Source organism: Chamaea fasciata, unplaced genomic scaffold (assembly GCF_029207755.1).
Source record: "Chamaea fasciata isolate MVZ Bird 193981 ecotype frontalis unplaced genomic scaffold, bChaFas1.0.hap1 SCAF_29, whole genome shotgun sequence".
Lineage (NCBI taxonomy): Eukaryota > Metazoa > Chordata > Aves > Passeriformes > Sylviidae > Chamaea > Chamaea fasciata.
In genome coordinates, this window is record NW_027094114.1 from 2,837,331 (window position 1) to 2,978,831 (window position 141,501).

Here is a 141,501-nt window from a genome sequence, read left to right on the forward strand (position 1 = left end):
TACTATCTGCCAGTCTTAATGCTCCTGCGTAGACCAGGGTATGGTACTAAAATTGCTTTAGTGGTCTATTATGTCCATTGCTTGATAAACTCCGAGGCAATGAACATTATTCAGAATATACACCCACTTTTGTTTTCTTGTTCTGGTCTAGGAGGCTACATCTGGGGCCTCAACAATCTCACCCAGCCCCTGTGGGGAGGGGTGAAGAATGATTTTTTCCAGCTTTTCAGGCATGACACAGCAGTTTTTGAAAATATGGAATACCCTCTGGATGCCAAGGACAGCATGATGTTGTTGTTAGTCCTGCTTTGTCTTCTCTGCACGGCCCGCACCATGCTTACACTACCTAGTGTGATACAGCGTGTTCTGGAGGAAGAGGGAAAAAGAAGCAGAGCAACAATATCAGTGTCTACACAGAGTGTCACAGAGGCGAAAGGAACCAAAGGCAAGGCAACAGTGTCCTCATCTACACAGACCCTCACAGAGGAGAAAGAAGCCAAAAGTGAGGCAACAGTGTCCACATCTATGCAGACTGTTTCAGAGGAGAAAGGGACTAAGGGTGCCATCAGCATCTCCACACAAACCATCACTGAACCGGAACAGCCTAAACCAGTAGCAGTTGCCCCCGTTCAGAAGAAGAAATCAAGGACCAAATCAGTCCGCATAGTGACTGATGAGGGTGCAGCAGGACCTTCACAATCAGCAGAAGAGACAGAGCCAGAAATCATCACTCGCTCTCTACCTCTGGGTGAGCTGCGTGACCTGCGAAGGGAATTCACCCGCCAGACCAACGAGTCCATCCTGACCTGGCTGCTCCGCATCTGGGACGCTGCAGCCAATGACACCATTCTGGATGGAAGTGAGGCCAGGCAACTGGGATCGTTGTCCCGGGATGTGGTCATTGACCAGGGGATTGGGAAAAGCCAAGAACCTCTCAGCCTCTGGCAGCGACTGCTAACAAGTGTGAAGGATAGATACCTTTGTAAAGAAGACCTCCAAGTGCACCAAGGAAAATGGAACACAATAGAACAAGGTATCCGATGCCTGAGGGAATTGGCTGTGTTGGAAATCATTTTTTCAGAAGATGAGAGATTTCCTAAAAACCCAGATGGTGTCCAGTGCACATCACGGATGTGGTTGAGATTTGCACGGCTTGGACCCGAGATGTACTCACGTTACCTGGCAACACTGCAATGGAGGGAAGGTGAGGACAGGGTAGGTGTCTTGGCTAATAAACTAAGAATTTACGAGGACACTGTCACTGCCCCAGTTCGTACCCATGTCTCGTCTGTGGAAACAAGACTGGCTGAGCAAGTCCGGAACTTGATTGAAGAAGGCCATCAGAAACTGAAAAAAGAACTTAAGGAAGAAATTTGCCATATCCAACCAGAGCCAATGAGAGTCTCTGCCATTAGGAGCAGGTGTTCCCCAGCCAGGGAGAGAGGATACACACCACGAGGTAACCTCTGGTCTTTTCTTCGGGAGCATGGAGAAGACATGAGGAAGTGGGATGGAAAACCCACCTCCTCCTTAGCAGCCCGGGTGCGTGAACTGAAAAGAGAAACACCTACCACAAAGAGCCCATCTAGAATCAATGTTGCTCCGGTCTCTCGTGCACAGAACTCCAGACGGTACAGGAATGATGATATGACTGATCCTCTTGAAGGAACCTCAGAAACATATTTACAAGAAGAGAGCAATGTATGCCATGACCAGGAATAGGGGGGCCCTGCCTCTAGCCAGGTAGAGGAAAGGGACAATCAGATTTACTGGACTGTGTGGATCCGATGGCCTGGAACATCTGACCCACAAAAATATACGGCTCTGGTTGATACCGGTGCTCAGTGTACTCTGATGCCATCAAGGTATGTGGGAGCGGAACCCATTTCCATTTCTGGGGTGACAGGAGGATCCCAGGAGCTGACTGTACTGGAAGCTGAAGTAAGTCTAACTGGGAAAGAATGGCAGAAACACCCCATTGTGACTGGTCCAGAGGCCCCATGCATTTTGGGCATAGACTATCTCAGAAATGGGTATTTCAAAGACCCAAAAGGATACCGCTGGGTTTTTGGCATAGCTGCTCTAGAGACAGAAGGCATCAGACAACTGAGTACCTTGCCTGGACTCTCAGACGACCCCTCTGCTGTGGGACTACTGAAAGTTGAAGAACAACAGGTGCCGATCGCCCGAGCAACAGTGCACCATCGGCAATATCGCACCGACAGAGACTCTGTGGTCCCCATCCATAAGATGATTCGTGAGCTGGAGAGCCAAGGGGTGGTAAGCAAGGCTCATTCACCCTTTAATAGCCCTATATGGCCCGTGCGTAAGTCCAGCGGAGAATGGAGACTGACAGTGGATTACCGTGGCCTGAATGAAGTCACACCACCACTGAGCGCTGCCGTACCAGACATGTTGGAGCTTCAGTATGAGCTGGAATCCAAGGCAGCAAAATGGTATGCGACCATTGATATTGCAAATGCCTTTTTCTCCATTCCTCTGGCAGCAGAATGCAGGCCTCAGTTTGCCTTCACCTGGAGGGGCATGCAGTACACCTGGAACCGACTGCCCCAGGGGTGGAAGCACAGTCCCACCATTTGCCATGGACTGATCCAAGCTGCACTGGAAAAGGGTGAGGCTCCAGAACACCTGCAATACATTGACGACATTATCGTGTGGGGAAACACTGCAACAGAAGTCTTTGAGAAGGGAGAGAAGATCGTTCAGATTCTCCTGAATGCCGGCTTCGCCATCAAGACGAGCAAAGTCAAGGGACCTGCCAGAGAGATCCAGTTTCTGGGAGTGAAGTGGCAAGATGGACGGCATCAGATTCCCACCAAAGTCATCAATAAGATCACTGCAATGTCTCCACCGACCAACAAAAAGGAAACACAAGCTTTCCTAGGTGCCATAGGCTTCTGGAGGATGCACATTCCCGAGTATAGCCAAATCGTGAGCCCTCTCTACCTGGTTAGCCGCAAGAAGAACGATTTCCACTGGGGCCAAGAACAGCAGCAAGCTTTCACCCAGATCAAGCAGGAAATCGCTCATGCGGTAGCCCTTGGCCCAGTCAGGACGGGATCAGAGGTGAAGAATGTGCTTTACTCTGCAGCCGGGAGCCACGGTCTGTCATGGAGCCTTTGGCAGAAGGTGCCGGGTGAGACTCGGGGACGACCACTGGGATTCTGGAGCCGAAGCTACAGAGGATCCGAAGCCAACTACACTCCCACAGAGAAGGAAATATTAGCCGCCTATGAAGGAGTCCAAGCTGCCTCAGAGGTGATTGGTACTGAAGCACAGCTGCTTCTGGCACCTCGACTACCGGTGCTGGGGTGGATGTTCAAGGGAAAGGTTCCTACCACACATCACGCCACCGACACCACGTGGAGCAAATGGATCGCCCTGATCACGCAGCGCGTCCGTATTGGAAACCTGAATCGCCCTGGGATCATGGAAATCATAACAAACTGGCCTGAAGGTGAGACCTTTGGATTATCCTCTTAAGAAGAGGAGGAGCAAGTGACACGGGCCGAGGAAGCCCCACCATATAACGAGCTATCGGAGAGTGAGAGACGATATGCCCTTTTCACCGACGGTTCCTGCCGAATTGTAGGTGCCAACCGGAAATGGAAAGCTGCTGTATGGAGCCCCACACGACGAGTTGCACAAGCTACCGAGGGAGAAGGTGGCTCGAGTCAGGTCGCAGAGCTTAAAGCTGTCCAGCTGGCTTTGGATATTGCTGAACGAGAGAAGTGGCCAAGGCTCTATCTCTACACTGACTCATGGATGGTAGCTAATGCTCTGTGGGGATGGCTGGACCGCTGGAGAAAGGCCAACTGGCAGCGCAGAGGGAAACCCATCTGGGCTGCTGAGATTTGGCAGGACATCGCCACCCGAGTAGAAAGGCTGACCGTGAAGGTTCGACACGTGGATGCGCACGTACCCAAGTGTCGGGCTAATGAAGAACATCACAACAACGAGCAGGTGGATCGAGCTGCCAAGGTGAAAGTATCTCAGGTTGATCTAGACTGGCAGCACAAAGGAGAATTATTCCTAGCTCGTTGGGCTCATGATGCCTCTGGTCATCAAGGGAGAGATGCAACATATCGATGGGCTCGTGACCGAGGGGTGGACATTACTATGGACAGCATCTCCCAGGTTATCCATGACTGCGAGACCTGTGCTGCGATCAAACAGGCCAAGCGAGTGAAGCCTCTGTGGTATGGCGGACGATGGTCAAAGTATAGGTATGGGGAAGCCTGGCAAATTGACTACATCACCCTTCCCCATAACCGCCAAGGCAAGCACTACGTGCTCACCATGGTGGAAGCAACCACTGGATGGCTGGAGACCTACCCTGTGCCTCATGCTACTGCCCGGAACACCATCTTGGGCCTGGAAAAGCAGGTCCTGTGGAGACATGGCACCCCTGAGAGAATTGAGTCAGACAACGGGACTCATTTCAACAACAGCCTCATAAGCACTTGGGCCAGAGAACACGGAATCGAATGGATATACCATATCCCATACCATGCACCAGCTGCTGGGAAGGTGGAACGCTGCAATGGACTGCTTAAAACTACCCTTAAGGCACTTGGTGGAGGGACCTTCAAAAATTGGGAACTGAACTTAGCGAAGGCCACCTGGATGGTCAATACCCGAGGGTCCATCAATCGAGCTGGTCCTGCCCAATCTGAATCCTTGCATACAGTGGATGGAGATGGGGTCCTTGTGGTACACGAGAGGTATGTTAGGAAAGACTGTTTGGATTAATCCCACCTCGGGCAAGGGCAAACCCATCCGTGGGGTTGTCTTTGCTCAAGGACCTGGTTACACTTGGTGGGTGATGCAAAAGGATGGGGACACCCACTGTGTATCACAAAGAGACCTTATTTTAAGTGAGAACTGTGTGTAGGATTTCATTATATATATATATATATATATATATATGTGTGTGTGTAGTTTAAGGAAGGTATTGATTTGGGATGATGTAGATGGTAATAGAATAAGGGGTGGATAATGTTCTGGGTTGAAGTATATTCTATCACCATCTTCAAGAACTGTTGAAACCAGGTGAGGCAGTGCTCCCTGCCTCCTCCACTCTGGCTTATCTTCTGTTAATGGGCCCATCAGCACCTTTGCTACACAGCTCACAGATAACCCCCTCCTGGACTACCTCCTGTTAATGGGCCCATCAGGCCTTATCACATGACTCACCATCCCATTGTGAGATGCTCCGCCCAGAGGGAGAAACCAAGCATTCCAGCCTGGATATAAGCTGAGACTCTGAACACCAGAGGGGCGCTTACCCACTGGATTCCCAGAGGACCCGAGCTACCAGACCTTTCTACAGGATCACTGCTTCAGGAAGACCACCTCATCTGGACTGCTTCCCTCACTACGCTCAGGTTGTATTCTGACTCTGTCAGTGGTCTTTTGTATTATTGCATCTATTCTAGTTTACTTTCTGTCCTTTTTTCCTGTTAAATTGTATCTCTGACTTGGAGCCTCTCATTTGTTTTGCCTTCAAACTACTACAGCCTTCAAACTACTACAGAGTCCCTGAAGGAGATTGGGAGGTCTCTGTCTCTGGACAATTTTGAGAATCTCTGTGGGGTTCAGGGATTCCTCATTTTTACGTCTTCATTTTAAGACAAAAGCCCTTCAATTCCCTGTTTGCCATCGTCTCTCCTGGCTCCAGCTGATTTTCTTCAGCTTTTTCAGTCATTTGGGCCAGAATTTCCCATTCCCTGGAATTCCCCTCTGGGACTCGGGTCATTAATTTTGGGTAAAAAACATCTGGGTTTGGTCTGTCCTTCCCCCAGGGTCATGGGGCCAGAGGGTACCATGGGGACAGTGATTCTGGGAGTTCAGGGAATTTGGGATGATTGCCGTGGGTCCCACACCTGTTGTGAATCCCTGTGGGTTCCACCCCTGTCACAACGTCCCTGTGGCACTCACACTTTTCACGGTGGGTTCCATTCCTCTCATGTCCCATCCATGACAGGACCCAGCTGCCAGTTCCCAGAATCTCTGGAGCTGTGGGTCATGCCCCTTTGCCCCCTCCCCCCCGTCCTGAAATTCTGGTGAATATGCCCAAATCTGCAGGGTTTGGCTGTGGCTTGGGTATAAAAGGAGTGATTTTGGACAAACACTCTGTGTCTGCAGGATCCCAGGAACTGAAGAGCCAAGGGGCTGGTGAGTGGGGAGGCTTCATTCCCCGTTTCTTCCTGGTTTTCCTCATTGTTTGGGGAAGGGCAGAAATTGAGGCTTTTTTCTGCCCACATTTCAGATTTTTTAACCCTTTCCCTTCCCCAGTTTTATGGCTTTTGCTCCCTTTCCCCCACAAGTTCCATAATTTTATCCTTCTTGGGAATCCCCAAGTAACCCTTTTTCTTCCAAAATGTTGGGCTTTAAACACATTTTTCCCCCATCCCAAGTTTTTTTATTTTTTGCCCGTTTCCCCCAAATCTCTGAAGTTTGCCATTTTTGTGCACTTTTCCCCCAAATTTCAGATTTTTTGCCTTCATGCCCAAAATTTGGTGATTTTTTTCCCCCTTTTTGAGGCCAAATTGAACATTTGGGAGGGTTTGTGTGGGAGCAGGTGAATGAATTGTTTTCCTGGATGTTGAGCCCCATTTTTGATCCCAATTTGGGGGATGTTGGGCACAAAACAGCCATTTTGACCAAAACTGGTGAGATTTGGGGAAGAAATCATCCTTTCCGTAAAATTTTAGTGTGGATTTGGTGGAAATGGTGTATTGTGGTGGCATCAAGGGGATGGCTTGGCAGGAAGGCTGTGTCAGCATTTTAACCTCATTTTGACAGGAATCTTGGTGATTTGGGTTTAAATTAATCTGGTTTTTAAGTGAATCTGATGAAGATAGAGACTCTGATGCGGCCTGAAGCCAGGGGGGGTGGGGAGGATGGGGGGAGTGATGGTTGCCTCAGCTGTTTAATTCCATTTTGACCACAAGGGGAGGGGTTGAGGAAAAAAAAACACTTGACCCAAAATGCGGCAATTTGGGAAGAAAAACCATTTGTATCCAAATTTGGGGAATTATGGACAAAATTCATGGAGTTTGGAATGTTTGGAGTGGATTTGGGGTCAGTGGGGGCCAAAATAATCCCCAAGACATTTCCATGGGGTGAAAAAATGCATTTGGGGGTACTGAAAGGTGTTTTGGGGTAATTTGGGTGTTATTTGAGGCTTTTGGAGACACCTCTCAGGGCTCACATGGATTTTCCCCATAAAATAATGATTTTTAGTGATTTTGAGTGTTTTTTCACAGGGATGGCACAAGATGGGATCTGGTGGCTCCTCCTCCTTCCCTTTTGTGGTAAGCAAACCCCCTGTTTTCCACACAAAATCCCCAAATTTCCTGGATTTTGTACTTATTACCAGGCTTTTTAGCATATAAAATGAAATCCTGAATCCCTGGGCTTGTTTTTGTGTGAAAATTCCCCTCTTCCCTCATTTTGTATTTTCTCCAACAACCTCTCAGCTGCAGATTTATTATTTTTAGCAAAAAAGCCCTTTTAATTTTTTTTAAATCCAAACGCCTTTGGAATCTTTTATTTTTCATGAATGCCTCAATAATTTCAATAGAAAAATCCCGTTTTTCCTCACTTTCTACAGAAAAAAATTAAAAAGTGCACTTTGTCCTGCTATTTTCAGTTTACTTTTTGGTTGTGGGTTTCTTCGTATGGTGTTTTTGTTGTTGGGTTTTTTTTGTTTTTTTGGGTTTTTTTGTGAGCTAAAATTCTAATGATGAGTTTTAGTGTTTTCCCAGGAAAAAACCCAAAAGCTATATGCTGGAATTGTATTTTTTTTTTGGGGGGGGGGGGGAAAGATCTATTTTTAAAAAGGCTTTTTTAATGAAAAAAGTTCTTTTATTTGGTCTTTGTTAATAAAAGCAGTTGGTATTTAAAAACCACAACCCCTTTTATTTCGTATTTTCCTATTTTTTTTCCAATTTTCATTAAAACCTCTTATCAACCCAATTTTAGATAGTGTTTTAAAGAAAAAAACCTTTTATTCCCTTAATATTTTTTAATTCTTTTTTAAAATTTATTTTTAAAATTTATTCATTGAGGGGAATAAAAAGCCCTCTTGAACTCTGTTTTAGGTTTCAAGTATTTTTAAAGAAAAAACCTCATTCACTCTGTTCTAATTCTTAAAATCCTAATTGCTCATTTCCCTGTTGATTTTTCTTCAAAATCCCCCTGTAAAAAACCTTTTAAAAACCCTTTTTTATGTATTACTTCAGGAAGCTTCCTTTAATCCTATTTTTTATTCACAGTCAAACCTCTTTATTCCAAGTTTTTTCCCTCAAAACATTGAGATTCCATTTTTTTTCCAAAAAAAATCACCAGAATTATGCTTTTTTTACCCAACATTCACAATTACCTATTTTTTCAATTTAAAAAAAATCTTTATCATAGATTTTTATATATAGACCGAGTTTTAATCAATTTTTATTTCATTTTGATGTTTTTTTTTTATCCTGAATATCTAAAAAATTCCTTTTTTTTTTTTTTTAAATTCGGGAGGATAACCACTCTTTTTGACTTATTTTGGGGCATAAAAGGGGTATTTTTTTGTTTTGTAACATTTTAAAAATCCCTGAAAATATTTTTAATCATTTCAAAGTATCTTTTATTTGTTTATTTTTACTTTTATTTATTTTTATATATTTTATCTATATCCATATCTATATTTCTACTTATATAAAATACCTAAAATTTTAATTGGCTAATACAATTAAATAGTGTAATTGAATAACATACTATTGACTAATAGGACAACAATTGCTTATTAATACTTACCTATAATTTTATATGTTGTGGATATATTATTAATATGCACAGACTATATAGTTATATATGAATGTACAATATAATCTTTTCTGTAATTATATTAAAAATACAATGTATGATCTATTGTTCTATAATTATGTTGTTAGTATTATTATTCTTGATTTGCATTCTTTAGTAAGAATTTCTATGACAATTCAGTACAAAATTATTTAAATGTTTATATGGATGTATAAAAGATGTGAAATATAAAAACATTTTAATATTTTGTATTCATATAATATATTAGTGTGTTTATTAATATGGCACACTATATATTGCTATTATATGCAACTATATCCAGTTATTGAGAGGTAATTATAAAATATAGAATAGATATTACTATAGATTTAATATATACATCTGTAGATTATTTTACAATGTACTATGACATAGAGTTGCATTATATTATATGAATGACATTATGTTATTGTATTGTAATGTAATTATAACTGCATGCAATGAATGAATATAAAATTTACTAACACAGTTATATATTATTTTTGTGTTAGAATGTAATAGACACTATTATAATTGTTACATTAATTACATATAATGATAGATTACATTGCAATATAGTATAATGTAATGGTATATTAATTCTATTCTGGCCTACAATATATTCTCTACCTTTGTATTTTTGCTCCTTATTGCTTATTTTTGATTGATTTCTAGAGGGTTTTTTTTCCCCAAACCGTTTCTATGAAAACAAGAAATAAAATAATTTAAAGTCATTATCTGAATATTTTAATAGAGGAAATATGAATTATCTACTGTTGTATGTAATTATAAAAATAGCATGTAAATTTGTTTTCTATTATGATTAATACTGAAATAAATTCAATAATCACAGCAGTTATTATTGTGTTACTTTAATTATTTTTAATAATTATGGATTTGGATTAAATCTTTGCTGATATTCTATTAAAATTAGGTACAAAATAATGGAAAAATTGCTACTGTATATTTAAATAGAACTATTGAACATTACAGTGTTATAATTAATAGATCTGTATAATAATAACATAGAAAACTATATAACCAAGTTATATACTGGATAACAAGTATAATAATACAGTAACAGGCTAAAAAAGTAATTGACGTGTTTTTACTGATATATGAGTCCTATATTATTAATATTTTATCAGTGTGCTAATAATTAGTAATATCCTAAAGGGTATTACATAATAATATTAATGTATCAATAACACATGATATAACAGTATAAATACCTAGTCATATTGTTGTATTAGGGAGAGTATTTTATAGAATTAATATTAGTTAATGACACATTATTTCATATTATTAACACATTGATGTATTTTAATATTTTGTCAATAGAACATATAAATAAGAGTTTAATATTTATACATTAATATTTATAGTTTTATTCAAATGTTGTTTATTAACATAATAAACTAAATATAATTTCTATTATGATTGTATGTAAAAAGAGACTTTATAAATTGGATACTGCAGTCATATCTTTAAAGTAATGTCAGTACAATTCCTACTATAAAATAGGAAAATTGGTATATAAACACATATAAAATTGATATTAAAAATCAATATAAAAATATAAAAGCCCCTTTATTCAACCCCCTTGGTTGATATAAAAATTAACCAAGGCCCCGTTTTCCCCCTGTTTTCCCAGCATTCTCCAGTGCCAGCTACCGGGGCCGGGAGTTCCTGGCCGTGTTCCCACAGAATGATGACGAGTCTTCTAGAGCCTACCTGCAGCTGCTGCTCACTTCCTATGGCCCTGACGACACCCAGGTGTCGGTGACACTTCGTGGCGGCTCCATCACCCAGAATGTCACCCTGAGGCCAGATGTCACTGTGCCCTTGCCCCTCCCCGCTAACCTGGAACTCACTGGAAGCCGCACTTTCCATAAAACCTTGGTGGTCCAGGCCAGCGCTGACATCTCTGTGGTGGCTGTCAGCACCAAAGGCTACACCGTGGGTGCCACTGCCCTCCTGCCTGTGGAGAGTCTGGGCACCAGGTACTACGTGGTGACACCCCTTGGGAACAACACTTATGGCATGGCCGAGTTTGTGGTGGCCGCCGGCGCCACCACCACCGCTGTCAGCATCACCACCACCACCACTTTTCACTATGCCGGGGCCACCTACATCCCTGGTGCCGTGCTGCGCCTGTTCCTGCAGCCCTACCACAGCTTGCAGCTCCAGAGCAGCCAGGACTTCACTGGCACAGTTGTGATGTCCGACACCCCTGTGGCCGTCCTCAGTGGCCACACCTGTGTCAAGGTGTCTGCTGGCTTTGACTTCGTGGTGGAGCAGCTCCTGCCAATGACAGCGTGGGGGAGGACCTATGTGGTGCCACCGAACCCGCTGCAGGCAGGCGCTGACTTTGTTTATGTGGTGACGGATGAAGACAACACCATCACCTACAACACCGGGAGCGGGAATGCCACTGTGGCCATGGTGGCAGGGGCGGTGCAGACGTTTGTGGTGAACCGTAACTCCCACCTGTACATCAGTGCTGTGGTGGCAGTGCAGGTGGTGTTTTTCTTCAGCGGGTCATCTTGGCAAGATCCCTTCCTCCTTGTTGTCCCACCTGTCAACGCTCACTGCACTGCATTCCGCTTCAGCAACGTGCCCAGCCAGAATAACCATGCCATCCTCATTGCACCCACCACTGCCACTGCCACTACCACCCTCAACCATTGGCCAGACAACACCGTGGCATGGCAGGCCATTCCTGGCACAGATTTCTCCTGGGCCAGCATCACCGTGAGCGCAACGATGCAGAGCGCCGAGAACTCGCAGGTGCCCATTGGCCTCCTGGTGTTTGGGTTCCAGAGTCACACTGGATACGGCTTCCCTGGGCTCTGTGCTGCCAGTGAGTACAGTCAGTCCATTGTTGCATCACTCCAACGGTTGGGTGTTGTCCAGTTGACCATTCACAGGGCTTCCCCTCCTTTTCAGTCCCCATACCGCTCTCCTGTGAGGATTTGGTATGCGAGGAGAGGTGTGAGATGGTGGATGGACAACCGGAGTGCATCCAGGAGATTTTCTCCACCTGTTGGCTTGCTGGCGGGCCACACTACCAGAGTTTTGATGGAAAATCCTTTGATTTCATGGGAACATGTACCTACACCTTGACCACCATCTGCAATCCGGATCCTACCCTTCCTGCCTTCTCTGTTGAAGTCAAAAAGGAGAAACAGGAGAACTCCAAAGTTTCCTCCATCGGGTCCATCACCGTCCATGTTGACAACATCACTGTCACTGCTGTCCGGTCAGAGAACGGGATGGTGAGGGTAAGCAAAAAACCATCATCATTCCCAAATTCCAAGTAATGTCATGGAATTTCACTGCAATTCCATATTTAGCAATGATCTTGAGGGTCTTTTCCTAAATAATTTCAGGATTTGCTGGTGTGCAGGTAACCCTTGCATGAAAACACTTCCTGTCTTCTTCATCTCCATGTATTGCCCAATTTTGATGGGTTTTGGTTGTGTTGATGGTTGTTGTTGTCCTGCAGGTGAGCAACCTCCTCTCGCGCCTCCCCATCTCCCTCTCCCATGGGAAGCTCCGCATCTACCAGAAGGGTAAATCCATGTTGATCCACTCGGATTTCAACCTGAAGGTCCTCTACAACTGGGACGATCATGTAGTGATCAAGCTTCCGGCTACTCTTTCTGGAAAAGTCTGCGGAATGTGTGGGAACAACAACGGGGACCCCCAAGATGACGCCCTCTCTCCTGATGGAAAACAGGTGTGGGATATTGTGGAGCTGGGGAGGAGCTGGAAGGTGGCCAGTGAGAGTGGCTGCTGCCAGGACACCTGCGACGGCGACTGTGGGCAGTGCAGATTGGACCAGGTGGTGGCATACAAGGCAGAAACCTGGTGTGGGAAGTTGTCCCATCATTCTGGGCCGTTCCAGTCATGTCATGACACTATCAGGCCCAATATCTACGTGAAGAACTGTATCAATGACCTGTGTGCCAATGAGGGACGTCATGATGTGCTGTGCCACGCCCTCCAGATCTATGCTGATGACTGCCAGGAGGAGGGGATCAATGTTTCCGATTGGAGGACAACAGTGGGATGTCGTGAGTAGAGGGTGGTTGGGTAAAATACTCCTTGGGGTGGGCGGAACCTAATTAATGTGGGACTGAAGATCCATGGGATCATGGGTTGGGAAAGGTTATGGCAGCAGATCCAGGCAGGAAGGCCATGGAATTCCATACAGACTCCAGAAAGTCCAGGTGGAAGGCCTAGGAAGTCTGTGGAGACCTCAGAAAACCTATGGAGCCTCCAGGATATCTGTGTAGATAGTCAAAGAAGTCTCTCCTGCCATGTGCCACTGCACCCTGACCACTGTCTCCCTCCCTGTCCAGCTCTCACTTGCCCGCCCAACAGCACCTACAGCACCTGTGGCCTTGCCTGCCCTGCCACCTGCAACATTCCTGCTGTGTCATCCAGCTGCACTGCTGTCACCACCTGCGTGGACACCTGCGTGTGCCATGAGGGCCTTGTCCTTGATGGCAACACCTGCATACCCCCCTCTGAATGTGGCTGTGTCTTTCGGGGTCTCTTCCGTGGCCTTGGTGAGGAATTTTGGGGTGACCTCACCTGCACCCAACGCTGCGTTTGTGACGCGGAGCAGCGGCAGGCGGTGTGCCGGGATTCTGGTTGTGGCGCCAAGGAGGAATGCCAAGTGGAGGAGGGGATCCAGAATTGTTATCCCAAAATTTCTGGGGTCTGCACTGCTGTTGGAGCCACCCACTACGAGACCTTTGATGGCAAGAGGTTCATCTTCCAGGGGACATGTACCTACCTGTTGGTTGGGTTATGTGAGGACACCCCAAATTTGGTGGGATTCCAGGTATTGGTGCAGAATGGCCACTGGCGTGACAAGCTCATGTCATCCATTGCTGTGGTGACAGTCAAAGTCTACAACAAAACCATCAGCATCAGCAGGGAACACCCTGGAAAAATCATGGTGAGTTTAGGGAATGATCCCTTATCTTTTCACCACATTCTGCACCTCATCCCAAACCTCATCCCATTAACAAGTGCTTAAATCTGAAATGTAATAAAATCAATGTCATTTGGGTGTTGCAGCTGTTGAAAGGGAATTGGAATTTGCCATCAGACCCAAAAGTTATCAATTTTTATGGTTTTCTCCCCAGATCAATGAGTGGTTGATCAGCCTCCTCTTGGGACTTGGACCTTCTCACCCTCTTAAATCCCAAATTTAATTCAATTCAAAATTTAATTAAATCAATGCTTTTTGATTGCTCTGGCTGTTGAAAATAGTTGGAATTTACCATCAGACTCCAAATTTGATCACTTTTTATGGTTTTCTCTCCAGATTGATGAGCAGTTAGTCAATCTCCCGTATCGCTACAGTGAAAGAAAGATTGTTGTCTATCGTGACGGGCAGGACGTGGTGGTAGAGACCAATTTTGGACTCGTTGTCACCTGCGACTGGTACAGCCACGTCACCGTCACAGTGCCCAGTGGCTTCGCCAACGCCCTGTGTGGGCTCTGTGGGAACTACAATGGCGCCGCCAGCGACGACATGTGACATCAGACCCAGATTCCTTTGGGAGCAGCTGGAAGGTCACAGATGTCCCAGGATGTGGTGAGAGGTCAACAGTGGAATGTTCCAGCACTGTTGCACCTTCCCGGCTTCAACAGCAAGTATCTGGGAAGGGGTGTGAAATTATTTTGGAAGCGGATGGACCTTTTGGAGCATGTCATGGTCATGTTGATGCCCACCAGTACTTCCAGAGCTGCATCCATGACTCCTGCCTGTTCCCTGATCAGGAAGAAGGGATGTGTGCAATCATTGCCCTCTACGCCACCAGATGCCAGACTGCTGGTGTGTCCATTGGGAGGTGGAGGACAGATAATTTCTGCTGTAAGTTGGGATAATGGGAGGGATTTTCCTTCAGCAGTATCCAGAGGATCTGCAAGTCTGCTCCAAATCCATGTATGAACAAGCCAGAGGTGGGTGTGAATCCAGTGGGAATTCCACCCAAACTCTTGGTTGATCCCATAATCCACCCAAAATAAACCCTTCCTAAGGTAGCTGTCTCATCTGGAATAAGTAACCCCTTCTAAATCTCCAGTTTCCTGGTGTTGGCTACAAAATGGATAATTTAGCGGGCCAACCACCAAAAAATGCACCAAAAATAGTGGAATTGTGTTAAAGGGATCCAGCTTGGAGGTCAGTTGAGGACCCAGTGTGGAGCAATTCTTTGGGTGAATGTTGCATTTTTCTCCATGAAAATGTGGGAAATTGGGTGGTTTAGCAGTAAGAATTCCTATTGTAATGGGCTGGCATATTCTTTATGGATGATCATTGGATCGTCATCAGATAATCATTGGGTCATCATTTGATGATGCCCCTCATCACATCCGCAGGGAGGAAAATTGAGGGTTTGCCATGAAACTGGGCTAAAAATCTCTGTATTTGGTGAAGTTTGCTCCTGAATTCCAGGAAATTTCCAGGATTTGGCTTGGAATTTCCTGGTTCCTCAGGAATCCCATTGTCTCCCGGCAGATATTCCCTGTCCTTCCAACAGCTCCTATGAGCTCTGCTCGCACACCTGCCAGCACACCTGCGGCGCTGACTCTGCCACGTGCCCAGGGCGGTGCCGTGAGGGCTGCACATGTCAGGATGGTTTCATGCTCAGCGGCGATGAGTGCGTCCCCACGTCCCACTGTGGCTGCAGCCACCACGGAGTCTACTACAAAGAGGGGGAGACGTTCTACCCCACAGAGCAGGAGATGTGCCAGTGCCTCTCTGGTGGCACTGTGAAGTGCCAAAATACTTCCTGTCCTGATGGCCGCCCTGGGAAGGTCATTGATGGTGTCTTCCAGTGTCCCTTGCAGGTGTCCAGCACCTGCGTGGCCACAGGTGACCACACCTATGTCAGCTTTGATGGGATGGCCTTCAACATCACTGGTACTTGTTCCTACATCCTCACCCAGACCTGCACAGGTGACAACGCGACATCATTTACTGTCACAATCCAGAAGGAGGCGCGGCAGAAGGGGAAGGTCTCTGGGATACAAGCATTGTCTGTGGAAGTCTATGGGGTCACCTTGACCTTGAAACAAGGAGAGAGGGCAGATGTCATGGTAAGGTGGCACTTGATGTTCCAGATCTCATGGGATGCCCCCCAAATTGGGTTTCCTTGATGCAAGAGACACCTCAGCCCATCTCCAAGCCCAGTCCATACTCCTGCCAACCTTTCTTTGTAAGCAAGGTCTGTAAATGCACTAAAACTTTGGTGGGAAAGTGTTTTCCCTAAATTTTTTGTTCTACCTCAATCAGCCACAAATCTGTGCTTCCTTGATGAGGGGAGCCCTCACTCCATCTGCAAGACTAATCCATTCTCGTCCGAACTTTTCCTTCCAAGTGAGATCCACAAATGTGTCAGAATATTGTTTGGAAGATGTTTTCCCAAAATTTTTTGTCTCACCTTCTCACTGGAGGACTCTTCCTTCTCTATCCCAGGTGGATTCCATCTCCCACCACCTCCCCACCATCCTGAGAGAGGGACAGGTCCAGGTCTATGTACATGGGACAGGTGTCCTGCTCCGCACTGACTTCGGCCTCGTTGTCCACTATGACCTTGTCCAGCACGTGATGGTCACAGTCCCCCAGACCTACATGGGGCGCCTGTGTGGCCTCTGTGGCAACTACAATGGCCAACGCAATGACGATTTCCAGCTCTCCAGTGGCCAACTGGCTCCAGATGCAACAGCCTTTGGATCTGCATGGAAAACAACAGACACGCCTTGCGATGACACCTGTCCCAAGGATGAATGTCCCACCTGCCCAGAGGAGAAAGTGGCAGTCCTCCAAAGACCCAACTACTGTGGCCTCCTCACGGCCCCCGAAGGTCCCTTTGGCTCCTGCCATCGCATGATCGACCCCATCCCGTATTCCCAATCCTGCATCCATGACCTCTGTATGATGGGAGGGGACACGCATGTCCTGTGCCAGAATATCCAGAGCTATGTCACCATGTGCCAACATGCCGGAGTCACTGTGGGGGCTTGGAGGACACCATCCTTCTGCCGTGAGTTTTGGGAGGGCACAGGGGAAAATGTCCTGTTTGGGGTTGGGAAGATCTCCAGGTGATACTGGAGTTTGGGGGGGCACAGGCGGGGAATGTTCCCTGTTTGGGTGTGGGTGACAGTGGTGACACCATGGGGTGATGGGATGAGCTTTAAGGTCCCTTCCAATACAACTCAATCCATGATTCCATGAAAATTCCAGCCCTCACCTGCCCAGCCAACAGCACCTACTCCATTTGCACTAACACCTGTGCCAACACCTGTGCTGGAAATGCCACCACCTGTCCCCAAACCTGCACTGAGGGCTGCCAGTGCCATCAGGGCTTTGTCTTTGATGGACACAGTTGCATTCCTGAGGAGCACTGCGGATGCTTTAGCGATGAGGAAGACTATAAGGTAGTATTTCTGCCCTTTTTTCCTGTTTTTAGGCATTTATGTCTTTTTTCCCTTCATTTTTTCCCTATTTTTATACATTTGCTTCCTTTTTTTCTTTCATTTCCTTCTTCCTTCTTCTATTTTTATGTCTTTAGCTATATTTTTCCTCATTTGTTTTCTCTTCTCTCCTATTTTTCTGCATTTACCTGTTTTCATGTTGTTTTCTTTTTTCCTAGCCTAATGTATTTACATTTTAAAAGTTAATTTCCCCCATTAAAAATTAATTTCCCCCTATTTTTATGCATTTACACCTTTATTTCTTGCATTTCCCCCTATTTTTCTATCTCATTTTCCCACCATTTTTCCCCTTTCCATCCCCCTATTTTTATGTCATATTTCTCTTGCATTTCCTTTCTTTTCCTCTATTTTTAGGCAGTGAAATCTTTTTTTCTTGCCTGTATTTCTCCCTGTTATACATTTGCATTTCTTTTTCTGCATTTCCCACATTTTTCCTATAATTATGCTTTTCCCCAGCATTTCCCCCCTATTTTTATGCATTTATGTCTTTTTTTCCCTGCATTTCCCCCTTTTCCTCTATTTATAGGAAAGGTAAGTATGTACATCCCTTTGCCTTGCAATTTGTTCACTATTTTCCCTATTCTTCTCCATTTATGCCCTTTTTTTCTGCATTTTTTCTTTATATCCCCTATTTTCATGGGTTTCCCTTTCTCCCTTCTCCCTCCCCACAGCCCCATGAGATGCTTTTCAGGGATCACTGCCAGCGCCGTTGCACCTGTGTCCCTGGCCAGAGCCTTACCTGCCATGAGCACACTTGCACTGAGGACGAATCCTGCGAAATCCGGGAAGGGGTCTTGGGATGCATCAATAAAAGTGAGGAAAAATGAGGGAAAAGGGGACTTTCGATGCAAAGTGGATCTGGGGATGCTTGAGGGGTTGACTGTGGAAAAAAGGGAAAGGGAGGTGGAGGGAACAGAATCCTGCGTGTGTCACTAAGCCTCAGGGATGGGGCAATTCTTCTGATGGTTTCTCCTAAGGTTTCTCCCATCCCATGGCTTCTTCTGTGGTCTTTCCCATGGTTTTTCTCATTGTTTTTCCCATGGTCTTTCCCATGGTTTTCCATCCCATGATTTCTCCCATGGTTCATTCCACTACTGTTCCCATAATTTCTTCCATACGGTGATTTTTCCTATTCCGTGGTCTTTCTCATCTCAGAGTTTTCTCTCTCATGTGAGTTACCCCCAATTTTTTCCCTATCCTTTTCCCCAGCCCATGGCTTCCTGCAGTGTTTATCTCCTATTTCACCCAGCCCACGGCTCATCCTGCTCTCCCTCTCCTCCCAGACCCCTGCAAGTCCCTGCACTGCCGCCCCAAGGAGCGCTGCCGGCCCCACGGTGCCCAATCCCGCTGTGTCCCGGCCCTGGTTGCCACATGCTGGGCATGGGGTGACCCACACTTCCGCACCTTCAACGGCCTTGACTTCGACTTCCAAGGAACCTGCACCTACACCATGGCCGAATCCCATGGAAATGACCCTGGGCTGGTGCCCTTCAGGGTTGAGGCCAAGAACGATATCCGTGGCGGGATCCAATCTGTGTCCTATGTCTCCTTGGTCAATGTTGACGTCTACGGACAACGCATCTCCTTCCGCCGGAATGAAGTTGGAAAAGTCCGGGTGAGTTGGGTGGAAATATGAGATTTTGGGCTTTTCCCCCACTTTTTGCTTCATCCAGCCAGTGCCAATGTTATTTTGGGATAAATCAGTCAGATTGGGAGATGGATTGTTGAAATGTTGGGATATTTTGGGAATAAAATGTTTGGATATGTCAGGAATAAAAAGTTGAGAAATGGTGGGAACAAAATATGGGAAAGAGAATATCTGGAAATTTCAGGAACAGAATGTTGTGATAAGCTTGGAATAAGATGTTGGGATTTGTTAGGAATGAAATGTTGGGGTATGTCAGCAATAAAACAGGATATGCCGGGAATAAGATGTTGAGATAAACTGGGATAAAATGTTGGTGTGTCTAGAGAATAAAATATTTGGGTATTTCAGGAATAAAATGTTGGGATGCAGCAGGGATAAAATACTCTGAGGTGTTTGGATATTTTGGGAATAAAACATTGGGTCATAGTGGGAAGAGAATGTTGGGGTATGTCAGTAGCAAAATATGGCAGGAATATAATGTTGGGATATGTAAGATGTAAAATGTTGGGATATGATGCAATTTAGCATTGGAATATGCTGGGAATAAAGAATGGGGCTATGTGGGGAATAGAATATTAGGGTACATTTGGAATAAAATATTGGTGTATGTTGAGAATAAAACATTGAGATAACTGGGAACGTTGGGCCGTCGGCAGGTGAATGGGGAGGTAACGCTGCTCCCAGTGCTCCTGGCAGATGGGAAGGTGCGGGTCCGTCCCAGTGGGCTCTGTGTTGCTCTGGAGACAGACTTTGGTCTCCGGATCTCCTATGACTGGAACTGGCACCTCCTGATCGACCTCCCCAGCAGCTACTTCCGCCATGTCCGCGGCCTCTGCGGGAATTTCAACCTCAAGCCCCTCAACGACATCCCCGAGGCTGGTGACAACATCACTGCCATTGTCACATGGGCCAAAAGCTGGAAAAGTGCTGACTCTGAGGCCAGTGACCCAATTTGTTGGGACTATTGTGATGGAACATGCCCAGTGTGTGATGAGGATAAGAAGGAGCTTTATGGCGGGAACCAATATTGTGGGATCATCAAAAAATCCTTCCAGGGACCCTTCAGAGCATGTCACAACATAGTGAAGCCTCAAGACTTCTATCACAGCTGCCTGTCAGACCTATGCCTGAGTGATGGGGCGAGGTCGATCCTCTGCCAGGTGCTGGAGACATACGCGGCAACGTGTCGGAAGCGTGGAGCTGTGGTCCATGACTGGAGGACGCCATCAGGATGCCGTAAGAGCTGGGGTTTTCTTTGAGAAGGGAAGGAGCCAGAGTGGGGGAGGAGGGGAATGGAGTGGGATCCATCCTGGGTTGAAGCCTTCAAATCCCTCAGGTGATCCTTGCAAGTTCTCCAGAACTGTCTTCTGGTGTTCCAGCCTCTTCTTTGTGGCCCAGAACTCACCACATCTTTCTAAGAATCCATACCACATTTTCCAGATCTTTCCCACATGAGCCAGGCCCTTACACTTGTGTCCCAGATGTATCCCACACCCATCCTGCATTTTCAAGACCCTTGCCACATATTCCAGGCCTTTATCCTTGTGTCCCAGACCTCATCCTGTGCATTCCAGACCCCATGCCACATGGCCCAGACCCTTGCCACATGGCTCAGACCTCATGCCACTTTTCCCAGTCTCTTCCCATGTTTCCCAGACCTTCCTCCTTACAATCCAGACTCTTTTTGTTTTCTAGACCCTTCCCCATGTTTGAGACCCTTTCCCAATCCCCATCCACTTTGTTGAATGCTGTCCACTCCCCTAATCCCTCCCTCACCCCAGTTTCCTCCCCCTGCAGCCTTACCTTGCCCTGAAAACAGCCACTATGAGCCCTGCGGTAACGCCTGTCCAGCCACCTGCTCTGACTGGGACAGTCCAACCACCTGTGACCAGCCCTGCATGGAGACCTGTGCCTGTAACACTGGCCACGTGCTCGGTGGCGGACAGTGCGTACCAGTGTCCCGCTGTGGCTGCACCCGTGATGGCCGCTACTACCACCCTGGTGAGGAGTTTTGGGGTGATGAGACCTGTCGCTCCAGATGCAGGTGTGACACGGAGCTGGGAATGGTGGTATGCGAGGACTCCAGGTGTAAGCCGGGTGAGGTGTGCGCGGTGGTGAAGGGCGTGCGGCGGTGCGTGGCCAACAGCCGCTCCATCTGCGTGGCCACTGGTGACCCCCACTATACCACCTTCGATGGGCACCGCTACGACTTTATGGGTACCTGTGTCTACCTGTTGGCTGGGCTCTGCTCCACTGACCCCACCCTCGTCCCCTTTGCCGTCACTGTGGAAAACAATCACCGTGGCAGCCACCTGGTCTCCTTCACCAAGGTGGTCACCATGGAGGTGTACAACATGACCCTCAGCCTCAGCCAGGAACATCCCCGGAAGGTCAAGGAAGGGATGAAGGAGATGATGGGGGTGGTTCAGAGTCATTGCATGGCATCTGGGGAGGGCTCAAAGTCATGGTATGGTCTTCAGGTGCATTTCAAGGTCATCACATGACACCTGGGTGGAGTTTCAAGTCCTTGTAAGGTGTTTAGGTGGGTTTCGAAGTAATTTCAAGGCATCTGATTGGGTTTCGAGATCCTTCTATGGTGTTCAGGTGGGTTTCAAAGTCATTGGGGTGGCATCTGGGTGGGCTACAAAATCACCTTGGTAGGCTTCAAAGTCATTGCATGGTGTCTTGGTGGGCTACAAAGCCCTTGTGTGGCATCTGGGTGGGTTTCAGGGTCATTCTGTGGCATTGGGTAAGGTTTCAAGGTCATTGTATGGTCTTCAGGTGGGTTTCAAGGTCATCATGTGGCATCTAGGTGGTCTTCAAGGTAATCCTTTGACACCTGGGTGGGTTTCAACTTCATTGTCTTGACCTCATGCCACCCACGGTTCTCTTTCCCAGGTTAATGGTGTCCTGTTGGACCTTCCCTTCACCCACAACCAGCAGCTCCAGGTGTCTCTCCGTGGCGTCCACGGCTTCATCACCACTGACGCGGGTGTCACTGTCACTTTTGACTGGTACAGCTATGCCCGTGTCATCATCCCCAACACCTACGCTGGCGCCGTCTGCGGCCTCTGCGGCAATGCCAATGGCGACCCCCATGATGACTTTGTCACCCGCGATGGCCGCCGTGCTGACAACGAGACGCACCTGGGGGACAGCTGGAAGGTTGGCGATGTCCCTGGGTGCTCACCTGGGTACAGTGAGGGCTGCCAGGTGTGCAGCGACGCCCAGAAACGTGCCTACCGTGGGGACAAGCACTGCGGGCTGCTGGTGAAGAAACGGGGGCCCTTTGCCGCCTGCCACGACGTCATCGACCCCACCCCTTACTTGGATGACTGTCTCTTTGATGCCTGCCTGTACGAGGGACACCAGGACACCGTGTGCCAGGCCATTAGCGCCTATGTTGCTGCGTGCCAGAGCCAGGGCGCTGCCGTGCGGCCGTGGCGCACAACTGCCTTCTGCAGTATGGGGAGACTTGGGGGCCTTGGGAGAGTAGGGGGCCTTTTGGAGGGCAGAGAGGGACACGGGTTAGGCAAGGAGTTTTGGGCTGTCTGTGGAGGATTCTGAGGTGTCTGGCAGGCGGAAGGAGGGTTGGGGCTGTCTATGGAGGCTTTGGGCTGTCCATGGCCGGTTTGTGGTGTTCCCAGGGGTTTTTGGGTCTCCATGGGGAGCTTTAGGGCGTCAGTGGAAGTTTTGGGGTGTCCATGGGGGGTTTGGGATCTGCATGAGGGGGTGTTGAGGTTTGGATGGGAGGCTTTGGAGTTCAGACAAGGGAGTTTAGGGATGTCCCTGGGGAGTTTGGGAATTTGGGGCCTGCATGGGGAGTTTTGGGGCATTCATGGGAATTTGGGGTATCCATGAGGGTTTTGAGGGTTTGCAGGGAGTTTTTTGTGTCCATGGGGGTTTTTGTCCTTCTCCCTTCCTGACAGGTCCCGTGTGTCCCCCAAATCAGCACTATGAGCTCTGCAGGTCCCCCTGCCCCCCCACCTGCCAAGGCGAAGCTGGACCTCAGGACTGCTCTGATGCCTCCACATGCACTGAAGGTTGTTTCTGCAATCCCGGATTTTTCCGGAGTGGGGATCACTGCTTGCCCCTCCCCCAGTGTGGCTGTGTTTTGGAGGGCCGCTACTACCCCCGGGGGGTGCAGTTTTACCCTGAGCCCCCCTGCACTCAGCGCTGCGTCTGCTCCGAAAATGGGGGGCTGGAGTGTCACCCCACTCCAGGCTGCTCCAGTGACGAGGAATGCACAGTGCAGGATGGGGTGCTGGGGTGCCACCCCCGCACCTGCAGACAGTGCCAGGTTTTGGGGGCAAGGGCTTACAGTACCTTCGATGGGCACCTGGGGAATTGTGGGGGGTCCTGCACCCTCCTGCTGCTGCAGTTGGAGAGGGGTGAGCCTGAAGAAGAGCTGGAGTCTATCACAGTGGCCTTGGAGCAGGAGGACACACAAGTGCAGCGGGTGACGGTGATGGCACACGGAGTGACCGTGGTGATGGACAGGGGACAGCAGTGGGAGGTGACGGTGAGTGGAGGGCCTGGGGCCTTGGGGATGCAAGCTCCAGTTTTGGAGACAAAAATATTTGGGGGACAAAAAGAGGGATGGAAATGGGGTTTTGGGAGGTGCAGCACTGAGGAAAGGCCTGGTTTAGGGTGAAAGCTCTGACTTTGAGGTGCATGCCCCGTTTTGTGGGTGCAAGCCATGTTTTGGGACAAAGCTTTTGGGGGTGCAAGCCTAGTTTGGCAGGTACAAACCGTGTTTTGGGGGATAAAAAGGGGTTGGGTGAAAAAGAGGGGGTAAAAATGGGATTTTGAGGGACATGGCAGTGGGGAAGGGGTTTTTTGGGGGTGTAAGGGCTGCTTTTGGGGTACACACACTGCTTCTGGTGAGCACTCTTGGGACCCTTTCTGGAGTGCTAAACCGGGGTTTGGGGTGCAGACCGTGATTTTGGGGTTGAAAACTCTCTTTTTGGAGTGTAATCACCGTCCCTTTTTGGGATGTAAACCTTGAGTTTAAGGTGCACAGAAGAAGTCTAGACTCTAGTTTTGGGGGTGCAAACCCTGTTTTTGGGGATGCAAACCTTATTTTGGGAGGTTAACCCCACCTTTGGTGATCCGACTTCCCTTTCGAGATGCTCACACCGTTTTCCCCAGGTGGATGGCGAGCGCCACTTGCTGCCGCTGTGGTTGCGTGGGGGCGCGGTGGGGGTGGCGCAGGTGGGGTCCCACCGACTGCTCCAGGTCCAGGGGGGCCCCAAAATCCTCTACGATGGCAAGGCATATGCGGTGCTTACGCTGCCCCCCTCATCCCGCTGCCCCCGGGGCCTCTGCGGCAACTTCAACGGGGACCCCAAGGACGACGACCCCGACAGGGAGGCTCTGGGTGGCCTCCCCCCAAACTGCACCCGCCTGGCGCCCGCCCCCAGCTGCTCCCCGGCCCAGGCGCGGCGCTGTGCGGTGCTGGCGGACCCCGAGGGACCCTTTGTGGGCTGTCACGGGGCGGTGCCGCCCCGCACGTACCGGGTGACCTGCGAGCGCCAGGTGTGCGGGGGAGGCGGCGACCCCTGCCCCGGCTTTCAGGGCTATGCAGCCGCGTGCCAGGCAGCTGGAGGCGCTCTCCGGGAGTGGTGGGAGACCACGGGTTGCCGTGAGTAAATGGAGGGGTCGGGAATTTGAGGTGACAGGAAGTTTGGAGTTGGGAATTTGGGGTGGTGACGTTTTGGGAGGATGGGAATTTAGGGCTCAGGATTTTTGTGGGGTCAAGAATTCTGCAGGGAGTGGAAATTTTGGTGGGGGTGGGAATCTGGAGGTCTGAGGGAGTGGAATGGAACAGGGGCTCATTCCTGCATGGAAAAAGGGGTACATGTCTGCATTTCTAAGCCCCCATCTGTAGAATGCCCAAATCACCCCTCCCCCCCCAAAACGGCAAGCCTGTGTCCTGCAGTGGAACCCTGTGCAACCAGGAGGGCCCTCCCGATGTCCCACAGTGGGAGCCCCATGGGACCACCCACCCCAAAGATGGGATGGCATTGATCCCAGGAGATACCTGTTGACCCCAGATGATCTCCCAGTAGCCCCATTGACCCCCTTTGTTTCTTCCCTCCCTCTCCCAGCTCTCACCTGCCCCCCCCAAGAGCCACTACCAGCTGTGTGCCTGCACCTGTGAGTACACCTGCGCAGGTGTGTCGGCCCCGCCCCCCTGCAGCGAGCGCTGCTTTGAGGGGTGTCAGTGCACCGAGGGGCTGCTGTTCGACAGCGCCCGCTGCGTCCCCCCGGGGACCTGCAGCTGCCTCCACCAGGGGCGCTACTTCCAGGTGGGTGTGGCCCCGGTGCCTCCCAATACAGCCCAATTCCAGCCCTAGCTCCTTCCAGGCTCCCCATGTTGATGCTGGGTCCCTTCAGTGTGCCTCCCACAGTGTTCCCAGTCCCTGCCAGTACACCCCAGTTCCCCACCAGTCCTTTCTGGTTTCCTACCGAGTGACCCCCCAGTGTCTCCAGTCCCTCCCAGTACATCCCAGTTCCTTCCAGTGTGCCCTCCCCAGTGTTCCCAGTCCCCTCCAGTTTGCCTCACAGTCCCTCCAAGTGCAACACAGTTCCTCCCCATCCCTTCCAGTCTCCCCCAGCTGATCCCAGGTCCCTCCAATGTGCCTCCCACAGTGTTCCCAGTCCCTCCCAGTACTCCCCAGCATCCCCCATGTCACCATTTCTCCCCAGTGTACCCTACTTGCCCCAAACACATCCCCCTGTGCATCCCCCTTTGCCCCAGGGTCTCTCCTCCCCTCCAGTCTCCCCCGGTATTCCCTGTATTGTCCACAGTGCCTCCCAGGGTATTCGAGTCCCCCCCCACTTTCCCCCACAGTGTTCCAAATCCCTCCCAGTTTGTCTGTGTTCCCCCCACAGTGCCTCCCAATGCATCCCAGTCCCTTAGTGGGGGGACTTAGTGTCCTTCCCCGTGTCTCCCAGCATGTTCCAGTGTCCCTCTGTGTCTCCACCAGTGTCCCCCAGCACGTGCCAGTGCCCTCGATGGGGGGACATGGGCACACACTGGGGACATGCTGGTGGTCCCCATGGGCACCAACTGGGGATATGGAGACACACGGGGAAATGGGAGACATGGGTCCCCTTCCCCCCTCCCACGACACCTCACAGCATCATCATCCCCATTTTTTTGGCCATTTAAAGCTACTTTTCCCCACTTTCTATATTTTATCCATGGAAAACAGATTGCTGAGACCATCCTGACCCCTGACTGCTCCCAATCCTGCACCTGCCGGGGGCCCGGGGGCCTCCAGTGCCGCCCCTTCACTTGTCCCTTCAGCCACACCTGCGGCCTCCGTGATGGTGTCCGCACCTGCATTGCACACCCAGGGCGCTGCGCCCTGTCCCCTGCCACCCGCTTTGTCACCTTTGACGGTGTCACTGGAGCCACCCTGGCCACCGGCATCTATGTGGTGGCCAGCGTGTGTGACCCCCGGGACCCTGCATGGTTCCGGCTGCTGGGGGACATCAGGGACATTGGGGACCAGCCGGCAGTGGTGGCACTTCACCTCTTCACTCCCCACAGCCTCATCACTGTGCGGAGGAACAGGAAAGTGTGGGTAAGTTGTCACCACCCTGGGTGGCACCCAAAAATGTCACCATCCTAAACATCCTCCTGACCTTCATTTTAATTTAAAAAAAAATCGTGGTTTTTTCCCCTAATTTCAGACCAAGTAAGAGTCCCCATGGGCTGTCCAATCCCACCAGCACCACAGGATATTCTTACCTTAATTTTGCTCCAAATTGCTCTTTTTCCTCCCTGATTTCCTACCAGTGAAGCACCTGTGTGGGTGGTGGTCACTAAGAAACATCCATAAATTGACGCACCCCATAATTTTGACCAAAGTTGCTCTTTTCCCCCCCAGTTTCATGTCAGAGAAGCACCTCCATGGGTTGTCCCTCATCCTACCCCCACCATGCCTTGACGCATCCCATCATTTGTCCACAAACTCCCTCTTTTCCACCCAGATTCCTCCAAGTAGCCTTCACCCCTGTATCACCCCAAATCCCCTTTTTTTCCCCTAATTCGGTGTTCTCCAGCTCAACGGGGTCCCCACGCCCCTGCCCTTGGAGCTCCCGGGGCCGTTGACCATCACGGAGACGCACGCAACCCTCCGGATCAGCCGAATCCCGGGATTCCTGGTGGAACTGGGCGCCACGGGGGTGACAGTGGAGGTGCCCAGGGAAGCATGGGCGACGCTCTGTGGCCTCTGCGGCGACTACGACGGTGCCACCAGCAACGACCTGCGAGGGCCCGACGGGACAGTGACGAGCGACGTGCAGGCACTGGCCAAGGCCTGGTGGGCGCCCGACTTCACCCAGGTGGGTGTCACTGGGGGAGGGGTGTCAGGGGGATTTGGCTGTCTTGGGGGTGGCAGTAGGGGGAACAGTGCCAAAAAAAAGGAGGGGGGGGGGAATAGCCTGAAAAAGAGGGAAAGAATCCCCCCAAAAGGAGAAAGAAGGCCCAAAAGATGGAAAAGAGACCAAAAAGGGGAAAAAGAGTTCCCCAAAAGGGAGAAAAGAGCCCCCAAAAGATGGGAAAGAAGACCAAAAAGAGGGAGAAGAGCCAAAACTAGAGAAAGGACCCAAAAATCAGAGTAAAGGACCCCAAAATAGTGGAAAAAGAAAACAAAAAAGGGAGAAAGAGCACAGATGGGGGAAGTAACTCCAAAAGATGGGAAAAGAGACACATAAATGAGGAAAGGAGCCCAAAAGTTTGGGAGAAGAGAACAAAGAAAGGGAGAAAAGACCCCTCAAAGAGGAAAAGAACTGAAACAAGTGGGAAATGATAGAGGAGAAAAGAGGGAGGGGAAAGGGTGGAAAGAGGCCCCCAAATTTGATGAAAAGCTCAAAATGGTGGGAAAAAACACAAAGAATGGGTGAAGGACCCAGAAAAGCTGAGGGGGGGACGGGGGAGGGGGGAAGAAGTATTAAAACGTAAGAAAGAGCCAAAAAAAAAAATGCGGGGAAGAGAGAGAAAAAGGGGAAAGAGGCCAGAAATATATGGGAAAATATGTGAAAGCGGGGGGAGGGGGGGGGTGGGACGGGGGGAGGAAGGAGACCAAAGAGAGACACCAGAAAAGGGGAAAGAGCCCCTCAAAAGCAAGGGGGGAGGGGGGGGAACGACACGACGAAAAGCACAAAAAAGGGGGAAAAAAGCGCCCAAAACCAGGGAAAAGTGAATGAAAAAGGGGGAAAGAGCCCCTCAGAGTGGGGAAAGAGACCAACAACAGAGGGGGAAGAGTTCAAAAATGGGCCTAACAAGTCCAGAAAAGGGGGAAAAGATCCTAAACCGGGGGAACTGCCACAAAGTCCCCCTCGATTTTCCCTTTCTTTCCACCCAGTGATGTGGAAAATTGACATTTCACCTGGGTGGCCGCACCCCATCACTGACGTCATCCTTAAACTGCCTCAGATCCGGAAAACCCGGATTTTTATAAACCCCGAACCTGTGTTTCGCCCCCGAAATAAAACCTGGGAGAAAACGCCGTTTGCGGGTGATCTGGAGATAAAATCCTGGGAGTTCTGGGAAAACACGAGCGTGGGAATGTGCTGAGGGCCAGCTGCGGGGCGGGAAAGGCTGTTCCCACCCTGTCCTGCCGCGGGCGGTTCCGTGTCCCCCCTTCCCCCGCCCCCCCCCGTCGGTCAATATTTCCCAACGCCTGAGTCCCACGGAGGGGAGGGGCGGGGGGTACCCGGATGTTTGGTGCCGGGGAGGGGGAGGGGGTTCCCGGACATCCGAGTCCACCAGGGAAGGTTTGTGGGATGCCAGGATCCCCAGTTCCTCCCAGTACATGTCAGTACCCACCCCCCCAGTCCCCTCCAGTGTGCCCCCCGGTATCCCCAGGCTCTCCAAGTACAACATCCCCCTACCCCCCGGTCTCTTCCAGCCTCCCTCAGCTGACCCCAGTATACCCCCATTGTCCCCAGTCCCTCCCAGTGCATTCCAGTCCTCCCCCACTATTCCCCATGGTGTTCCCAAATCCCTCCCAGTTTGTCCCAGTCCCCCCCCAGTCCCTCCCTACTGCATCCCAGTGTCACTCAGTGTCCCCCCAGTGCCCGTTTAAGCCTTGCAGTGACCCCCAGTACATCCCAGCATTCCCCAATGCCTCCCAATGCATCCCAGTCCCTCACAGTGTCCCTCTCCAGTGCCCCTCCAACATTCCCAGTGTCTTCCAGTATGTTCCAGTAACCCCTAGTGCCCCCCAATGCATCCTAGTCACACTCAGTGTCATCCCAGTGTCCCCTGCAGCCTTCCCAGTGTCCTCCAGCACATCCCAGCCCCCTCACCAGCCTTCTTGCCTCCTCTGGACACGTTTAAGCGTCTCAACATCCTTCCTAAACTGAGGGGCCCAGAACTGGACACAGCACTCGAGGTGTGGCCTCACCAGTGCCGAGTACAGGAGAAGAATTACCTCCCTGCTCCTGCTGGCCACACCATTCCTGATCCAGGCCAGGTGCCATTGGCCTTCTTGGCCACCTGGGCACACTGCTGCCTCATGTTCAGTTGGCTGTCGACCAGAACCCCCAGGGCCCTTTCTGCCTGGGCACTGTCCAGCCACACTGTCCCCAGCCTAGAGCACTGCAGGGGGGTTTTGTGATCAAAATGCAGGACTGGGCACTTGGATTTATTAAATTTCACCTTATTGGATCCTGCCCACCCATCCAGCCGTTCCAGATCTCTCTGCAGAGCCCTCCTACCTGCCAACTGATGGACAATGCTCCTAGCTTAGTGTTGTCTGGAAATTTGCTAATGAAAGACTTTCTTTCTCTTTCTTTCTTTCTTTCTTTCTTTCTTTCTTTCTTTCTTTCTTTCTTTCTTTCTTTCTTTCTTTCTTTCTTTCTTTCTTTCTTTCTTTCTTTCTTTCTTTCTTCTCTCTTTCTTTCTTTCTTTCTTTCTTTCTTTCTTTCTTTCTTTCTTTCTTTCTTTCTTTCTTTCTTTCTTTCCTCTCTCTCTCCTGCTCTTTTACTATTTGTGCTGGTTTTGCATTGATTGCCATTTGGTGAGGAGGGAAGAAGCCACCCATGTAAAAGATTTTTCTAAGAGAAGCTGCTAACAGTTTCCTCCATTCCATGACAAATCCAATCAGTTACTAGTTTTGAATACTGACACCTTTTTATGACTTACTAAAATATGGATATTGATCTACTATCAATACCCTACTGTGACGGAAAAAAAGACTCTAACAGTTTAGGGTTAGAAAGTGCATGTTTAATGCGATGCTGGGCAGGTGCGTGGGATCACTCCCTAATACGCACTACAAAATTACAGGTGGTTACAGAGTCTATTTATTTACAAAAATGTTGAATACACAAAATACTAATCCATATTCATAGCATCAACACCTCCCATTCTCCACTTCATATTATAATTAGCTATAAAGCTGTTAACCATGTGTAGTTTGTTCCTTGAATTGGGTCAGTGGTCTTTTTTATGGGGAGGGGTCATAAAAAGAGGAAGTGAGGAAAGTCTTCCTCGTTCTAAACTTTCAACCTTTTCAATGGATATCAAGACAAATGATAGCTGGTAGAATTACAGTTTCCTGTTTTTGTGACTGTTCAATGGGTTTCTGGATGCTAGAAGATTTACTATTGTTTGTGTTCTTAGATCTATTTCTCAGTTTCTTCTGTTTCTCATAATAGACACAGCTAAACAAACACAGAAATGACAAGCAATTAGTTATTTAGATCTGGGATTGCTATCCTAGATCCGGTTCCTTTCAACTTTCCACCATTAACTTTTAATTATTTCCAGCACAGCTTATCTATCTATCTATCTATCTATCTATCTACTTTAACTAATTCCAGCCCTTAATTCCTTTGAAATTCATCTCAGTTATACCCACTTCTTTTTTGAAATGCGTAAATTCCTTTACTCAGTATATGGATTATTCCTCATCTATCCAAGCCGCATGGCTAGTATCTCTCAAGACCAAGCCATACATCTTTGATAGTGATAATAAGGCTGCCACCTGTCGTAGCATCCTCCAATTCCAAATAAATGTTACAATAGACAGGACCAAACTTATACCAACTAAAATGAGCAACACAATGATAGGGTGGATCAAGGCATTAAGTATAGTGGTTGCTGTTGGTGACCATCCAAAAAGCACATCCCACCAATGATGAGACAAGTGTTCTTCAAATCATTTGAAAATCCTTTTGATGGTTTTTGTGTCATGGTGTAACATGATCAGTCTTTTTCCCTGCATCTTTAATTTCTTTCAAAATCTCTTTCAATTCATGATGTTTCAACAGCTGGGTGACTAAGGTCAAATTCATTCCTATAGGCACAGGCAATATCTCCTTGCACAGTAACCAGGTTTGCCTTTATATGCTGATGTGTTATTTCAGGTGCCGATTGGAAAAGTCTCATCCTTCAATTTTAACAAAATTGCAAACACATAAATTCAATTGAGTTACATGCACAATTAAGCCGTCTATCATTATGGTGGGACATGCTGTCCTGAGACAGACACAACCTTGTCCTGTATACACCAACAAAGTTGTCTGGTTGACGGAATGCATTTCAAAGTGACAAATGCTTTGGTCTTTGTCCAAATAGGTATCTTTGTTCTTTGCTAAAGTCCCTTCACATTTGTATCCTAGTTGTTTCCTCATGGAACAGGGCTCTAGGTTAATGGTTTGCCATTTCCCCTCAATTTCTCATGCCCACATACAATACTGTCCCCTCATGATTTAGTCCTAGAGCGACTATTGGACGTATCAAGCTCACTGACACATTGTGTATCGTCAAAACAAAGGCTGTCACCACACTTGTCACAGGGTCATAGGTGAAATTGACTAAAACCCACCAGCACTGAAGCTCTCTCTCCATATCAGAGGCATTATCCCAAATGATTTTGTGTATTTCAGCAGGAAGTGTTCCTTCTACACCTCCCCTGATGACTGCGGCAGCCACTGACTGCATCCACAACTGTGGATCCCAAGAGCCAGAGAGATGTTTTCACTCGCTGTGCCTAGCGCCTTAATTATCACTTCAGGGTCTCTGCTCTTCTGTGTCTTCCCATTCTGGTAACATTTTGGACAACTTTCGATGATTGTTACCTAGGGCCAACAAAGAGAATCGCAAAGGCTGCTGTAATTTAACCAAATTGCTCCCCACTGTGGTCAATTTGTTCATTAACACTTCTGAATCCACTATATTCAAAACTCCTAATCCTGCTCCTAATAACCCACTGAAATCCTTCTTTCTCCTAAAATTAGAGGGCATGTGTTTTTGCAGCCAATCCAAGTGGTCCAATCCATAAAATAATTTTTGAGAAATGGGGCACACTCTGGCCGGATGGCAGAAGCATTTACCTGCATTTCCATTTCTACTCGTTTCAGAGACCATTCCGGGTTAATCAATAGCCTCTGAATTCCTGTTTTCTTAATAGCATATGGCCCGGTTTTAGTAATTATGGGAGTTATACACTGTTCCTCTTCCTCAAAAATGACTGTAATTTGGGCTGTCACATTGTTCCTCAACACTGGTGGAGTTGTCTTAGCCTTCTTCTTGTGGAACTTAGTGCATACCTGGGTGATTAGTTAAAGTCAAGATCATACCCTCTTGGTGCACACCCTTCAATTTTGAGTCTAAACTCAGGACACTTGGTTAAGCATTGGTCACAGCATCCAGGACCAATCTGGATGAGTTCCATGGGTGGATGATAGGCCTCATGGAATCTATTCTGTACAAATCCATTTTCACATGCCCAAACATTTGCTCCTTCCCACATACTTGCATCCGTGACTCTGAGCATTTTACCTAGAGCCCTACAAGACTGAAAGTCTTAAGCTTTCCCTTGGCATAGGTATATCCCAGTTACATTATACTTGTGTGGTGCTGCTTTGACTTCTGTTATGGTTGTGGCAATGAATACAAAAGTCACAACTTTCCACATAATGCCCATGATAACTATGAGTCCGTTACTTGCTATTCCGAGTAAGTTTCAACTTCAGGTATTTGCCATCTGGCGTGACCTTCCAAACTCCTTTGGGGGCTTTCTTCACCCAGGAGTGATGAATCCAAACCTTCTGTGTTTTGATCTTGATTGCAGTAAAGGTGGTGACGAGCACCTGGAATGGTCCCTCCCCCTGCAGTTCCAGAGTCTTCTCTCCAAAAGACTTAACATACACATAATCCCCAGGTTGTAAATCATATACTGGCCCGTCTAATTCTCTGTTTTGGGCCCCAGCCAAATACTTTTCTCTCCGAGTTGCTTATTCAGGGCCACCATGTATCTGTGTAGGGTTTCTTCCCCTACTTGAATGGGGGTTGTTCCTTCTTGGACTGCAATATGATCTCCGATATAATATTTCAAAAGGGCTTAATTTCTCTTTTGCCTTTGGTTTTGTCCAAATTCTCACCAATGCTAATTGGAGAGCTTGGGGCCAAGGCAAATTTGTTTCTTGTCCCAATGTTACAATTTGTTGCTTAATCAAATGGTTAATTTTTTCCACCTGGCCACTGGATTGAGGGTGATATGGGGTATGCAATTCCCAATCTATTCTTAGGTGGTGGCTAATTTGCTGCACAATTTTTGAAATAAAGTGTGGCCTTTATCTGAGGATATAGTGGCTGGGACTCCAAAATGTGGTATTATTTCTTGCAACAGTTCTTTGGTTACCTCCCGTGCCTTAGCTGTCCTTTTAGCGAAGGCTTCTGGCTACCCTGAAAAGGTATCAGTTAACACCAATAGGTAACGATATCCCCCCTTCCTGGTAATTCTGTAAAATCAATTTTCCATTGCTGCCCAGGTCCACAACCTTTCCCAGTTTGTCCAACTTTAGGCGTTGGGGTATTCTTAGGATTAGTTTGGAGGCAGAGATCACACTGATGAGTTACCTGTATTACTGTACCCTGCAATTTTCTGACGAAGATTCTATCTTTCAGATGGCTATACAGGGCATCTATTTCCCAATGTGTTTTCTCATGTTCTTTCCTAATGACCACAATAAATAGGAGGGTACCACAAGTTTCCCTTCTTCTGTTACTGATTGTAACTTGTGTTTTCTACCTTAATAAGTTTCCTGTCCTTTTTATTGTAAACTGGCTTACCTTCAATGGAAATTCTTCCATCTGGGATCAATATTGCTTCAACTGTCTCATCAGGTGCCTCACCTTTGGCTGCATTTTTTGCCTCTCTGTCCACCAGCATGTTTTCTTCTTCCAATTTGGAGCTCACTCTTTGTGCTTTGATGTGCATGATAGCTACCCTCCCAGGTAACTGGACTCCATCTAATAGCTTCAATATCTCTTGTGCATGTTTGATATTTTTCACTTGTGAGTTCAACAGCCACCTCTCTTTCCAAATGGCTCCACATGCATGGACCACCCCAAATGCATACCTTGAGTCTGTTAAAATGTTCATTTCTTTTCCTTTTGCCAGCTCTAAGGCCCGGGTTAAGGTGAATATTTCAGCCTTCTGTGCAGAGGTGTTAGTTGGTAATGGTCCAGACTCTATCACCTCTGCGGTCGTGGTGACTGCATACCCAGCATGTCTTTTTCCACTTATCACACAGCTGCTTCCATCAGTAAACAAAGTCTCAGTGTTCTTGAGAGGAGTGTCCTTCAGATCTTAGTGGCTGGAGTAGGTGGCTTTGATGGTCTCCAGGCAATCATGGATAACCGGTTCTCCTGTACTCCCACTGAGGAAGGAAGCTGGGTTCACAGTATTAGTTACCACTATCTCAACATCATCTTGTGCTACCAGTATGGCTTGGTATTTCAGCTCACTCAGGTTCAGAGATGAACAGAGAAAGAGGAAGTTTATTATGATTTGGGGTTTAAACAGGATTTGGGATTTGATCAAGAATTGGTAGATGAGAGAAACACCTTTCTAACCCCAATGGTCAATTCAGCAGTCCATCACAGAGAGGTATGAAAACAATCTACTTTGTTTATGGTACATGCATGAGAATCTCCACTAGAAATATGTAAAAATCAGAAGGCTTGAAGAATCAGGGTGACATCGCACAGTCATCTTCTGGCCCAGGGTGAATTTGTGTGCCTCCTTGTTATTTACTGCAGTTGCTGCAATGGCTCTGAGGCACCCTGCCCCCCCCTTAGCTGTTACGTTCAGCTGTTTGGAGAGGTAGGCAACTGCCCACCGATATGGCCCAGGTTCTGTGCTAGTATTCCCAAAGCAGTCCCCTGCTTTTCATGAGAGAAAACAAAAAGAACAATATACTCACATCTGGAAGTCCCAGGGCTGGAGCTGACATGAGGGCCTTTATCAGTGGGTTGAAGGCTTGTGTTGCTTCTTTTGTCCATTGAAGGTCTCTGCTCCCTTCTGTGATCAAGGCATACGGAGGTTTAATGAGTAACCCATAGTTATAAATCCACAGCCTGCCCCACCCCATCATACCTAGAAAGGTTCTCTGTTCCTTTATTGTCTGGGGTTTTGGGGTTTGGCATATTGCTTCCTTGTGATCTTGCCCTAAGGTTCTTTGTCCAACATTGACCTCGTAGCCCAAGTAAATAACTGTCTGCTTCACCATCTGGGCTTTCTTTTGGGATACCCAATGCCCCTGCAGGCTCAAAAAGTTTAGGAGGCTTACCATCCAGTCCATACACACCTCTCGGGTCCGGGTAGCTATTAAGAGGTCATCTACATACTGAAGCAGCTGTCCTTCTCCTGGTGGGGGCTCCCAAGACTCCAAATCCTTTGCAAGCTGCTCTCCAAATATGGTGGGGGCGTTCTTGCACCCCTGGAGTAATACACACCATGTGAACTGAGTTTTGTCCCAAGTTTTAGGGCTTTCCCATTCAGATGCAAAAATTTTCTGGCTGGCTTCATATGAATTCCTTGCCTCATGGATGCAATGAGACCACTCTGGCACTCTGAGTCCCCATGGAACCAAAGGCCATTGTGACACCACAGGGCCTCAGAGAACCCAGGCAACCACTGTGAGACTGCAAGGTGTCATGGAAGGAAGGGGCCATTGTGACACTACAGGTCCCCATGGAAGCAAGGGGCTAGTGTGACACAGCCAGGCCCTGTGAAACCAAGGAGCCATTGTGATCCCGGGGAACCCAATAGAACCAAGGGGCCATTGTGTCATTGTGCAGTCCTGTAGAACCAAGGAAACCCTTTTGACACTGCAAGGCCTCATGGAAGCAAGGGGCCATTGTGACATTGTGGAGGCAAGGAGACCATTGGCATATCACTGGGCCTCATAGAAACAAAATTCTGTTGTGATACTATGGGGCCTCATGGAACCAAGGGGCAATTGTGATGCTGCAGGGCCCCAAGGATCCAAGAACTTGGAACAGGTCTGGCTGGCTTGGCCTCTGGTTTGACTGGTCCAACTGACCTTGACATGTTGAGGGCTGCTTCTCATCTACCCCTGAAACCCTGGAGTTCTGCGCATTCCTGCCTGTAGGAAAGAAATGTCCTCCTCCAGGGGTTGATGGCCAAAACTGGGATTTTTCCTCCAAATTTAATTATATCCATTATATATAAATAAATATAATTATATTATATTTAATTCATATTCCCATATGAAACCTGCCAGGACAGACAGCTCTGGCTGGCCTTGGCCTCTTAGGGGCCACCTCTTATCTGCCTTCAAAACACTAGAGGGCTGTGTATTTCCTTCTACAGAAAAAAAAAAATCTTTCAAGTTCAGATGTCCATGGCCAAAACTGGGAACCTGCCTCCAAAACTCCTTCTATCCAAGGATAGCTCCCAGACAAAAGCTGCAAGGACAGTCTGGGTTCCCTTGGCTTCCTGAGGGCCAGCTCTCACCTGCCTTTGAAACACTGGGGCTCCCTACTTTCTTTCCTATGGAAAAGAATTGCCCTTCTTGTCCTGACGTCCATGGACAAAGCTGGGAATTGGCCTTCTAAACTCCATCTATCCATGGATTGCTACCAGACAAAAGCTTCCATGACAAACAGGTCTTGCTGGTGTTGGCTTCCTTGGGGCTGCATCTAATCAGCCTTTGAAACACTGGGGCTCTGTCCATTCCTTTTTGTTTAGAAGAACTGTCATTCCAGCCCAGGCACCAATAGCTGAAATGGAATCCCACCTCCAAAATTCCACATATAATCAAGGGCTCCTTTCAGACAAAACTGCAAGGAAAGACAGGTCTGGTTTGCGTTGGCCTCAGGTGAGTGCCTCTCATCTGCCTTCAAAACCCTGGGTTTCCTTTCTATAGAAAAGAACCATCCTTGTCCAGGTACCCATGGCATCAAGCACAAGGCCACAATCTAGGCACAAAGGAGCACTGTGCTCAGTGGAGTGGAGCCTGGGGACAGGGGACAAGAGCCCTGGGAGTGCTTGAAGGGTGGTTTCAGAGATGGTGGATCCTTTTGACATAGTAGAGAAGAGCCAGAGAAAGAAAAAATTAATTCCAAAGGCACGTGGGGGAGCCAAGACTGGGAACAAAAAAAAAGGAATTTCTGTCCCAGGGCAGGGATGTGCTGCAACACTCCAGAAAGAGTCTGGAGCAGCCCAAGGCTCTGTGTGCCCAGGAAAAGGCAGGCAGGACGCAGAGCTGTCAGCAAAGGAAGGGCCCAGCCAGGTGGGGCAGCCGGGGGATGACAACAGCCTGCAGGGACAGAGGCGCAGGGCACGGACACCGTAGGACAGCCTGGGCTGCACAGGGCACAGGGATGGGCAGCAGCTGCAAGGCCCTGACAGAGCCAACTCCTGCAGCACTTTGGCCATGGCGGCTGGGCCTGGGCCTGGGCCATGAGGAGGAGACAAGTGACCCTTGCAGGCCTGGGGCCTCATTGCCTCCTTGTCCCTGCTCAGCAGCCTGGCAGGGGCCGCCCCATGGTGCTGCCCTGGGCATTGCACATCCCCACATCCCAGTGGGCCGGGAAGAGCCCTGAGCACTGAGGGAGGGACAGGATGTGCCTTGGCAGGGGCTGGGGCTCGGTCCTTGGCCTTTTGCATTCCTGAAACACATGCAGGTTTGCTCAGCATCAGATACACCTTTGCCTTATTTGTCCCCACCTGTCATCATTACCTGCAGTGTTCTGCTCTGACTGGAACCTGGGGACACTTTCTCAGTCATGTTCCTCAGTGGGACCCATTAAAACTTTAAGAAACTTTGGAGTTTCAATCTCTGAAAAGTTCTTGAAATATCCTTGAAAGAGTTCTTGAAAAGTTTTTTAAACACTCTCAGGGACCGAGTCTGATGTAAACAACACCAAATCCCTGAGAGGCTCATTAAAGTCCTGGTACTGTGTCTGTGCTGCTGAGCTGGGCTGGGCTGCCGGCACAAAGGCAGCTCCTGGCAACCAAGAAGAGCTTCAAAAAGACATTTCTCCTCAGGAGCAGCTCCTCTCCCAGCCCAGCAGGGCTGAGGGTACTGCCTGCAGGTACCTGAGAGGAGTGAAGCAGACAGACATCTCAAGAAACTGGAAGGACAATTCTGAAATTATTCACGGATAAATCTTCACAACTTTTGAAAATTCTGGGGTTCTTCATGGAGAAATCCTCACCACTTCAGACACAGTCAGTCTCTGGCTGCAGGAATCTCCTAAAGCTGACCCATGACAGGACTGACAGCACTGTAGGGATGGCTCTGCTGCCCTTTCTGCTTTGGGGGAGGATGTGCTCCAGAGCGGGGCTGCCCTGGGCACCGTCAGAGGGAGAGGGCAGAACGGTTCCTGCTGCCAAAGACAGCTGCAGGGGCTGAAGGTGGGGCTGCAGCCAGGGGTGCCCAGGGCTGTCGTGCAGAGCAGGTGCTGCAGCCCTGAGGGCTCTTGGCCAGGCCAGGGGATCTGTCACCTGCCAGGGGCAGCTCTCAGCCTGCCTGGGAGCTCCCATGGACTGTGGGGAGAAGTTGGAGGTGGAAGGAGCGACTCCATCAGGGCAAATTCCTCCTGCTGTGGAGATGGTGCTGCATGGCCAGGACTGCTCTCAGCTTTGTCCTAAAGGAAAGGGAAAGGGGCTGTCAGGGTTGTCTGTGTCACTGAGACTCCTGCACTGTCACCCTGGGCATCAGCAGATCTGTCTCAGATCTCCCTCAGAAAGTGCCTCCTCACCCTCCTCTACCTACAGACAGCACCAGCAGCACCTTGGCTTGCAGCATCTCTGTTGGTCTGAGCTGCCCTTAAGGCCCTGCTGCCAGGGAGATGCCCCTGGGCAGTGGCCTGGGCTGGGAGGGGTGTGCAGGGCAGAGCTCAGCCCCCAGGGCTGGGCTGGGCTCTGGGAGCACTGGCAGGGACAAGGCTTGGATACAGAGAAACAGCTCCCAGTAGGCACAACTCCAGGTAGTAGAGAGCCAGACCAACACTTGATATCTCTCCATGTCCAGGTGCACAGGGAAAGACAGAAAGGTTTAGAGAAATTGATTTTGGACTCATCAAAAAGGCCATTTTTTTCCTGTACCAGTTTTAACTGTTACGAATCTGAAATAGGAAATGGTGAAATGAGCTTAGGACAAATATGTGGGAACCAGCAAGTCTGACTGCACTGGGGCACAAGGAGCTCTGTTTCCCCTTTGGGCTCCCCAGTGTTGAGACTGAGAGCAGTACTAGAGATGAGGTGGTAACTCAGAAGCACAAACCCAAGCTAAAAAGAAAAAAAAAAAAGAAAAATGTTTAGTGAAGTTCCCCCACAGGAGAAGCGGTTTTGAGGGAATTTTGCAAAAAAACCCATAGGATTGACCCAAAGGTTGGTCCCAGCATGTAAATGTCTTCATTCCACAGCTCATGATGCCCAGAGTGAAGAAATGTCCAACAGCAGCTCCATCAGCCACTTCCTCCTGCTGGCATTGGCAGACACGCGGCTGCTGCAGCTCCTGCACTTCTGCCTCTTCCTGGGCATCTCCCTGGCTGCCCTCCTGGGCAACGGCCTCGTCATCAGCGCCGTAGCCTGCGGCCACCACCTGCACAGCCCCATGTTCTTCTTCCTGCTCAACCTGGCCCTCACCAACCTGGGCTCCATCCTCACCACTGTCCCCAAAGCCATGCACAATTCCCTCTGGGACACCAGGCCCATCTCCTATGAAGGATGTGCTGCACAGCTCTTTCTGTTTGTCTTCTTCCTTGGAGCAGAGTATTTCCTCCTGACCGTCATGTCCTATGATCTCTACGTGTCCATCTGCAAACCCCTGCACTACGGGACCCTCCTGGGCAGCAGAGCTTGTGCCCACGTGGCAGCAGCTGCCTGGGCCAGTGCCTTTCTCTGCTGCACACAGCCAATACATTTTCCCTGCCCCTGTGCCAGGGTAATGTCCTGGGCCAGTTCTTCTGTGAAATCCCACACATCCTCAAGCTCTCCTGCTCCAAATCTTACCTCAGGGAAATTGGGCTCATTGTGCTAAATGCTTTCCTAGATTTTGGCTGTTTTGTGTTCATGGTTTTCTCCTATGTGCAGATCTTCAGGGCTGTGCTGAGGATCCCCTCTGAGCAGGGCCGGCACAAAGCCTTTTCCACCTGCCTCCCTCACCTGGTCGTGGTCCCCCTGTTCCTCAGCACCTCATTTTTTGTCTACCTGAAACCCCCCTCCATCTCCTCCCCATCCCTGGATCTTTCACTGTCAGTTCTGTACTCAGTGGTGTCTGCAGCCCTGAACCCCCTCATCTACAGCCTGAGGAACAAGGAGCTCAAGGCTGCAGTGTGGAAACTCATCACTAGACGATTGCAGAAACATTAAACTGCTGTACAGTTTCTGCAAACCATTTGTAATAAAAGTCATCTTTGGTACTTCTTGTTGGTTTGGTCGTTGAGTTTTTTTCCCTGTGCTTTAGTTTTCTAACATTGTCTACAAAGGCCATTGTTTGTGCACTTTCTCATTTGTTTCTCTTCACGTTTTCTGTGGCCACAGACTGTGTCATTGAGGAGCTGTGTTCTCAGTGGCTCTAAATAAACTTAAGTATCTCCCAGCAAAATTTTCTCTGGAGAACCCCCTTTTTGTTTCCTTCAGCTGCAGCAGCAATGTCTATGTGCAGAGCTGGGGGCAGATCAGTGCTGGCACAGCAGCTCTGCTCTGCTGGCCACACCATTCCTCATCCAGACCAGGTGCCATTGGCCTTCTTGGTCACCTGGGCAAAGTTGCAGGGGAACCCCAAAATAATGAAAGGAGTCGGCAGAGCAAACGCAGGTCCAATCAATATGATTACTGCTACGTTTCTCCTTTATTCTGTGTAAGATGGCAGGTTTTATACACTCTATATTGTTTACACTTCTAGATACATTCTCATTGGTATAAGGCACAGGGAAGAATGCAAACACTCATTGTTTAATGAACTGTTTAAGGTAGCTGCTATGTCCACACCAATTACTATACTTGTTAACTACTATGAAACCCTTTGACCCTTGCAACACCTTAAGTGAAAATTTCTAATGCGACACACACTTGGCACTAATTTCTATCTGCACCACAACTTAGACAGGCCTCAGTGCCACAGCCTAGAGGCCTAGCATATTGCTCAGTCTGGATGATTCAAGTACAGCTCATCTCCTACACCTGAGCACACTGCTGCCTCATGTCCAGCCTGCTGTCCAGCAGTCCCCTCAGGTCCCTTTCTGCCTGGCCACCGTCCAGCCGCTCTGTCCTCAGCCTGTAGCACTGCAGGGGTTGTTGTGGCCCAAGTGCAGGACCCGGCCCTTGGGCTTGTTAAACTTCCCATTGTTGGATTTGGCCCCTAGAACCAGCCTGTGCAGAGCCCTCCTACCCTCCAGCAGATCCACACTCACACCCAGCTTGGTGTCACTCTTGTTCCATGAGGCCCTAGAGTGTCACGATGGTCTCCATGATTCTATGAGGCTCTGTAGTGTCACAATGGCTCCTAGGTTTTCTTAGTTTGAGAGACAGGTGTCTGCTAGGGAAGGCAGAAGCCTCACTTGGAATGGAGAATGTAACCCCCCTCCCTCCAAATTATTATAATTCTGATACTTAGAGGCTCTCAGGAAAAGATATGGGGATAGGTATAGCAGTCCTTTACTAGTACGTGTAACAAGGCAAACAACCAACAATAACTATGGCATTAACAACAAAATACAACCAGGAAGCTCATGATGGCCTTCTCAGCCAAGACTGGAAGGGATGGAGGAGAGGCTTTGCTTCACAAATCTTGGGGCAGTCTGATCCGGTGCCTCTGCAGAACTCTGAGTAGCACCAAGCTGGAACAGCAGGGATGAGCAGAAATTCTGGGCTGGTGACTGAGATGTATTAGAAGCTTGGTGGTGGTAGCTAGAACTGTAGGACATCCTGGAGGGCAGGGGGTTCAGGGTTACAGCGTGGCAAAGACTCAGAGCAGTGCCTGAGAAGCAGCAAAGGCAGGACAGCACTGGCCTGGCTCCCAGCAAGGCAGGAAAAAAAAGCCAGCTCAGGGTTCCTTGACACACGAGCAGATGATGACAGGTCCCTAGGACTGGACTCTGTTGATGACAGTGAATTCTCCCCACAGGAGGCAACAGTTTTACCCTCCTCCTTTCGATGATGAGAGTGAGAGCAGCTGCCCCCCAGACCCGTCCTCTTCCTGCCTCCAAAATCCCACGGTATCTGTCCCCTCGGAGAGAAACTCCCAGGGTCAAAAGAAGTGTAGTCAGATGCTGCATGCCTCTCCTTAAACACCTCCAGAGATGGTGACTCCACCTCCCTGGACAGCCCATTCCAATGCCCAATCACCCTTTTTGTGAAGAATTTCTTCCTAATGACCAGCCTAAACCACCCCTGGCAAAGTTTAGGGCTGTGTCCTCTTGTCCTGTCGCTGTTCCCTGTGTGAAGAGTCTGACCCACCCCTGGCTGCACCATCCTGTCAGAGTGTTGTAGAGAGTGATGAGGTCTCCCCTGAGCCTCCTCCAGGATAAACAAGCCCAGCTCCCTCATCCACTCCACACAGGAGTTTTGTTCCAGACCCCTCACCAGCACTGTTTCCCTTCTCTGGACATGCTCCAGCCCCTCCATGTCCTTCCTAAACTGGGGGCCCAGAACTGGACACAGCACTTGAGGTTCTCCACACCAGTGCTGAGCACAGGGGAAGAATCACTGCCTTGCTCCTGCCGGCCACACCATTTCTGACCCAGTCCAGGAGCCATTGGCCTTCTTGGCCACCTGGGCACACTGCTGCCTCATGTCCAGCCTGCTGTCCAGCAGTGCTCCAGGTCCTTTCTGCCTGGCCACTGTCCAGCCACTCTGTCCCCAGCCTGTAGCACTGCAGGGGTTGTGGCCCAAGTGCAGGACCCGGCTCTTGGTCTTGTTAAACCTCCCATTGCTGGATTTGGGCCCTGGATCCAGCCTGTCCAGGGCCCTGTGCAGAGCCCTCCTACCCGCCAGCAGATCCACACTCACACCCAGCTTGGTGTCAGCTGCAAATTTGCTGATGGTGGACTCAATCCCCTCATCCAGACCATCAATGCAGATGTTGAAATCCACGCTGGCTGGGTCTGATCCCTCGGCCATCCTGTGGGTGCCGTGTGATGGCACTCGAGGTGATCTGTTCCATAACCTTGCTGGGCACCGAGGTCAGGCTGACAGGCCTGGAGTTTCCCAGATCCTCCTGCCAGCCCTTCTTGGGGATGGGCTCACATTGGCACCTCCAGTCCTCTGGGACCTCCCTGGGGAGCCAGGACTGATGAGAAATGATGGAGAGCAGCTTGGGGAGCTCATTCACCAGTTCCCTCATCCCCCTAGGAGGGGTCCCATCTGGTCCCAGGGACACCTGTGAGCATCTGAGTGGCTCAGCAGGTCAGCAGCTGCTTCCTTCTGGATTACAGGAGGGCTGTTCTGCTCCCTGTGCCCATCTACCAGCTCAGGAGAACACTTGTCCTGAGAAAAACCGGTCTCATTTTTGAAACCTGAGGCAAAGAAGATGTTCAGTACCTCAACCTTTTCCTCATCCTTGGTAACCATGTCTCCCCTAATAAGGAATGGAGGTTCTCCTTGTCCCTACTTTTGCTGTTAGTGTATTGATAAAATGATTTTTAATATCCATAACAGAAGCAGCCAGGTTAAGTCCTAATTGATCTTGAACCTAATTTTCTTTCTGCATGACCTAGCAACATCCTTTAATATTTCTTTACTTTCCTCCCCCACTGTCCAAGGTAATGCAGCCTCTTTTTTTTCATCTGAGTTCCTGCAAAACTCCATGGCCTGCCAGGCCAGTTGTTTTCCTTGCAAGCTCATTTTTTGCACAGAGGCACGGGCTGTTCCTTCTCCTTCAAGATTTCTTTCTTGAAGTGTCTCCATCCATCCTGGACACCTTTGCTTTTAAGTGCTCTTTTCCTTAAAAAATATCAGTATTTGATTTGGCACTCCCCAAATTTGCATCCTTAATAGGCTGAAGTCTGCTCTCTGTAAGTCCAGTGTTTTGTGAAGTTTTGTTGATGCCCAAAGTTTTGTTGATGCCCCTCCTTCTTTCACAGAATATTTTAAAACTCAATAATTTCATGGTCACTGTGCTCCAGGCAGCCTCTGACCACCACAATGGGCTTTGTGTGATTTCCATGGGCAAGTGGTTTTTGAGAACAAGCATTGTGTAAGCTCACCAAGTGTAGACCATTTATCATCTGGTAACATGAGGTCACAGAGTGGGTTATGACATCACAGAGTGGGTTATGTGAGGTCATCCAGCAGCTATGACATCATAGGCCATCTCTGTGACATCACAGAGACCAGCTGTGTGACCTCACAGGGGGACTGTGTGGATTCCCAGAAGAGCTGTGTGAGGTCACTGGGTTGGTCACTCTGCCCCAGCCCCCCTCACAGTTTTCCCCTGAGAAGTCCAAGGCTGTTGATGTTGAGTGGGGTCTCCTGTCACCCGTTATCCCCCTGGTGCACAGGGAGACATGGTTTGGGAGTTTTCTCATTTCAACAAGAGTTTTTCTTCTGCTACTCTGGGAGAGGAGTCCTTCCCCTGTGAGACCGTGAGGTCCCTTGCATGGGAGACAGTTCTCTGTGAACTGCCCCAGTGTGGGTCCACTCTCACAAGCAGCAGCCCCACTGCATCTGCTACAACGTGAGTCCCTCCCACGGGCACACAGTCCTCCCAGACTGCTGCAGTGTTGGTCTCTCTTCCCACGGGGTGCAGTCCTCCAAGGACAGGCTGCTTCAGCCTGGGAGCAGGGCCCCCTCTCTCCACCGGGTCTGCCACTGGATCACAGCCTCCTCCAGGCATCCACCTGCTCTGGCACGGGCATCTCCGCTACAGGCTGAGAGTGGATCTCTGCATCCCCCATGGATCTCCATGGGCTGTGGGTGGATCTCTGAATCCCCCATGAATCTTCATGGGCTGTGGGTGAATCTCTGCATCCCCTGCGGATCCCCATGGGCTGTGGGTGGATCTCTGCATCCCCTGTGGATCCCCATGGGCTAAGAGTGGATCTCTGTGTGCCCTGTCAATTCCTGTGGGCTGTGGGTGGATCTCTGCATCCCCCATGGATCCCCATGGGCTGTGGGTGGATCTCTGTGTCCCCCATGGATCCCCATGGGCTGTGGGTGGATCTCTGTGTCCCCCGTGGATCCCCATGGGCTGTGGGTGGATCTCTGTGTCCCCCGTGGATCCCCATGGGCTGCAGGGGCACAGCTGCTTCACCGTGGTCTTTACCATTGCCTGCAGAGGAATCTCGGCTCTGGAGCCTGGAGCAGCTCCTGCCCCTCCTTCTCCCCTGACCCTGGTGTCTCCATGTTGTTTCCCTCACATGTTCTCACCTCCTCTTCTCTGACTAGCAGCAAAAACCTTGTGACTTTGTTTTGGTTTTCTTGTTAAATATGTCATCACAGAGGCGTTACCAACCTCTCTCCTTGGCCCAGTTTTGGCAGCAGCACGTTCACCTTCAGAGCCATCAGCCACCGGCCTTGCCAGACATGGTGGAAGCTTCCAGCAGCTCCCCACAGGAGCCACCTTTGTCATGCCCCTGCTGCCACAAACCAGGCCATGCCAAAACAATACAGCTAATTCTGCTAAATTTGCTGATTTCTGAAAAGGGCTTATTCACATTCCTTGTTACAAAGTAACTACTTCTTTCTGCTCAGCTACAGTTTTTTGCATAGTTCAAGTATTATCTTGTTGTCTCAGCATGAGGACCCATCAGGCTGAGACTGACCTGTCCTTTGTCCCACCTGCAAACAGAACCTGCCCCCAGACAGTGCCCTGCTGACAGGCAGAATTCTGCAGGCCCAAGGAAAGTTCACAGAGATTTGGGATCTATGAGTGCTGGCAGGGAGAGATCAGGAACAGGGAAACACATCCAGGGGGAAAATCTTGAGGAAGCAGAAAGAGTCACTGTCCCTGACCCTCATGGCCTCCAGTTCCTACTGCAGGGCCAGACCTGACTTTGCTGCCCTGTGGGGCTGTGACAAGGAGAGTCTGGACTCTGCAGTGCCAGAGAGAGGAAAAAAATGGATCTTTGGTTACATGAGCACCTGCAGTGTCAAAATGGTCTCCATGGTTCCATGTGGCCCCACAGTGTCACTCTGGTCCCCTTGGTCACACCAGGCCCCGCAGTGTCACAATGTACCCTTGGTTCTGTGGGGCTGCAGTGTCTGTTCTGCTGCTGAGCAGGGTCAGCACCAAAAACACAGACACAAAGTTCAGGTATGGTGTGATTTATTATAACACAAAACTGCAAAGAATGACAAAAGGAGAAGCTCAGCAATGCACCCAATCATCACTACCAAAGATTGCCTGCAGTGATTATGAAAAAAGATGTACCAGTTACTCTCAGACTTTCCCATCAACCAGATCCACACATCAGCTGGGGGAAGCTGTCACAGCCAAGGACTGCAGAGCCACTCCTGGACACTGGGAATTCCTGCAGGTGCCTCCAGCCACAGGTGAGGGCCCAACTGTAATAAACTAAGATTAGACAACTCTGAGTAAAGGAAGTTACTAGTTGTATGTTATGAGGTTCCATAACATTAAAGGTTAAAACGTCGTTTATAAAAGCTGTAAAATCCCCGTTCTGTACCCCAAATCCTGTCCCCTCCCTCCTCCCTTAGAAACCCCACTTACCTGTCTCATCGTCCTAGGCTACAGACCCCATGCTGAACGTTCAAGCTGAAAAGTTACTAATTATACCCCATTAGTGGTTACATGCTATATTTATCCCAGTTGTGCCCATGAATTGTTACACGTTATATGTATCCCAGCCCCAGTTTTTTCTTTCTTGAGTTGTAAGTTTTGTAGCCCTTTTGAAACCCCTTAGAATGCCGTAGCAATTCTCCCAAGTTGGACTGCTGCTGCTGCCCTGCTGGCTTCCCGCCAGCCATCTTTCTATTTCCTGCTAGCCATCTTCCTCCATCCTGTCAGCCCCAGCCTGCCTATCAAGCTGCTGTTGCCACCCCTATGAAAATTATGGACCCCGCTGCAAACTGGGACAGAACTGACCACAACAGTCCCCAGCCGAGTCGAATCTCCAAAAATTCAACCCCCCGGAGAACAGCAGTGAACTGTGGACACCTTGAAGTGTTGGCTGACTGATCCTGGTATCTGGTCATGACCTCAAAGACACTCCGAAGGAAAGACACCCCTAGACTTGACGAGCCCAAATGAGTTCCTGAGAGCTCCCATGTGGTGAGCAAACTCCTGGATCTACAGCGGTCTCTGCAGCATCGACTCGGCACCACCTCCTCAGCAGTGGAAGCGAGACTCCCCAGCAGCGTAGGGCATCCCTCTGAGCCAACTCCTTTCTAATAAAGGCAATTTAGGAGGAAACATTGTCTCCTGCTCATTTTTAACAAGCAGCAAGGACAAATGTCATAAAGCTGCAAGCCCTGCCAGCCTCCTCAGGGAGGGGCCGGGCAGGAGCAAAGTGCAGCCCCTGAAAGGAAAGTTCCTTCTGTGGGGCCTCCAGAGGCGCTGGCAGAGCCCAGGGGAAAAAGGTCTGGGTGCCTGTGGCCCTGCCAGCCCTGCCCGGCCCTTGGCCATGTGTCCTGCAGGCTGTGCCCCCTGTGTGTGCTGCTGCTGTGCCCTGGCCGGCTGCACACGCCCATCTCACTGTCCCCCCAGCATTTCTCAGCCCAGCATTTCTGTGCCCTCCCTGGGCTCCCTGCACCCAGCGCTGCCGGCTCCTGGCACACAGAGCCAGGCCATGGCCCGGCCTCACGCTGGGACACCTCCTGCACCAAAATTCTGCCCTAGACGGACTTTTCTTTTTGCTCAGCTCCAGACTGAACCTTTCAAGCTTTGGGGAGGTTTCCTTCTCTTCCCACTGCCAAGGAAAGCTCTGTCTCCTGCTGTTCACAAACAGAGAAGGGCTGGTGGGAGATGTGCTGATCAGAAGCTGTTTGGGGTACAATGACCATGAAATTATAGAGTTTTTATATATTCTGTGAAAGAAGGAGGGGCATCAACAAAATTCTGCAGCGGACTTACAGAGGGCAGACTTTGACCTATCCAAGATGCAGATTTGGAGAGTATTGAAACAGGTACTGATTTTTTTAAGGGAAACAGCCCTTAAAAACAAGGGAGTTCAAGAAGGATGGAAACATTTCAAGAAATATAGTTTGAAGGAATGGAGAAGGCTGTGTGCCCAATGATAAGTCAGCAAGGAAAGTGACTGGCCTTGCTGGACATGGAGCTTTTGCAGGAACTCAGGGGGAAAAAAAGGGGGTGCATCACCTTTGGACAGAAGGAAAGGCAACTCGGGAAATGTTTAAAGATGTTGGTAGGTCATGCAAAAAGAAAATTAGAACTTAACCTGGCTGCTTCTGTGAGGGATAGTACCAATTATTTTATCAATACATTAATGGCAAAAGGAGGGGTAAGGAAAATCTCCATTCCTAATTGGTGAGTACATGGTTTCCAAAGATGAGGAAAAGGCTGAGGTTCTTAACCCCTTCTTTGCCTCAGGTTTTAACAACCAGACACGTTGTCCTCAGAACAAGTGTTCTCCTGAGCTGGTAGATGGGCACAGGGAGCAGAACAGCCCTCCTGTAATCCAGAAGGAAGCAGCTGCTGACCTGCTGAGCCACTCAGATGCTCACAGGTGTCCCTGGGACCAGACGGGACCCCTCCTAGGGGGATGAGGGAGCTGGTGGATGAGCTCCCCAAGCTGCTCTCCATCATTTCTCATCAGTCCTGGCTCCCCAGGGAGGTCCCAGAGGACTGGAGGTGCCAATGTGAGCCCATCCCCAAGAAGGGCTGGCAGGAGGATCTGGGAAACTCCAGGCCTGTCAGCTTGACCTCGGTGCCCAGCAAGGTTATGGAACAGATCCCCTTGAGTGCCATCACATGGCACCTACATGATGGCTGAGAGATCAGACCCAGCCAGTGTGGATTTCAACATCTGCACTGATGATCTGGATGAGGGTATTGAGTCCACCATCAGCAAATTTGCAGCTGACACCAAGCTGGGTGTGAGTGTGGATCTGCTGGCGGGTAGGAGGGCTCTGTACAGGGACCTGGACAAGCTAGACATGGTCTGGGTTACAAGGTGGTGTTGGGTCACTGGTTGGACTTGCTGGTCTGAAACAGCTTTTCCAACCTGATTACTTCTGTGATTCTGTGATGATTTTGACACTGGAGGGCTCTGGGGAAGCAAGGGCTGTTGTGAGATTGCAGGATCTTTTGTAACCAGGGATCCATGGTGACACTGCACCACCAAGGAGACCATTGTGGCACTCTGGGCCTTCATGGAACCAAGGGGCCACTGTGACACTGTATGTGGCCTCATGGAGCCATGGAGACCACTGTGACACTGCAGGACCTCATCTAACCAGGGTGCCGTTGTTGCACTGAGGGGAGTCATTGAGTGAAGGAAAGTATTTTGACACTGTGGTGCCTCATGGGACCAAGAGGCCATTGTGACATTGCAGGGGCCGGGTAGCCAAGGAACCATTGTGACACCAAGGGGCCCCTTGGAACGTGGAGGCCATTGTGAAACTGTAGAGCCTTTGGGACCAAAGGGACCATTGTGAAATTGCACAGCCTCACGGAACATGGAGACAATTTTGACTGTAAGGCCTCATGGAAAAAGGGTGACACCAAGCTGGGTGTGAGTGTGGATCTGCTGGCGGGTAGGAGGGCTCTGCACAGGGCCCTGGACAGGCTGGATCCAGGGCCCAAATCCCACAATGGGAGGTTTAACAAGACCAAGGGCCGGGTCCTGCACTTTGGCCATAACAACCCCTGCAGTGCTACAGGCTGGGGACAGAGCGGCTGGACAGTGGCCAGGCAGAAAGGGACCTGGAGCACTGCTGGACAGAAGGCTGCACATGAGGCAGCAGTGTACCCAGGTGGACAAGTAGGCCAATGCCACTTGGCCTGGATCAGGAATGGTGTGGCCAGAAGGAGCAGGGCAGTGATTCTTCCCCTGTACTTGGCACTGGTGACGCAGCACCTCGAGTGCTGTGTCCAGTTCTGGGCCCCCAGTTTAGGAAGGACATTGAAAGGCTGGAGCATGTCCAGAGAAGGGCAACAAGGCTGATGAGGGGTCTGGTACACAAGTCCTATGAGGAATGGCTGAAGGGTCTGGGCATTTTATCCTGGAGAAGAGAAGGCTCAGGGGAGACAAGGTGATGACCCTCTTGGAGATTTAGTGCTGACTCTCTGAACATCAGTCCCTGAGAGTCAGTTAAATAAATTACTCAAGAATCTAAAATCACATACAAACTCAAAAGTTTCCTGAAGTTTTAATGGGTCCCACTGAAGGACACGACTGAGAAAGGAATTTATTGACCCTCTTGGGACGTTGGTGTTGTTTACAGTGGTATCAGTCCCAGAGAGTGTTTAAAAAACTTTTCAAGAACTCTTTCAAGAACTTTTTGAGAACTTTTCAAAGTGAAATTGAAACTCCAAAGTTTCTTGAAGTTTTAATGGGACCCATTGAGAGACACAACTGAGAAGGTGTCCCTAGGTTCCAGTTACGGCAGAACACTGCAGGTAGTGATGACAGGTGGGGACAAACAAGGCAAAGGTGTCTCTGATGCTGAGCAAACCTGCATGTGTTTCAGGAATGCCAAGGGCCAAGGCCTGAGCCCCAGCCCCTGCCAAGGCACATCCTGTCCCTCCCTCAGTGCTCAAGGCTCTTCCCGGCCCACTGGGATATGGGGATGTGCAATGCCAAGGGCAGCACCATGGGGCGGCCCCTGCCAGGCTGCTGAGCAGGGACAAGGAGGCAATGAGGCCCCAGGCCTGCAAGGGTCACTTGTCTCCTCCTCATGGCTCAGGCCCAGGCCCAGCAGCCATGGCCAAAGTGCTGCAGGAATTGGCTCTGTCAGGACCTTGCAGCTGCTGCCCATCCCTGTGCCCTGTGCAGCCCAGGCTGTCCTACGGTGTCCGTACCTGCGCCTGTGTCCCTGCAGGCTGTCGTCATCCCCCGGCTGCCCCACCTGGCTGGGCCCTTCCTTTGCTGACAGCTCTGCGTCCTGCCTGCCTCTGCCTGGGCACAGAGAGCCTTGGGCTTGAAACCAGGAGGCTTAATTCAACTTTTCCTGTGCCTGTGATGTTTTAGCTCAGGAACAAGGCATGCAGGGCCTGCTCTCCCTGCCAGGACAGTTGTAAGTCAAGTAGAAGACATCTGGCTCAAGATTGCAGGGATAGGTAAAACAAGGAGTAAATCTGGGGACTTGGGGTGGATGTTATGGTAATGGGTAAATTGTAATACATGTGTAGCTACTGTATATAAGTAACACTCTTTTAGAATCACATGTCCATGGAACCTTATGAGTTACCATGAGATGGAGAAGAACCATCTGTCTTTCCAGGTGCCCATGGCCAAAACTGATACTCCCCCTGAAAAATTCCATATATGCAAGGGTTCTTCCAGACAAAAGTTGCCAGCACAGAGACCTCTGGATGACTTCGGCCTCTGGTGGTCACTTCTCATGTCAAGAAAACCCTGAGGGAAGTATTTGAACAGGTTTGACTACTGTAATATCAATGAGTCTCTCATCCTCTGAAAAAATCAGATGGTCTTCTGATCATGTGTTTTTGTTCTTATTGTGCATTATGCATTGAATATTATTTTCAGCTAAAAAATATTCCTATCATTCTACCAGTGTGATCTGACACAAAACCCCTCCTCTACTTATGGATCCAGGTCACCTGTAGAAGCAAACAAAATAAAGAATGCAGCAGGAATTATTTGTCTCTGCTCCCATCTGTCACATCTCTGGAGATGGAGGTGCAGCCCCAGCACGTGGGAGGGCTCAAGGGGTCACAGGTTCAGCTCCCACACAGAGAACTTGCACACCCTGGGGTGCCCCTTTCAGCCTCAGTGCCCAGAGCCTTTCTGCAACCTTCCCCTGGAGCTGCTGCTTCCCTGCAGCCCCGGCAATGGACAGCAGCAGAACCTGGTGTGTCCCGAGCAGCAGGCCAGCTCAGGGCCCTGTGGGGAGCAGGGGCTAGCGCAGCAGGAAAAGCCAGCCCGGCCAGTCAGGGCATGCTCAGGTGGGGAAAGGGATGTCCAGGGAGAAGAGGAAGGGAGGGTTTCTGTGCCTGCAGGGAGGAATCCAGAGGAAGAAGCTGCGGCAGGCACCAGCTCTGGCCAGGCCCCTCTCTCCTCTGCCCAGGGCTGCTGTGCTGGCCTGGGGAGAGGGGCTGGCACTGAGTGGGCAGAGGCAGCCTGTGCTGGGCATCTCCTGGAGCCAGGAGCAGGAGTTCTGCACTGTCACTGAGCTCCATTTCCCTGCCATGGGGAGCTCCAGCCCTGGGGCTGATGTGGGGGCTGACCTCCCTCTCTGCCCCTCAGCATCAGCTGATCCCTTCAAGGGGGCCAGGGCTGTGGGGTGAGTGCACCCAATGCTGGAGCAGCGCAGAGCAGGCACTGCCATGGGGCTCACCCAGAATGGGCTGGACTGGGTTGAGCAGAAGCTGGGCTGGGCTGGGCTGGGCTAAACTGAGAAGTGCCCAGGAGATAAAACCCACCCATGTCAGCTGAACTGTGTCACTCCGCAGGGCCAGGACACGTTCCAGCAGGTGTGTGGAGCTGTGCCAGTCCCCTGGCAGGGATCTCACACAGGCAGGTGCAGCACTGAGGAGGTTGGTCTGTGGCCTTGGTGGCATGGCCAGTGTGAGAAGGTGCCCCAGGGCTTTGACCATCCCTCCAGCCTCTTCCATCAGCCACTGACACACCTGGGCACTCACCCCAGTTTATTGGTCTATTTGTTCTGTGGTTATCTCCTTCCTCCTGCTGATTTCAGGACCGGTGTAGGGGCAGCATCAGCCCTGCCCAGGCTCCCTCCTCACCCAGCCCTTGGCAGACCCCAGGGCAGGGCTCTCTGTGAACCCTGGCACGGGATGTGGGTGTTGGAACTGGACACTGAGGTCTGCTGTGGACACTCTGGTGGCGAACATTTGCCCACCCAAAACACACCCTGTGCTGTGTCGTGTCTGCTGAGGGGGATGTGGGGCCTGTGCTGGGCAGGGGGGCTGTGCTGCCTCAGGGACAAATGACAGGGATGAGCCACAACACAACGACCAGGAGGTGGAAGTGAGCACAGGCTACAGGGGAAGAATTCAGAAATCTGACCTGAGCATGTGTTCACGTATTTAGGAAAGCCAAAGTTCAGCTGGAGCTGATGGAGGCTGCAGGCAACATCAAGACCAAAGTTAATTCAGCTGCTGTGTTTGCAGGAAATGTCTGCAAAAGGACAATGCCAACCTGCTGCTAAACGAGGGCAGGAGGGGCAAATCTAGGATCATACAATGGTCTGGGTTGGACTCCTAAAGATCATCCAGTTCCAATCTCCTGCCGTGGGTAGGGACAACTTCCACTGGACCAGATTGCTCCATGCAACCTGGCCTTGAATACCTTCAGAGGTGGTGAGTCTGCAGCCTCCCTGGGTAACCTGTGCCAGGGCCTCACCACCCTCACTTGGAAAAATGTCTTCCCAATATCCCATCTAAAACCTGCCCTTCTTCCCCTCATGGCCATTCCCCCTTGTTCTGTCACTTTGGACAAAGACCCTCTGCAGCTCTCTCAAAGCCCCTTTAGGTGCTGGAATGGACTCCAGTGTCTCCCTGGAGCCTTCTCACACCCAGGCTGAACAGCTCCAGCTCTCTCAGCCTGGCTCCAGAGCAGTTCCAGCCTTGCAAATGTCCATTGTGATACCGCAGGGCTTCCTGTAACCAAGGGTGCATTGTCACACTGTGGAACCAAGGAAACCCTTGTGACACTGGGGTGCCCCTTGGAAACAAGGGGCCACTGTGACATTTCAGGACCTCATGGAACCAAGGAGAGCAGTGTGGCACTGCAAGAGCTCTTGGAATCAAGGAACCATTGTGTCACAGGGGAGGCCAAGGGAACCAAGTGATCCATTGTGACATCGAGGGCCCTCAAGGAACCAAGGGGCCATTATGGCACCCCAGGGCCTCATGAAAGCAGGGGCATCCTTGTGGCACTGTGGGGTCTTGTATAACAAGAGCCTGTGTGGCACTGCAGGGCCTCGTGGAACCAAGGCCATTTCAAAACTGCAGAACCAAGTAGACCATTGGGACACTGTGGGGCCTGACTGAACTGATGGTGACACAGTGAGACTTAATGGAAAAAAAGGATCCATTGTGACACTTTGGGGTCTCCTTTAACCAGGAGTCCAATTGTGACACTGCAGAGCCAAGGAGATCATTATGACACTACAGGGTCTCATGTGGTTCCATGAGGGGCCATTGTGTCACTTTGGGACCCCATGGAACTAAGGCAACCACTGTGACATGATGGGACATCATGGAACCAAAGGACCCTTGTGACACTGCAGGGCTCCACAGAAGCAAGCATCCATTGTGACACTGCTACCAAAAATGAGAAAGAATAAAATAAGCTGCTTAACACCAAGGGTGCAGGAAGAAGCACCATTCTTTATTCACCCAGATGCACAAGGGGGAATAGCATCTCCCAAAGGTGTACATCCAGAGTACAGGAAAGTTCCTGTTTACAGGCTGTGTTTTACATACCTGTGCACTGATTGACACAGAATAATCATACATATGATAATCATTTTCCTGAAATCATTAACATATTCTCCCCTCCCTTCACAGATGTGTTCTTCTGTCCTGGGGGTCTCTTTGGTGGTCCCTGGTGGTTGGTGATGCCAGAGTCACACTTGACTGCCCAGTGGACTGTTAAAAGTTGGCACAACTGGATCTGGTCACCTTCCAATTCTCCTTCTTACACAATGGACAATGTGCAGTTCCATGGGCCAGTGTGTTTTGAAGAACAACCATTGTGTATGCTGCACAGATGGAGATAGTTTTAGATCTGGTTACATCCCCCACTTCGAGACTGTTGGGGGTTGGGTTTGTTCCTTCTTTCTCTGGGGAATTTTTTCCCCACGGGTTGCCAAGGGGACCGGGTGTTGGATACTTGAGAGTGCTTGGCTGAAACAAAGAGATGGACAAAAGGTGGAAGGGGGAGATAACGCAGGTAAAAGACACAGCTTGAGGCAGCTGCGTGCTTTTCTGCTTCCGGCGTTCGGGAGACGCGTGTCGGCCGCTCCTCGAGGATCTCAGCCGCCGCAAAGCACGCCGAGGAGAAGCTGAGTCGCTTTTCTGCCTCGCCTTCGAACTTCTTCGGTGCTGCTCCTCTTGCTGCAGCATGACCCTGCACCCCCTGCCTGCCGGGACACCCTGCCATCCCAGCTACCAGCCCGGGACTTTTCCACTGTTCCAGCTTGGTGCTCTGAGGATCCTGCACGGACACCGAAACCAAACTGCCCTGGGTTTTGTGAAACAAAGCCCTCAAGGTTCTTGGTACTGTTGTCGTTTGTCATTAATGCTGTAGTTGTTTGGTGGGGGGGGAGTTTTTTTTGTGTTTGTTTGCTTTGTATTACATACTAGTAAAGAACTGCTATTCCTATTTCCCAAATCTTTGCCAAAGAGCCTCTGATTGTAATTTTACCTAGCAGATACCTGTCTTCCTAAACCAAGACAGATTTTGGCTCCCAAGTGTGGGGCTTGAGGGCACTGAGAAAAGAAAAGGGAAGAGAAATAGCAGTTCTTAACTAACCTAGTACTTTCTTTTGTGTGCGTTGGATATAAAAACCTCATTAGGCTGCATCATGTGGTCTAACTTAGCCTGGTTTGGGTGGCATGTGGTTGTGGCTGTATTCCTTCCATTTGCAGGCCCTTATCTAAACATGGGCCCTATAACTAAGGCTACTGTGACTGTCATCCAGTTTATTTTATGGCTTAATAAGGTGAAGAACTCATGGATTTTTAATTTCCTCTGGAAGGCAGGCACATGGATTCAGGGCTATCGTACACTAACTGTGTGTTTTTGGAGTTACTTTAACAATGGTACCTACTGTGAGGAAATGACACCGGGGGAAGTTTCTTTTTCCCAACCCTTTACCCATCTCTTTGGGTCTGCCCCACCAGTTTTTGAAGGGTTTAAATCCTCTCTGAATGCTAATGATATCATACAATGGCTGGTGCTGCTAATATGCGTATTCTGTTTAGCATTCAGAGATAAGGGAAGATTGACCTGGATAACCACCCTGATACCTAGCCCACAGAATAGGGATGATACCCCAGAGCCTGACTCTGCCCCACAGCCTGCCTCAGAAAGGACCCACCCGGACTGGGTTGAGGCTCTGGTAAAAGAAATACATGAGATGGGCCAGATGCTGAGGGAGTACATTTCCCCAGCTCATGAAAAACCCTCCCCCTGCCCCGAGAAGGCAGAGACTGATGGTGCAGCAGTGGAACCCACAGATGTTACAACTGTCCAGGTTCCAGCTGAACCACAAGGGCAGCCACAGCCAGCAGCAGTCGCCCCTGTGGAAACAAGGAAGTGTAAAGTGAAATCGTCAGATCCTGATATTAAGGGTAAGAAAGGAGGGTCCTCACAGTCCACAGAAGAGCCACAGGTTGAGATCATCACTGAGTCCCTGACATATGAAAGTCTACGTAATCTGCAAAAAGATATTGCACGACGAGGACGTGAGGCTTATACAGCCTGGCTACTTCGAGTCTGGGACCTTATGGGTACAGGTGTGCAACTGGATAGTGCTGAAGCAAGGAATTTGGGACCCTTGACCCAGGACTCAGGTATAAATCAGGTATTTGTAAGAGAGCAAAGGCCCCTTCCCCTTTGGGAACGACTTCTAATGAGTGTGAGAGAGAGATTTGTCCACAGAGACAGAATGCAAGAGCACAACAATAGAATGCGATGGAAGACCCTTGAGGAAGGAATCCAACAGTTGAGAGAAGTGGCAGTATTGGAAGTACTTTTTGGGAGGACCGGACAGCATGATAATGACCCCGACAAGGTTAAATGCACAGGGCACATGTTGTGGAATCTGGCAACTCATGGACCATCCCAATACGCCACATTCATTGCAACAATTAATGCCGAGGATAACCGAGAGACAGTGGGTTCTGTTGCCAACAAGCTCAGAAATTATGAAAGTATGATCAGTGGCCCAATGCAGGCTCATGTCTCTGCGGTGGTGAAGGAACTCAAAGAGGAGATGAGGGAAATGAGAGAGGAGATGAGAAGGAACAGTTCCCATGTAGCACCGGTGCGAGTCACAGGCCCCAGAATCAGAGCCCAACATTCCCCAGCGAGAGAGAGAGGGTACACCCCTCTAGCTGACCTATGGTTTTATCTGCGGGACCATGGGGAGGACATGGGAGCGTGGCATGGGAAACCTACTTCTGTCCTGGCAGCACGGGTACGTGAGCTCAAGGAGAGAAACGCTAACAGAGGGAGTTCCACTAGAATGAAGGTAGCCTCAGCCTCCCATGAGCAAGCTGCCAGGTATTACGGAGGTGGGAATGCTGTGTCAGATTCCCTCGAAGGAACCTCTACCATGTATGTCCAAGAAGGGAATAATAACCAGTGCTAGAGGGGCCCTGCCTCTAGCCAGGAAGAGGCACGGGAAAATCGGGTTTTTTGGACTGTGTGGATTCGATGGCCTGGCACATCAGAGCCACAAAAATATGAAGCTTTAGTAGATACTGGGTCGCAGTGTACTCTAATGCCATCAGGACATGTGGGGGCAGAACCGATTTCCATTGCCGGGGTGACGGGGGGATCACAGGAACTGACTCTGGTTGAAGCCGAGGTGAGCCTGACCGGGAAGGAGTGGCAGAAACTTCCGATTGTGACCGGCCCAGAGGCTCCATGTATTCTGGGCATAGACTTCCTCAGGAATGGATATTATAAAGACCCTAAAGGACTCAGATGGGCTTTTGGAATAGCTGCTGTGGAGACAGAGAACATTAAGCAGTTGAACACCTTGCCGGGACTATCAGAGAACCCATCTGCAGTGGGACTCCTGAAGGTAGAAGAACAACAAGTACCTGTTGCCACCTCGACAGTGCACCGTCGGCAGTATCGGACAAATCGGGACGCCGTGATCCCCATCCACAAGATGATCCGTGAGCTGGAGAGCCAAGGGGTGGTCAGCAAAACCCACTCACCCTTCAACAGCCCCATCTGGCCTGTGCGCAAGTCTGATGGAGAATGGAGACTGACTGTGGACTATCGTGCATTGAATGAAGTGACTCCACCGCTGAGCGCTGCTGTGCCGGACATGCTGGAACTTCAGTACGAGCTGGAGTCCAAGGCAGCGAGGTGGTATGCCACTATTGACATTGCCAATGCATTTTTCTCCATTCCTCTGGCTGCAGAATGCAGGCCTCAGTTTGCTTTCACCTGGAGGGGCGTGCAGTACACCTGGAACCGGCTGCCCCAGGGGTGGAAACACAGCCCCACCATCTGCCATGGGCTGATCCAGGCTGCACTGGAGAAAGGTGAGGCTCCGGAACATCTACAGTACATTGATGACATCATTGTGTGGGGAAAGACTGCAGCTGAAGTGTTCGAGAAAGGAGAGAGGATCATCCAGATTTTGCTGAAAGCCGGGTTTGCCATCAAGAAGAGCAAAGTCAAGGGACCTGCCAGAGAGATACAGTTCCTGGGAGTAAAGTGGCAAGATGGACGGCGGCAGATCCCCACTGAGGTCATTGATAAGATCACAGCAATGTCTCCACCGACCAGCAAAAAGGAAACACAAGCTTTCCTAGGAGCCATAGGTTTTTGGAGGACGCACATTCCTGAATACAGTCAGATCGTGAGCCCTCTCTACCTGGTTACCCGCAAGAAGAACAATTTCCACTGGGGCCCTGAACAGCAACAAGCCTTTGCCCAGATCAAGCAGGAGATTGCTCATGCAGTAGCCCTTGGCCCAGTCAGGACGGGACCAGATGTGAAGAATGTGCTTTATTCTGCAGCCGGGAACAACGGTTTGTCCTGGAGCCTTTGGCAGAAGGTGCCAGGGGAGACCCGAGGCCGACCACTGGGATTCTGGAGTCGAAGTTACAGAGGATCTGAAGCCAACTACACTCCCACAGAGAAGGAGATCTTGGCCGCCTATGAAGGAGTTCAAGCCGCCTCAGAAGTGATTGGCACAGAAGCACAACTCCTCTTGGCACCCCGACTACCAGTGCTGGGGTGGATGTTTAAAGGAAAGGCTCCCTCCACGCACCATGCCACCGATGCCACATGGAGCAAATGGACTGCCCTCATCACACAGCGTGCCCGTATTGGAAACCCAAATCGCCCTGGGATTTTGGAGATAATTACAAACTGGCCGGAAGGAGAAAACTTCGGTTTCACGGACGAAGAGGAGCAGGTACAAGTGACACGAGCTGAAGAAGCTCCTCCATACAACCAACTGCCAGCAGAAGAAACACACTACGCTCTCTTCACTGACGGTTCCTGTCGCATCGTGGGAATGAACCGTAAGTGGAAAGCAGCCGTATGGAGCCCCACACGACAGGTTGCAGAAGCCACTGAAGGAGAAGGGGGATCAAGTCAGCTTGCTGAACTCAAAGCTGTTCAATTAGCCCTTGACATTGCTGAAAGAGAGAAGTAGCCAAAGCTCTACCTCTACACTGATTCGTGGATGGTAGCCAATGCTCTGTGGGGCTGGCTGGAAAGGTGGAAAAAGGCCAACTGGCAGCGTAGAGGAAAACCAATCTGGGCTGCTGATGAATGGAAGGACGTTGCCACTCGTGTAGAGAAGCTGCCTGTGAAAGTCCGCCATGTAGATGCCCATGTTCCCAAGAGTCGGGCTAATGAGGAACACCAAAACAACAAGCAGGTAGATCAGGCTGCCAAGATAGAAGTGTCAAAGATAGATTTAGATTGGCAACACAAGGGAGAGTTGTTCCTAGCCCGATGGGCCCATGATGCCTCGGGTCATCAGGGCAGAGATGCCACCTATAAGTGGGCCCGAGACCGAGGGGTGGATTTAACCATGGACAGTATTTCTCAGGTTATCCATGACTGTGAGACATGTGCTGCAATCAAGCAAGCCAAGCGGGTGAAGCCCTTATGGTATGGTGGGCGGTGGTCCAAATATAAATATGGGGAAGCCTGGCAGATTGACTACATCACCCTTCCCCAAACCCGCCAGGGCAAGCGTTATGTGCTAACCATAGTGGAAGCCACCACTGGATGGTTGGAGACCTACCCTGTGCCTCATGCTACTGCCCGGAACACCATCCTGGGCCTGGAAAAACAAGTCCTGTGGAGACATGGCACCCCTGAGAGAATCGAGTCGGACAATGGGACTCATTTCAAGAATAGTCTTATAAGCACCTGGGCTAGAGAACATGGCATTGAGTGGGTGTACCATATTCCTTATCATGCACCAGCGGCCGGGAAAGTTGAACGGTGCAATGGCCTGCTTAAAACTACCTTGAAAGCACTGGGTGGGGGAACCTTTAAGAATTGGGATACTAATTTAGCAAAGGCCACCTGGTTGGTGAACACTCGAGGTTCCACCAACCGAGCAGGTCCTGCCCAATCTGAGCCCTTGCAAAAGACAGACGGAGATAAGGTTCCAGTGGTACACATGAGAGGTATGCTGGGAAAAACTGTTTGGATTAATCCTGCCTCCAGCAAAGACAATCCCATCCGTGGGGTTGTCTTCGCTCAGGGACCAGGTTGCACCTGGTGGGTGATGCAAAAGGATGGAGAGACCCGATGCATACCTCAAGGGGACCTTGTTTTGGGGTGAACTATCCATGACAATGTGGCTGCATCCATATTTGCATATATATATATATGTATTTTTAATAGTTAAAACTCAATGTAATATGTTTGTATGGGAAAAAAATTCGGGGTGGATAATGTTGGGGGTTGGGTTTGTTCCTTCTTTCTCTGGGGAATTTTTTCCCCACGGGTTGCCAAGGGGACCGGGTGTTGGATACTTGAGAGTGCTTGGCTGAAACAAAGAGATGGACAAAAGGTGGAAGGGGGAGATAACGCAGGTAAAAGACACAGCTTGAGGCAGCTGCGTGCTTTTCTGCTTCCGGCGTTCGGGAGACGCGTGTCGGCCGCTCCTCGAGGATCTCAGCCGCCGCAAAGCACGCCGAGGAGAAGCTGAGTCGCTTTTCTGCCTCGCCTTCGAACTTCTTCGGCGCTGCTCCTCTTGCTGCAGCGTGACCCTGCACCCCCTGCCTGCCGGGACACCCTGCCATCCCAGCTACCAGCCCGGGACTTTTCCACTGTTCCAGCTTGGTGCTCTGAGGATCCTGCAGGGACACCGAAACCAAACTGCCCTGGGTTTTGTGAAACAAAGCCCTCAAGGTTCTTGGTACTGTTGTCGTTTGTCATTAATGCTGTAGTTGTTTGGTGGGGGGGGAGTTTTTTTTGTGTTTGTTTGCTTTGTATTACATACTAGTAAAGAACTGCTATTCCTATTTCCCAAATCTTTGCCAAAGAGTCTCTGATTGTAATTTTACCTAGCAGATACCTGTCTTCCTAAACCAAGACAGAGACTTGTGAAGCTTCTCTTCTCTTCAAGCTTTCCTAAGCCTGACACTGGTGTCTGCCCGAATTCAATCTCCCTCCCGATCCCACAGCAGCCCTGCCTCTCCCTCCTCCAGCCTTGGTCTCCAGCACAGGCATGGAGGCTCTTTTGGCTCTTGACTTTTCCTGCAGCCACCAAGGCCACCTGAGCTCTGCCCTTCCCACAGCCAGCCCTGCCCAGCGCAGGCAATGCCCAGCAATTCCTTGTCTGTGCCTGGCCTTGCTGTCAGCCCCGGCAGCGGCCGCGTGGCCCCTTTGTGCCGCGCTGGCCCAGCCATGGTGCCACAGCCCCTGTGCAGGCCCAGGGCAGGACAGGAGCACTGCGGGTGGGAACGGCCCCTGTGCCGTGGTGCCCACAGCAGCCTTGGGGCTCTGTGCCCCGTGGCGTCCCTGCTGGGCAGCCTCTGCCAGCTCCTGCACAGCCCATGGCACCTGTGGGCCTGCACAGACAGCCCTGCCCCGGGCTCTGGGCCAGCAGAGAGGCTGGGCAGGGCTGGCCGTGGCCGGGAACAGGCCCTGAGCCCCGCAGGAGGATGGAGCTGGGCCAGAGCCAAACTGCCCCACAAACCTGGGCTGAGCAGCCAGGGCTGGCAATGCCTGGGGACAGAGGCTGGCATGGGTGACAAATGTCCTGGGCCCCCTCCCTGCTCTGCCCATGCCACCAAGGGCACAGATCTCTGCAGCCGCTGCTGCCATCCCATCTGCCCAGGCCAGCACAAGAGCCCCAGCCTTGTGGCCCTCAGGAGCTGCTCCTGCTCCCGGCCCAGGGCCCATCCCAGAGCTGGGGCAGCCACAAAGCTGTGCCCATTTCAGTTCATTCCTGCTCTGATGAGAATGGATCCTCAGCCACTTGAAGGTTGCTGATGAATTTTACTTTTCCAAAGATCTATTCTTCTTTCTTGAGCTCTTCAGTTGAGAAATTCATTGACAAAGGCTCATTAACATTTCTTCAAAACTCACAAACAAGTCAAGCCACTGGGAATAACTCAAGTCTTCAATTCTTCTGTGGTTTATTAGACACATTTCAGAAGTGTATTCAAAGTGAATATACTGTATTGAAAACAATGAAGACAGAATTGTTTTGTCCTGCTTTGTTTTCTTTTGCTGTTTATAGATCGATATCAGCAATCCCCAGTTCACACTGATCCCCAGAACCTCCTAGTGCAGTCTGAATAGATCTGAAAATCTAGACCCTTCATGACTGACAATCAATCAGACTCTGTCCCTACCCCCACCCCACCATTTCCCTCATCCAGCCCCTGGCACTCAGAGCAGCCTTGTGCAAATCTGAGCTTCCTCCACTCCAGGCTGCACCTGCAGCTTTCAGCTCCTTGGCACAAACTCCCACCTGCTTTACTGGGAAAAAGAGCTGCCTGAGACACACAGGGATGTACATTTATTGTTAGCAAACAAAACCAAGGGAAGACACAACTCCATAACAAGCAAAAGTCATTCCTCTGCTGCATATTAGATCCACTTTCCACATCAGACAGTCTCAGAGCAATGTTAAATACATTCTGTGCCCAGCACAGATCCCAAGATGCCCCAAACCCTCCCTGCCCCAATTCTGTCCAGATTTTCCCTTTGCACACACAAATCACACACTGAAGTAGGGAGTTCTCTCCAAGTCCACAGGGAGCAAAAGAGAGAAAGTGGATGAAGATCTCCCTTGTGCAGAGCTACAGCTGCACTAATCCCAGTATTCTGGGCTCACAAGAACTGAATCCAGCACCATCTGCAGCATCTGTTGCCTGGGTCAAAATCTGGCTGGATGGGTGCTGGGGAATGGAGTCACATCCAGGGGTGTCCCCAGGGCTCAGGATTGGGGCCAGGTCAGTTAAATCTCCTGATGGATGATCTGGACAAGGGCATCGAGGGCACCCTCAGTCAGTTCCCAGTGAGCCCAAGCTGGGTGGGAGTGTGGCTGTGCTGGAGGGCAGGAAGCTCTGCAGAGGGATCTGGACAGGCTGGAGCCATGGGCCGAGGACAATTGGATGAGGTTCAGCAGGGCCAAGGGCAGGCTCCTGCCCTGGGCTCACAACCACCCCAAATCCCTGGGTGTGGCCTGCCCCTGATCCCCACAGCCTGTCCTGTTCCCTTCATCTCTGCATTGCCAGGGACTTTCTGGGACAAGGCAGCTCTGCTTTGGGTATGGTGGGAGGTGCAAGTGGGAACCACAACTCACCAGGTTTGTGTCCTTTGGGGCTGGGAGCTGGTGGGACTCAGAGGCACAGAAAATGTCTCTTCATGGCCAAGAAATAAAAAATGTAAACATGATACAATATAAGGGACATGGAAACTCTTCCCTCAGCAATGTGAGACAACCCAGAAACATCTGACATGTCCACCATTCACAAGGGATTTCTGTATAAAAACAATTTTAGACAAAGATGATTCTGTGATAGATAAAATACAGTTCAGTTTTTGTATCAGGATGTTCTGCATGAAGTGGGGATAAAACAGCCTGAACAATTCCTGATTTGCAAAGCTGTCAGTGGTGAATGGAGAAAGGGGGTCAGGCTGCTTTTGGTGGTGAGGAAATGCTGAAACCAGCCTGACTCTTTTTATCTCCTCCTGAAGCTCCTGGCTGAAGCTCCTCTCTTTCCCCTTCCACCCAGTCTTTTGTCTCCCACCAGCCCCCCGGGTGAAGAGCTTGGCTCTGTGTTCTCCATCATCTCCTGGGTGGCACTGCCAGGCCGGGATCAGGAGCCCCTCAGCCTTCCCTGCTCGGGGATGGACAAGCCCAGCTCCCTCAGCCTCTCCTCACAGCCCAAGGGCTCCAGCCCCACCTTGGAGCCCTTCCCTAACCCTGCTCCAGCTGCCAGACATCTTTCCTGCCCTGGGGAACCCAAGCCAGGCCACAGTGACCTGGATAATCCATGTCCTTGATGTCCTGGTCACACAGCCCAGCCCCTTGTCCCCATGTCAGGCTCTGGGGCCGGTCCTGTGGAACATCCTTTGGTGGAGGCTGTGGCTCCAGGTGCACCGAGGGGTACCAGGGGACAGGGAACCCTTCTGGGCATGAACAGCATTGGACTTCTCTGGGGAAACTGTGAGGGGGACTGGGGCAGAGTGACCAACCCAGTGACCTCACACAGCCCTACTGTGACTCCGCACAGCCCCCCGTGATGTCACAGCCCCCCCGTGATGTCACAGCCCACTCTGTGATGTCACAGCCCACCCTGTGATGTCATAGCCCACACTGTGAGGAGTTAGTCATTTGGCTTATGAAAGCTGGACCCACATTTGGGGTGAATTTGGAGACCTCACCTATGGGTGGATGCACAGCTCAGGATTTTGCCAATTGCTGGGAAGGGTTCTCCAGATCCTCGCTGTGAAACAAGGCTCCCCAGCCACTGCAGACTCTGCATGGTGGTAAAGTATTTAGGCAATTGGTGATGTGTCTTTCTCAAGTCCTATCCTTTCTCTTGTCTAGTAATGATTAGGTGCATTACCTTGCTTACATTTGCTTGTTGCTAAAGCCAAGCATGTAATTTCATTGAATATATCATTTTACTTTTGTGTTGCCTTAATATTCATAGTAAAATATGACCATTCTTTCTATTGGTGTCTCTGTTTTTAAAATCGCCCCTTTCAATTGGCAGAACACTTTCTAATACTCAAATTGTTTTAGAAAGTTTCTATCCGGCTGATTTCAGTATCAGTTTCATAGGGTGCCGTAGTTTCACTCTGGCTCTTGGTTTGGGAGTGTCACAATGGTCCCTTGGCTCCCTGAGGTTATGCAGTGTCACAATGGCCCCCTGGCTCCATGAGGATCTGCAGTGTCACAGTGGGCCCATGGCTCCATGAGGATCTGCAGTGTCACAATGGTCCCGTGGCTCCATGAGGATCTGCAGTGTCACAATGGCCTCTTGGTCCCACAAGGCCCTGCAGCGTAACCCTGGGGGAAGGGGGCCAGCAGGGATTCATTCCCCACACGCTGCAGCTCCCTGGGCCAGCTGGCACCCACACCTTCTCCCAGGCCAGCGCTGCCGGGCACGGCCAGGGCCGTGCCACACTGCAGCTCCCTGCAAACCACAGCGGTGGCTGCGAGGCCAAACCTGGAGTCACAGACAGTTTGTCCCTCTTTCTGTCTGTATTTGGCCAAGAAATGTCCCTTTGTGGGGTGCCCTGTTCCTGCAGTCACTGCAATACTGGGACCATACCCGGAACTCTGAGGAAAGAAATGGCTAGAGTTCCATCTCTGCACTGACTTGGGGATGGTGGCAAATGCTCTGTGGGGTGGCTCGAATGATGGAAAAAGGACAACTGGCAGCACAGAGGGAAACACATTTCAGCTGCTGGACTGGGGCAAGACATCTCTGCCCATGGGAGAAGGTGGCTGTGAAAGTCCCTCCTGTGGATGCTCACGTACCCCAGAGTCGAGCACTGAAGAGCAGCACAACAATGGACAGGGGGATGGGGCTGCAGGATTAAAGTGTCTCAGGTGGGTCTGGAATGGCCACACAAGGGTGAATTATTTCTGGCTCCATGGGCCCAGGACACCTCATGTCATCAGGGCAGAGATTCAACCTCCAGATGGGCTGGTGAGTGAGGGGTGGATTTAACCATGGACACCATCTCCAGGTTATCCCTGAGTGTGAAATGTGGGCTGAGATCAAGCAGGGCCAGGCAGGGAAAGCCCCTGTGGTGTGGGGGATGATGGTGGGAACATAAATCTGGGGAGACACATGGTTTTTTTCAGTGGGAGTAGTAAAATGGAGAGCACTATTCTTAAATCACAACAGCCCTGTCAGAGCCAGCCCTGTCCCTGCTCTGCCCCAGCTCTGCTGCCCCACAGCTGCTGGATCAGGAAGGGCAGAGCCATGGGGGAGGGAAATGCACAGGGACTCCCCCTGGGTGGGACCTCAGGAGGTTTCCAGGCCAGGCCAAAACACAGTCAGTGGAGAAAGGGACACAGGGAGGGGCTGTCTGTGTGCTCTGCCATGGCAGGATGAGACGCAGAGCTGCACAGACACCCAGACCATGTGGATCCCTGCAGGAGCTGATCTCACTCAGTGGCTCCCAGGCCTCTGCTGTTCTCTGGTTGCTCTGGTTTGATGTTCCCTGGTGGTCACACCCAGCCCCACACACACCAGTGCTGTGTGCACACACACCAGTCTCAACAGTGCCTGGGCCCCAAAGGAAACAGGACCTGATGGTTTGTGGTCCCCACGCCAGTATCTGGCACTTGGACATCCCTCAGTACCACAGCAGAGAGAGCTGCCTTGCCCCAGAGAGTTGTTGGCAATCAAGGGTTTAGGAAAATTCCACAGGCTTTGGGGATCAGCTACAGGGCGCAGCCAAAACTTGTCCTGACCAGCCAACAGTGTAAACCCTTTTTATACATTATGATATTTTTTTTTATCCTTCTTTCTCTCTGTTTTCTTATGCCTGTTCCTCATAAAACCACTTTGATACCCCAACCCTTTCCGTTCCTCTGTTCTTTTCTCAGACATCCCATGGGAAATCTTGCACAGGCTCCAAATGCCCTTTGTGGATGCTTATCATGTGTCTCAGAACCCCCCCATGCTCAACTGGCAAGGTCATGCAGGAAAGCTCTGCCATAGACTCCCTTGGTGAGTCTTTCAGGAGGAAGTGTCAGAACTTTCCTTGAAGTAATTTTTTTTTGCTTTTAATTAGAATGGCCCAAAAATATCCTCTACTGCACTGTCCCTGCTATGGGAAAGCACAGCTACCACTGGATCAGGATGCAGGACGCTAGTATCTCCTGACTTTGAACACCTTTGGGATGGGACATCCACTCCCACTGACAACCTGTTTTTCTGTCTTGTCAACCTATCATAAAATATTTTGTCTTTATATCAAATCTAAATTTATCCTTATCCATTTTAAAGGCATTCCCCTTCCTCTGCCACTAAAGGCCTAAAAATAAACTCAGTCTTTCTTGGGTTATGTATGACCACAATGTTTTAATCTGAAAAGACCTTGAAAGACACAAAAAACACCCAAGATGAAATTTGGAGGCCTCAAGCACATGACCCATATAGAGAATGAGGGCCCAGGTCTCAGTGGTGTGAAGAGTGAGAATAGAAAAAGAGTAGCCTGGCAGGAATTGAAAGGTGGTTTCAGAGATATTAGATCTCTTCTTCAGAGCAGAAAATAGCTTGAAAAATAAAGAATGGTACCAAGGGCAGAAGTGGAGGACCAGACTGGACACAGAGGGAGAGGAATTTCTGTCCCAGGGCAGGGATGTGCTGCAACATGTCCCCCAGAAAGAGTCTGGAGCAGCCCAAGGCTCTGTGTGGCCAGGCAGAGGCAGGCAGGACGCAGAGCTGTCAGCAATAGAAGGGCCCAGCCAGGTGGGGCAGCCGGGGGATGACGACAGCCTGCAGGGACAGAGGCGCAGGGTACGGACACCGTAGGACAGCCTGGGCTGCACAGGGCACAGGGATGGGCAGCAGCTGCAAGGCCCTGACAGAGCCAACTCCTGCAGCACTTTGGCCATGGCTGCTGGGCCTGGGCCTGAGCCATGAGGAGGAGACAAGTGACCCTTGCAGGCCTGGGGCCTCATTGCCTCCTTGTCCCTGCTCAGCAGCCTGGCAGGGGCTGCCCCATGGTGCTGCCCTTGGCATTGCACATCCCCACATCCCAGTGGGCCGGGAAGAGCCTTGAGCACTGAGGGAGGGACAGGATGTGCCTTGGCAGGGGCTGGGGCTCAGGCCTTGGCCCTTGGCATTCCTGAAACACATGCAGGTTTGCTCAGCATCAGAGACACCTTTGCCTTATTTGTCCCCAACTGTCATCACTGCCTGCAGTGTTCTGCTCTAACTGGAACCTGGGGACACTTTCTCAGTCATGTTCCTCAGTGGGACCCATTACAACTTTAAGAAACTTTGGAATTTCAATCTCACTTTTAAAAGTTCTTGAAATATTCTTGAAAAAGTTCTTGATTAGTTTTTTTAATGCTCTCGGGGACTGAGTCTGATGTAAAAAGCACCAAATCCCTGAGAGGCTCATTAAAGTCCTTGTGCTATGCCTGTGCTGCTGAGCTGGGCCGGGCTCCTGGCACAGAGGCAGCTCCTGGCAACCAAGAAGAGCTTCAAAAAGACATTTCTCCTGAGGAGCAGCTCTTCTCCCAGCCCAGCAGGGCTGACGGCACTGCTTGCAGGCACCTGATAACAGAGAAACAGAGACTTAAAGCTACTAGAAGGACAATTCTGAGATTATTCACAGAGAAATTTTCACAACTTTTTTAAAATTTTGGACTTCTTCATGGAGAACACTTCACCCCTTCTGACAGTCAGTCTGTGGCTGCAGGAATCTCCTAAAGCTGACCCAGGACAGGACTGACAGCACTGTAAGGATGGCTCTGCTGCCCTTTCTGCTTTGGGGGAGGATGTGCTCCAGAGCGGGGCTGCCCTGGGCACCCTCAGAGGGACAGGGCAGGACGGCTCCTGCTGCCAGGGACGGCTGCAGGGGCTGAAGCTGGGGCTGCAGCCAGGGGTGCCCAGGGCTGTCGTGCAGACCAGGTGCTGCAGCCCTGAGGGCTCTTGGCCAGGCCAGGGGATCTGTCACTGCCAGGGGCAGCTCTCAGCCTGCCTGGGAGCTCCCATGGATGCTGGAGGGGAGCTGTGGGTGCAAGGAGTGACTCCTGCCAGGGTAGGTTCTGCTGCTGTGGAGAGGGTGCTGTGTGTGCCAGGGCTGCTCAGAGCTCCAGTTCATGCCCAGGACATTTCCGAGGAGACTTTTCATGAGCTCATTCAGGGCAGGTGTTTTGTACTTGAGTCTGCTTTCCTGAATCTGTGCTCCCACTTTTCCCTGGCTCAACTTGGCAGCGATGGAAACTCAGCTCTGCAGCAGAGCCGTGGGCAGGGAGGGAGGGAGGCAGTGCTGAGGGAAGCCCTGCTGCAGGGGACATGTGGCACCTGCCGGCCCTGCCCTGCAGGGCACACACTGCCCTGAGCAGCACAGCTCTTGTGTCCCCTCCCAGCCAGCACAGCCCTCAGCCCAGGGGCTCGGGGCCCTCAGTCCCCTCCTGGGCCGGCAGAGCAGCCCCAGAGATGCAGGGCATCTCTCCTGCCATGTGCCCATTCCCTGCTGACCAGGGCCTGAGGGCCACTGTCCTGCACTGCTGCTGCCTGGGAGGGGCTGTGCAGGGCTGGGCAGGGAAAGGCTTTTTCTCAGGGCCCGGCTCTCTCTCTCCCTGCCTTGCCCAGATGCTGCTGGCATTGCTGACGGGCTCTCTGGGAATGGCAGTTCCAGCTGCAGGCTCAGGCCCAGCCCTTGGGCTCCTCCTGTGCAGGCTGAGCACAGCAATGGGGTGTCCCAGCTCCCTCTGCCCCGGGGAGCTCTGGGCAGGGCAGGCTGGGAATGAGCCGAATCTCCCTGATTTAGGGAAAGGCAGGAGCCACTTTGTGTGCCAGGGATCCCTCTGCTCTCAGCAGTGTCACCTGGCTTTCTAGGGTAGCACAGGATTTGAGCTCAGAAAAGTGCAAATCCAGGGCTGCTGGGAACAGGAGAGAGGGACAGAGCAGTTCCTCTCAGTCTGAACTAAGGCTCAGACAATCCCCCTGCCTCACTGGATTCTCTGTTCCACCCAGGTGCAGCATAATCTCCCATTCTGCCACCTGCAATCCCCATCCCGTTTGCCTTGGTGTCTCCTGTGCCTTAGGAAGAGATTCAGGTTCAAACCCCAGGACTCGCCCCTGCCCTCATTGTTCCCCTGCACTGACTGGGGCTCAGGGCTGACTCACAGGTGTCCTGCATGTTGGAGTCTGGCTCCTCACTGAACATTGGCCAGCAGCAATCAGGGCTCCAGCAACCAAGGTGAAGGAAGTTCTCCTAGACATAGACAAGGGGGATATGTTTAGTGGCAGGGACTGCTCTGTGAGAAAGACCTTTGACTTTACTGCGAGAAATCTTCCCTCAAAGTCACTTTCTTCCCTCCTTCAACAGGTTTCAATGCCCCAATGCAGCAAATGTCCAACAGCAGCTCCATCAGCCACTTCCTCCTGCTGGCATTGGCAGGCACGCGGCAGCTGCAGCTCCTGCACTTCTGCCTCTTCCTGGGCATCTCCCTGGCTGCCCTCCTGGGCAACGGCCTCGTCATCAGCGCCGTAGCCTGCGGCCACCACCTGCACAGCCCCATGTTCTTCTTCCTGCTCAACCTGTCCCTCACCGACCTGGGCTCCATCCTCACCACTGTCCCCAAAGCCATGCACAATTCCCTCTGGGACACCAGGACCATCTCCTATGCAGGATGTGCTGCACAGCTCTTTCTGTTTGTGTTTTTCATTTCAGCAGAGGTTTCCCTCCTGACCATCATGTGCTATGACCGCTAGGTGTCCATCTGCAAACCCCTGCACTACGGGACCCTCCTGGGCAGCAGAGCTTGTGCCCACATGGCAGCAGCTGCCTGGGCCAGTGCCTTTCTCACTGCTGTGCTGCACACAGCCAATACATTTTCCCTACCCCTGTGCCAGGGCAATGCCCTGGGCCAGTTCTTTTGTGAAGTTCCCCAGATCCTCAAGCTCTCTTGGTCACATTCCAATCTCAGGGAACTTGGGATTCTTGCTGTTAGTGTCCGTGTAGCTCCTGGTTGTTTTGTGTTCATGGTTTTCTCCTACGTGCAGATCTTCAGGGCTGTGCTGAGGATTGCCTCTGAGCAGGGACGGCACAAAGCCTTTTCCACCTGCCTCCCTCACCTGGCCGTGATCTCCCTGTTCCTCAGCATTGGCACATTTGCATACCTGAAGCCCCCCTCCATCTCCTCCCCATCCCTGGATCTGGCATAGTCAGTTCTGTACTTGGTAGTGCCTCCAGCTCTGAACCCTGTCATCTACAGCCTGAGGAACCAGGAGCTCAAGGCTGCAGTGTAGACACTGATCACTGGTCGATTTCAGAAACATTAAACTGGTTGCCAATTTCATTCAATCCCTTGTAATAAAAGTCATTTTTGATTGCACTTTTTTTGATTGTTGGATTTTAATTCTTCATTTTAGTTTTCAATGATGTTCACAAAGCAATGTCATTGATCGTGCCCTTTCTTGTTTCTTTTCTCTCCACCTTTGCTGCGACCCATAGACTGTATCAAGGAGGACCTGTGGCCTCAGTAGCTTTAAACAAACTAAAGAGTCTCCCAGTAAAGTTTTCACTGGAGAACCCCCTTTTGTTCTCTTCTCTGGTGGTGCAGCAGCAATGTCTGTGTGCAGAGCTGGGGGCAGATCAGGGCAGGCACAGCAGCTGTGCCCAGGAGCAGCAGCCCTTGGTGTTGCCAGTGCTGCTCCCGTGGCCCTGCCCTGCTGCCCTCCTGGCCCTGGTGTTGCTGTAGGGCCTGAGTGCTCTCGGGGCCGGGCACAGGGCTGGGGGTGGCAGTGCCGGGGCTGCAGCAGGGACAGGCCATGGGCTCCGCTGGGGCAGCGCTGACGCCTCAGGGCATGGCCTGGGGGCTCCAGGCTCCTTGCCCAGGCTCTCTCCAGAACACGCCCAGGCCAAAGCTCAGCAGAGAAAAGCCCCGTGAGCAGCCCCAGGGTGGCCGTGGGCAGGCTGGGGGCAAACAGCATGGCTGGGGCTCTGCAAGGTCCCTGTGGGAGACGGGAAGGAGCAGCAGAGCAGGGGCTGATCCATCTCCACTGCGCTGGACACCCCAGGGCAGCATCTCAGAGCATCCTCATGTACCCTCCATGAACATCCCCCCTCTGCAGCCCTGGTCTCTCCCCAGCTCACAGAGGTGCTGGATCCTTGCAGGCACAGACATGGCAGCTCTGGCTCAGGAGCCCCTGTTTGCACTGCCCAGAGCAGGCGTGAGCATCCCCATGGTGTTGGTGTGGGGAGATGAACCTGAGTGAGCACAAATGCCATCAGCCCCTGGGGCCAGGAAGGGCTGGGGGACAGCAGGAAAACCACTCAGGTTTGTTGTGGCCTCTGAATTCAGCCAGAAAGTTTGTTCCCATGAGCTGTGAGCTGCCTGTGCCACTGCAGACGTTGTTGCTCAGAGCCAGCGCTGCCTGGCAGCCACCCCCAAACTTCCCTGGGTATTTCTTTTGCTTCACCTTTGCTTTCTTTCCTCTTTCCTGGTCCAAATTTCTTCTTATTCTACCCATCCCTGCCCCCTTTCATGCAAACAGCCCATCTTTGTTTTCCCTTTCCTCCCTGGCCTATCTCTGCATTTCAGTTTCTGAGTTGGCACCATGGGAACGTCCCTTGGGGAGAAGAATCATCCCACAAAGTGCTTCAGGAATTGACTGCAGGGTCCTTGAGTTAGGGTTTTAAAGAGTTATGATTTTAGCTAAGGGAGAGAAGCAGTTTATAGTGATTTGGATTTAAGTTAGAAGAGTAGAGATGAAGTGGAAGAGTTAATAACTATTAGATGCTTAAGCTAGAGCATAGGTAATATATTACTTGTTCATTTTAGTTTTGTTTTTAGAAGGAAATAAGATAGATGGACCATTGTAATAGTGAAAGAAACCATGACTGCACCTGGACACAGAAACTAATTGGAACCAAGCAGGATCACTCGAACTGTGCCCAAGAGGTCATGTAGCCTGCCAACACGATGAAAGTAAAAAGGCCACTGTGAAGAACATGTCTCTGACTTCATCCTTCACACCACTGACCCATTTCAAGGACCACCAACCCAATTTGAGAGAAGAATCAGGCAGGTGTAACAAACTTTAGGCTCATGTAGAAGTTGAAGGCAAATTTGGGAGGAAACCTCTTAAGGGGCCCTCCCTCCTCTCCCCCAACCGATTGGGAAAAAAAAAAAAACTCCTCAGAGAGAAGTGGAAAGAGCCCTGTTTATTAAACAGGCAAAGCACTCCCCAGCACAATAAATTGGACAATACCCAATGACAAGAACTCTGTGCCACTCTGGAGAGATGAGAGATTTAGAAAAGAATTCTCCCCTGGAGGTGGTTGCTCTGTCTCAGTCCCTCTGGTGGTGGGAAAAGTTGCTGCGCAGGATGGATCTAGGTAGGTTCCAGGTGTGAGCCTCCACGGCACTCCCCTGGGTCCTCAGTCCAGAGAGATTTTAACAGTTCCAAGGGAAGGCAGGAAAAAAAAAAGAAAAAGAAGAAAAAGAAGAAAAAGAAAAAAAAGAAAAGCGAAAAGGAAAAAAAACAGGAGGAGAAGGAAAAAAGCGAAGCTTCTCCCCCTCTGCTAGCTACACACTAACTAACTACTAATAAAAAAAAAAAGGCACGAAAGAAAAAAAGAACTCTCCGTCCCTCACCATGTGTTTCTGACTCTGACTCTCAAGGCCAGCCGGCAGAGGAGAGTTTCTGAAAACAAACTGCCCTTCTCTCCCTTCCCCCTGCTCCCAGACCCAACACTAAAGGCACACAGGGCAATATCCAACACAAACCCAACAGGCGACTGGGGATACCAACATCACAACATCACTCCAGGACAGCTCATTTTAATATGGAGCAGGGATAGGCAGTCCTAGGATTATGCATATGTATAGGCATTATGAGTAGTTGAATGAATATGTGAGACTTTTGTAAATAAATAGAAGGCTAGAGCTTTGTGATTGGTGTGCACACCTTTGGGAAGCTACTCCTGCGCAACCCAACATCGAATAAAGCATACCTCTTTCTAACTTAAACTACTTAGATAGTGATCTAACTTTGTCTGTGATCCTACCAATTTTATGGAAACCAATTAGCGACCGTGGCAGGACTGGGTTCTGTTCAGCTGTGAGAGCAGTTCGGGTCATGGACCCCTCGGGGCTTCCCCTGGGATCTTCCTGGAGAGAGGGCTCTGCCCTCTGGCTGTTCATCCCGGGACAGACAAGGACTGGCAGAACTCTGGACAGAACAGTCTGTTTAAAAATTGAAAATAGTGGCCTATAAGGCATACGTGTGGCCAGGAGGCTGTTGGTAAGTCATGGGAGATGTCCCACACTAAGCTCAAGCCTATGTAGTCTGCTTGCAAGCTACAGTGGGATTTAGTCTCCTGTGGAGGGATTTGTTGAGCTGTAGAGGGCTTACTAGCAGTTCGGGGCAAATTCACTAACAATTTGGGGCAAATCCTTGTTTATTGTTTTTATTTTATCATGTGTTTTCATTTTAAGTGTGTCCTGGCTGTGAGAGTGACTGTGCGAGTACTTGTTGAGACCCACCCTGGATGCAAATACAAACGACCGCTTCCCACCTGCAGTTCCGTCTTCAGGTGACAGACACGGCCGGGAACGAATGAAGCGAGTGGGGTGAATGCCTAAAGCTCTGCATAGGCCTGCATGCTGTGTGAATATTTTATTCCTTTATAAAGAGGCACCCCTCCCCACTGTGATTGTGGTGTGTGTGTACTTCTGGTTACAGTGGATGGTATTTGCCGTAACACCTGGTGTTTGGGTTCAAACAGTCCAAAACCTGGGAGGCAACAAGGACAGCATTTGCTGTGACATTCGGTGCTTGAGTTTAAACAGTTCCCTCCTTGTAGAATTTGAGAGACATAAGTTGAGTTTTCCAGCATAGTATTTTGGTAAGTTTTTCCACAGGATTTGTGGAGTTGTGAATGCTTTTTAGACTTTGGCTTTGTGAAATTCGGCAGCTTTTGTGAGAGTGGCCATGGCTTTAAGAGTTGTGGTGTATTTTTCAGGTAATACTGACAACTTGTGTCAAAAGTAATAATTGCAGAAAACTGCAATTTAGCTTTTAGCTGGTTGAGTTGGTGTTTGTTGATTTGGTCTGTTGAAAGTGGCAGTTGAAGCTCGACCCTGAGCTGACAGGGTCTGGCCATCTAGGCAGGCCCTTTGCAATGGCTTCAGCTTGAACTGGACGATTTTTTGAATGCGATGGGGGACTGGGTCTTGGTGAGACAAGAGGATGGAAGGACAGAAAGGGTGTTCTGTGGAGAATTATACTCAAGCCAAACCAATAATAATTTGGCTTTGGATTGGGAACTACCCCCAATGGGTTGAGGGAGGACTTCAGAACCTGTTGTGGTGGGGACGAGAGGGAGTAGGTCCCTGTTTTGTACGTAGCCTGACAAGTTTTCATTGGAAACTAGACGGGCATCCAGCTTGGGTTTTCCTTTGCTTTAAGGAGTGTAAGAGGAGGTGGTACTGTGTGTCCTACAGATGAAGACCTGCGTGCCCCAGGTGCACTCCAAAGCTGCTGTGATATAACAGGGAAGCAGCAGATGCTGAGAATGAAATAGTAAATGTAGTTTGTGGAAAGAATTGTTTAGTTTCTGGGATTTTGGACATGGATGTTTTTGAAGAAGATTGGGAAAAGACAAAGGAACAGTGTAAGTTTGACAAAAGGGAGTAAAGTCCCTTTTGGCAGTGGCTTAGTTGTGATTTTTGGAATTTGAGGCAGAAAAGTTGTGTTTGCGGATTGTTAGAGCAATAAGAGGGGTGCCTTTTATATGGGAATTATTACAGGTGGTGATTTGTGTATATTTTAACCTGGCTAGATGGATAGAAGGGATCCCTTTACCGCAGTAGTCTGGACTCTGTGGGAATTTGTGAACTTGGCTAATTGTTGGTTAGACAGAGGAAACAAAAGGGTTTATTTAGGTTTACGTACAGTCAGTGTGCAGTAGGTCACACCTAGTACCTGAGCAGCGGGTTGTGCAGGAAAAAAAACTGGGAAAAGGACTGTGAGAGACTGTGAAGTTTGAGTGGAAGAAAGATAAGATGCAAAGAAGGAGATACTAGGATTTGGTGTAGAGTGATAGTTTTTGTTAAGGGCTTTTGAGTGGCAACTGGTTGCAAGGAAAGTCAGTAGTAGATTGTTTGAGTTCTTGAAAAGAGAGTTTTAAATACTTTATGTAACCCAGCAAAAACAATTAGGACTGAGTGTGCTCAACCTTTTTTATACCCTGAGATTTTTCAAATTAAGGTAAGAGAGTTGGGATATAATAAAGAAACAATGGGAACTAATCAGAGCAAAGAGGTCCCTAAAACTCGTCCTTTAGGATGTATCCTGACACACTGGAAGGAAATGGTGAGTTATGGTGGTACAGAAAACAAAAAAGCCCTCGTTAAGTTTTGTACACAATGGTGGCCACTTTATAGGCTAGAAGAGGGTGTCAGATGGCCACCAGACCTCAGACTATGACACCCTGTTACAGCTGATGTTATTCTTAAGATGAGAACAGAAGTGGGAGGAAGTGACAAACGCCAACATGTTTTTCTCCCTCCGGAACCATCCTGAGTGGCAGAGGGATTGTGGCATTAGGCCCCCCTCTGACCCCTTGGTATTTGCCCTTGAATAGGACAGTAAGGCTAGCAGAGGAAAACCCAAGCAATGTTGCAGTGCACACTCAATCAACCAGCGCTGCACACACCCTGACAAGGTGTATCCAACTGAGGCTCTGGAGCAAGAGCTGGTGGACTTGGTTAGGCCACCCCTTGGAAAGGAAGGGAGGCTGAGAGAAGAAGTAAATTCAGAACAGTTGTTAACTCCAACCCCCACTTCATCTTCCTTGGAAAAGACACCAGTTGAGCTGTCTGCTACCCCACTTACTCCTGAAACACACGAACCAATGAAACTATATCCACCATTGCCTAGCAGTGACAGGGAAGAAGAGGAGCCCTTCCCAAAGGGTCCTCCAGCATCTCAGCCTGAAAACAAACTAGGGAAACCATACAAGCAGCCTTATGGGAGGCAATAGGCCCTGAGGGAAAAACGTTAGTTAAAATTCCTTTTTCTACAATGGATTTAGAGATCTGGGAGAAGACTGCTAAACACTACCATAGTGACCCAAGAGGTATTGCTAAAAAGTTAACGTTTATGATTAAACAACATAGACAGGACTGGGAAGACATCCAGTCTGCCTGGATATTTTAACTGAGACAGAAAAACAATTGATTTAGAAATTAGCAGGGGATTTAGCAGAAGATGTTTGTAGAGTAACACAGGATGATGTTAAAGAATGTTTTCCCTCTCCACGATTCACATTGGAGTGCCAATGAAGAAAGGAATTGGGAAAAATTAGTGAGTTATCAAGACCTTATAGTGAAAGGATTAGAGAGGACAATTCCTAAAACCATAAACTGGTCAGCCTTATATGCAATTAAGCAAGGTCCCTCTGAAACACCTTCTGAATTCTGAGATCATTTGCAAGATGCAATTTGCCACTATATGTCCTCAGATCTTGACTTTGAAGAAGGGATACAACCATTAGTGAATTTATTTTTAGGACAATCCACAGGGGATATTGGGCACAAACTTCAGAAGACCTGGGGGTGGATGGGGCGGAATTTGGAGACTTTGCTAGATGAGGTGTGGAAAGCTTTCAGCAATCAAGAGGAGGGATACAAACAAGGAATAAGAAAATTGGTAGTAATAGTAAGGGAAGAAGGAAAAGGGAGATATGGACAAGGACCACCAAGGCAAGGACCACCCCGACTAGGGAAAGACCAGTGTGCATTCTATAAGAAATTTGGAAACTGGAAGAACCGGTGCCCAGAACGAAGAAAAGGTGATGATCAAAGGAGACCGAAAAGGGGAGGGGGTGGTTGCTCACATCAAAGAAGACTGAGGAGGACCAGAGGATCTTCTCCTAGGGGAGCCTCTGGTTATAATCAAGATAGGGAACAAAGGAAAGGAAATGAAATTTTGGGGGGGACACAGGGGCAAAGTACTCGGTTTAAATAAAGCTTTAATACCTATAACAGATGATTATGGTATGGTGAAGGAGGCAACTGGCCAACCTGAAAGAGCGTACTTTTGTAGACCACTGAAATATAAACTTGGGAAACAATGGGGAATTCATAAGTTTTTATACGTGCCCAATGCCCCATCAGCACTTTTGAGTAGAGATTTATTGGAGCAACTAGAAGCAAAGATAATATTCAAAACTGGAGAGATTATTTTGAAGGTTAAGGATTGACAACATGTGAAATTGCTAAGCTTAATGTCAATTGCCAATGAGTCCAAAGCTAAAAGTGAGGAAGAGACTAGTAGAAAAGTAATGGATCAGGTATTTCCTGAGGTATGGGCTTCTGACATACCAGGGAGGACAAAGAATGCACCCCCAGTGCAAATTAAACTTAAAGAAGGAAAACAACCAGTTAAACAGTATCCTTTTAATAAAGGAAGACTGGGAAGGGATTAGCCCAGTAATTGAAAACTTTTTGCAGATAGGGCTATTAAAAAAGTGTTGGTCTGATTTTAATACTTGTATTTTACCTGTTAAAAAGCCTGATGGATCATACCTAGTAGTACAGGATTTGCAGGCTGTTAATAAGATAACTGCGAATTTACACCCAGTGGTTGCCAACTCCTACACATTGTTAACCCATTTAACACCAGAACTAATTTGACTTGCTATTTTAGATTTGAAAGATGCTTTCTTTTGCCTTCCTCTCCATGAAGCCAGCCAGAGAATTTTTGCATTTCAATGGGGAAGCCCCAAGAGTAGGTGCAAAATACAGCTCACATGGACAGTTTTAACCCAAGGATTCAAAAACTCTGTTAAGATATTTGGAGAACAACTTGCAAAAGGTTTGGAATCCTGAGAAGTCACACCAGGAAGAGAGTTGTTACAGTATGTAGAAGACCTCCTGATAGCTGCTCAAACACAAGAGACATGCATTTATTGGTTGGGAAGCCTCTTAAACGTTTTGGGTCTACAAGGGTATCGAGTATCCCAGAAGAAAGCTCAGACAGCGAAGCAAACAGTTTTCTACCTGGGCTACGAGGGCAGGATTGCAAGGAAGCAACATGCCAGACCCCAAAACCCCAGACAGTAAAGGAACTGAGAACCTTTTTGGGCCTTACAGGCTGGTGTAGACTGTGGATTTACAATAATGGGCTGTTAGTCAACCCCCTGTATGTCTTGATTACACGAGGAAACAGAGACCTCCAATAAGTGGAAGAAGCAACATGAGCCTTCAACCAACTAAAGAAGGCCCTCATGTCAGCTCCAGCCCTGGGACTTCCAGATGTGAGTAAACCATTCTTTTTGTTTTCTCACGAAAAGCAGGGGATTGCTTTGGGAATACTGGCACAAGACCTGGGCCTGTATCACAGGGCAGTCACCTACTTTTCCAAGCAGCTGGATGCAGCAGCCAAGGGATGGCCAGGGTGCCTCAGAGCCACTGCTGCAGTGGTGATGAACATTCAGGAAGCACACAAGTTCACCCTAGGCCAGAAGATGACTGTGTCCCACAGTCATGCTAGAAGATGCTAGCAGATCTAGAAGATACTAGTGTCCCACACAGTGTCTGCAGTCCTGCAGGTAAAAGGCAGACATTGTCTTTCCCCACAGAAGTTCCAGAAATACCAAGCCATAATGGTAGAGCAAGATCATGTAGAAATTGTGGTAACTAATCTTGTAAACCCAGCTTCCTTTGTCAGTGGGGATACGGGAGAACCAGTGATCCATGATTGCCTGGAGACCATCAAAGCCACCTACTCCAGTCGCCCAGATCTGAAGGACACCCCTCTCGAGGACCCTGAGACTTGATTTACTGATGGAAGCAGCTGTGTGATCAGTGGAAAAAGACATGCTGGGTATGCTGTTACCACGAGCAGAGAAGTAATAGAGTCTGGACCATTACCAACCAACACCTCTGCACAGAAGGCTGAAATAATTGCCCTAACCTGGGCTTTAGAACAGGCAAAAGGAAAGAAAATTATTATTTATACAGACTCAAAGTATGCATTTGGGATGGCTCATGCTCATGGAGCCATCTGGAAAGAAAGAGGACTGTTGAACTCACCAGGGAAAAGTATTAAACATTCCCAGGAGATAATAAAACTATTGGGGGCAGTCCTGCTACCTAAAAAAGTAGCCATCATGCACATCAAGGAAATGAGCAGGTGGACAGAAAGGCAAAAGAAGCAGCTAAAGGTGAGGTGATTATTGAGACAATTGAGGCAGCCTTAATTCCAGATGGACAGATTTCTACTGAAGGTAAGTCAAGGTATAGCAAAAAAGAACAAGATGCTAACTGAGCAAGAAAATGGAAGTTATAACCAAGAAGGGCGGGCAATCACAGATGAAGGGAAAGGAAGACTTGTGATTCCCTATTACATGCCATGGTCGTTGGTGAAAGAGGAACATGAGAAAACACACTGGGGAATAGACACTCTGTATAACTATTTGAAGGACAGAATCATTTCCAGAATTTTGCAAACAACAGTAATTCCAGTGACTCGCCAATGTAGCCTTTGTCTCCAAACTAATCCCCAAACTATTCCTAAACCAAAGCTTGGACAAATCGGGAAAGGTTATGGGCCTGAGCAGCAATGACAAATTGATTTTTCAGAACTACCCAGGATGGGGAGGGTATCGATATTGGTATTTACAGAAACCTCTTCAGGGTGGCCAGAAGCTTTCCCTACCAGAACTGCCAAAGCACAAGAAGTAACCAAAGCATTGTTACAGGAAATAATACCGTGTTTTGGAGTCCCAGGCACAATGTCTTCAGACAGGAGGCCACATTTTATTTCAAAACTTGAGCAGCAAATTAGCCGGCACCTAGGCATAGACTGGGAACTTCATATCCCATATCATCCTCAGTCAAGTGGCCAGGTGGAAAAAATGAACCATCTGATTAAGCAGCAAATTGTAAGACAGGACAAGAAGCAAAGTTACCTTGGCCTAAAGCTCTTACAGTAGCATTATTACGAATTCAGACGAAGCCAAGGACAAAAGAAAAATGAAGCTCTTTTGAAATATTATATAGAAGATCATATGGGGTCCAAGAAGGAACAACACCTACCCAAGTAGGGGAAGAAACCCTACACAGGTATATGGTGGTCCTAAACAAACAACTTAGAGAATCTGAGAAACATGTGGCTGGGGCTCAAAGGAGAGAACTAGATGGGCCAGTACATAACATACAGCCAGGGGATTATGTATATGTTATGTCTTTTGCAGAAAAGACTCTGGAACCCCAGTGGGAAGGACCATTCCAGGTGCTCCTCACCACCTTTACTGCAATCAAGATCTAAGAGCAAAATGCCTGCATTCATCACACTCGAGTGAAGAAGGCTCCTGAAGTGATCTGGAGAGCCACACCAGGTGACAATGAACTAAAACTGAAGCTTATTCGGGAAAGTGAATGGTGTGTGTGTAAAATGTTAGAATAGGTCAATAACTTTTGAAGAATAGAAAGATTTGTAGTTATGGAAAATCAAACAGGCATAGTTTGGAGAATTGTGGCCTTTGCAACCATCGTTATAGCCACCGCTGGGGTTAAGGCAACACCACGCACATATAATGTGACAGGTATATAGAGGTGTCAAGGAAAAGCCTATGATTTTCACTCCAGTAGGTTTTTGGGGCAGATGTTGAAGGTTACAAAGGCAATTTCTGGGAAAGGAAGAAACATTTGGGGATATGAATACATGTGCTCAGGACAGATTCCATTAGTCTTAGCAAGAACCCATGAAACACATCCAAATTGGTCCTGAATGTTGTGACAAATGTTCAGGCAATGGCAGCCTGGGCATCCCTGGGAGGGGGGGAGGGGGGGAGGGAGGGAACGACTACTACCCAAAAAGCTACTGGGCAAGATAATACTGGGCAAGAAACTAATCCCCAAGAAACTAGTCCCCAGGAAACTACTGACCAAGAAACTACTCCCCTAGGAAGTACTGGGCAACAAAGTGTTTGAAATGCAATCACTGTGCTGTATGGCAAGACTGAAGGAAAAGAAAGAAGCAGAGAAGGAAGGATAGAAATGTTTGTCCAGACTGTGAAACTATCACCCTTGTTTTTGCCATGTTCCTGTCTCAGCAAGATGAGCAGGAATTCAGCACCAGAAAATGCAACAGCAGTTACTGAGTTCATCCTAGAGGGTTTCCCAGAGCATGATCCAAGACTGCGGATGTTTTTATCTCAGGTCCTTCTGCTCATGTACCTGACAACAGCGATGGGGAATGAAACCATCCTTTTCCTCATGTGTGTGGATCACCACCTGCAAACCCCCATGGATGTTTTCATCTGCAGCCTGGCCTTCCCGGAAATCTGGTTTACATCCTCCACAAGCATCAAATGGTTTGTGATGCTGAGTTCTGGTCAGAACACTCTCTCACTAAGCAGCTGCTTTGCCCAAAACTATTTTTATTTTGCCCTGGGCTGCACAGAGTTTGTCCGGCAGGTTGTCATGTCCTTTGACCAGTGTGTTGCCATCTGCCACCCTTTGCTCTATGCTGACATCACAAAACCTCAGCTCTGTGTCCACCTGGGTGTTGCTGCTTGGGTCCTCGGCTTTGTCCTGCTGAGCTACCGCTGCTCTTCCTCTCTGTGCTGTCTTTCTGTGGCTTCAAGATCCCCCATTTCCTCTGGGACAACTCCCCCTTGTTCAAACTGTCCTGCTCTGACACCAGCCTGCTTTGGGAAACAGACTCTGTCTTCTTACCGTGTGTCGTGCTGGGCTCCTTATGTTTGACTCTGGCATTTGACATCTGCGTCCTTTTCTGTGTTCTGCATCTTCCAGCAGCCTCTGGGAGGAAGAAAGCTTTGACCACGTGTTCTTCCCATCCCGTCACCTTATCCATTGCCCGTGGGAGCTGCATTGCTCTCTGCACGTGTCCTGCAGAAGATGTTTCCTTGAGGACCAACAGAACTGGAGCTCTGCTGAACACAGTCCTGTTCCCATTCCTAAATCCATTCATCTGCAGCCTTGGGAACAAATCTGTGATCCTGGCCCTGAACAAATCCATTGCCAGGCCAAGAACAAAGCCTTTCCTCTAAGCATGGTGCATTTCTGGAAAGCCATCCCAAGGATCTGGTATCATCTGTTACACAAAACCAGTGCCTGTGTGTGCAGCCTCCAAACACGGCTGCCTCAGGAGATTGATGCTCCTGCTGGGTTGTGTCAGGTTAAGAGAGAAGAGACTCATCTGCACTCCCAGACAGGGCACCAACAATGGCAGCAGGACAAACTCAGTTCATTCTCTGCCCGGGCTGCTCCCGGGCCCATCTCAGGAGAGCCACCAGCTCATTAAGAGCCCATCTCTGGAACAGAGAAGAGCTCAGAGGAACAGTGTGGCAAGTGACAATCCAAATTACAGCTCCTGAGCGATGGACACCTTGTCCCAGCTCCTTTCCTGGGACAGCCATCAGCCCTGCTTTGAAACCCCAGAGTCTGAAACCCCAAAGTCACTGAGAGCAGGTCACCATTTGGACTAAGGGGATTCTTGCCCTGGTGTGTAGGAAACATTATGGGATGGAGGGGAAGAGCAGTTTTGGATAGCACAGGACTTGTGGGAAGGTGAGGCGAGGAGCCCAACCAGAGCAGTCTGTCCTGTGCTCTCATTAAACTTAAATTCTCCCTCCTGTGTGAGCAAATCTCTGTTCTGCCTGAGCACAGAGCCTGGGGCTGTGAGGGCAGCAGCTGGAGGACGGCACCAAACAGCCCATCTGCCCATGGTGCCGCCACGGAGTGACCGGAGGGACTGGACTGAAGGGTTTGGGGCTGTGGGGTGTGTCTGGTCTGCACCAGCACCTGCAGTGGGGCTGTGGCCTCGGGGCTCAGATGTCCAAATGCCTCAGCTGCTGAGACTGGAATCCAGGGGAAGCTGCTGAGCAGACGAGTGTCTGAGCACAGCTGCTGCAGGGATCCATGTGCAGCTGTGACCGTGGAATGGGATAGGCTGGACCAGGATAGTGCCGTTGGGAATGATCTGCAGGTCAGAGCAGAATGATGGTCTGGTCCCACTGACCGACCCCTCCAGGGCTGACCAAAACTTCAAGCAGTCATTAAGGGCACTATCCAAATGTCTCTGAAACACTGAAAGCCTGGGGCATCAACCACCTCTCCAGGGAGCCTGTTCAGTGTTTGAACACTCTCCCAGTAAAGAAACACTTTCTCCTGTGCAGTCTAAACCATCCCTGGTACAGCTTTGAACCATTCTCACACGTTCCATCCCAGGATATCAGGGAGAAGAGAAAGGGAAATGCAGGGCAGAGCCAGGGGGGCAGCGAGATGGGAGTGTGCAGCCTGCAGGGACACAGCAGCAGCTGTGGGACAGCGCAGGACAAGCTGTGCTGGACGTGGCCAAGGGCCTGGCAGGGCTGGCAGTGCCCAGGAGAAGCCAAGTCTTGGTGCCCTGGGGCACAGCAGGGTCTGTGCCACCAAGGGCTGGGAGGGGACACCTTGTCCTGAGGCCCTGGGGCCTCCTGGCACAGCCCCAGCAAGGCTGGGCACTGTCACCCCCTTGTCCTGCCCTCAGCATCCCCCCACATCCCAGTGGCCACAGGGATCTGCTGGGACCAGCCCCTGGGGAGCCTTGGTCAGGAATGACCCTGGGGGGCTCCTCAGTGCTCCCAGGGACTGCAGGTTTTTCAAAGCACTTTGGGATTTGCTTTTGCCTGGGAGTCTCTGAGGGGTTTGTGCAATCATGGCCTCCAATTATCTGCTGTAATTAGTCCCTTGAGATGTTTTGTCACTAACAACACTCAGTGGGGCTCATTAATGCCTCAAGTTACTCAAGAGTCATTAAAGTACTACTTTTTGACACTGAATCACTCTGAGAGGTTTGTGCAGTCATGGCCTCCAATTATCTGCTGTAATTAGTCCCTAGAGAGGCTTTGTACTGACACTTAGTGGGGCTCATTAATGCTCTGAGATACTCAATGTCTTTTAAGGTACTTTGGGTTTTCCTTCCCACACTCCGTCTCTGAGAGGTTTTTGGGCACTCTTGGCCTCCAGTTCTCTCCTCCAAGGAGTCCAGGAAAAGCCTGTGTTGGGGATGGACCTCAGTGGGACCCAGGAATGCTTTGAGACACGCTGGGTTTTTCCTCTGACTTGGACTCCTGGAAAGGTTTGTGCCATCTCCTCTCAGGCCCTGAGGGCTCAGCACCAAATGCACCACGAGGCTCTTTGGGATCAAGCAAGTCCTGACAAACCACGGCTCTGCCTTGACTTCCCTCTGCTCTGGTGCAGTTCATTAGAAAGGTTTTGTACTGCAGTTATGGAGAAAGATTTCAAAGAGCTTCTAAGAAATTCACATTCCTGTTATAAAGGGTGTGTTTTATTACTGTTCTCTTTAGAGGAGAGGTGATTGCAGCATTCTGTGATTGATATTGATCCAGGGCCTCTCCTCAGAAGGCCTGGTCAGAGAAGCTGTGCCTTGAGGTCTGACCCAGTATGGATAACATTCCCCAAGCCCATCCTGCCTGTCCTCACTCACCTGGGACCTGCTTTGCTCAGAGAGCTGCCTGCACTCAGGCAAAAAGGGCTTTTCTATTTTTGAAGCAACGTAAAACTCTTAATTTTCCCCACTGAAAACAGACACACTCCTCAAGTGTGTGCCAGCCCAAGGGGCCACCAAAACCACTCCAGCCCTGCCCTGGGCCGGCTGTGAGGGTGGATCAGCATCCCAACCTGCCCTGGGCCACTGCAAGGGGCTGTGGCCATAGACACACTGGGACAAACAAGGGACAATGGCAACAGTGTGAGGAAGACTGGGGGATATGGGGGCGTGCTATGAAAGATATTGGGGGGAATTGGAAGGGAAAGGGAATGAACTCAGGGGTATTGGGAGGGACTGGGCTGTACAGGTGATGAAATGGGCTGTAAAGGGGGGGACTGAAGGGGCACTGGGGTAGAACTGGGCTGTACTGGGGATGAACTGCGCTGTACTGGGAAGGACTAGAGGGGTTGAAGAGGCTGTTCCCGCCTCCGCAAACTCCCATTTGCCGAGGCTCCCGCCCATCACCGCCAGCACCCAATCAGTGCCAGGAAACCGGGGCCTCGGGGCGGTGCCTGGTGCCGGTGCCACGTTTTGGTTTTGCCTTCAACTCCCGTCATGCACCGCGGCCCAATTGAGCCCCATTGCACCCCGGACTACAATGCCCGTCATGCCCCGCGCTCCACAGAACCCCGCCCCCGTATCCTCCCTCCCCCCCCATGTGTCCCCTAAGTTTCCCCCAGACCCTCCAGGATCCCTAAGTGCCCCCTCAGTATTTATTTGGAACCCCCCAAAATCGTCCCCGACTCCCCTGAATGCTCCCAACCCCAGAGATGCCCGTTAGAGCCACTTCTGGGAATTCATCTCCGATCATCCCCCGTGCTCTCAGAGCTCTGCCGAACACAGTCTCGCGCCGAAAATTCCTGCTGCGCCCCGTGTCCTAAAGCGCCCGCTTCGAGCTCCCCAAGTTCCGCCAATTCCTCCCGAACCGCACACGTTTCCTCCGAGGGCCTCAAGTCGCGACTCGGACGCAGAAGTGTCCGCCAACCGCCTTCCTGGACCCGCCACAGCTCCGCTTTAGGCACTTCCGGGACTACAGCTCCCAGCATGCTCCGCGGCGCACACAGAGCCCTATTCCAGCCGTGACTCCATCTCCCGTCATGCCCCGCGCCCCACCGACAGCCATTGGAGCTGCGCCTCGAACTCCCGTGATGCTCCGCGGCCCGGTTACACCGTGTTCTACCCGCGCCTACAACTCCCATCACTCCCCGCGCCCCAGAGAGTTCCCTCAGGGCCCCCCAAGTGCCCGCCCGGACCCCGAAGGGCCCCATATTCCCCTCCCTGACCTCCAAGTGTCCACCCGGCTCCCCCAGATGTCTTTCAGACCCCCAAATTTTCTTCAGATTCCATCCCCAGGTTTAGAACTGCCCCAAATGTGCCCCGGAAACGTCTCCGTGGACCCCAAAGTGGCCCCTTTTACCCCGTCTGAGAAAACGATAAAGAAGATGACAAAAGGAGTAAAAATAGGACTAATTAGCATAAAGAGGGAGGAATCAATAGCCAGATATTGTCAATGAATTAATGAAGGGAATTCTGTTACTTAGAACCAATCACCAATAATTTTTTTGGTTGCTAAAAATGTATCAATTTTTTTAAATAAATGTGAAACTTGGGTAAAAACATATATAATAATATTTAATATATTTAAAAATATTATTATAATTTCCTGATAATTTTTTAAAAAAGAAAAATTCATAATTTACAAAAATATTTCAGGTGTCAGTTTTTGGTGGATGATTTCAGACACGGTGAGGTTGGGGTGAGGAGCAGGTTGTCCAAACAGGGTCAGCCTGCAAGGGGCTCATTCTCCATGCCCAGACCTCCTAAGGAGACACTCAGCATTAAGATCACTTGGGGAATGTTTCTTTCACCTCTTCAATGGACTGAAAAATAAAAAAAAAAAAAAGCAGCCTTGATTAGAAAAAAAATCAGGAGGTGCACTTTGAAATTTACCTCCATAAGAGAACTCCAAACTGGCTCCAAGCAGCTGCACAAGCCCTGGAGACGAAAACAAGTGAAGGAAGAAAAGGAGGTCGTGACTGCTTTCTGGATTTGAATCAGCCCCATGCTGGATTTGGGGCTGAGTCCACAAGCTCCAGGCACTGAGAGAAGGTTGAAGAAGCTGCTCAAGGAGGCAGAAGCAAAACTCCAAGTCTGTTGGAGCATCCCTGGGCCCCACTGAGGGCAGGGAGTGCCAAAGGCTCCCCAGGGACTGCTGAGAGCAGATCCTTGAGGCCAGAATTGCAGGGAGCCGCAGGCTGTGGGCAGGGAACTGCAATGCTGAGCAAGGCCTGGGCTGGTTGGAGGGAGCAGAAAGGCCAAGCCCTGAGCCCAGGCCTGGCACAGCAGGGCCTGTCCCTCCCGGGTGGCTCGGGGCTGGTTGTAGAGCAGTGGGATGGGAGGGGCAGCAAGGACAAATGGCACAAACCTGTGTGACACTCCCGATCCTCATGGCACTGACGGGCCAGTGTGACACAGCAGGGCCTCATGGAAACAAGAGGCCATAATGCGCCTGCGGGGCTGTAACACCCCAGAACACTGAAATAATGGGGGTACCCAAAGGTTCTTTTACTCGAGTTTGGTGCACAAGGAGAAATGCCAACCAGATAGTCTCAGGATGAACAGATGCACAGAATATTCTTATTTGCAAGGAACAGTCAAGGATCATAAGTCCAATTCTGAAGTTAATGGCCCATAGAGGGATGGAACTCTAAACCTCGGTGATATTAGCACCATACTTTTACCAACTGAGCTAAGAGGTCAAAGCAACACACAGCTCTACTGGCAAAATATAGAAAATCAAGGAACTTGGAAAACCATTTAATAAAACATCCAACTCAAAATAAAACTCTTATCACAGCAGTAGCTTCATTGACTTAGCCCATTTGACCTGGAAACCTTTACAGAATTACAGAATGACAAAATGACTAGATTGGAAGAGACCTCCAAGATCATTGAGTTCAACCCATGTCCCAACACCTCACCTAAGCCATGGCACCTAGTGCCACATCCAGTCTTTTTTAAACACATCCAGAGATGGTGACGCCAGCACCTCTCCAGTCAGATCATTCCAGAACTTTATCACCCTTTCCGTAAAAATCTTTTTCCTAATTTCCAACCTATATTTCCCTTTGTGCAGCCTTAAGACTCTGTCCTCTCATTCTGTCAGTGGCTGCCTGGAGAAAGAGACCAAGCCCCACCTGACTACCAACACCTTTCAGGGAGTTGTAGAGAGTGATAAGGTCACCTCTGAGTCTCCTTTTCTCCAGGTGTCCTGGGTTGAAGTATATTCTATCACCATCTTCAAGAACTGTTGAAATTAGGTGAGGCAGTGCTCCCTGCCTCCTCCACTCTGGCTTACCTTCTTTTAATGGGCCCATCAGCACCTTTGCTACACAGCTCACAGATAACCCCCTCCTGGACTACCTCCTGTTAATGGGCCCATCAGGCCTTATCACATGACTCACCATCCCATTGTGTGATGCTCCGCCAGAGGGAGAAACCAAGCATTCCAGCCTGGATATAAGCTGAGACTCTGAACACCAGAGGGGCGCTTACCCACTGGATTCCCAGAGGACCCGAGCTACCAGACCTTTCTACAGGATCACTGCTTCAGGAAGACCACCTCATCTGGACTGCTTCCATCACTACGCTCAGGTTGTATTCTGACTCTGTCAGTGGTCTTTTGTATTATTGCATCTATTTTATTTTACTTTCTTTCTTTTTTTTCCTATTAAATTGTATCTCTGACTTGGAGCCTCTCATTTGTTTTGCCTTCAAAATACTACACCAGGCTAAACAACCCCAGCTCCTTCAGTCGTTCCTCACAGGAGTTATGTTCCAAGCCCCTCACCAGCCTTGTTGCCTCCTCTGGACACATTTAAGCATCTCAAGGTTATTCTTAACTGAGGGCCCAGAACTGGACACAGCACTCGAGGTGTGGCCTCAGCAGTGCCGAGTACAGGAGAAGAATGACCTCCCTGCTCTTGCTGGCCACACCATTCCTGATCCAGGCAGGTGCCATTGGCCTTCTTGGCCACCTGGGCACACTGCTGTCTCATGTTCAGTTGGCTGTCGACCAGAACCCCCAGGGCCCTTTCTGCCTGGGCACTGTCCAGCCACACCGTCCCCAGCCTAGAGCACTGCCGGGGTTATTGTGGCCAAAATGCAGGACTCAGCACTTGGACTTAATAAACTTCACCTTGTTGCACTCTGCCCACCCATCCAACTGTTCCAGGTCTCTCTGCAGAGCCCTCCTACCTGCCAACAGATCGACAAATATTCCCAGCTTAGTGTCATCTAAAAATTTACTAATAAGAGATTCAATAGCCCCATCCATGTCGTCAATACAAATGTTGAACAGAGCTGGCCCCAGCACAGACCCCTGAGGAACACCCCTGGTGACTGGCTGCCAGCTGGATGCAGCACCCTTCCCCACCACTCTCTGGGCCCGGCCATGCAGCAAGTTGCTAACCCAGCAAAGAGTGCTCCTGTCCAAGCCGTGGGCTGCCAGCTTTTCCAGGAGCGTGCTGTGGGAGACAGTGTCTAAGGCCTTGCTGAAGTCCCAACAGACAACATCCACAGCCTTTCCCACATCCACCACACAGGTCACCTGGCCATGAAAGGAGACGTAAAAACTGGTCAAACATGACCTACCCCTCCTAAACCCATGCTGGCTGGCTCTGATACCCTGGCCATGACACAATATAAACTGCTCCATGACCTTTACCAGGTACTGAGGTCAGGCTAACTGGCCTATAATTACCAGGATCCTCCTTCCCACCCTTCTTGTGAATGGGTGTCACATTGGCCAGCTTCCAGTCATCTGGAATCTCACCAGTGGGCCAGGACTGTTGGTAAATGATGGAGAGCGGCTTCACAAGCTCATCTGCCAGCTCCCTCATCACCCTGGGGTGGATCCTACCTGGGCCCATTGATCTATGAACATCCAAGCAGCTCAGCAGTTCTCTGACTGCCTCCTCCTAGACACTAAGTTCCCTCCCACATCCAGTACAGAACAAAGTTTGGCCTTCCTATTGCAGTTAATATATTTGAAAAACTTTTTTTAATATCCTGTACAAAATTGCCAAATAAAGTTTGAATTGAGCGTTGGACTCCCAAACACTTTTCCTACATGCCCTAGCAATCCCCTTAAATACTCCTTGACCTGACCCTCCTTCCAAAGATGATACATCCTCTTTTTATTCCTAAGTTCCTTCAAAACCTCCTTGCCCATTCAGGCTGGACGTTTGCCTCGTCAGCTCATCTTTTGGCACACAGGGAAAGCCTGTTCCTCTGCCCTCAAGATCTCTGCTTTGAAGCATGCCCACCTTTCCTGGACTCCTTTGTTTTTAAGGGCTGCTTCCCTAGCAACTCCCTGAATAAGTCTCGTAAATAGGCCAAAGTCTGCTGATTGGAAGTCCAGTGTAAAAGTCTTCTTGATGTTCTTCCTGATTTCACCAAATATCGAGAACTCTATAATTTCATCATCACTGTGTCCCAAGGAGCCTCCAACAACCACATCTCCCACCAGCCCTTCTCTATTTGCAAACAACAGGTCGAACATAGGCCCTCCCCTGGTGGGGCTCACTCACCAGCTGCAACAAAAAGTTGTCCTCCATACACTCCAAAACCTTCCTGGACTGCCTCCTTCCTGCTGTATTAAGTTCCCAGCAGATATCTGGCAGCTTAAAGTCACCTACAAGAACAAGGCCTGGTGATCCTGAAACATTCTCCAGCTGCTTTTAGATTAAGTTGTCCACCTCTTCTTCCTGGCTGGGTGGATGATAACAGACTCCCAGCAGGTTCCCCTGGTACCCCGTCCTGTTTTCTTAGGGTACAACGGTAACAATGAAAACCTTACCAAGGGCACAACTCCCAAGTCCACAAGGAAAAGAACAGACAAGCTGTCAAGTTCTTCAAATATTTGTCCTGCTTTGCTGCAAGACTCCTACTGCACACACGGTGTGGAAAGCCAAGGGAAGCTGCAGTTGGTGGCACGTCTTGTGACAGAAGCTGCACCTCGTTCTCCAGGAAGTGTTCTTGGAAAGAGCAGACAGGAGTGTGGAGAAGATTCTGGGAAAACTGAAGGAGCTTTTAAGAAATGAAATGAAACTGTAAAGAAGCAATCAAAGATGTCCTTGTCAAATGATTTTGATGCTCCCCTTTTCCATCTTGCACTACTTCTCCATCCCATGAACTACAAATGGATCTCACCTCTAAGATCCATGATTTGGCAAGTTGGAGATGCTGTAAAATACCATGAGCTACACACAATTTGCCTTCCCCTGTTTTTCTTGGAAAGCAATGCTGGAGACACAAGTGCAGTGCTTGGGCCAGGTACGAATTCTGCATTCAGGGAACGTGCTCTGACAGTGTCTGACCCTCAGCAGGGACAATGCACAGCAGCAACCGAGGGGATAGCTCTGCCACAGTGCAGGAGTCAAGACTCTGGGTCTTGGCTCCTGTGGGCAAAGTTCCCGTGTTTGGACAGGCCTGGGGCTGCCCCTGGGAAGCGCGGGGCTCGGCGTGGGGCTGAGCGGGCAACGGACAAACGGACTCAGGGAAAAATGGCCCCGGGGCTTCAGTTGCTACGGCAGCAGCGGCAGCAGCTGCAGCAGTGGCAGCCGCAGCGACAGCAGCAGCAGAAAAAGCGACTTTTGGCGACTTCCTCCTGCTTTTCCTCTCCCTCTCCCGCTGGCCCGCACCCTCTCCCGCAGTCCCACACCCTCTCCCGATCTCCCTGTCCCGGTGTCCCCGTCCTCTTGCAGTCTCCCTCTCCCCTGCAGGGCCGGGCCATGCCCCCGGCCTGCCCCCGGCCCCAGGCAGGGCTGCCCCGTCCCTGCCCCCGGCCCCGGGCCTCCCGCTGCGGTCTCACCTTAGCCGGGGTCTGGCTGTCCTGGCGATGGCGGTGCCGGACAAGGATCAGTGCCTGGGGCTGCGGCGGCATCGCCAGCCATTGCCTCTGCCTGTGCCGACCCCGGCCCTGGCCCCGGCCCCGGTCCCTCCCGGGCCCCGTGGAGGTCACACGCGGGGCGGCCGCTCCCGCCGCCTCCGCTGCGGCTTCCCCTGCCCGAGCTCCGCCGTTTGGCAGCGTGGCCGCCGGCCCCGAGCTGCCGCTGTCGTGTTGCCAGGAGCGAACGCCTGGGGATTCCCGTCCCGGGGCGGTTGAGGGGTGCTCGGGGGCCGTTGCTGGCCCAGGGCCGAGCACTGAAAGCCACGTCTCGCCGGCAGGGAAGGCGCAGCAGGGCCTCCAGGAGCAGTACCGGCTGGGTTCGCTGCTGGGGCGCGGCGGCTTCGGAAGAGTCTTCGCAGGGACGCGGCTCTCGGACGGCGCACCGGTGAGTGGCGGGGCTGGCGGCGGTCGCAGGAAGAGGAGGGCGGAGGAGGAAGAGCATGGGGCTGGGCAGCATGGGCAGCGTGGGCAGCAAGCTCAGCCCGCTGCTCCCCTTGGCTTGCAGGTGGCCATCAAAAGGGTGCCACGGAACCGCGTCCGGCACTGGGGAGAGCTGGTGAGTGAGCGGGGGCCAGCGGGAGAAGCCGGGGCGTGCCGGGCGGGGACGAGCCGAGGCCCGGCAGGGTGGAAGCCGCCAGGACGCCTCGAAGGAGAGTGGGGCGTGGGGCCAGCGGAGGGTGCAGAACATCCCGGGCTGGGTGAGGGCTTCCCCACCCCTGGCACGGCCTCAGCCCCACTGACGGCATCGTGGTCCTCCCACAGCCCAACAGCACCAGCGCACCGCTGGAGATCGTGCTGCTGGACAGGGTCTCCACTGGCTTCCCTGGTGTCGTCCAGCTGCTGGAGTGGCTTGAGCTCCCCAGTGAAATCGTAATGGTGCTGGAGCACCCAGAGCGGTGTCAGGACCTCCAGCATTTCATTCGGGCACGGAGGTTCCTGTCCGAGGAGGTGGCGCGGGAGCTGTTCCGCCAGGTGCTGGAGGCCATGCGGCACTGCACCAGCTGCAGGGTCCTGCACAGAGACATCAAACCAGAGAACGTCCTGGTTGACCTGGCCACCGGGCAGGCAAAATTGATCGATTTTGGCTGTGGCACCTACTTTCAAGACACGGCATACACTCAATTTGCAGGTGAGCCCACGCAAGGATGTGCTCCCAGCTCGTGACATCTCATGGCCCAACATCGCACAGCGCAACCTGGGTGTGGCAGTGGGGATTCTCCCTTTTGCTGCCAGTCATGGCACTGAGACTTCAGGTGAGTTGCTTTTGAGCAGGGGTGGGTTGGGGCCCAGCTTCCAGCCCTGCTGGCAGCCTTTGCCAGCCACTCTGCCCAGGACTGGGGCTGGGGCAGCCAGCCCGACAGAAACACCCGTGGGTGGGGGTATCAGAGAGTGTGGAGTCAGAACCTGTGCACCAGCCAGTTTGGTGTGCAGGTGAGAAAGGGCTTGGACTGCTCCTCTGGCCTTCTTTGTCTTGTGTTCATAATGTTATTTGGGGCAATGCAGTCAGGGAGGAGGAAGGCATGGTTTACCTCCTGCTCTGAGTGGGTTTTTTCTTGTTCTGGTCAGGCCTTTCCAGGGCTTCTGCCGCCCTTTTCCTACACCAGTGGTTTCTTTTCCAATGGCAATTTTTCACACAAGTCCCAGGTCCTGGTGGGAGGGCAGTGGGTCACACCATGTGCCACTGGGGCAGTCCCCACATGCCCAGGGATGCTGGGGCCAGGCTCTGGGAGCAGCAGCATCCCCCTGATGAACTCCATCTGTATTCCATAGGAACAGCAGCATACAGCCCCCCAGAATGGATCGACTTTGGCTGGTACTATGGTGAGCCAGCTACCATCTGGTCCCTGGGCATGCTCCGGCACCAGATGGTCTGCGGGCATCACTCTTTCAGGAGTGGCTGGAACATCAGCTGGGGCCAGCCCCCGCTGCCACAACGGCTCTCTCAAGGTGGATCCTCATCTCTGGGCATGGGGGGAATACCAGTGCTGGGAGACAGCAGTTGGCTCGTGAGCATCCTGCTCTGGCAGCTGCTGAGGAGGTGGCACATGTCCTGCTCTCCTGCTCTCCTCCAAAGCAGGGAATTGATGGGAAAGTTTAGGCCCAGCTCTGAGCACATCCAGCATGGCCTGGGCATGGGAATATGGGGCAAAGCAGCCAGGGGCCTTCTCCAACTGACTGGCAGTTTCTGGTTTCTCTTCCCAGAGTGCAAGGGTCTCATCAGGTGCTGTTTATCCGTGGATGACATGGAAAGGCCTTCATTAGAAGACCTTTTTGGTGATCCTTGGATGCAGGATATTCATCTGGAGTAGAAGAAGGGAGAGAGCCAGAGGCTCATTTTGATGCAGGGCCCTGGTAAGTTCCAGCTGCACACATGCCTTGGCAATCAGAAGCAAAGAAACCCAGACTTTTTTGTGCTGCCTGTGTCACTGCACAGGGGTCATCAGGTGGGCACAGGCAGCCCTTGTGCTGGAGCTGAGCTGCTCTGCCCACCACTGGTGGCTGCCATGCGAGTTGTTTTGGCTTGTGCTGGTTCACTGACAGCTGGGGCCCTGGGCAGAACACTGACAGCCTGGTCTCACCCCCAGGGAAGGAGAAGGAGCCCCTGGAGAAGCTGGACCAGGTGGGGCTGCTGCTGCTGGAGACAGTGAGGACGACAACAAGGATGACAACCTCTTCCTGAACCTGGCCACCAGCAATTGAAGGTGATGGACTTCAATTCTGGCACCTTCTTCAAAGCCAGGCTCCACAGCCAATTTGCAGATGAGTTCACACACAGGGGGATGCTCCCAGATTTGGGCATTGCACAGCCTGGCCAGGAACCAAAGGTTCCCCCCTTTACTAAGGCTGATGCAACTGATTGTTCAGTGGGCTGCCAAGCTGCTTTTTGGCAGGGCTGGGGGCACGGGCTGGGGTGGTTCTGAAATGGGAGTCGGCTCCTGGCCCAGCCAACGGCCACCACTCCCCACCATGCCCTGGGCTGCGGCTGGGGCAGCCAGCCCGACAAAAACAAAGCCCCAAGGTGGGAGCAGAGGTGGGACTCCAGAACCTGTGCTCGGCTGCTTTGCTTTGCCGGCAAGGAAGGACTTGGGCTGCTCCACTCCCTTTGTTTTCTTTGGGATCACCATTATTTTGGGGGGCAGTGTAGGGGGGGAAGAGTGAAAGCATGGGCTTTCCTCACTGGTGGGTGGGTTTTTCCCTAGCATGCAGGGCATGGGGGCTTCCTCAACCTCTGACAGAGATAGGATATTTTACATTTTCCCTTTTCTCCCTTTTTTGTCTGTAATCTCTTTCTGTTAATTTGATGATTGTTTATCTAAAGGAAGCCTTCTAGGTGGTGTCCAGTCTTGACTGGGAAGTGCTTGTGACCAGCTGTGGAGTGGATGACGGAGAAGGCTGAGGACGTGGTTTGGGAGCAGCTTTTCTTCCCGCAGCGGATGGCGTGAGGTGTGTCCCCGTCTTGTTGGCACGGGTGGGGTAAGAGCTTTTGGGAGATGGCAGCCAGCACAGGAGCATCCTGCTCTGGGCAGCTGCTGGGGAGGTGGATCTGCCCTGGCTGGCTGCAGGCTGGGCACGTGTCCTGCCCTCCTGCTCTGCTGCCAAAGGCAGCAATGATGGGCAGCTTTGGGCCCCGCTCTGAGTACGGGCAGCATGGCCTGGGCACCGCGGGCGGCTGGGAAAAGGGCACAGGAGCCTTCAGCTGACGGGCGGTTTCTGGTTTCTGTCCTTGCAGCCGGGCTCTGCGGATGCTGAGGCTGCTCTGGGCTCTGCCAGGGCTCTGCTGGAGCTCAGCACCGGGCCGGGATCAGCCAAAGAAGAAACGGTGTGACCTGCAGCAGACTTGCCTTGAGCATTTTGGCAATGCAGCTCAAGTTTGAAGAGGGTGCATCTCCAAGGGAAAACATGACACCCCCCAAAATAAACTTGTTTAATACCTTCTGAAATGAAATCAATCTGGGGTGACGCCAAATGACATTTTTCAGCTTGCTCAAGCTGTAGCTCAGCCCTTCTCTGAACAGTTCTGTCCCCCACCTGCATTTTCCTTCACAACTGCTCCCTATTTTCCCCCAGTGAGTGCCCAGCTAATTGCAGTCTCCATCACACTATTGCCATCCTTGGTGCCCGTCACCATGAGGAAGACCGAGCCCCAGGCTTAGGGACTCATCCTGTCACTGGCTGAGGGGCAGCAATGCCTCAGAGGTCTGGTGCCATTTTAGTGTCATTCAGAGCTGCTCTCTTGCCCTCAGCTCTCCTCACTGCTGAGTTCCCACTCCCTTTTCCTCATCCTTCCAGCAGGATGAGCTCTGTGAAGTCCCGTGAGCCACCCCACTCTTCCCGGCCCACCCACCCACCTCAGTTAGGCTGAAGCTGAAGCTTCTTTGTCTCCTCTGGCACACCAGTGCAGTCCCCTCTGCAGGGAGCCCAGAGCACAGCACACAGCAGTGCAGTCCGGGCTGGACCAGCTGCCCTCCACCCCTGGCTTGGCTGTTTGTGGCAGCCAAATGCTCCCTGTTTGCAGCTGTCCCTGCAGGATGGCCCCAGGGCAGAGCCCAGCCGGGCTTCCACTGCATCCCCTGGAGCCTGGGGCAGACAGTGGTGCCAGAGCCGAGGTTCATGGGGAGCAGCCAGAGCTGTGGGCTGCAGTCAGTGTTTGCAAGTGTTGTGTTCTCATCTCCTGCAGCTCGTGGGGAAGACAACGAGTGTTGCCAGGCCAGCAGTGCCCCTCTGTGCAGGGGCAAGGCTGAAGGGCTTTCCCATTTCAGAGGAGCCGGCACTGAGCCTTGGCAGGGCTGGAGCCGGGTCTCGCCAGCTGTGCGGGACTCGCTGCCCACCAACTGCCCCCACCCGCCGCTGTGCTCAGTCCTACAGGGACATAAGGGTCTGTGTGTGCCAGGGGCTCTGGGATGTCTCTGTACCCATGGACAGAAGGGTCTGTGTGTGCCAGGGGCTCTGGGATGTCTCTGTACCCATGGACAGAAGGGTCTGTGTGTGCCAGGGGCTCTGGGATGTCTCTGTACCCATGGACAGAAGGGGCTATCTATACAAGGGATTCCATAACATCTTTGTTCCCTTGGGTATGGAATGAACACAGAGTGAAGGTGTCAGTCATATTGCTTGTTATCTCCTTCCTTTCCATACAAGACACATCTATGCACACCCCCACATACAGATATTTTAAAAGGATAGGGATGGATAGAGATTTCCCACAGAGCTCTAACTTTGACATAACTCACTTGTAAGCCAGTGGCCAGGGGATTTTTTTCCCAGCTCTGTGTGGGTCGGTGTCCAAGAGTAGAGGGGAGCAGCATTCAGAAGCAGTTTCAGGATTTCTAGGCAGGAAATGGAATTGACAACCATCAGTGTAACTCACCCTATTCATTGGGATGGGCTGCTGGTTCCTTAGGAATATGGCTGTTGTGCAGAGCAGGTGCTGCAGCCCTGAGGGCTCTTGGCCAGTCCAGGGGATCTGCCACCTGCTAAGGGCAGCTCTCAGCCTGCCTGGAGATCCTCATGGACCGTGGGGTGAAGTTGGAGGTGGAAGGAGTGACCCCGGCAGGGCAGACTCCTCCTGCTGTGGAAAGGGTGCTGCATGGCCAGGACTGCTCTCAGCTTTGTCCTAAAGGAAAGGGAAAGGGCTGTCAGCTTTGCCTGTGTCACTAAGACTCCTGCAGTATCACCCTGGGCATCAGCAGATCTGTCTCAGATCTCCCTCAGAAAGTGCCTCCTCACCCTCCTCTACCTACAGACAGCACCAGCAGCACCTTGGCTTGCAGCATCTCTGTTGGTCTGAGCTGCCCTTAAGGCCCTGCTGCCAGGGAGATGCCCCTGGGCAGTGGCCTGGGCTGGGAGGGGTGTGCAGGGCAAAGCTCAGCCCCCAGGGCTGGGCTGGGCTCTGGGAGCACTGGCAGGGACAAGGCTTGGATACAGAGAAACAGCTCCCAGTAGGCACAACTCCAGGTAGTAGAGAGCAAGACAAGCCCTGGATATCCCTTCCTATACAACAACAAAGAAAAAAAAGGGAGAGAAAAGTGTAGGGAAATTAATTTTGAAATTGCAGCTTACAGATAGTCCACTTTAGTTTTCAAGAAAGGTTTAAGTCCAATCACCCTGAAGTAGAGGGAGGTGTAATGAGCAAAGGGTATCTGTGCAGGACCAGCTGGTCTGACTGCACTGGGGCACAGGCTCTGTTTTCCCTCTGGGCTCCCCAGTGTTCAGGCTGAGAGCAATGCTGATTATGTGACAGTAACTAAGCAGCACAAAAATGAACTCAAAAATAAAACTTTACTGAATTTTCTGCAAAACAACAGAAATACTTTTGAGGGAATTCCTAATAAAATAGGATTGAATCAAGGAAATCTGTCACAGCTTCTCAATGTCTTCTTTCAACAGTCCACCATGCCCAGGGTGAAGAAATGTCCAACAGCCGCTCCATCAGCCACTTCCTCCTGCTGGCATTGGCAGACATGCGGCAGCTGCAGCTCCTGCACTTCTGCCTCTTCCTGGGCATCTCCCTGGCTGCCCTCCTGGGCAACGGCCTCGTCATCAGCGCCGTAGCCTGCGGCCACTGAAACATTAATTTTGAAGAATTAAAGATTTTAGTTTAACCAGATATTGCTGAAGTAAGACAGATAGACTTCCCTTTTGATAAGCAGAAGCCGGATTTAAGGAACTGATAAATCATGAGGCCTGTCAACTTATGTTTGTGTATTCTGACTAATCAATAGGCTTCAAGAAGGACAATGAATTCATAAATCAAATACTCCTGGGAAAACAGGATTCAGTTGTCACACAACACTAAACGGTTAAAAAGTCAAAGTGAAGAAGACTCACTTACTTCATCATTTTGAGACCCCGCCCCATAAAAAAGACCACCGACCCATTTCAAAGAACAAACCATGCATGCTTAATAGCTTTCGGCCAATTACCATACGAGAACAAAGCACGCATGCTTAATAGCTTTTGGCTAATTACCATACGAAGCGGGGAATGGGATGTACTGAAGTCATCAATATACATTTGTGTTTTGGGAGCTATCCCGCATGCTGCCCGGCGTCGTAATTAAACATACACTTTCTAACTTTAAACTGTTAGAGAGTCTTTTGGATATCGGCATTAGGGCGATATTCATATTTTTTTAATAATTAATTCCTTGGGCAGAACCCCAGGAAAAACACTCATATCTCGTGGTCTAGAGATGCCTGTCTGGTCGAGTGCTGTTCAAGTTATGGTGACGAGGCAGAATCCGGCTCTGCTTGCTGTCAGGTTCTCTATGGTTCTTCCGACCCAGAGTGGTTTGTCTTAGCCCTTGGTTTCATGTTGGCTCGTTGTTTTTAGGGGTTTTTTTCCGCTCCTTCTGGGCGCTGAGGTCCGTGGGAGTCTTCTTCATTTACATACCGGGTGGAGTCACCGGTTGCCGTGCGGGAGCCACCAGGGCGGGAGCCGGCAGGGCAGGAACAGGTACTCGACTGGGAAGAATACAGTTCTAAAGGAAGAGACTTTGAGGTAAATAGCATTTAACAGGGAAAGCATTACAATAACAATGGGTATGGGGTAAACAGTATTTAACAAAGCAGACCTTTCAATAGGTACGAGATACTGCAATAAGTAGCCTTTAACGAGAGAAGGCAGGTATGGGGTAAAAGGTATTTAACAAAAGAGACCTTTCAATAAGTACAAGATAACAAGGTCACCAGGATTTTAACTGAGAGAAGGCACCTTACAGTCGAAATCTTTAACTGCATTTAGAAATTTGTATTTTATTTCTTACATTGGAGACATGAAGACAACTGAAGAGAGAGAAAGAGCTCGTGAAAGTATTCTGTATTTTCATGAGCCCCACACTGGATTTGGGGCTGAGTCCAGGACGCTTAGGCATGGAGAGAGGGTTGAAGAAGCTGCTCAAGGAGGCAGAAGAAAAACTCCAAGTCCCTTGGAGCATCCCTGGGCCCCACTGAGGGCAGGGAGTGCCAAAGGCTCCCCAGGGACTGCTGAGAGCAGATCCTTGAGGCCAGGATTGCAGGGAGCCGCAGGCTGTGAGCAGGGAACTGCAATGCTGAGCAAGGCCTGGGCTGGTTGGAGGGAGCAGAAAGGCCAAGCCCTAAGCCCAGGCCTGGCACAGCAGGGCCTGTCCCTCCCGGGTGGCTCGGGGCTGGCTGTGGGGCAGTGGGATGGGAGGGGCAGCAAGGACAAATGGCACAAAGCTGCAAGCCCTGCCAGCCTCCTCAGGGAGGGGCCGGGCAGGAGCAAAGTGCAGCCCCTGAAAGGAAAGTTCCTTCTGTGGGGCCTCCAGAGGCGCTGGCAGAGTCCAGGGGACAAAGGCCTGGGTGCCTGTGGCCCTGCCAGCCCTGCCCGGCCCTTGGCTATGTGTCTTGCAGGCTGTGCCCCCTGTGCGTGCTGCTGCTGTGCCCTGGCCGGCTGCACATGCCCATCTCGCTGTCCCCCCAGCATTTCTCAGCCCAGCATTTCTGTGCCCTCCCTGGGCTCCCTGCACCCAGCGCTGCCGGCTCCTGGCACACAGAGCCAGGCCATGGCCCGGCCTCACGCTGGGACACCTACTGCACCAAAATTCTGCCCTAGAGGGACTTTTCTTTTTGATCACCTCCACACTGAACCTTTCAAGCTTTGGGGAGGTTTCCTTCTCTTCCCACTGCCAAGGAAAGCTCTGTCTCTTGCTGTTCAAAAAGAGAAAAGGGCTGGTGTGAGATAAATGGTGGTCAGAGGCATTTTGGGGCAAAGTGACCATGAAATTATTGAGTTTTAAATAGTCTGTGAAAGAAGGAGGGGCATCAAAGAAACTTGTACACTGGCCTGACAGAGAGCAGTCTTCAGTCTAATCAGGATGCAGATTTGGGGAGTGCCAAATCAGGTACTGATATTTTTAAGAGAAACAGTCCTTAAAAACAAAGGATTCCAAGAAGGATGGACACACTTCAAGAAAGAAATCTGGAAGGAGCAGGAACAGCATGTCCCTCTGTGCCAAAATATGAGCTAGCAAGGAAAATGACTGGCTTGGCTGTGCATGGGGCCTTTGCAGGAACTCATGGGAGAAAAAGACAGTGCATCCCCTTTGGACAGATGAGCAGGACACTCAGGAAATGTTTAAAGATGTTGTTAGGTCATGCACAATAAAAATTAGAGAGGTGAAAGCTCAATTTGAGCTTAACCAGGCCACTTCGGTGACAGATAATAAAAATGTTCTTATAAATACATTAATAGCAAAATGAGAAAAGGAGAGGTCAGGACAACATCCATTCTTTATTAGATATGGTGGGGGGAATATAGCAACTAAAGATAAGGAAAAGGCTGAGGTAGTTAACCCCTTCTTTGCCTCAGTTTCCAACAATTAAGACAGATTGTCCTCAGGACAAGTGTTCTCCTGAGCTGGTAGATGGGCACAGGGAGCAGAACAGCCCCCCTGTAATCCAGGAGGAAGCAGCTGCTGACCTGCTGAGCCACTCAGATGTTCACAGGTGTCTCTGGGACCAGATGGGATCCATCCGAGGGGGATGAGGGAGCTGGTGGATGAGCTCCCCAAGCTGCTCTCCATCATTTCTCATCAGTCCTGGCTCCCCAGGGAGGTCCCAGAGGACTGGAGGTGCCAATGTGAGCCCATCCCCAAGAAGGCCTGGCAGGAGGATATGGGGAACTCCAGGCCTGTCAGCCTGACCTCGGTGCCCAGCAAGGTTATGGAACAGATCACCTTGAGTGCCATCACACGGCACCCACAGGATGGCCGAGGGATCAGACCCAGCCAGTGTGGATTTCAATATTTGCATTGATGGTCTGGATGAGGGGATTGAGTCCACCATACACAAATTTGCAGCTGACACCAAGCTGGGTGTGAGTGTGGATCTGCTGGCGGGTAGGAGGGCTCTTCACAGGGCCCTGGACAGAATGGATCCAGGGCCCAAATCCCACAATGGGAGGTTTAACAAGACCAAGGGCCGGGTCCTGCACTTGGGCCACAACAACCCCTGCAGTGCTACAGGCTGGGGACAGAGTGGCTGGACAGTGGCCAGGCAGAAACGGACCTGAGGGGACTGCTGGACAGCAGGCTGGACATGAGGCAGCAGTGTGCCCAGGTGGCCAAAAAGGCCAATGGCTCCTGGCCTGGATCAGGAATGGTGTGGCCAGCTGGGGCAGAGCTGCTGTGCCAGCACTTATCTGTCCCCAGCCCTGCACACAGACATTGCTGCTGCAGCTGCAAAGGAAGGGAACAAAACAAGGGATCTCCAGTGAAAACTTGATGGGAGATCCTTTAGTTCGTTTAAAACCACTGAGTGCACAGCTCCTCATTGACACAGTCTTTTGACCACAGAAAATATGGAGGCAAACAAAACAAGACAGGGCACAAACAATGGCCTTGCTTTGTGAACACCACTGAAAACTCAAAGAAAGAATAAAACCTTGACAACCACACCAAGAAGTGGTATCAAAAATGACTTCTATCACAAGTGATTTGCAGAAATAGGCAAGCGGTTTAATGTTTCTGAAATCGTCTAGTGATCAGTGTCCACACTTCAGCCTTGAGTTCCTGGTTCCTCAGGCTGTAGATGACGGGGTTCAGGGCTGGAGACACCACTGAGTACAGAACTGGCAATGCCAGATCCAGGGATGGGGAGGAGATGGAGGGGGGCTTCAGATTGGCAAATGTGCCAGTGCTGAGAAACAGAGAGACCACAGCCAGGTGAGGGAGGCAGGTGGAAAAGGCTTTGTGCTGTCCCTGCTCAGAGGCAATCTTCAGCACAGCCCTGAAGATCTGCACATACGTGAAAACCATGAACACAAAACAGCCAAAATATAGAGAAGCACTTAGAACAACGAGCCCAAGTTCCCTGAGGTAGGATTTGGAGCAGGAAAGCTTGAGGATCTGTGGGATTTCACAGAAGAACTGGCCCAGGGCATTGCCATGGCACAGGGGCAGGGAAAATGTATTGGCTGTGTTCAGCAGTGAGTAGAGAAAGGCACTGGCCCAGGCAGCTGCTGCCATGTGGGCACAAGCTCTGCTGCCCAGGAGGGTCCCGTAGTGCAGGGGTTTGCAGATGGACACGTAGCGGTCATAGCACATGATGGTCAGGAGGGAATACTCTGCTGAAATGAAAAATAGAAAAAGAAAGAGCTGAGCAGCACATCCTTCATAGGAGATGGTCCTGGTGTCCCAGAGAGAATTGTGCATGGCTTTGGGGACAGTGGTGCAGACGGAGCCCAGGTCAGCGAGGGCCAGGTTGAGCAGGAAGGAGAACATGGGGCTGTGCAGGTGGTGGCCGCAGGCTACGGCGCTGATGACGAGGCCGTTGCCCAGGAGGGCAGCCAGGGAGATGCCCAGGAAGAGGCAGAAGTGCAGGAGCTGCAGCTGCCGCGTGTCTGCCAATGCCAGCAGGAGGAAGTGGCTGATGGAGCTGCTGTTGGACATTTGCTGTGTCTGGACATCCCAACCTGCAGATGGAGGAAAGACAGTGACATTTGAGGAGAGATTTCTCACAGAAGAGTCAAAGTCCTTTCTCAGAGAACATTCTCTGTCACTAAACACCTCCCCCTTGTCTATGTCTAGGAGAACTTCCTTCACCTTCGTTGCTGGAGCCCTGATTGCTGCTGGCCAATGTTCAGTGAGGAGCCAGACCCTGACCTGCAGGACACCTGGGAGTCAGCCCTGACCCCCAGTCAGTGCAGGGGAACAGTGAGGGCAGGGGCCAGTCCTGGTGTTAGAACTTGGACCAAGAATCTCCTGATAAGGCACAGGAGTTGCCAGGGCAAAGAGATGGAGATTGCAAGAAGCAGAAAGAGAGATTCTGCTGCACCTGGGGAGAACAGGGTAGAGGAGGATTGTCTGAGGCTGACGGCAGACTGAGGGGAGCTGCTCTGTCCCTGTGACGTGTTCCCAGGAAAGCTCAGTGTGATGTTTTAAGAGCCTCAGCCCCTGCTCTACCCTGCACAGATGAGTTTCCATTGCCACCAAGCTGAGCCAGGGAAGAGTGGGCGCACAGATTCAGGAAAGTAGAGACTCAAGCAGGGAACTCCTGCCCTGAATGAGCTCATAAACCTGCCCTCAGAAATGACCTGTGCGTGAGCTGGAGCTCTGAGCAGCCCTGGCCCACACAGCACCCTCTCCACAGCAGCAGGACCTGCCCTGGCAGGAGTCACTCACTGCACCCACAGCTCCCCTCCAGCATCCATGGGAGCTCCCAGGCAGGCTGAGAGCTACCCCTGGCAGTGACAGATCCCCCGGCCTGGCCAAGAGCCCTCAGGGCTGCAGCACCTGCTCTGCACGACAGCCCTGGGCACCCCTGGCTGCAGCCCCAGCTTCAGCCCCTGCAGCCGTCCCTGGCAGCAGGAGCCGTCCTGCCCTGTCCCTCTGACGGTGCCCAGGGCAGCTCCGCTCTTAAGCACATCCTCCCCCAAAGCAGAAAGGGCAGCAGAGCCATCCTTACAGTGCTGTCAGTCCTGTCCTGGGTCAGCTTTAGGAGATCCCTGCAGCCAGAGACTAACTGTGTCTGAAGTGGTGAGGATTTCTCCATGAAGAAGTTCATAATTTTTAAAAGTTGTGAAGATTTCTCCGTGAATTATCTCAGAATTGTCCTTCCAGTTGCTTTAAGCCTCTGTCTGCTTCACTGCTCTCAGGTACCTGCAGGCAGTGCCCTCAGCCGTATTGGGCTGTGAGTGGAGCTGCTCCTGAGGAGAAATGTCTTTTAAAATCTCTTCTTGGTTGCCAGGAGGTGCCTCTGTTTCAGGAGCCCGGCCCAGCTCAGCAGCACAGACACAGTACCAGGATTTTAATGACCCTCTTGGGGCTTTGGTGTTGTTTACATCAGACTCAGTCCCTAAGAGAGTGTTTAAAAAACTTTCTGAGAACTCCTAATCAGATTGAAACTCCAAAGTTTCTTGAAGTTTTAATGGGTCCCACTGACAGACATGACTGAGAAAATGTCCCCAGGTTCCAGTTAGAGCAGAATACTGTAGGCACTGATGACAGGTGGGGACAAACAAGGCAAAGGTGTCTTTGATGCTGAGGAAACCTGCATGTGTTTCAGAAATGCAAAGGCCATGGCCTGAGCCCTAGCCCCTGCCAAGGCACATCCTGTCCCTCCCTCAGTGCTCAGGGCTCTTCCCGGCCCACTGGGATGTGGGGATGTGCAATGCCAAGGGCAGCAGCATGGGGCGGCCCCTGCCAGGCTGCTGAGCAGGGACAAGGAGGCAATGAGGCCCCAGGCCTGCAAGGGTCACTTGTCTCCTCCTCATGGCTCAGGCCCAGGCCCAGCAGCCATGGCCAAAGTGCTGCAGGAGTTGGCTCTGTCAGGGCCTTGCAGCTGCTGCCCATCCCTGTACCCTGTGCAGCCCAGGCTGTCCTACGGTGTCCGTGCCCTGCGCCTCTGTCCCTGCAGGCTGTTGTCATCCCCCGGCTGCCCCACCTGGCTGGGCCCTTCCTTTGCTGACAGCTCTGTGTCCTGCCTGCCTCTGCCTGGCCACACAGAGCCTTGGGCTGCTCCAGACTCTTTCTGGGGGATGTTTTGCACCACAGCCCTGCCCTGGAACAGAAATTCCTCTCTCCTTGTGTTCAGTTTGGAACTCCCCAGGAGATCTGTTTGGCATTATTTCATCCTCAGGCAGTTTCACACAATGAAGAAGAGCTCCACCATCTCTGAAACACCCCTTCAGGCCCTCTCAGGCTACTCACACCACTGAGCCCAGGGTCCTTAGTCTCACGGGCTTTGTGCTTGTGGCCTCCAGATCATATCTTGGGAGATTTTTGTGTCTTTTCAAGGTCTTTTCAGATTAAAACATCGTGGTCATAATCCCAGAAAAATTGGCATAATTTTACAAGCCTGTATTGGCAGTGGAAAGGGAAAAGCCTTTAAAATTGTCAAGCATAAATTCAGACTTGATATAAGAATGAAATATTTTGTGTTTATGCTGACAGGACAGGAACAGGTTGTCCACAGAAGTGAGTGCCCCATCCCAAAAAGTGTTCAAGATCTGCAGCTTTGACCATCTGTTGCAGTGGTAGTTGTGCCCTCTCACAGCAAGGGGGCTGCAGTACATGATATTTTAGGGCCATTCCAATTTTAAAAAAACTGAGAAGATAAAAATTTAATTTTAGGGAAGTTCTGACACCTCCTCATGAAAGCCTCACCAAGGGGGTCAATGGCAGAGCTTTCCAGCATGATGTCATCTGAGCATGGGAGGTTCTGCGTTGGGGTCTGAGATTTACGATGAAAATCCACAAAGGGCATTTGGGCAATGTGCGAGATTTCCCATGGAGTATCTAAGAAAGGACCCCAGGAAGGAAAGGATGGGGGATCAAGGTGGTTTGCTCAGGGGTGATGGTCAGTGCCCATCCCTGGCCATACCATACAGCTGATCCCCACAGCCTGTGTCATTTTCCTAAACCCCCTGATGCCAAGAACTCTCTGGGACAAGGGAGCTCTCTCTGCTCGTGGTACTGAGGGATGTCCAAGTGCCAGATACTGGCGTGGGGACCACAAACCATCAGGTCCTGTGTCCTTTGGGGCCCAGGCACTGTTGAGACTGGTGTGTGTGCACACAGCACTGGTGTGTGTGGGGCTGGGTGTGACCACCAGGGAACATCAAACCAGAGCAACCAGAGAGCAGCAGAGGCCTGGGAGCCACTGAGTGAGATCAGCTCCTGCAGGGATCCACATGGTCTGGGTGTCTGTGCAGCTCTGCATCTCATCCTGCCATGGCAGAGCACACAGACAGCCCCTCCCTGTGTCCCTTTCTCCACTGACTGTGCTTTGGCCTGGCCTGGAAACCTCCCGAGGTCCCTCCCAGGAGGAGTCCCTTTGCATTTCCCTTCCCCATGGCTCTGCCCTTCCTGATCCTGTGGTGTTTTAACAGTGGAACACGGTGCCCAAGACGGAGGATGGAAACAAGCTGTCTGTAGCCCTTGAAAATCTCTTCTTTCCCTTTGCTCACAGCTGATGACTCTTGGCTGACAGGGACAAGCTGTAGTCTCTGACTGCTTTGTTCTGTTTGACTCGAGGTGGAAGTGTTGACATCTGGCTAGGCAGCCTGCAAAGGCCTCCTGCAAATGACTGAGGAGGAGGAGCCCCAGGATTGGTGTGAGCCACAGGAACTGCCTCCACCAGAAGTGCTGCCGGTTGTGCATGACCTGAACGTGGTGGAGGACAAGAGCACTCCGTGGGAGGAGGTAGAACATTTGAACAAGGAGCTGCAAGTGTGTCTGTAGCCCTTGGAGGGGGAAAAGAGGGAGGAAGTGGAATATGGTCCTTGGGAGGAAGTGGAATATGGTCCTTGTGGCAGTCCTCCTTCAGAAAATCCCTGAAAATGGAAGATGAATCTGGCCATGAACTCCAGGAAAACCAGCCTTTGGCTTTGAGCCATCCAGGCAAAGGGAAGTGGACCTGCAAAAAATCCATTTGAAGAGCCCTGCGTGTGGCAGGCTGACAGCATCTTCCTAAGGGCTGGAATTTGGAACGTATCTCAGGGTCATCTCTGCCAGCCACCTTTCTGAACCAAACTCATTTCTTCTCCCAGATCTACACAGGCTCTTGCACCAAATCAGCTGCAGCAGGAGCATTGTGTCAAGGAGCCTTTGCTCCCCAAGCTGAGAAGGTGAGCCCGGGCAGTCGGTTCATCTCCTGCGCTGACACAGCTGCTGCTCAGCAACAGCAGATCGAGGGGGACTCCCTGGAGCTACTAAGTACGTCTTGTATATTTGTTGTCTGGAGGATAGCGTATTGTGTGCACGTGGCAGCATAGCTGGACCAAATGTTCCTCCTCAGTTTGATATCACAGGGACATTTAGGATTCCCCATAGGAACTTCTGGAGAAAATCAGTCTCTGCTGGCCATTTCTGCTTCAGAGCTGTCTGTCTGGTTGTTTTGTTGTTGTTACCCAGCTGACCAGAAAGTGTTCAGAGCCCCAGCAATGGGGCTGCCTTTTGTGCCTCCTGGAAGCTGGAATCTCTGCTTCAAAGCGAGCATCTTGAATTTTGTTTTCCTCAGGGACAATTGTGAGCGTGGAAAATCCCATGAGAAAATACATCAAAATCAAAAATATCGGCAGCGGGTGAGTCCGACCACAAAACCATGGGCCAGGTGTTTTCCTGGTAGAATATCTATCAAGTCTGAAGTCAGGCAAGCTGCAAAAATGTTCAGACACTGAGGATAGATTGTCCCATCTCTCCGTACCAGTCAGAATTTGTAAGCATGGCCAGAAGGCATTGTCAAATTGTCAAATGGTCACACTGCCAAGGTCTTGCCTGCAGTAGGCAACAGGACCTGGTAGATCTCCTGGTCTCTCAAGCGTGGGACATCTCTGTGTTTATTTCCTTAGCATTTTTGTGTATCTATAATCAGCTGGCCACAAGTACAGAGGGAGAAGAATCTTGCTCTCCTGAAAGAGAAACCTACCCCCTATCATAGCTTTCTTTCCAAGAGTTTGCTGAAGGAAATACTCCATGGTCAGGATTAGAACTGCATAATTTAGAGACTGAAACCCGAGAAGAAAGAAGAAACTCTCTTTCTGAGCTGAGGCAGTAATCCTCAATGCTTCAGGCCCAGTGGCCATGCACTTGAGAGCAAAATGCCTCATCTGCCTTCTGACAGAGCCCTTCTGCATCCTGCAGGTTTTAGGCATTTCCAGCAGAGATCTCCAGTCTGGGCTGGCTTGCACTCCAAGATCTAAATGCTTTCTCCTTTCTTTGTGGCTCTTTTGTTTCTCGGACTTTTGGAGAGGTTTGTAAAGCACTCAACACTGCCACAGGAGGAGAGATAAATGCCAACAGCCCCCACAGACTCTGCTGCTCTCAGGGGCTTTCCTCTCTGGTGTCAGCTGTGGCTGCAGCTTTGGGTAGAGCTGTGTTGAAAAGACACAAGAAGCACAGACTTGTGGCAGCCAGCAAATTGCATTTGGGACAGTCTTTGTCCTTCTCAGGTGTCAGAAGGAAGGCAAGGAGGGTAGTGGTTCCTTTCACAGAAGGACTCATTCGCTGGCTGAATTGCTAAAACAAAGGTGGTGCCTCCTCGAGCATCTCCCTGCTCTTTTCGGCTACAGCTTGAGTCCTGAATTTTCATTTCTGCCTGCCAGCAAATACATCTGAATGATACTTGTGGGAGCTCGGTACCTCTGAACGACAGAACCAATAGGATTTCTGCAGAAGCCATTTCATATTTACATTACACTATGTTTATAGATTGTAAGACCACTGTTCACACCTTCATGCCTTTCTTGATTGGTTCGTCTGCTTTGTTGGCTCAGCACACGTCCCTTAGGCAATTTGATTGGCTATAATTCCAAGCCTTCATGGCCTCTAGCTCATTCTTTTTGTCCTGGTATTCAATTTCCCAGGCTCCTCTTCTTTTTAGACCAGTTTGTGTCTCTGTGGCCTTGATATATTCCCAAAGAGCTGCTACTTGTAACTAATATCTCTAGGTGGTAGTTGGGCTTGAGCACTTTGTATTCCAAGTTATGCAGATACATTGCTGCAGATACATTGCTACAGTTAGTGGTAGCTCCTCAGCCACCTGCAGTGCTGATGGCTCTCTCTTCTGCTGGAGAAGAGGCCAAAGAGGAGCAAAATGAGCAAAGTTACCACAACCCTACAGCTCTGGTGACAGCAGAGTCAGATTTTCCTGAGATAGTAAATGCCAATTCTGGAGGGTGCTGTCTTTAGTGCAAGGCAGAGGTGCAAGTTTCTGCCCAGCCAGCACTTTCTGCTGCTGGCTAAGGATGCTGAGTGCTGCAGTCCTGCCAGGACCTAGCATTTGCCCCAGCCAGTGACAGCTGGGAAATGGGCTTTGATCTGCCATGTTGAGGCACCAAAGGGCTGGTGCTCCAGGTGAGCATCTGGCTCAGTGAAGCTCTATGTCTTGGCTTCTGCAGTGCTCTAGCCCAAGGGTGCATGGGCTCCTTCTGGAGGTCACAAGGTTTTGATTGTTTGTTTTCCCATTTGGGACCTGTGTTTGGCTTGTGGAAGTGTTCTGCATTTTTCTCGAGTCGTTCTTCTCTTCCACAGAGACATCAGGCTTTTGATAAGTCCCAGCTATTCCTTCTGTCCTCCATAACCAAAGCTGTGCCATACCACAGGTAGTGCCTTCAAAGTGACTCCAGTTCCAGCCTAGACCTCTCCTCTTCCAGATGACGCCTTCCCCAACACGCCCAGCAACACCAACCCCAGCTCAATGCCCTGCCAAGACCCGCAGTTGTCCTCATCCCTCTGCAGAGATTTCCCACCCCCTGGTTCTCTGCACGTGCCGTGGGATGGCACTCAGGAGGATGTGCTCCAGGGCCTTCCCCGGCAGCAAGCTCAGGCTGCCAGGCCTACGGTTCCTGGATCATCCTTCCCACCCACTCTTCCCGTGCTCGGCTGTTCCATTTGCGCTCAGCTCGGACTTGTCCGCTTAAGCAAGACTGCTGGTAAAGGATGGAGAGAAGCCTGGCAAGCTCTTTCTCCAGCTCCCTCTTTACTCTCGGGGGAGGTAGAGCATGCCACAGGAAAGCAAGCAGTGCCAAAAGACTTGGTGTCTTGGTTTAGGAAGACAGGTATCTGCTAGGTAAAATTACAATCAGAGGCTCTTTGGCAAAGATTTGGGAAATAGGAATAGCAGTTCTTTACTAGTATGTAATGCAAAGCAAACAAACACAAAAAAACTCCCCCCCCACCAAACAACTACAGCATTAATAACAAACGAAAACAGTACCAAGAACCTTGAGGGCTTTGTTTCACGAAAACCAGGGCAGTTTGGTTTCGGTGTCCTTGCAGGATCCTCAGAGCACCAAGCTGAAACAGTGGAAAAGTCCCGGGCTGGTAGCTGGGATGGCAGGGTGTCTCCGAAGGCAGGGGCAGGATGTCCCAGCAGCGCAGGGGGTGCAGGGTCACGCTGCAGCAAGAGGAGCAGCGCCGAAGAAGACGAAGGAGAGGCAGAAAGCGGCCCAGCTTCCGCGAGTGGCAGAGAAAACTCAGGATTCAGGTCGAACCGGTGATAGTAGATTTCCCAGGACTGGATCCCTTTGGCCACAGTGAAACTCCTCCAGCCAGCAACAGCCATTCTCCGCTCGGCGTGCTTTGCGGCCGCTGAGATCCTCGAGGAGCGGCAGACACGCGTCGCCCCGAACGCCGGAAGAAGAAAAAAGCCCGCAGCTGCCTCAAGCTTTGTCTTTTACCTGCGTTATCTCCCCCTTCTACCTTTTGTCCACCTCTTTGTTTCAGTTAAGTACTCTCAAGTATCCAACACTTGGTCTCCTTGGTAACTTGAGGGGAAAAAATTCTTTAGAGAAAGAAGGAACAAACCTAACCCCCAACACTTGGGCCAGCATCAGGCACATTTAGGAACCAAACAAGGCCTTTGTTTGATGTAAGGAAGCACAGGCAATTGACAGAAGGAAAGAGTACTTAGCACAGATATCCAGAAGTACTTAGCACCAGTTAACATAAGAAAAACCTGGAAGCCTAACTTGGCAAGAGAGTGACTTGACAAAAAGCTTTAGACATAGCCTTGGGGAAGACCTAAGGGCAGCTATGGAATCAGCCCTGTGCAGGGAAGGGGTGAGGAAGATGAGCTGCTTTGGTGCGCTGAGACTCCTCCTGGCCAGCAGGTGGACATTAGCTTCATGTCTAGGATTCTGACGCAATGGGTTTCTTTCTAAGCCCCTGCCTATGGAATCACCTCAGCAATCTAAAGACGGAAGGTATTTTTGATAGAATTCCTACAGAAACCCACTGCAATTTGGACGTTGCAAAGAAGCCTTGTGGTGGGGTGCAGAGCCCTAACCTCCTGCCAATCAAAGAGCTTTTGGTGGACAATGCATTTGTCTACTGATTTCTTTGAATTCTAGAGACCTCTCAGGACTGCTCTATCCTGAGGGAATGCCCTTGGCCTTGACCTGTAGGCACCGGCGCAAGCTTCAAATCAGCTGCCTCAGCTTCCAGGACCTTTCTTGGCCAGCATCCTAACGGGGATGCAGGACTGCTACGAGGCACTTCTGGGACCCAGCAGGACAGGACCGGCTGTCTTGTGTCCACGTAGCAGCAACCCCTGACACAGCCAGGGTCATCCCAAAAGCAGACAACGCTCACGTGTCTGCGGAGAGGGGCAAGGAGCGCTGGGCTCCTCTCAGGGTGTCTCAGCTGGGCCTGCTCCAAAAAACGCCCCCATTTGAAGGCCTGCTAATGCCCAGCTGCCAGAAATGCCTGCCTTGTTCTCTCCAAGATGCACAGGAAGAGCCAGTGAGCAGGGTGCCTTGGGAGGCAAACCTTCCAAGCCTTTTCTGAGGCCACATACACCCCAAGATCAGCCAAGACTCTCCGTGCCGCCTGGCCCACACAGCCCAGCTCGGTGCCGGCCCTCTGGGCCGCAGCAGCTTCCAGCAAGCAAGAGGCAAATGCATATTGCCAAGAGTTGAAACACAGCAGACAGGTAAGATGTGAGAGGTGTGTGCGTGAAGGCCTTTGAATTCACAGCTCTCAAAGACAGCTTTGGGGCTGGCAGCTGGACAGAGATGCTCCTGCTCACACCTGTGTCCAAACGGGGGGGAACACACCCTGCTGCAGGTGGTGGCCTTGGTCTCCGCAGGTCCGGGTGGATTCCAAACCTGCTCTTCACAGCCTTCTCCTTTCCCTTGTCCACCTGCCGAATGCAACGGGCCTCAAGGACTGAAAGGACCGCAGAGAGCCAAAGGGGGACAGTTGCTCCTACAGCACCGGGAGCTCCTAGGAAAACGCTTTCCTTCCACAGCAAGCCCCCTTCCCTCAGAGGCGTTTCCCCAAATGTGTACCTTTCCTGGGGAACACCAACACACTCTTAAGAAACCCTGGCAAGGCTGAATTCCTTCTGGTGCTTTCTGGACAGGTGCTCCAGCTTTAGCTGGGATTTCCCCCAGTGTGATTCCAGGTGGCGGTTCAAACATGCAGCCCCAGGCCCTCTACAAACACACGCTTCCTGCTGCCTCTTCACCTGCCTCAACGCCTGCCTGCGCTCACAGCAGCAAAACCAGGCTCTTCCCGGCAAGAGACCAGAGCCCTGTTCCCGCAGGACGCTCTTGCCAGCACCTTCCAGGACTCTCCGCTGTGCACCCAGCACTTTTCATGCCCGCTCTCCACAGCCTTTGGAACACAGAGCACAGCCAGGCTGGCGCTGCCATCAGCACACCCCAACACAGGCGGAGGAAGGAGAAGCAGGGGCTGCTTTGTGGCCATGCCCAAGAGAGACTGGAAGGCTGCCCTCCCTCTGCTCTCACTTGCTTGGCTTTCTGACAGGCTCTGAGGCAGGGGCTGCGATTCCTCAGCTCTGGGCACCAGAACCGCAGCCGGGATCCCGGCACTGCCTGACGGCGCTCGGGCCATTGGCTAGGTCACGCGTCCGAGTCTCGGCCACCGTGCTGCTGCTGCTTCACTTGCCCTAAGGCACACCCAAAGCTCCCTGTTATGGCCTGATGGTCTCTGCTTCTGCCCTCTCCCTGACCCTGTGCAGGGATGGAGCACTGCTGTGCTTTCAGGAAGCTATTCTTGAAAGCTTCCAGCATTCCAAGCTCCTTTGCCCTCTGTAGATGCTTGCCATGGAATCCCTCACAGCTGGGTTCAGAGCATACTCAGGTTGGTTCTTCCAAAATCCAGGAGCTCCAGGCTGCTCAGTAGGACCTTAAACTCCACAGTGTTGTGGAACTGGACCTTCAGCACAGGCACCTTTCCAGCCTGACGCGGCCTCGCTCCTCTGTGTCTCTGCACAAAACACGGCGCGGAAGAGGACGGCAGCAGGGGCCTGTGTGTCCCAGGGCTCAGGTTTTTACGCCGCTTCAGCTCCACAGAGACGCAGGTAAAGTGAAGAAGCCAAAGTGTTTATTAATGGAAGGCGAAGCAAAGGGATGAGCTGGGAGGGAATAAGGGGGGATGGGCAGGGTTTGAGGGCTGGGAGGGAAAGAACTGTCAAAAGGGGTGGAGAGTGGAGGGAAAAAAAGGGCATGGGCAGGGTCTGAGGGTTGGACGGAGGGAGCTAACTACAAAGAGGGAGAGGTCTGAAGCCATGGGAATTGTGCTCAGCCTCAGCTATGCGTGGAGCTCCAGCAGCACTGAGAGATGGTGTCCTCTTCAGTGTCTCCCGGTGTGTTCTTGGGACACTGGTTCACTGGATTCAGAAGACGTCCCCAGTTGTTGAGCTTTTTGGGGAAAACGGGCTTCATTTTGCAGGTTAGAACATGAGGGGCTGCTGTCATGCCTCTGGGTTTGAAGGGCTGGAAGAGAGAAGAACAGAGCCATGGTCAGAGCCGGGATCTGTGGGAATCCTAGGAGATCTTCCTGCCAGGGCCATCCCACCCAGAAGGAAGCAGGGGACATTGGGATCAGCCAGAAGGTGCTTGCCACGAATCCCCCACGCGCCCCTGAAATCTCTGTGTGTTGTGCCCTCTCCAGTCCTTGTCCACACAAGGTGCAAAGCCCTCCAGAGCCGGGGACTGCAGCTCTCGGCCAAGGCAGTGCAGCTTTCCCCTGCCAGAGAGAGCCGCTGACAACCTGCCGCCCTCACTCACCCCTGGCAATGAGCTGGAGCTCTCCCTGCTACATCCTCATGTACCGCATGACCGTGCCTGTGAACGCAGAGCGTATCACAGCCCCAGCGGCATGGCTCCCTGCCAGCACCGCTGCCAGCCCTGTGGCCACACGGCCTCCTGCCCTGGCAGGGCTCAGCCCAGGCCCTTGCCGCCTGCTGCCGCCCCAGGGCACGGCTGCCAGAGGGCGGCAGCAGCCCCGAGGGCAGGCGGGGCTCCACGGCGCCGGGCCCGGATGCCGCTGCAGCCGGGGCAGCAGTCAGGGCCGGGGCCGAGCTGCGGCGGGCCGGGGAGGGAGCCCGGGCTCGTGGCTTACCGATGAACCGTATGGCCGCCTCCGGCAGGGACTCCTGTGGGTTCTGCAGGTGCTCGGCCGCTCGGCTCCTGTCGTCTGCCAGCTGGAGAGAGCGGCAGGAGGGAAGGGTTGGCGCGGGCTCAGCCCCTGGGCCGGGCTCTGGCCGCGCCCAGCCCCGGCCTCCCCTGCCCGCACGGCCCTGAGGCCCAGCCAGCAGCCGCTGGTGCCAGGCTCTGGAGGGGGCAGAGGGCCGGCTGCTGCCCGGGGAGCCGCGGTGCCGCCCCGCCCCGCAGCCCCGCTGGGCTGGGACTCCACGGGCACCTGGCTCGGGGCCGCAGGAGCCTGGAGAAGAGCCCGCGGGGCCCAAGGAAGGGAGTGGCGTGTGGGGCGCTGGCCGGAGCCCCTGGGTGCAGCACCGGGCAGAGGCAATGGCTGCCAGCCCCGCGGCCACGGATCTTCTCCAGGCTGAGGCTGGCACTTCTCCAAGCCATCCTTAACTTACACTCATCGATATTCAACGGATGTTCCTTGGTCAGTAGCTCCTCCAGATCCCTCCACTTCAGGAACTTGGCCGCACAATGCAGGGTTTCCCGAGAGGCCTGAAAAGCAGCAGAGATGCAGAGATGGCACCACAGCCCAGGGCACAGGGACCCGCATCCCTGTGCCAAGGCCTGGAGGAGGACGCAGCCTGCGTGGCACCAGGGCAGGAGGCAGCTGAGCCCCCTCCCAGGCATGCACAAAACCTCACATTTGCCACATGCCGGTTCTCATCACGGCAGTAGATTAAAAGTAGGTGCAGGCTCTTGTTGACAATTGTCTTCAGGGGCTTTTTTCCCTCATCCACTACCAACTCCATCACCTTACAGAAGAGGTCAATGGAGAGCAGTTGCATGAAGCTATTTTCCTAGAGGAAAGGAAAAAACCTAAGCACCGATTACACCGATTACTCCAGGCCCACCTAGGCAAAGGCCTGAAAATGCAGACAGCACAAAGTTTCTGGGCAGCACCCAATGCCTGTGGCTCGGGTTGCGGAACCTTACATTGTTAAAGAGCGCCAGGAGTGCCTCAGCCAGCTTTGGGGCGGTGGTGCTGGATATCAGGATGTCTTCGTTCTTCAGCATATCAGTAAGCACATGGAGGGTCAGGGCAACCACCACTCCATCTTCATTTCCCAGCAGATCCACAAAGCTTTGAGACAGACAGCACATTCTTCTGGCCTGTGTGGAACACAAGGCTGTGCTGTGAAGCCGTCAACAGCTGCACCAGCGACAGCGCCCTGGCACTGCAAGCCCAGCCTGCTGCCGCAGGGCCCAGAGGCCAAAGGCCTGTCCCAAAGCACTCGGGCAGCTGAGGCAGGAGAGCTGGGAGCAGCTGCCTCAGCTCCTGAAGCCCAGCCAGCCCATGGGGCTGCTCTCCCCAGTGCAGCTTCAGCTGCTGTCCCCTTCTCACCATCAGGGGATCCTTGCTGAGCACCAAAAGGCCTCTGAGTGCCAGGCGACACATCTGCCTGCAGTCGATCCGCAAGTAACTCAACACGACCCTCAGGACCCAGCCAACACATTTAGTCAAGTCCAGGCACTCCAGGACCTGAAAGGCAGAGGGCAGTGGCACAGGGCCTGGCTGGCAGGAGCCCAGAAGTGCACAGGGCCAGCCCCAGGCAGCAGCACAGGGCGCTGGTGCCCTCCCGGGCCAGGGATGCGGCTGCGAGAGGGCAGAGAGCCTGGAGGAAGCTCAGCGAGGCCGCGCTGGCCTTCAGGCTCACCTCCACAAGGAATGCCAGGAGAGGCAGATCGCAGCCTGGCTTCTCAATGCTGAGCAGCCGGAGCAAATGGATTGCGATGCAGGAAGACAAAGGGATTGAGACATGGCGCATCTCCCTGTCAGGGGCAAAAAGGAACAAAGAGCCTGAGGTGGGAGGGCACACTTTTCTCAGGACTGACTCATAGAGGTGCAGTCTTTCCCCAGCATCCCTGGAGGGGACGTGGGTGTTTTGGGAGGCGGCCACTCCTGTGCACCCTCCTCTCCCAGCCTTTTCCCGTCTGCTCGGCCATCCCTAAAGTGACGAGGCCCTCTGGCCCATGACCACAGAGACTGTGTGGGGCAGCCCGGGCACAGGGCACAAATTCCAGGGACAGCAGGGAGATAGGGGGTCTCACCCGGCCAGCAGAGCCACAGCATAGTGCTGAGTGTCAGCACAGGGCAGCGTGTCCCAGCCATGCTTGGACTCCACAGCGATCACCTCATTGTCACACTCCAGCCGGCAGAGCAGGGACTTCACGGCCTGCACTGCAAACCTGTGTGCAGAGCAAAGCCCGGGTCACACTGGGAGCACTGGCACTGGTCACAAGGACGTGGGAAGGACAGGAGGACGGAGACCTGTTGGGGTCGCTGGGAAGGCAGTGTTCTTCTCGGCATGCTCTCCAGAAGTGATCGACTTCCTGTGGTGGCATCTGCTGTGTGCTGATGAAAACATGGAAAAGCAGAGCCACAAACAGGTGGGAGGAATGAAGGATCAGTGCCTCGTGGCACTCAGGCACCTGGACAATCACCCACACCACCAGAGTTGCCTGCAAAAGAAGTTGCCAAGGAGAGCAACTCAGTGCCGAGGTGTCCATGTGGCAGGGCCCCAGGGGAGACGCAGGGGGAGCAGCGGGCCTGGTGCCCCCTGAGCCTGCCCTTAGCCCAAGTTTCAGCCTAGGGCCTGAGGCAGGGAGAGGATGGAGAGCTGCTGGAGAGGCGACCTGGGGGTGAGCAAATGCCCAGAAACTCACAGCCAGGGCAAAGACGTCCTCGTTGTCCCCATCAGAGGTAACCATGCGAGACAGAGGCCAGTCCTCCATCACACGGAGGAGTGTCGGCAGCACCTTCTCGACTGTGGAACTCGATGAACCTAAGGTTCTCCACATCATTGCAGCAGCTCTGTGGGATCAGAGCTCTGTGTCAGGGACGTCTCAGCCACACTACCATGCCCTGTGCGGGTCTGGGGGCCAGGGGACAGAGCCCCAGTGCCCTGAAGGGCAGGGAGGGACCATGGCAGCAGGCTCAGGAAACAGAGGGGCCCCAGGGTCCTGGACCTGTCTGCCTGTCTGGCAGAGCCCATTGCACAGGCCGTGCAGGGCCACGGCCCTAAAGGCCGGTGAGCCCTGAGCTCTCAAGGCAGGTGAGCCCATACCTGTCACATATTGGGGCACAGCGCAAGAGGGTCAGCACCACGTCAGCTGGGTGTTCTTCAGCCAGCCTCACAATGTCAGTTTGCATCCTGGCATCCACAGTGACATGGGATGCTAGTCTCTGGTGAATATTCCTTACAATGGCTGGTACCTGGAGGAGGCATGGGGAAGACTTGGAGCACTGTCCAAGGCAGCAACTTCTCCAGCTTCCCTTCCCACAGTACTCTAATGGCTTCAAAGGCTGAGAGGACTTAGCAGCTTGAGGGGACACACAATCCTGGGAGGCCTCCAGCCCTGGCCCCAGGCTGCTTACCCGCTGCTGAGGAGAAACAGAACTCTCCTCGAAAAAATCCACGGTGGGAGCATGAGTCATGGTGGGAGTGGGGGTGGTGTCAGTATTTGGGAGGCCTTGAGTCATTCTGGTGGCAGTGTCTGTGATGGTCGTGCCCTCGGTCATTTCCGTGACGACAGCCTTCGCCCGGAGATCATTCACTGCAGTGACAAAATTTTCTGAGTGTGCAGTCAAATTTGTGCTGACATCAGGCTCTGCCTGGCAGTTGGTCAGCCTGGAGTTAAGCTTGGCTGTACCTGCAGTTGCAGTGCTGCTGGTGTTCCTACACCAAATGCGCAAGAATTTTGGGAACATCTGCAGGGGAACAAAGCCAGGGATGTTCCATGGAACGCTCCAAGCGCGGTGCTCGGCTGAGCAGTGACAGCAGGCCCAGCCCAGGTGGGGAGGGCTGCAGGTACCTTCAGTGTCCTGCGGAAGCGGCCACTGGCAGGCCTGTGCTCTTGTGTGCCGTCCGTGGCTGCATCTGGCAAAGAGCGAGAGCAGGCAGAGCTGAGGGACTGCGGGAGAGGCCGGAGAACACAGCCCAGCCCTGTGTTCCCCAGGCTGGGACCGCCCCAGGATGCCCCAGGGGATGGAGCATGGGTGCTGCCAGGTTCAGCCCCAGCCCCTCTTCCGTCCTGTCCCTGGGCATGTCCACAACAGGTGGGAGAGGACGGAGCCAAGCTGGCTGCAGCCATCAGCCCTGTGGCCCAGTTCTGCCACTCACCATCCTGCACTGGCTGGAACTGCTCTGGCTCTTCAGGCTGTTGTGCTCCACGGGCTTGCTTTTTTTCCCCCCTGAAGACTTTGAAGAGGCCCAGAAATCTGCCCGCCATGCCAGAGTGTGGTGTTGAGGGCGCCTTCTAGAGAGGTGGCTCAGAAGAGCTCCGAGTCAACAAGTCCTCGATGGTACGTGCAAAAGAGAAGCCTCGGGTAGGCCACAGGTCACCAAGTCCTGTGGTCTGGCCTCGAGGTCAGCTGTAGGAATAACGCCTCGGAAAAGCTCCGGATCAGACGGGAATGAGTGTGCCTTAGGGGGGCTCCTCATGACACCGCTCTATCCCGTCCTGTCCCGTCGCCTGCTCCAAGCACTGTGGCCTGGCTGCGCCACCGCCAGCACCTATGTCACCACGGGTCACAAAGGGTCCTTTGACACCCTGTCCCGTTCCATGCCACGGTGACCCCGCTGCTGCACCGTGTCACAAAGGGCCAATGCACACACTGCCACCTGCCCTGGGGCCGCCCCCAGCCCAGCCAAAGTGGCCCAGGTTGGAAGGAATCCCTCACCCCAAGTGTCGAAGACAGCCCTGAGACAGCATCTTTCGGAGCGGCTCAAACCGTGGGCAAACGCTGCCCTGCTCTGCGGGCCCAGGGCAGCAGAAGGAGGCCCCAGGGCTGCCGACGCAGCCGCAGCGGGAAGGCCACGGGACCTTGCACAGAAGCTGGCACGGCCTCCCTGGGACATGTCCCCATCCGCTGGCCGTCCTAAACCCGCAGGTGTGACGCAGACGAGGAACGTGTGGGCCAGGGCACGGATGCTGCTCTTAGCCCTGGGGCCAGGGGAGCACTGAAATCGGCAGGTGTGACGGAGCCCCCGCCCAAGCAGACCTGCCGCCCCCCGAGCCCTGGCAGTGCTGGTGTCATCTCCTGCCCCAGAGACCTGTGCCCCGGGGCGCTTCTCTGCCACAGGGCAGCCAAAGCCAATGTGCGCTGGGGGCCGTGCTCCTTCCTACAGGGCATGTGGGCAGGAGCACCTGGAGCAAGTGCTGGCAACTGTTGCTCTCTGTCAGAAGCTGTTACTCCATGCTGAAATTGTTTTCTACTTGGAGCCATTTCCTGAAGCACAAAATCACCCTGGCAGCAGAGGCAGAGAGGGATCTGGCATTTAAGAATCTTCAATTCAGGAAAGCTTTTCTTCCCATTACTCAACTCAAGTAGTTCCAAAAAGTTGCAAACTTCCTAAATTCATAGCAATGGCCTGAGAACCTGACAGATTTGGAAGTTTCCTTCCCACCTCAAAGCAGCAACACATTTGCCTTAAGGTCATCCACTGAATGTCCCTTTACAAAGCAGAAGACCACACAGAGGCAAAATAAAGGCCTTACTTTGGTTTCAAACATTTTTCTAGGATGGCATGATAAGAACCTAAGTCTCTTAAGGAGTAAAAGCTCTCCACGAATGAAAGTCCACTCAGTGTTACAAAAACAGCCCAAACAAATGAGTAGATTGCAAAAGGGCTAATCCTGCCCCTGCTACAGATATCTAAGTGGCCAAGAAAGCACAGCTCTCCCCTCCTCTTCTCTGCAGGAGAAGCAGGATGACTAGGAGAAAAAGTCCCAGCTATTCCTTCTGTCCTCCATAACCAAAGCTGTACCATATCACAGGTGGTGCCTTCAAAGTGACTCCAGTTCCAGCCTAGACCTCTCCTCTTCCAGACGACTCCTTCCCCAACATGCCCAGCAACACCAACCCCAGCTCAACGCCCTGCCAAGACCCGCAGCTGTCCCCATCCCTCCGCAGAGCTTTCCCACCCCCTGCTTCCCTGCACGTGCCGTGGGATGGCACTTGCGAGGATGTGCTCCAAGGCCTTCCCCGGCAGCAAGCTCAGGCTGCCAGACCTACGGTTCCTGGATCATCCTTCCCACCCACCCTTCCCGTGCTCGGCTGTTCCATTTGCGCTCAGCTCGGACTTGTCCGCTTAAGCAAGACTGCTGGTAAAGGATGGAGAGCAGCCTGGCAAGCTCTTTCTCCAGCTCCCTCTTTCCTCGCGGGGGAGGTAGAACATGCCACAGGAAAGCAAGCAGTGCCAAACGACTTGGGCCAGCATCAGGCACATTTAGGAACCAAACAAGGCATTTGTTTGATGTAAGGAAGCACAGGCAATTGACAGAAGGAAAGAGTACTTAGCACAGATATCCAGAAGTACTTAGCACCAGTTAACATAAGAAAAACCTGGAAGCCTAACTTGGCAAGAGAGTGACTTGACAAAAAGCTTTAGACATAGCCTTGGGGAAGACCTAAGGGCAGCTATGGAATCAGCCCTGTGCAGGGAAGGGGTGAGGAAGATGAGCTGCTTTGGTGCGCTGAGACTCCTCCTGGCCAGCAGGTGGACATTAGCTTCATGTCTAGGATTCTGACGCAATGGGTTTCTTTCTAAGCCCCTGCCTATGGAATCATCTCAGCAGTCTAAAGACGGAAGGTATTTTTGATAGAATTCCTACAGAAAACCACTGCAATTTGGACGTGGCAAAGAAGCCTTGTGGTGGGGTGCAGAGCCCTAACCTCCTGCCAATCAAAGAGCTTTTGGTGGACAATGCATTTGTCTGCTGATTTCTTTGAATTCTAGAGACCTCTCAGGACTGCTCTATCCTGAGGGAACGCCCTTGGCCTTGACCTGTAGGCACCCGTGCAAGCTTCAAATCAGCTCCCTCAGCTTCCAGGACCTCTCTTGGCCGGCATCCTGATGGGGATGCAGGACTGCTGCGAGGCACTGCTGGGACCCAGAAGGACAGGACCGGCTGTCTTGTGTCCACGTAGCAGTACCCCCTGACACAGCCGGGGTCATCCCGAAAGTGAACAACGCTCACGTGTCTACGGAGAGGGGCAATGTCCTGGGTTGAAGTATATTCTATCACCATCTTCATGAACTGTTGAAACCAGGTGAGGCAGTGCTCCCTGCCTCCTCCACTCTGTCTTATCTTCTGTTAATGGGCCCATCAGCACCTTTGCTGCACAGCTCACAGATGACCCCCTCCTGGACTACCTCCTGCTAATGGGCCCATCAGGCCTTATCACATGACTCACTATCCCATTGGGAGATCCTCCGCCCAGAGGGAGGAACCAAGCATTCAAGCCTAGATATAAGCTGAGACCCTGATGGTTTGTGGTCCCCACTCCAGTATCTGGCACTTGGACATCCCTCAGTACCACAGCAGAGAGAGCTGCCTTGTCCCAGAGAGTTGTTGGCAATCAAGGGTTTAGGAAAATTCCACAGGCTTTGGGGATCAGCTACAGGGCACAGCCAAAACTTGTCCTGACCAGCAAATACTTTAAACTCTTTTTATACATTATGTTATTGTTTTTATCCTTCTTTCTCTCTGTTTTCTTATGCCTGTTCCTCATAAAACCACTTTGATCTCTGAATCCTTTTCTGTTCCTTGGTTCTTTTCTCAGACATCCCATGGGAAATCTTGCACAGGCTCCAAATGCCCTTTGTGGATGCTTATCATGTATCTCAGAACCCCCCCATGCTCAACTGGCAAGGTCATGCAGGAAAGCTCTGCCATAGACTCCCTTGGTGAGTCTTTCAGGAAGAAGTGTCAGAACTTTCCTTGAAGTAATTTTTTTTTGCTTTTAATTAGAATGGCCCAAAAATATCCTCTACTGCACTGTCCCTGCTATGGGAAGGCACAGCAACCACTGGACCAGGGTGCAGGATGCTAATATCTCCTGACTTTGAACACCTTTGGGATGGGACATCCACTCCCACTGACAACCTGTTTTTCTGTTTTGTCAACCTATCATAAAATATTTTGTCCTTATATCAAATCTAAATTTATCCTTGTCCATTTTAAAGGCATTCCCCTTTTTCTGCCACTAAAGGCCTAAAAATAAACACAGTCTTTCTTGGGTTATGTATGATTACAATGTTTTAATCTGAAAAGACCTTGGAGGACACAAAAGACACCCAAGATGAAATTTGGAGGCCTTAAGCACATGACCCATATAGAGAATGAGGGCCCAGGTCTCAGTGGTGTGAAAACTGAGAATAGAAAAAGAGTAGCCTGGCAGGAATTGAAAGGTGGTTTCAGAGATATTAGAGCTCTTCTTCAGAGCTAAAAATAGCTTGAAAAATAAAGAATGGTACCAAGGGCAGCAGTGGAGGACCAGACTGGACACAGAGGGAGAGGAATTTCTGTCCCAGGGCAGGGCTGTGCTGACACACGTCCCCCAGAAAGAGTCTGGAGCAGCCCAAGGCTCTGTGTGGCCAGGCAGAGGCAGGCAATACGCAGAGCTGTCAGCAAAGGAAGGGCCCAGCCAGGTGGGGCAGCCGGGGAATGACGACAGCCTGCAGGGACAGAGGCGCAGGTCACGGACACCGTAGGACAGCCTGGGCTGCACAGGGCACAGGGATGGGCAGCAGCTGCAAGGCCCTGACAGAGCCAACTCCTGCAGCACTTTGGCCATGGCTGCTGGGCCTGCGCCTGAGCCATGAGGAGGAGACAAGTGACCCTTGCAGGCCTGGGGCCTCATTGCCTCCTTGTCCCTGCTCAGCAGCCTGGCAGGGGCCGCCCCATGCTGCTGCCCTTGGCATTGCACATCCCCACATCCCAGTGGGTCGGGAAGAGCTTTGAGCACTTAGGGAGGGACAGGATGTGCCTTGGCAGGGGCTAGGGCTCAGGCCATGGCCTTTGCATTTCTGAAACACATGCAGGTTTGCTCAGCATCAGAGACACCTCTGCCTTGTTTGTCCCCACCTGTCATCAGTGCCTACAGTATTCTGCTCTAACTGGAACCTGGGGATATTTTCTCAGTCATGTCTGTCAGTGGGACCCATTAAAACTTCAAGAAACTTTGGAGTTTCAATCTGAGTAGGAGTTCTCAGAAAGTTTTTTAAACACTCTCTTAGGGACTGAGTCTGATGTAAACAACACCAAAGCCCCAAGAGGGTCATTAAAATCCTGGTACTGTGTCTGTGCTGCTGAGCTGGGCCGGGCTCCTGAAACAGAGGCACCTCCTGGCAACCAAGAAGAGCTTTAAAAAGACATTTCTCCTCAGGAGCAGCTCCACTCCCACCCAACAGGGCTGAGGGCACTGCCTGCAGGTACCTGAGAGCAGTGAGGCAGACAGAGGCTTAAACACCTGGAAGGAAAATTCTGAGCTTCTTTGTGAAGAAATGTTCACCACTTCAGACACAGTCAGTCTGTGGCTGCAGGGATCTCCTAAAGCTGACCCAGGACAGGACTGACAGCACTGTAAGGATGGCTCTGCTGCCCTTTCTGCTATGGGGGAGGATGTGCTCCAGAGCAGAGCTGCCCTGGGCACCGTCAGAGGGACAGGGCAGGACGGCTCCTGCTGCCAGGGACGGCTGCAGGGGCTGAAGCTGGGGCTGCAGCCAGGGGTGCCCAGGGCTGTCGTGCAGAGCAGGTGCTGCAGCCCTGAGGGCTCTTGGCCAGGCCAGGGGATCTGTCACCTGCCAGGGGCAGCTCTCAGCCAGCCTGGCAGCTCCCATGGATGCAGGAGGGGAGCTGTGGGTACAATGAGTGACTCCTGCCAGGGTAGGTCCTGCTGCTGTGGAGAGGGTGCTGTGTGTGCCAGGGCTGCTCAGAGCTCCAGCTCATGCCCAGGTAATTTCTGAAGGGACTTTTCATGAGCTCATTCAGGGCAGGAGTTTCCTGCTTGTGTTTCTGCTTTCCTCAATCTGTGCTCCCATTTTTCCCTGACTCAACTTGGCAGCAATGGAAACTCAGCTGTGCAGGGCAGAGCAAGGGCTGAGGCTCTTAAAGCATCAGGATGAGGATTCCTGGGAACCTCAGCAAGTGCCTCCACTTCCCCAGCCTCCAGATCCATCCAGCATCACCTTTCCATGGTGCCCAGGCCTGGGGGAGCTGCTCTTTAATCCCTGCAGCCCCGAGCAGCTGCAGGGCAGAGGTGGCCCAGGGCTAGGCTGGGCTCTGGCAGCTCTGGCAGGGAAGGAGACCGGGGCCACAGGAACAGCTCGAGTTGGGACAGCTCCAGCAGCAGAGCCGTGGGCAGGGAGGGAGGGAGGCAGTGCTGAGGGAAGCCCTGCTGCAGGGGACATGTGGCACCTGCCGGCCCTGCCCTGCAGGGCACACACTGCCCTGAGCAGCACAGCTCTTGTGTCCCCTCCCAGACAGCACAGCCCTCAGCCTGGGGGCTCGGGGCCCTCAGTCCCCTCCTGGGCCGGCAGAGCAGCCCCAGAGATGCAGGGCATCTCTCCTGCCATGTGCCCATTGCCTGCTGACCAGGGCCTGAGGGCCACTGTCCTGCACTGCTGCTGCCTGGGAGGGGCTTTGCAGGGCTGGGCAGGGAAAGGCTTTTCCTCAGGGCCCGGCTCTCTCTCTCCTTGCCTTGCCCAGGTGCTGCTGGCATTGCTGACGGGCTCTCTGGGAATGGCAGTTCCAGCTGCAGGCTCAGGCCCAGCCCTTGGGCTCCTCCTGTGCAGGCTGAGCACAGCAATGGGGTGTCCCAGCTCCCTCTGCCCCGGGGAGCTCTGGGCAGGGCAGGCTGGGAATGAGACGAATCTCCCTGATTTAGGGAAAGGCAGGGGCCACTTTGTGTGTCAGGGATCCCTCTGCTCTCAGCAGTGTCACCTGGCTTTCTAGGGTAGCACAGGATTGGAGTTTAGAAAGGTGCAAATCCAGAGCTGCTGGGAACAGGAGAGAGGGACAGAGCAGCTCCCCTCAGTCTGCACTAAGGCTCAGACAATGCCCCTGCCTCACTGGACTCTCTGTTCTATCCAGATGCAGCAGAATCTCTTGTTCTGCCACCTGCAATCCCTATCCCTTTCACTTGGTGTCTCCTGTGCCTTAGAAGGAGACTCAAGTTCAAACCCTAGGACTGGCCCCTGCCCTCATTGTTCCCCTGCACTGACTGGGGGTCAGGACTGACTTGCAGGTGTCCTGCAGGTCAAGGTCCGACTCCTCACTGAACACTGGCCAGCAGCAATCAGGGCTTGAGCAACCAAGGTGAAGGAAGTTCTCCTAGACATAGACAAGGGAGATATGTTTAGTGGCAGGGACTGGTCTGTGAGAAAGACCTTTGACTGTACTGCGAGAAATCTTCCCTCAAAGTCACTTTCTTCCTTCCTTCAACAGATTTCAAGACCCCAATGCAGCAAATGTCCAACAGCAGCTCCATCAGCCACTTCCTCCTGCTGGCGTTGGCAGACACACGGCAGCTGCAGGTCCTGCACTTCTGCCTCTTCCTGGGCATCTCTCTGGCTGCCCTCCTGGGCAACGGCCTCGTCATCAGCACCGTAGCCTGCGGCCACCACCTGCACAGCCCCATGTTCTCCTTCCTGCTCAACCTGGCCCTCACCGACCTGGGCTCCATCCTCACCACTGTCCCCAAAGCCATGCACAATTCTCTCTGGGACACCAGGACCATCTCCTATGAAGGATGTGCTGAACAGGTGTTTTTCTTTCTCTTCTTAATGGGAGCAGAGTTTTCCCTTCTGACCATCATGTGCTACGACCGCTACGTGTCCATCTGCAAACCCCTGCACTACGGGACCCTCCTGGGCAGCAGAGCTTGTGCCCACATGGCAGCAGCTGCCTGGGCCAGTGCCTTTCTCACTGCTCTGCTGCACACAGCCAATACATTTTCCCTGCCCCTGTGCCATAGCAATGCCGTGGGCCAGTTCTTCTGTGAAATCCCACAGATCCTCAAGCTTTCCTGCTCCAAATCCTACCTCAGGGAACTTGGGCTCGTTGTTCTAAGTGCTTCTCTATATTTTGGCTGTTTTGTGTTCATGGTTTTCACGTATGTGCAGATCTTCAGGGCTGTGCTGAGGATCTCCTCTGAGCAGGGACGGCACAAAGCCTTCTCCACCTGCCTCCCCCACCTGGCCGTGCTCTCCCTGTTCCTCAGCACTGGCACATTTGTCTACCTGAAGCCCCCCTCCATCTCCTCACCATCCCTGGATCTGGCACCGTCAGTTCTGTACTCTGTGGTGCCTCCAGCCCTGAACCCCCTCATCTACAGCCTGAGGAATCAGAAGCTCAAGGCTGCAGTGTGGACTCTGATCACTGGACGATTTCAGAAACATTAAACTGCTGGCCAGTTTCTGCAAATCACTTGTAATAAACTTGTAATGATTGTTTCATCTTTGATAGCGTTGGTTTGATTGTCAGTTTTTTTCCTTTGTTTTAGTTTTCAGTGATGTTCACAAAGCAATGATGTTCATTGTGTCCTTTCTTCTTTTCCTTCTCTCTAAGTTTTGTGTGGCCACAGACTGTGTCAGTGAAGAACTGCGCTCCCAGTGGCTTTTAAAGGAACTAAAGGATCTCCCAGGAGAGTTTTCACTGGAAATCTCGAGGTTTTTTCCCTTCTCTGGAGCTGCAGCAGCAATGTCTGTGTGCAGAGCTGGGGGCAGATCAGGGCAGGCACAGCAGCTGTGCCCAGGAGCAGCAGCCCTTGGTGTTGGCAGTGCTGCTCCCGTGGCCCTGCCCTGCTGCCCTCCTGGCCCTGGTGTTGCTGTAGGGCCTGAGGGCTCTCGGGGCCGGGAACAGGGCTGGGGGTGGCAGTGCCGGGACTGCAGCAGGGACAGGCCATGGGCACCGCTGGGGCAGCGCTGCCGCCTCAGGGCAGGGCCTGGGGGCTCCAGGCTCCTTGCCCAGGTTCTCTCCAGAACACGCCCAGGCCAAAGCTCAGCAGAGAAAAGCCCCATGAGCAGCCCCAGGGTGGCCGTGGGCAGGTTGGGGGCAAACAGCATCCCACCATGGGAGCCTCCCTTGGCTGTGTGGGGAAGCTGAGGGACCTGGGCTCCTGGACCTTCTGAAGAAGAGGCCCAGGGCTCATCCTGCAACTGCTTCAAAGGTGGTTTCAGAGAATCACACAATCAGCAAGGTTGGAAATGACTTTGGAGATCATCAAGTCCAACCTGTGCCCTGACACCACCTTGTCTCCCCTGATCCTTCTCCACGATAAAATGCCCAGAGCCTTCAGCCATTCCTCATAGGACTTGTGTTCCAGACCCTTCACCAGCCTTGTTGCCCTTCTGTGGACACGCTCCAGCCTTTCAATGTCCTTCCTAAATTGGGGGCCCAGAACTGGACACAGCACTCGAGTTGCTGCGTCACCAGTGCCAAGTACAGGGGAAGAATCACTGCCCTGCTCCTGCTGGCCACACCATTCCTGATCCAGGCCAGGTGCCATTGGCCTTCTTGGCCACCTGGGTACACTGCTGCCTCATGTCCAGCCTGCTGTCCAGCAGTCCCCTCAAGTCCGTTTCTGCCTGGCCACTGTCCAGCCGCTCTGTCCCCAGCCTGTAGCACTGCAGAGGTTGTAGTGGTCCAAGTGCAGGACCCGGCCCTTGGTCTTGTTAAACCTCCCATTGTGGGATTTGGGCCCTGGATCCATTCTGTCCAGGGCCCTGTGCAGAGCCCTCCTACCCGCCAGCAGATCCACACTCACACCCAGCTTGGTGTCAGCTGCAAATTTGCTGATGGTGGACTCAGTCCCCTCATCCAGACCATCAATGCAGATGTTGAAATCCAAGCTGGCTGGGTCTGATCCCTCGGCCATCCTGTGGGTGCCGTGTGATGGCACTCAAGGTGATCTGTTCCATAACCTTGCTGGGCACCGAGGTCAGGCTGACAGGCCTGGAGTTCCTCAGATCCTCCTGCCAGCCCTTCTTGGGGATGGGCTCACATTGGCACCTCCAGTCCTCTGGGACCTCCCTGCTGAGCCAGGACTGATGAGAAATGATGGAGAGCAGCTTGGGGAGCTCATCCACCAGCTCCCTCATCACCCTAGGATGGATCCCATCTGGTCCCAGGGACACCTGTGAGCATCTGAGTGGCTCAGCAGGTCAGCAGCTGCTTCCTCCTGGATTACAGGGGGGCTGTTCTGCTCCCTGTGCCCATCTACCAGCTCAGGAGAACACTTGTCCTAAAGACAACCTGACTGATTGTTGAAAACTGAGGCAAAGAAGGGGTTAAGTACCTCAACCTTTTCCTCATTTTTGGTAACCACATCCCCCCAATAAGGAATGGAGATTTTCCTTACCCATCCTTTTGCTATTAATGTATTGATAAAATCATTTGTATTATCATTTACAGAAGCAACCTGCTTAAGTCTTAATTGAGCTTTCACCTCTGTAATTTTCTTTGTGCATGATGTAGCAACATTCTTTAATATTTCCTGAGTTTCCTCCCCGTCTGTCCAAAGGTGATGCACCCTCTTTTTTTCCCTGAGTTCTTGCAAAAACCTTATGCCCAGCCAGGGCAGTAATTTTCCTTTCTAGCTCATATTTTGGCACAAAGGGACACGCTGTTTCTGCTCCTTCCAGATTTCTTTCTTGAAGTGTGTCCATCCTTCTTGGAATCCTTTGTTTTTAAGGGCCGTTTCCCTTAAAAAACTTGGTACCTTATTTGGCACTTCCCAAATCTGCATACTGAATAGGTCAAAGTCTGCCCTCTGTAAATCCATTGCAGCATTTTGTTGATGCCCCTCCTTTTTTTCACAGACTATTTAAAACTCAAAAAATTTCATGGTCACTTTGCCCCAAAATGCCTCTGACCACCATTTATCTCCCACCAGCCCTTTTCTGTTTTTGAACAGCAAGAGACAGAGCTTTCCTTGGCAGTGGGAAGACAAGGAAACCTCCCCAAAGCTTGAATAGTTCAGTCTGGAGGTGATCAAAAAGAAAAGTCCCTCTAGGGCAGAATTTTGGTGCAGGAGGCGTCCCAGCGTGAGGCCAGGCCATGGCCTGGCTCTGTGTGCCAGGAGCCGGCAGCGCGGGATGCAGGGAGCCCAGGGAGGGCACAGAAATGCTGGGCTGAGAAATGCTGGGGGGACAGCGAGATGGGCGCGTGCAGCCGGCCAGGGCACAGCAGCAGCACGCACAGGGGGCACAGCCTGCAGGACACATGGCCAAGGGCTGGGCAGCGCTGGCAGGGCCACAGGCACCCAGGCCTTTGTCCCCTGGGCTCTGCCAGCGCCTCTGCAGGCCCCACAGAAGGAACTTTCCTTTCAGGGGCTGCACTTTGCTCCTGCCCGGCCCCTCCCTGAGGAGGCTGGCAGGGCTTGCAGCTTTGTGCCATTTGTCCTTGCTGCCCCTCCCATCCCACTGCCCCACAACCAGCCCCGAGCCACCCGGGAGGGACAGGCCCTGCTGTGCCAGGCCTGGGCTCAGGGCTTGGCCTTTCTGCTCCCTCCAACCAGCCCAGGCCTTGCTCAGCATTGCAGTTCCCTGCTCACAGCCTGCGGCTCCCTGCAATCCTGGCCTCAAGGATCTGCTCTCAGCAGTCCCTGGGGAGCCTTTGGCACTCCCTGCCTTCAGTGGGGCCCACGGATGCTCCAAGGGACTTGGAGTTTTGCTTCTGCCTCCTTGAGCAGCTTCTTCAACCCTCTCTCCATGCCTAAGCGTCCTGGACTCAGCCCCAATTCCAGTGTGGGGCTCATGAAAATACAGAATACCTTCACGAGCTCTTTCTCATCATTTGTTTTCAAGTCTCCAGGGCTTGTGCAGCTGCTTGGAGTCAGTTTGGAGTTCTGTTAAGGAGGAAGATTGCCAAGTGCATCTCATGATTTTTTTTTTTTTTTTTTAAATCAAGGTCACATTTTTTTAATATTTCAGTTCATTGAAGAAGTGACAGAAGCATTCCCCAAGTGATCTTAATTCGGAATGTCTCCTTAGGAGGTCTGGGCATGGTGAAGAATGAGCCCCTTGCAGGCTGACCTTGTTTGGACAACCTGCTCCTCACCCCAACCTCACCATATCTAACCTCACCCACCAAGGCCTGACATCCCAAAACATAAAAAAATTATGTTTTTTAAAAAATAAAATGTAATTATTTTTAAATTATAATTATATTTTCCAGATTTATAATGTTATTACTGTTCTTTACATACCTAATTTTAGATTTATATTGAAAAAGGTATACATTTTTAGCAACTAAAAAATATTGGTCATTTGTTCTAAGTAACACAATTCCCTTCATTAATTCATTGACCTCTATTGGCTATTGATTTGTCCCTTCTTATGCTAATTAGACCTGTTTTTAGTCCTTTTGTAATCGTATTCATCATTTTCTCAGACAGGGTAGAAAAGGCTACTTTGGGGTCCACGGAGACGTTTCTGGGGCACATTTGGGGATGTTTTGGAGCTGGGGAAGGAATTTCTAGAGAACTTAAGGGTCTGGAAAACACTTGGGGGAGCCGCGTGGGCCCTTAGCGGGACACTAAAGGATAATGTCGGATAATTCGGGGTCCGGGCGGGCACTTGGGGGGCCCTGAGGGGACTCTCTGGGGCGCGGGGGATGATGGGAGTTGTAGGCGCGGGTAGAACACGGTGTAACCGGGCCGAGGAGCATCACGGGAGTTCGAGGCACAGCTCCAATGGCTGTCGGTGGGGCGCGGGGCATGGCGGGAGATGGAGTCCCGGCTGGAATAGGGCTCTGTGTGCGCCGCGGAGCATGCTGGGAGCTGTAGTCCTGGAAGTGCATAAAGCCGAGCTGTGGCGGGTCCCGGAAAGCGCTTGGCGGAAACTTCTGCGTCCGCGTCGCGACTTGAGGCCCTCGGGGGAATCGTGTGCGGTTCGGGAGGAATTGGGGGAACTTGGGGAGCTCGAAGCGGGCGCTTTAGGACACGGGGCACAGCAGGAATTTTCGGCGCGAGACTGTGTTCGGCAGAGCTCTGAGAGCACGGGGGATGATCGGAGATGAATTCCCAGAAGTGGCTCTAACGGGCATCTCTGGGGTTGGGAGCATTCAGGGGAGTCGGGGACGATTTTGGGGGGTTCCAAATAAATACTGAGGGGGCACTTAGGGATCCTGGAGGGTCTGGGGAAACGTAGGGTACACATGGGGAGGAGGGGGGATACGGGGGCGGGGTTCTGTGGAGCGCGGGACATGACGGGCATTGTAGTCCGGGGTGCAATGGGGCTCAATTGGGCCGCGGTGCATGACGGGAGTTGAAGACAAAACCGAAACGTGGCACCGACACCAGGCACCGCCCCGAAGCCCCGGTTTCCTGGCACTGATTGGGTGCTGGTGGTGACGGGCGGGAGCGTCGGCAAATGGGAGTTTGCGGAGGCGGGAACAGCCGATTCAACCCCTCTAGTCCTTCCCAGTACAGCCCAGTTCTGTCCCAGTGGCCCTTCAGTCCCCCCCTTTACAGCCCATTTCATCACCAGTACAGCCCAGTCTCTCCCAATACACCTGAGTTCATTCCCATTCCCTTCCAATATCCCCCAATATCTTTCATGGAACGCCCCAGTATCCCCCAGTCTTCCCCACACTGTTGCCGTTGTCCCTGGTTTGTCCCAGTATCCCCCAGTATCACTCAAAGTATGTCCCAGTGTCTCCCAAAGTGTTCCCAGTGTCCCCCAGTATGTCCCAGTCCTCCCCAGTGTTTCCAAGGACATTTGAACTGCTCCCGGTTGCCGTGGCTTTAAAACCCAGCAGTGGGGTCAGTGCAGTGTCCATGGCCACAGCCCCTTGCAGTGGCCCAGGGCAGGTTGGGATGCTGATCCACCCTCACAGCCGGCCCAGGGCAGGGCTGGAGTGGTTTTGGTGGCCCCTTGGGCTGGCACACACTTGAGGAGTGTGTCTGTTTTCAGTGGGGAAAATTAAGAGTTTTACGTTGCTTCAAAAATAGAAAAGCCCTTTTTGCCTGAGTGCAGGCAGCTCTCTGAGCAAAGCAGGTCCCAGGTGAGTGAGGACAGGCAGGATGGGCTTGGGGAATGTGGAACAAGGTTGTCCACACTGGGTCAGACCTGAAGGCACAGCTTCTCTGAGCAGGCCAGACCTAAGGAGGGACCATGGATCGACATCAATCACAGAATGCTGCAATCACCTCTCCTCTAAAGAGAACAGTAATAAAACACACCCTTTATAACAGGAATGTGTATTTCTTAGAAGCTCTTTGAAATCTTTCTCCATAACTGCAGTACAAAACCTTCCTAATGAACTGCACCAGAGCAGAGGGAAATCAAGGCAGAGCCGTGGTTTGTCAGGACTTGCTTGATCCCAAAGAGCCCCGTGGTGCATTTGGTGCTGAGCCCTCAGGGCCTGAGAGGAGATGGCACAAACCTTTCCAGGAGTCCAAGTCAGAGGAAAAACCCAACGTGTCTCAAAGCATTCCTGGGTCCCACTGAGGTCCATCCCCAACACAGGCTCCTCATGGACTCCTTGGAGGAGAGAACTGGAGGCCAAGAGTGCCCAAAAACCTCTCAGAGACGGAGTGTGGGAAGGAAAACCCAAAGTACCTTAAAAGACATTTAGTATCTCAGAGCATTAATGAGCCCCATTGAGTTTTAGTACAAAGCCTCTCTAGGGTCTAATTACAGCAGATAATTGGAGGCCATGACTGCACAAACCTCTCAGAGTGATTCAGTGTCAAAAAGTAGTACTTTAATGACTCTTGAGTAACTTGAGGCATTAATGAGCCCCACTGAGTGTTGTTAGTGACAAAACATCTCAAGGGACTAATTACAGCAGACAACTGGAGGCCGTGTTTGCACAAACCCCTCAGAGACTCCCAGGCAAAAGCAAAACTCAAAGTGCTCTGAAAAACCTGCAGTCCCTGGGAGCACTGAGGAGCCCCCCAGGGCCATTCCTGACCAAGGCTCCCCAGGGACTGGTCCCAGCAGATCCCTGGGGCCACTGGGATGAATGTGGGGGGATTCTGAGGGCAGGACAAGGGGGTGACAGTGCCCAGCCTTGCCGGGGATGTGCCAGGAGGCCCCAGGGCCTCAGGACAAGGTGTCCCCTCCCAGCCCTTGGTGGCACAGACCCTGCTGTGCCCCAGGGCACCAAGACTTGGCTTCTCCTGGGCACTGCCAGCCCTGCCAGGCCCTTGGCCACGTCCAGCACAGCTTGTCCTGCACTGTCCCACAGCTGCTGCTGTGTCCCTGCAGGCTGCACACTCCTATCTCGCTGCCCCCCTGGCTCTGCCCTGCATTTCCCTTTCTCTTCTCCCTGATATCCTGGGATGGAACGTGTGAGAATGGTTCAAAGCTGTACCAGGGAGGGTTTAGACTGCACAGGAGAAAGTCTTTCTTTACTGGCAGGGTGACTTTGGGGTTTCAAACTTTGGGGTTTCAAAGCAGGGCTGATGGCTGTCCCAGGAAAGGAGCTGGGACAAGGTGTCCATTGCTCAGGAGCTGTAATTTGGATTGTCACTTGCCACTGTTCCTCTGAGCTCTTCTCTGTTCCAGAGATGGGCTCTTAATGAGCTGGTGGCTCTCCTGAGATGGGCCCGGGAGCAGCCCGGGCAGAGAATGAACTGAGTTTGTTCTGCTGCCATTGTTGGTGCCCTGTCTGGGAGTGCAGATGAGTCTCTTCTCTCTTAACCTGACACAACCCAGCAGGAGCATCAATCTCCTGAGGCAGCCGTGTTTGGAGGCTGCACACACAGGCACTGGTTTTGTGTAACAGATGATACCAGATCCTTGGGATGGCTTTCCAGAAATGCATCATGTTTAGAGGAAAGGCATTGTTCTTGGCCTGGCAATGGATTTGTTCAGGGCCAGGATCACAGATTTGTTCCCAAGGCTGCAGATGAATGGATTTAGGAATGGGAACAGGACTGTGTTCAGCAGAGCTCCAGTTCTGTTGGTCCTCAAGGAAACATCTTCTGCAGGACATGTGCAGAGAGCAATGCAGCTCCCACGGGCAATGGATAAGGTGATGGGATGGGAAGAACACGTGGTCAAAGCTTTCTTCCTCCCAGAGGCTGCTGGAAGATGCAGAACACAGAAAAGGACGCAGATGTCAAATGCCAGAGTCAAACATAAGGAGCCCAGCACGACACACGGTAAGAGGACAGAGTCTGTTTCCCAAAGCAGGCTGGTGTCAGAGCAGGACAGTTTGAACAAGGGGGAGTTGTTCCAGAGGAAATGGGGGATCTTGGAGCCACAGAAAGACATCTCAGAGAGGAAGAGCAGCGGTAGCTCAGCAGGACAAAGCTGAGGATCCAAGCAGCAACACCCAGGTGGACACAGAGCTGAGGTTTTGTGATGTCAGCATAGAGCAAAGGGTGGCAGATGGCAACACACCGGTCAAAGGACATGACAACCAGGGAAAACCTCTGTGCAGTCCAGGGTAAAATAAAAATAGTTTTGGGCAAAGCAGCTGCCTAGTGAGAGAGTGTTCTGACCAGAACTCAGCATCACAAACCATTTGATGCTTGTGGAGGATGTAAACCAGATTTCCGGGAAGGCCAGGCTGCAGATGAAAACGTCCATGGGGGTTTGCAGGTGGTGATCCACACACAGGAGGAAAAGGATGGTTGCATTGCCCATCACTGTTGTCAGGTACATGAGCAGAAGGACCTGAGATAAAAACATCCGCAGTCTTGGATCATGCTCTGGGAAACCCTCTAGGATGAACTCAGTAACTGCTGTTGCATTTTCTGGTGCAGAATTCCAGCTCTTCGTGCTGAGACAGGAACATGGCAAAAACAAGGGCGATAATTTCACAGTCTGGACAAACATTTCTATCCTTCCTTCTCTGCTTCTTTTTTTTCCTGCTGTCTTGCCATACAGCACAGTGATTGCACTTCAAAAACTTTGTTGCCCAGTACTTTTTAGAGGAGTAGTTTCCTGCCCAATAGTTTCTTGGGGATTAGTTTCTTGCCCAATATTATCTTGCCCAGTAGTTTCTTGGGGAGTAGTCCCTCCGTCCCTTTTATTTAATCTTCCTTTCTTTCCTTTCTTTCTTTCTCTCTCTCTCTCTCTCTCTCTCTCCTTCCTTCCTTCCTTTCTTCCTTCCTCCCTTTCTGTAATGTGGTGCCCTTATCCTCCCCAAATCAGTGCCACGTAATCTCAGCCCTGCACAGCTTGGGACCTTTACCTCTGCCTTGCCAATTTCACTGTGATCTCCCAGAATGCACTTCTAGGCCCCAAAATTGCTACAAGCAACAGGAGCCTCCAAAAAGTGCCTCTTGCTTTCCCTTCCTCTAGACCCACTACTCCAAGAGCAAAAACTACCCAATACGTCATTGCAATCCCTACACCTGCCAAGTTTCTTACCACCCCCACAGTGCAATCCCCACATTTCACCACTCCACACCACCCTACCCCACGGTACCCTACACTATCCCATCCCATCCCATTCCCTTCCATCCCATCCCATTCCATCCCATCCCATCGCATCCCATTCCATGACTTTGGGGCAGGAAGTCCCTTCCAACCAGGACTTAAAACCTCCCAGGGATCTGGGGGCAACCGCTGCCTCTCGGGCCAACCTGGGCCACGGCCCGACCGCCCTCCCAGTGTACAAGTCCATGCCGACATCCAATCTCGTCCTGGCCCTGGCAGCACAAAGCCCTTCCCTGTGTCCTCTCCTTGCAGACCCTTGGCAAGAGTCTCTCTCAGCCAGCAATTACTGCTCCTCCCTGCTGTGGGTCACAAGCTGCAAGTTGATTTTCTCCCCGTGGCCCCGGCCCAGCCCAGAGCCAGGGCCAGGACCTTTCCCCGCAGCTCTGCGGCCACTGCCTTCCTTCGGCCGCAGCCCAGCAGACGCAGCTCGGAGCTCCCCGGGGGCTGCGGCTCCTTGCCAGGGCCGGCGCTGGGGCAGCTCCACCTGGGCCCCGGGGGAGCCGGGACAGCAGCCCAGGGAACGGCTGGGGCTGGGCCAGGCTGGCTCTGGGCCAGAGAGCAGCAAAAGCTCCTTCCCCTACAGAGGGCTGGGACACTGTCCAGGCTCCCCAGGGAATGATCACAGCCTCGAGGCTGCCGCAGCTCCAGGAGTCTTTGGACACCCCTCCCAGGGATGCCCAGGCCGCCATTGCCTGCACTCCATCATTCCTCTGGGTCCCTCTCAGCTCAGCCTCTTCTGCCATTCTCACCTCTGGCTCAGCCTGTGTGTCCACTCCAGGGGCTGACAGAGCCCTTCAGAAGCTGGTGGGGTAGGCACAAAGAACTGGTTGAAGGGCTGGGAGAAAACTTCCCCTGCTGTCATTTCCTCACAGAAAGTACCATCCTTAAAGTAACCCCAAAAACATACACTTAGAATGTGATAGCCATGTATCTATGTGCTTTAACTTCAAGCAGAAGTTAAAAATACATGAATTCCTCACCTTATCTGTTGGGTTTGGTCTCCTCACCTGAGCTTAAAGATGGTAAAAAGCCTTTTTTCCCTCTGAAAGCCCTGAGCCAGGTCGCAAGAAAGAAGCGGAGTCCTCAAGGTCTTGTTCTCTTGATATTTCGTGTTGTTTATTGTTTCATATCTTAAAATGTTCTCCGTGCCCAGCTGAGATCTGAAGAGCATCTGGAACACGAGGCGACTCCCCCCACAGTGGGACGTCGCAGTCCCTTTATACAGAAAGTTACGTATCACCTGTTTACACTTATATTCCTATACCTATCACCTATAGTAAAATGGTCAACTTTACTCTGATCCAATCTCATTAAACTACTTTGTGCCACCGTCACCAAAAGATGGAGGCCAGGGGAGAAGAAGGAAGAACTAAGGGCAACACCCTAAGTCCTCCATCTTGTCCCCCTTGTACCTATATTCTAAAAAATCAAAACTACATCATTTCTCATCCTATACCAAACTAAACTACTATTTACACATCTTTGTGGTTTTTAATTCTTCCCTCAATGTTGGAAGCCGTTCCCATGGACTGAAGTCAAAGACAGTGTCTTCCTGAGCTCTGTGCCAGGGTCTCCAACCTCCCTGTACAGCTCCAAAACCCCCCTGTACAGATCTCAAACCCTCTTGCTCAGGTCTGTGGCCTCCCAGGGCATCCAGAGGAATGCCCTGGACTTCGACATTATCAACCCATAAAACAAACTAGATAATAGACACAGTAGCCTTAGTTATAAGGCCCATGTTTTGATAAGGGTCTGCAAATGGGAGGAGTACAGCCACAACCATGTGCCTTCCAAACCAGGGTAAGCTAGACAACATGGTGTTACCTAATGAGGTTTCTATATCCAGCTCACAGAAAATTACAAGCTGGCCAGAAGGTGAAAACTTTGGTCTCACTGATGAAGAGGAGCAGAAACAAGTGACAAAGGCTGAAGAAGCTCCTCTGTCCAACCAACTGCCAGCAGAAGAAACACTCTATGCTCTTTTCACTGACAGCTCCTGTCACATCGTAGGGATGAACTGGAGGTGGAAGGCAGCTGTGTGGAGCTTCAGGCAGGGGAGTATGGAGACAGGCTGCTGAAGCTACTGAAGGAGAAGGTGGATCGAGTCAACTTGCTGAACTGAAAGCTGTTCAATTGGCCCTGGACATTGCTGAAAGAGAGAAGCTCTACCTCTACACTGATTTGTGGATGGCAGCCAATGCTCCGTGGGGCTGGCTGGGAAGGTGGAAAAAGGCCAGTTGGCAGCAGAGGGGAAAGCCAGTCTGGGCTGCTGATGAATGGAAAGACATTGTCACTAGAGAACAGTGAGATGTTACTTGGGCAGAGAAGCTACCTATGAAAGTCTGCCATGTAGATGCCCACGTCCCGAAGAGTCAGGCTAATGAGGAGCAGGTAGATCAGGCTGCAAAGATAGAGGTGTCAAAGATAGATTTAGATTGGCAAAACAAGGGAGAGTTGTTCCTAGCTTGATGGGCCCATGATGCCTCAGGTCATCAGGGCAGAGATGCCACCTGTAAGTGGGCACGAGACTGAGGGGTGAATTTAACCATGGACAGTATTTCTCAGGTTATCCGTGACTGTGAGACGTGTGCTGCAATCAAACAAGCCATGTGGGTGAAGCCCCTATGGTATGGTGGGCGGTGGTCCAAATAGAAGCATGGGGAGGCCTGGCAGATTGACTACATCACCCTTCCCCAAACCCTCCAAGGAAGGTGCTATGTGCTGGCCATGGTGGAAGGCACCACTGGCTGGTTGGAGACCCACCCTGTGCCTCACGCTACTGCCCAGAACACCATCCTGGGCCTGGAAAAACAAGTCCTGTGAAGACATGGCACCCCTGAGAGAATCGAGTCTGACAATGGGACTCATTTCAAGAACAGCCTTACCAACACCTGGGCTAGAGAACATGGCATGGAGTGGGTGTACCATATTCCTTATCACGCACCTGTGGCCGGGAAAGTGTAATGGTGCAATGACCTGCTTAAAACCATCTTGAAGGCACTGGATGGGGAGACTTTCAAGAACTGGGAGATTAATTAGCAAAGGCCACCTGGTTGGTGAACTCTTGAGGTTCCACCAACAGAGCAGCCCTGCCCAATCTGAGCCCCTGAGAACAACAGATGGAGATAAGGTTCCAGTGGCACACATGAGAGATATGCTGGGAAAAACTGGATTAATTCTGCCTTCAGCAAAGACAATCCCATCCGTGGGGTTGTCTTTGCTCAGGGACAAAGTTGCAGCTGGTGGGTGATGCAAAAGGATGGAGAGATCCGATGCATACCTCAAGTGATTCTTGTTTTAGGGAGAACTACCCGTGACACTGTGTCTGTATCCATGTTTGCATGTATATATGTATATAATTAAGGTAGCGAATGTATGTATATTATTTAAAGGTTTAAATTCAATGTAATATGTTGGTATGGGGAAAAAAATTGGGGTGGATATCGTTGGGGGTTAGATTTGTTTCTTTTTTGCTTACAGAATTTTGTCCGATAAGTTGCTAGGAGACTAACTGCTGGGTACTTGTGGGTGCTTGACTAAAACAAAGCAGTAGCCAAAAGTCAGGAGAGTAAGTGTAGCATTGGAATACACTTCTTTTGTCTCTGGGAGTTTCCCTCAGAGGGGGAAGATAATCTGAGTTTTGGGGGCAGGTAGAGGATTGGGCTGGGGGCAGCTACGCTGTCTCTTGTCCTCGTATTTAGGAGAGAGGATGGCCAGGCTGCTGCATGCTGTGGGAGGAATCCACTGACACTACCAAGTCCGGTCCTGGGAAATCTACCCTCTGCTCTTGTTCCCAGGAATTCAGGGCTGCCTCCTCCTGCCCTGCTGGAGCTGGGCCGGCCCTGTCTCACCACTCCCCCTTCTTCGGCACAGCCCTTTTTGCTACTCTGTGGGCCTGCACTCCCCTTTCCTGCTGGGACATCCCTGCCAATGCAGGTACCACCGTGGAGCTTCTGATATACCTTATCCACCAGCCCAGGATTTTTCACTGTTCCAGCTTGGTGCTCTCAGAGTCCCACAGGGGCACCAAAATCAGACTGCCCCAAGCTTTCTGAAACAAAGACGCTCAAGGTTCCTGGTTCTGTTTTGTTGTTAATGCTGTTGTTCTTGTTGTTTGTTTGCCTTGTTATACATACTAGAAAAGAACTGTTATTCCTATCCCCATATCTTTGCCTAAGAGCCCCCTCAAAATTCAAAATTATGGTTATTTGGAGGGAAGGGGGTTGAGTTCTCCCTGCCCCTCCCTAGTAAACACCTGCCTTTTCCAAACCAAGACACCCTTATAACCTGGAAACCGTTAAACAATAAAGATGTTAAATTTCCCAAAAATATTTCAGGTAAAGAGGATTAGAAGGAGAAGAAAAAGAGAGATTGAGAAAGACAGAAGATCTATATCCAAAGACACACATATAGCTAGCAACTGCTTGGGTTCCAGTGTGGGTGAGACAAAAACCCCAGGAGAAGGAGGGTCCACACCATGGGCTGAGCTTGTGATCCGTCTTTTAAGCTCCTGGGCCTTTGTGTGGCCACTGTGACACTGCAGAGCCAAGGAGACCATTGCTGACAGTACAGAACCCTACAGA

The 141,501-nt window shown here is 51.5% G+C and overlaps 5 protein-coding genes, 1 long non-coding RNA gene and 1 pseudogene across 6 annotated transcripts; 5 read left to right on the plus strand and 2 right to left on the minus strand.

Moving 5' to 3' along the window:
- Positions 1 to 14,765: 14,765 nt before the first annotated feature.
- On the plus strand, positions 14,766 to 20,024 carry LOC136302466 (IgGFc-binding protein-like). The gene is made up of 8 exons (XM_066205948.1): positions 14,766 to 14,841; positions 15,398 to 15,978; positions 16,358 to 16,925; positions 17,126 to 17,319; positions 18,048 to 18,189; positions 18,660 to 18,991; positions 19,681 to 19,903; positions 20,020 to 20,024. The coding sequence occupies exons 1-8, from the start codon at positions 14,766 to 14,768 to the stop codon at positions 20,022 to 20,024; spliced, it is 2,121 nt and encodes a 706-aa protein (XP_066062045.1).
- A 7,301-nt stretch (positions 20,025 to 27,325) lies between these two features.
- Positions 27,326 to 28,545, plus strand: LOC136302599 (uncharacterized). Its single transcript, XR_010724091.1, has 2 exons — positions 27,326 to 27,382; positions 28,405 to 28,545. It is a non-coding gene; the product is annotated as an uncharacterized lncRNA (long non-coding RNA).
- Positions 28,546 to 39,757: 11,212 nt separating this feature from the next.
- Positions 39,758 to 40,683, plus strand: LOC136302467 (olfactory receptor 14A16-like; annotated as a pseudogene).
- Positions 40,684 to 49,218: 8,535 nt separating this feature from the next.
- Positions 49,219 to 93,896, plus strand: LOC136302468 (serine/threonine-protein kinase pim-1-like; the record flags this gene model as incomplete). The annotated part of the gene is made up of 5 exons (XM_066205949.1): positions 49,219 to 49,351; positions 92,650 to 92,883; positions 93,062 to 93,201; positions 93,322 to 93,372; positions 93,579 to 93,896. Coding segments are annotated over exons 1-5 (876 nt in total), but the record flags the coding sequence as incomplete, so codon positions are not given.
- A 9,397-nt stretch (positions 93,897 to 103,293) lies between these two features.
- On the minus strand, positions 103,294 to 104,226 carry LOC136302589 (olfactory receptor 14A16-like). Its single transcript, XM_066206056.1, has one exon. The coding sequence runs from the start codon at positions 104,224 to 104,226 to the stop codon at positions 103,294 to 103,296; it is 933 nt and encodes a 310-aa protein (XP_066062153.1).
- Positions 104,227 to 126,988: 22,762 nt separating this feature from the next.
- On the plus strand, positions 126,989 to 127,921 carry LOC136302588 (olfactory receptor 14J1-like). Its single transcript, XM_066206055.1, has one exon. The coding sequence runs from the start codon at positions 126,989 to 126,991 to the stop codon at positions 127,919 to 127,921; it is 933 nt and encodes a 310-aa protein (XP_066062152.1).
- Positions 127,922 to 135,298: 7,377 nt separating this feature from the next.
- Positions 135,299 to 136,120, minus strand: LOC136302469 (olfactory receptor 6E1-like). The gene is given in 3 exon segments (XM_066205950.1): positions 135,299 to 135,765; positions 135,768 to 135,898; positions 135,900 to 136,120. Coding segments are annotated over 3 exon segments (819 nt in total).
- Between the last annotated feature and the right edge of the window lie 5,381 nt (positions 136,121 to 141,501).

Coding starts and splice junctions, on each gene's coding strand:
- LOC136302589 (XM_066206056.1), bottom strand. CDS start 104,226: ATGTCCAACAGCAGCTCCATCAGCCACTTCCTCCTGCTGGCATTGGCA.
- LOC136302588 (XM_066206055.1), top strand. CDS start 126,989: ATGTCCAACAGCAGCTCCATCAGCCACTTCCTCCTGCTGGCGTTGGCA.
- LOC136302466 (XM_066205948.1), top strand. CDS start 14,766: ATGGGAGGGATTTTCCTTCAGCAGTATCCAGAGGATCTGCAAGTCTGC. Junction 16,926..17,125: donor GAGGACACCATCCTTCTGCC/GTGAGTTTTGGG, acceptor TGAAAATTCCAG/CCCTCACCTGCCCAGCCAAC. Junction 18,992..19,680: donor ATGAAGTTGGAAAAGTCCGG/GTGAGTTGGGTG, acceptor GGCCGTCGGCAG/GTGAATGGGGAGGTAACGCT.